The sequence below is a fragment of the Agelaius tricolor genome, unplaced genomic scaffold (assembly GCF_023055355.1).
Source record: "Agelaius tricolor isolate 1412-34295 unplaced genomic scaffold, bAgeTri1.0.p SCAF_7, whole genome shotgun sequence".
Taxonomy (NCBI): Eukaryota; Metazoa; Chordata; class Aves; order Passeriformes; family Icteridae; genus Agelaius; species Agelaius tricolor.
Window position 1 is genome coordinate 39913975 of NW_027269267.1, and position 144179 is coordinate 40058153.

General features: G+C 36.1%; 2 protein-coding genes across 22 annotated transcripts; one reads left to right on the forward strand and one right to left on the reverse strand.

Moving 5' to 3' along the window:
• Positions 1 to 2859: 2859 nt before the first annotated feature.
• Positions 2860 to 26947, reverse strand: SLITRK5 (SLIT and NTRK like family member 5). 2 transcript variants are annotated; one of them, XM_071430999.1, is made up of 3 exons: positions 26809 to 26947; positions 25260 to 25354; positions 2860 to 24278 (listed from the first exon to the last, which is right to left on the reverse strand). In XM_071430999.1, exon 3 carries the CDS (start codon positions 24268 to 24270, stop codon positions 21406 to 21408), a length of 2865 nt encoding a protein of 954 aa, XP_071287100.1. In that variant the 5' UTR covers positions 24271 to 24278; positions 25260 to 25354; positions 26809 to 26947; the 3' UTR covers positions 2860 to 21405. The 2 variants fall into 2 exon arrangements, with proteins under 2 accessions (XP_071287100.1, XP_071287098.1); XM_071430997.1 differs by lacking the exon at positions 25260 to 25354 and having other exon boundaries at positions 26809 to 26939.
• On the forward strand, positions 26261 to 94477 carry LOC139591842 (collagen, type I, alpha 1b-like). 20 transcript variants are annotated; one of them, XR_011679773.1, is made up of 6 exons: positions 26261 to 26372; positions 28402 to 28463; positions 56748 to 60750; positions 79170 to 79276; positions 81465 to 81509; positions 93349 to 94477. XR_011679773.1 is itself a non-coding variant. In XM_071431001.1 (3 exons), exons 1-2 carry the CDS (start codon positions 26910 to 26912, stop codon positions 28454 to 28456), a joined length of 1260 nt encoding a protein of 419 aa, XP_071287102.1. In that variant the 3' UTR covers positions 28457 to 28463; positions 37939 to 46130. The 20 variants fall into 20 exon arrangements, 2 of the variants coding, with proteins under 2 accessions (XP_071287102.1, XP_071287101.1); XR_011679771.1 differs by lacking the exon at positions 26261 to 26372 and adding an exon at positions 26798 to 26930; XR_011679760.1 differs by lacking the exon at positions 26261 to 26372 and having other exon boundaries at positions 26910 to 28463; positions 56748 to 56856; positions 60464 to 60750.
• The last annotated feature ends 49702 nt before the right edge of the window (positions 94478 to 144179 follow it).

Below are 144179 nucleotides of genomic sequence, written 5' to 3' on the forward strand. Positions count from 1 at the left end.
AAGAATATGAACATATTTTCCTAGTATCTGTCCTTCCTGTGTGAAAAAGCCCTTTTCTTTACAACTGTAATTTCAAAAAGACCCTTTTTTAAATATCCATACTTCTCAAGAGAAAGGTTCTTTCTTGACATAAGTATGTCTTGCATTAAAAAGCCCTTTTCCTGGTAGCTACACTTGTAAGTAAAGAGAAGGTTAAAAAATTCAATGAAACAGTAGCACCAACAGAACACCTGACAGAAGTCACATTCATCTCACACTTTTAGATGGATAATTCCATATTTTAAAATTTTCATGCATTACTGAGGCAAATATTAATTGATTCAACCAACATCTCGACTGTGCATTCATCCTCAAAGAGGTAGATTGGGAAATGATTGAGATTAATTCCCTGGAAGATTACAGAATGTAGCAACTCTACTTTCTAGCTCCCAAGGAACCAGCCTTACATTTAGACAGTTACACAAGTTGCTGGAAGTCAGTCTGTGTGACTAAACTATGTGTGAGTAATAAAAATGTTTAAAAGACTAACTAACAGCCGAAAGCAAAACAAAAATGAAAGACAAACTAAAAAAAAAAAACCCACCAAAACAAAACAAGAAAAAAAGACACCCCCCCACCTTAAATTTTGACTACTTTTCAGATGGAAATAATATGTAAGAATAATGATATAGATGAGAGGATTCTGAGATAGCTATAGAAGAAACAGAATTTGGCCTTTAATACCAGTAAATATTATATATGAATTATTGATTTGAGTCTAAAATAATGATTCCTACAGTCTTCAGCAGGCATATTTCCATTTCACTGGAAAAGATTACGTAAGAACTGATCACAAAATTGTAAGAATTAGAGGTTATTAAAATATGACTAAATTAATCTTTCCCAGTTACTGCAAAATAATTCTATATTCTCCTCTAGAAAAATCTTTCCAATGCTTCCTACTCTTTTTAGAAAATAATGACATGTTTCTGGTTCTGATAACCACACTTCCACTGTCAAGCACAAAATTACTAGAATACATATAATATTTACATCAGGTTGTTAGAACTATGTACATTTCTCTTAATGTTCACACAATAATAAAAATGTGTCCTATTACTACTGATCATACTAGAATTTCAGAGTGGTTTTAATTAGAGTATTTTTTCTTAATGAGAAGTTCTGTTTTCTCTTTTCTGCTAAAAAATCAGTGCAGCAACTTTAGAGATATTTCTATGGCCATAGTAATTTAGCGTTTCAAGACTTCCTGATGTATTGTCTTGCTACTTTGAGTCTGTTTTATTTACCTTTTTTTCTTTTTGTAAATCAAGATTATCAGGGCAGCCAGTCACTTCTTGCTATTCAATTTACCAATGCTTTTAGCATAATTAAATTACTATTTGATTTATATGTGCTGTGAACATTAGACAATTAAGTGCTCTGGAAAGTAAACTGATACCACTGATTTAAAGGTGGAATTTTGTTTAGATAAACCCATCAATAGTACTGGAAATGGCTCAGCAAGTTGCACAGGGGGACATCTTAAATGTCAGCATTCTGAAATTAGATATAAGAAACTATCTGAAATAGTCATGCCATATCGAAGTGAAATGTTTCACAGTGTTCCCTTATTACCCAGAAGTTTCTCAAAAAAGTCTATAAATATTTTAAGACATCATTTTGTAGGAGGTAGCTTAAATGTACACCAGGTGATGGTATTTGATAGCAGCACCAAGGCACATTGTTACAGAGAGTTTATCAACAGAACAACCAACTGAAAAACCAAAAGTTCAATCAAAATATTTCTGATTATTACACACACTTCAAAATAGCTCCTTATTTAGTTGAGATAAACATGCTACCATTCATGAAAAACGTACTTCAAATATAGTTTAAAATATTCAGACTTTTTTCCTCTAATAACTTCATGATTTTAGCAGTCTTTCCACATGACAGTGTCCAGAGTTGTAGAAATAAAGAATAATTTTTTAAAAAAGCTGGATTGTAGTATTTTTGGACAGCTGGTGTGCTTCTTTTGTCTTTTTTTTTGGGTTTTTTTGTGTTTTTTTTTTGTTTTGGTTTGGTTTTGTTGTTTGCTTGCTTTTTTTGTTTTGTTTTGGTTTTTGGTTTGTTGTTTTTTAATAAACATTACTAGATTGTATGAAACAGCAGAAATAGCATACCATTTTTTTGTTTTGTTTTGGGAATGTGGGTATGTTTGTGCATGCATATGTGTGCAAGTGTGGGAGAAAAGTGGGAGAAAGATGTGACAAGTTGTATCACCAGGGGGCTTTTTCTTCTCCAATCTCCATAGTGACTGACAGCTAGTTATTTCAACAGATCCAAAGGAGCACTGGTCTTCACTAAGTTTAATATATCTCACACATCAGGGGAGGCATCTTACTGTGCGTATGGCAGCTCTGACAATTCCTTGAGATACTATTCTGTTGAGAACAGACCGCTTTTAATGCATGCAACGCCAGACAAAAATAGCTCTGTTTTTAATATACTTGATTCTTAGACAACAAAAATAATCCCCAATATACTGGCTACTATGTGAAAACCAGATTGTGACTTCCACAAGTGTTTTCTTGGTTTAAAATTGAAAACTTAGAAAGAAAAATCACTTCCTATTTATTGACTGAAGATTTTTGTTACTGAAAAAAACCCACCTTGAACTTTTTGTGTGCTACTTAGAGTTATTCAGAGCTGTTACAGTCCTGAAGTCTCTAAGAATGCTGTCTTTATTTATATTCACATCTATATGCTATTCTGTGATTTGAATAAAAGCAATAGAATTTAAAAAAGAAACTAATCATTCTTCTCCTGAAAGAAATTTCAGACCCCTTCATGCCTTTAGTTGAAAGTTAAATGTTCAGGTTCAATTAAAAAAATAATTTTATTTGCAGAATGAACCTACTGAGAACAGTCTACTTAATATGATTTTATGCACTGAACTACTCTAGTTTAAAGTAAGAAGGAAGTGAACTCATGCATTAAGTTTAGACCATCACTACATGAAGTGAATTATCTCATAAAGACTCAAATAAAGTCATTCTGGATTTATGACTGAGCAGATCACACAGATCTGAACAAAGAATTTACACTGTGATTAGTATAAAGCACACTTCTCATTTACAATGAAATATAGTGAATAAAAATCTGTAATCACAAAACCCCATACAACTCATGGTACACAGATATGAAAGTTTCAGAATATAATAGGAATTTACAAACCACTTTTACTTCAGAGCAGTTTCATTTCTAACTATACATTGCCTACAGTACCACTACTTAGAACACTGGGAAAGCCTGAGTCACTATAGGTCTGCAATTTTAATAGGATCAGATTTTCTTTTTATTTTGCAGTGGCTGACTTGCAAAGGGACTGTGAATAACAATGTTTTAGGACAGCCAGGAAAAGAAGCAAACTGCTATATTCATCTAAGAGAGAAAGAACATATTTTCTGATGCTTTTTTAGAACCTCTGTTCAAAACAATTCAGCATTCATTAATCCATGCAATGCAACAGGCCCAACTGACATAGAAGAACAGAAAGCTCAAGCTATATGTGATATGTCAATCAACCATAAAGTGTAGAGTTGAGAGGAAAATTACTTTCTTAATTAAAACTAGACTAAAAAGATAGTCAAATCTATAAATAAAGCAGCTTTTGTAAGGGAAATAACCTGATAATTGTAAAGAAAAAAATTCCAATGTAATGATAATGAAAAGTTTGGAGGGGTGGTAGAATTTGAAATACTTTGAAACGTATATGCAATTGCTGTTACAGATGGAAAACTTTATAATCATCAAAAGTGTCATAGAAAGATGCAATATGCAGTGAAGCCTTGATGTTCTATTAATCTCAGAAAAGATGTGGAAGAGTATTTTTCAGCATACTGTTAACACTTTCTAATAATGATCGGAATTGTAATGCCACATTTTCCAAATGCCCTGAAAATCATCCTGCTAGTTGGGTCAATTTTCCTACATAAGCTGCTGTATGTGTAATATTAGAAGATGGATACAAATCTCTGGGTGTAATTGAATATACAATTTTTGTTTGTTTATGTAAACTTTGACATCTGAAATTCTACATAATTTGTATATACAAAAGCTGGCATATAGGTTGTATAACCAAAAATATGAGCACAAAATTGTCAACACTTTTTTTTTTCATCCAAATTATCATCCATATGCCTGATATATTTTCCTTTTATCTTCCTCCAGGCTTCAGGCTAAATTTGGTTCTGCTTGGCAGATACCAATAAATGTGTGAAAGCCATAGAAATATTGTGTAATAACGACAAGAGAACAAAGCCATTGAAATAGCTATCTAGAGCATTTTTCCAGAGAATAAAGGATCCTTAATTAGCAACTATCAGGATATTGCTCTGTTAGAGATCATATATTTTGTCTTTAAATGCAGGTCATCATGGAATAATTTTGACATTCAGCGCTAAAATATCTTAATAGATGCATTTACGTTAAAAAAAAACCAAAAAAACCCCAAATTAAATCAAACAGCTTTTCTTAAAAGACAGATCTGACCCAGGCAGAATGAAAAGCTCTGAAACCCCTTCACATTTGACTGCAACTAAAAGTACTAAAATTACTTGCATTTCCTCAGCATGATAATGCAGGTATTGTTTTCTAAAGAATCTGTAGTAGTGAAATCATTATGATGAAGCATCATCTCTGGTATTTAATTACTAATATCTGCTTAGATGAGGTAAACCTATGAGAAAATATTACTCCTCACAGTATTATTAATATCATATGGCTGTTGGGGTTTGGGGTTATTCTACATTATATGTAGCTATGCTGAAAAAAGGCCCTTCAGAATCTGAACTCCATTATGCTTTGAAATTTTACGTCTGCTGTACGTGACCTCTGTGTCAGTTGTTTGAACCATGTTTTATGCTAAATAAGTGACAACAGCCCCAGTTAGGTTTCTCAGATGGAGAACATAAACTTAATTTAAAGGTATTTTTTCACTACTCTGAGGTGCCTAACCTGAAGAAGCAGACTATAATGCACCCTAGACACATCCTTTGCACAACCTTTTACTGAGTCTGATCTAAATCAGGAGCAGACACAAACATCAACTGAGTTCACCAGTGTAAGACAAGTGGAGAAATCAAGGCCACAGCTTGCATACAAATCTTCACAGGAAATCATTATGCAAATCATTTGTAGATTACACAACCTGGACATTAAGGGGTTTTTAGCATAAAAAGTTTAGGCCACTATTTTGTTACAATCCTAGAAGACAAAACAGTGTGGAAACCTACACATGGGTGTTTTTTTTGATTGTGCGTATATATAGATATATACACACATATACATACACACATATATATATTCATATATATATGTACAGACAGAAGTTAAAACATACTCATGGCTAATCGCATTTTGATTTAAATAAAAGAAGTGACTATAGTTACAGGAGTTAAATGTACAGGACTAACACTTTGTTGAAGAAGAATAGTCAGTGTTGAAGAAGAATAGTCAGTGTTACTGCTAATTCAGTTTCCTCTTGGTTACGTCCATCCTCTAATCCATCCTTGAAAACCAGTGGTCACTGTGTCTAAACTTAATACTCATATAGTTTATAATTGTACTAAGTTGAAGATATCTCTAATATCACTAGGCATACAATTATAAATGCATTTCCCATTTCAGCCATTTCGGCAGGTCTTCAGCATGTCTGCTTGTCGTCCCTCTTTAATCCTACCTGAAATGTTTTCTTGAACATGAGAGCTTCTCCTTGCTGCTGTGATGCCCAGTCCCAGCTAATCTTTAACTGAGGGCAAAGGAGTGGGCAACAAGCAGCAGAACCCTTGTGATTCAGTGCATGCCACGATGAAAGGTACCTGATGTAGCAAACCTTATTTGAGAGGGAGGAGGATAGACAGCAGGGAGAGGAAGATAGAAGGAAATGCCATCTCAGGCTTCTGAAACCTTGAAAGAAATGAACACCCTGCTGATGTCTTTAATAGTTCATAACAACAGCTGTCTTCCACTTGTGAATGTTTCCTATGATGTGGCACCTCCTCATATGACATTCTTCAGCTCCAGCTACCTCCTGTATTGCTTCACGCCTCACTGCACCACAGGAGGCATCATATTGCAAAAAATTCTTCTCCTGTGAAGTGCCTAAGCACCACAGGAATAGTTTTTCTCTGTCAGAATGAAAAGAGTCTTCATTGCATATTGCAGGTTTGGGATTTTTTTGGTTGTTTGTTTTTGCTGTTTTTTCCTTTGTTTTGTTTGTTTGTTTTTGCCCAAAAATATACCGGTAATGATGAAAACTATCTGACATTAGTAAACATAAACTAACACCGTAACAGAAATCAGTTAAATTGCCACATATACTATGGTGGCACTTTGATGCATAATTTAGATCTAATGTGCTTTTAAGTACCTGAGACTTTTATATACATATATGAGCATACATAGATATCATGTACACCAATGATGCTGTTTAAATGAAAATGAAAAGTATAAAGATAAATGTATGTGTCTATAATTATAACATTATGTATATATGACTTTAGCTGATGTTTCTAATGCGGGGTTTAATACTGCAAATACAAATATTATCAATCTAAAGACAGTCTTTGGATTACTCTGTTAAGTATCTCACTGCATTTCATAGGTATTTTTTGATATTTGCTTTCTTTACTGTTCATTGAAGGATAACGTACAAAGTGTTAGACAGAAATACATGAACCAATTTTATGATCTCAAAAGCTCCAGTGACTACTGAGTAGATATTTTTCCCATTTGATCAAACAATCAAAAATTGAAAGCTCAGTCCTGCAAATGCTTAGACGTATGAAGAATTTTACATCCATAAGTAGCTCCCGGTGATATTATTAAATTTCTGGAAGTTAAATATTTCAGAGCATGCAAATATAAATATGAGCAATATATTAACTATTAAAAGCATTATTTTTGCTATAAATATGCTCTTTAATTATACTTTCTATTTGACAATAATCCATTTAAAAACATTCTATTAAAAACACTGCTTGGCCTTTTCTGAGTATGGTGTTTTAAAGATTTATTAAAACAAATCTTAAAGGATTATTTAAGTATTAATTATATAAATTATTTTGAACTCTCAAAAACATAATGCATTGGTAAAAAAATCCATTGCTATAGGTTGCAATTATGAGATGAGTGTGCATGAAAATGTGTATTTTATAATCCTTTATAATTTTATAGTCTGGTATATTAATTAAATTTTAGAGTATAAAGCAGGGCATTCTGTAAGATAGCACTCAGCAGTTTCCAACAGTCTAGATCAACCATTTATTTATGACAGATTATGTCAGGGTTCTTTGGTTTTTTTTTTTTCAAAATTGGTGATACATGTTCAAATTCTGAGGTTTTTGACAAAGGCTTTAGTAAAACTAGATCAGTTGGATGGCTTTCTTTTTATTTTAGTCCAACTCATGTTTTGTTTGTCAGGAAGACTTTTATTTAACAAATTCTAAAAGATATTTGAAAAATAGTACTTTCCCAGGAAAATGATGTGGGTTTATTTTTATATTGAGCTGTGCAGAAAAAAAAAAAAAAAGAAAAAGAAAAAAAAAAAGAAGAGGTATATCCACCTCACTTTCTAATACAAAGTTGGTATTTCCTATAATGGTTACAGATATGCCAATGAAAACATGTTTAATGGAAATTAATGAAAAGTATTGTAGCACCCAGTAAAGTCTTACAAAATATTTATTAGTGAAGAAATACAATACAAAAGATTTTAAAGGTCAGATCCTACAATGCTTTGCTGAGTAAGGTGGAAGTCAGAAAAGAATGCAGAATCTGACACGAGCTAATTTATTTCTGCTATGAGATGGATGTGTGATCTCTGTATTGCATCAGTCATTTAGGCCCAGATACTTAACAGCATAGAACTTAATAATATATTTTCTTTTTAGTAATTGTCATCTAGCCCTTTACTTATTTTATATATATGTATTAAATAATTTGAAGTTTTCAGAAGATATTGAAAACTCCTTTGCTTAGCAAAAGTGCACAGATTTCTTTGGGTGTTTGGCCTGCCTAAGGACTGCAAAAACAGGCCTTAGGGAAGATCTAATAGGAAACCTATTAAGTGACCATGAGATCACACACTAATCCTACCCTTAGGATAAAATCTAATCCTATATTTTGAGTGAAGTGCTAAATTCCTCCTGGCCTGTCATCAGCACTTGCATAATTACTTCTTTCTTGGTTTTGTAAATGTCTAAAAGAGACTGTGCAGTATCAAGCTTAATATATCAATAGCTCCAAGTCCAGGCACCAGATTTCACATCCTTAACTATTTCATTGGCTTTTTTCTTACACGCATCAATGACTCATTCTTTGTGAAGATGGTTTAACCCCTAATTTAACTCATTATGCCAAATTATTATACTTTAACCTATGATTATGACATAATAATGACTTAATTAGAAGTATTAAATATGTAATACTTTTATTGAAAACACATACAAAAGAAAACAAAACTAATTGGCTGTTAACTTCAGTGGTTCCTTTTCATGTCTGTCTGTAGCTTTCTGAAACTGTTCTGCCAATTTTTCTTAACTTATGTCAAATTATCATTGGAGATGATGTGAGATTTCTAGCCAGAAAGGTAAGTAAGAAAACATGGCACTTTCTCACTCCGCATAGATTTAGTAATTTGCATATTTCAAGGTTCTAACTGTTAGAGAAGTTTGTAAAATTTTGTGTTTTTCATAGAAGATGACATTTAGATCTACTGATGAATTACATTCCAACAGTGCCTTCTTCCATGTATTCAATACTTGAAAGCCACATATATGTAACAGACACATACAATATGCTCTTATTTCCTTGGAAACCCCTTTTATGAACTATCTTATAAACTTTTTGTTCAGGGATGATCAAGGGTACACTCTAAATATTTTATGCAAGTACAGCATTGGGCTTTGGCTTCGTGGGTTTTGTTTTGTTTTGGGGCCTTTTTGATGTCTGTTGTTTGGGTTTTTTGTTGGGTTTTTTTTAGCTTTTTTTTTTTTTTTTTTGGTTGCTGTTTTAATAAGGTAAATATATTATCCAAATGAGTGATAACAGAGAATTTTTATCTGGTCATAAGGGCAAAGAAATCATCTTCTGAGATTTCGCTGGCAGATTTAGTAAATATTTACTGAATAAGAATAGATTCAGTAAGAATAGATTTAAATTTATTTAGCCCTGTAGTCTCAAACCTTTTTTTTTTGAATGTACAGCATGTGCATTCATCGGATTCAGAGACTTCAGCAGCTACATATTCTACTAGATAATTTCTGATGGTTAGTTTTTCTTTGAGCTGCTTATTTTTCAGTCCCATCTGAAAGTCTATAACTAGAGACATACAAAACAGTCCAAGAGCTATTTTTTCCTCTTTGTGAAATACCAATAATTTTTAAAATAATAGAATTATTTTCTCATTCACCAATATAAATGATTGAGAAAAAAGTGCTGAATGAAAAACAATTCAGGCCTTTTCACAGTATTACAAATACCTGCATTAGTTCTCATGTTTTGGGTTTTTTTTTTTTTTGGATCTATGTATGCTCTTTAATGTTTTTGTAGCTGAAAAATTTTATATGAAAAGTCCCTATATTAAAAATAAAAATACCAGAATATATGGTATAATGCTTAATTTCAACTGGAATTTCAAGTATACAAACATCAAATCCTGTCCTCCACATATCACAGCAATCAGCTCAATATATAAATTGAACAAACACAGAAACATACAGAAAATACTGATAGTAATATCAGGCTTTTTCAGGTAGAAATTAAAAACTAATCAGGAAAAAGATAAAATAACTGTAAAGATTACTCATATGATGATGTTATATTTTTTTGACTTTTTTTAAATTATTGCACCAAATCCATGCACATCTGAGCTCCCAAATACGTGTACGCAATATATTAATAATGAAAGTGATATCAGTGATTAGATTTACTGGAACTAATGTTCAGATCTTCAGAAAAAAAATAGAAAAATCTGTTTTGCTGAAGATTCAAGCAGAAATCTTTACCAAAATCAGTATTAACACTTAATAATAATTTGGACCATGTACCCCTTTAAAATCATATTTTCTTTTTCAAATTTGCAATCTGTATATGATAAATTCACTTCCTGTCTTGAACCCACTGGGAGTATTGCTGTGTAAGTTGAACAGTTACACATTTCAGTGGCAGAAGTGATGTTTGAATGCAGCTTTTATTAGCTTCCTAAGTGCCCAGTGCTGTTCCCATTGGCAGTGCTCCCATTGACTTCAATCAGGGCAGGAACGGGCCCTAATTTTGTAAGGCACTTTAGGATCCTTTGGGAAGAAAGGTGTTAGAAGAATACAAGCCATAATTATCAAATAGTTGTCAACCAAGTACTCTCACAAATATCTCCCATGTTCACAGAACATCGTATTTTAATTTCATGTTGCAGTTTGCCGTAGCAATTTTTATTCTGCTACTGGATTATTATTTGTCCAGGCTCTGGAACACCTTGTGACACCATAATTTCCAAATGTGACATGAGAATTTTGATGTCTGTGTAACGGGGAAAAAAAAAAGAAAAGCTAACAAAAATGATTATTCTAAGATTAGATAAAATAAGATAGACCAAAATACCTGTCTCTCCTCTGACTGTGCTGTCCTAACTACAGCTAAAACATCCTTTCTACATAAGAATCTGACATCAAGGGTTGAAAGGCTGTATGTATCTAAAAGGATGCTTACAAGTTTCAGTTTTAGCAATATTCTCAATATTAAATACTCTATGTTCTGTATGTTATCATTTTTGCATCTCTTAATTTAGACAGTTAAATTGAAATCTTTGATTTAACTTCTGGTAACAAAAATACTCATTTTAAGAGTCTCTGCCCTGAGAATAATTGCTTTCTTCTCAGTATTAATAAACAATTTTGACAATGTTAATCTTTTCAATATTTAAAATGCAGAGATAAATATAAATTTATCATATTCTCAAATAATGAACTCACTAAAATGAGCTCCTTTTTGATCACTGTGGTCATTTAACTTGTTTTAACATGGAGAGGTCCAAGGCCTCTTAGTAATTATTCATTCACCTCCTAAAAACCCTGTGAGTCTCAAAAATAAATATGACCTGATTTTTTCTGAGTGAAATGAAAACAACAACAACAACAATAAAAACAACTATTCTTATTGATGTGTTTGAATGACAGCTATTTAACATCCCTATAATTCATTCAAATCCTGCAATCTCTATTAAAATTTAAAAAAACCCACCCTGTTTTAGAGGACAAGACAAAATGAAGACATTCAGAACCTATAGCTACTTAAATTCTATATATAGATTGACAGTTCAAATATCTGAATAAATAAAAAAAAATCATTAACCCTCCTAGTACCTTTCTGCCATTAGGCTTAAACATTATTATCAGTAACCTATTCAAGCCAGCAACATTCAACTGAAAGCAAAAAGCAAGCATTTCAGAAACTGAACTAGTTTTAGCTTTGAAGATCCTCAGGACTTCTCAAACATATCAAAATGCTCTCTGATACACACACCTAATTGTATATTTTCTACATGAGTAAATACAGAAAAGACCTTTTCATGGGAAGAAAATACTTTTGTAACAGTAATCATAACCCTAACTTGTTCAGAAACACTTCTTTCTCCATTACACAAACAAGAACTCAGATTAAGCATTGGCATAAGTTTGTGTGTGTGTCAGACATATATTCAAATTCCAAATTTCCAACACAAAAGTATGTAACCAAAAATTTCTGACAGAACCCAATGGGACAACTGACATAAATAAAATTTTCATACGTGGAAGTAGTCAGAGAATCAAAATTTACTTTGGAAATTTTGTCTTCGTTGCTGTTTTAAATTATTTTGTTTGGGTTGTGAAATAATACTGAGTTTTGATTAAGTGAACATTTGTGAGGCCTGACATTGACACACAGACTTGCAGATAAGGGTACCTAAGTCTAAGACAAACATAAAATAAAACAGTTTCACTAAGTAACTGTAAATTGAAGTTACATAGTATTGATCAGACTAAAGATAGGAATTTTTCTGTATTTCATCACAGATGATTATATAGAGCAGTAAGTAATTCTCAAACTTTTAAACTGCAAATGAGGCAAAAATAACACATAATTTAACATTAAAGAAAAATAAATCTGAGTTATTTGGACAATTACTCATAAAATAAAGATAGACTGATGAGATGGGACTTTCCTTCCTCCAAAATTAAAGCTCTGATCCTAACTAAATCTAACAAAAACTTCTTAGTAATCCAAGAAGTCTTAAGAAATATTTAATTACAGATAACACTTGGTATATAAAATATACTGAAAATTATAGAACACATTCATTGTATAAAATTATGCATGGATAAAAAAATATTACCCATCATAAACACATTCAATTATATCTCTAAAAACTGGTGAATTTAGAATCATTACCTTAACTACTTCTCGTATTTTAGAAAAAACTTTTTGCAAGAGAGTAGTAACTTTATTCTTTAGGAAAAAGTATTCTTAAGGAAGAGTTAATGGATGTCTTAGTACAATATGCATTAGTAGACTCTTACCATTAAAAATTTATTAAGTAATATATTGCACGATAAAACTAATAGATTGTACTGTTCAACATGATAATATGGCACATTGCCACTTACTTGTTGGAAGTTATTACTTGTCAGGCCAAAAAGTTAAAAATAAACATTTCAAACCAATCAGAAATTGTCAATAAGAAGATGAAGTTCACTTTATGACTTAAATTACTCTGCTGGAAAACTTCATTATATAAGCACTGCCTAATTACAGGACAAATCCTGTCTTTGAGATAAGGTGCATTTTAAAAAATTAACTGAAAACAAGGAAACAAAAAAATCCCTAAACAAACAAACAAACAAAAATCTGAACAGGGTGGTGTCCCAGACACACACATACATATAAAAGCATGTTTATACAGGCATGTATCTGTGTTACAACTTTACACTGATGATGCTACAGGTAGAATTTTTTTTCAAAATTCCTACCTAAAACATAATTTTCTTTGACAACCATGAGGATTTTGCTTAAGGTGTTACACCTGCAACAAAAAAGCTACAAAACCAAACACACTTCGTCACTGCCTCACATTGTAAGAATGGAGAGAGGAGAAATGCAGACCATGTGATTCTCCTTAGAAAATCAATAGCTATTTAGAAGAGTACAATATTTTTCTTTAAAAGAAATAAACACACTGAAGAACAATAGCTTAGATCCCTTTGCACACAACCGAGCTCTGTACTCAAAATAAAAAGCAGCTTTCAAAGCAAAGGCAGGCAGTTTGATTCAGTAATGTGTAGGGAAAAAAGAATGACAGGGAAACATAAAATTAAAATAAAAAATATGTAACTATTACCTCATTTTTAAACATTAATGTTATAAACTTGAAGAACCCATCAATATATAATATTTGAAATAATTTCCACCACCAGTATTGACTACATTGCATGATATGTTTGGATGGATGTAAGGCAAAAAAATCCACTTTTAAAAGACCAAGCATAATTTAATCACTTTAAAAATGAAACAACCTTAAGGAACAGCCAAAGCTGTTACTGATAGAGATGATATCACCAGCTGAGATTTGAAACACCTTTGTAGCGGGGATTTTTCTTCTGCATGGTAGGCCAATAAACAGTCTCTAACAGGAAAAGAAAAAACATACAGTGTAAAGACATTACATGCTTCCAAAAAAGTAAAATCAATGGAAGAATTTTCATTCACTTCAAAACCATCAAATATACTGATTAGGCAATTTTTCCTTTGATGCACTTTTCATTATCACTAAAAGAAGATATTTATACTTGGGAATAAATGATTCAGCATAATATTAATTCTTTGAAAGTGGTTCAAGTTGTTTGATGTTGGTGTAGGCATTTCTTACAAATTTGAAAACAGAAAAATGTACATATTCTCGAATTTTGAGCTTAATGTGAAGAATATTGTAATGTAGACATTTTGGTTTGTTATAAATTACCTGATGCCATCTAACCAGATGTACAGCGCTGTACACAACCACAAATAAACTCATGTAACCACACCATTACGTCACTTATAGAGTTGTATGTATGGCTTCAAATAAAAAGATGAGAAAACTACTTAAAAGTGGATATTTTATAAATACTAGATAAACTTAATGACATATTCAATTCAACTTAGCAAACTGCCAACCTGAAAATGCTTTTAAAATGTTTAATTTTCCATATTTTAAAAATGAATTTACAATGATAAAATTGTATCATGGCTGAAGAGTACCAATGCTGAGAACAACCCTGTTATAATTTTCAGCAGAAAGCAACTGCCACTGGGACTAACAGCTTTAGTATAGTTGTAACTAAAAGACTGATTAGCTCACCTAAGCTCAGCATTTAGAAAGTGAACAAATCTTTGTCATTACTTGTAATAATTAATTGCATAATTAAATACCATTATGAATTCAGTATTTTAAAACTAAATTCAGATATCCAAAAGAAAGACCTTTCTAAGAACTCTTGCCTTTGTCAAAAATACATTTGTTATGTGTCTATTTATCCATTTGACTGGACAAATTAATTGCTATAGTTGTAAAGTTACAGAAAGTCAATTTCAGGCCAGTTTTGCCATGTGATATTATGCCAAATGTAAAAGGTAGAGGCTTAAAATACTGGAATATTAATGCCCCTCAATCCATATTCAGCCACTTGAAAACTGGATTTGAGCCCAAACTTTTGTTCCTAGCAACTCCAACCCAAAATTTGTATTACTGTATTAGAAAAGTTGAAGCATTGTATGACTGGACTGATTTTCTGGTGATTACATGGATATAGCATTTATCTTTTACATATGCTCTATGAAGAACTTTTCTTTCATTCCAAGCCTAAAAGCTCTCACTACTTACATGGAAATATTCTTACATCACAGTAAAGACAATTTTAATTGAAGAAATAAAGGTAGATATAAGTGTAGATGTACATATATATGTATATATGCATTCTTATATATGTACACATACACTTTCATATATATATATACACACACATATATGTTGTTTTTTTAAGGTACAGATGGTAAAAAAATACAAATATTTAAAATAATAATCTAGTTGGCAATTAAACACTGTTTTCAGAAATTCATAAATTGGACTAGACTTTTACCTTTCAAGTTTGAAGAATTTAACTCAGTGCTTTTGCTCTAAGCATTTTTGAATAAAGTTGATATGAAGTCTGACAAAAGCAATCTCATACCTTTTCCCCTTCCTCAAATATGAACATAAACTTTTTGCCACAGAAATGGTACAAAATTACCAAACGTGTTAATAATCTAGTATTCACAAAATCAGATATACTGTTGAAATCATGAGAAAAAAATATTTTATTACATTAAATATTGAACTACACAATTATTATTTCAACCTTTTATCTTATCCCAGTCTGGACATTTTTGGAAGATCACCCAGAACCATGTCATGATATACAAATAGTAATCTTGTGTCCAGCCAGGAAAAAAAAAATCATTTATGTTTGACATGGTAGGAAGTTTTCTGCAAAATTTAAAAATACTGTAAATATAAGCTTGCAAAATTGCAGCAAAAGTAGTTGCATCTTCCATGGCAGAAACACCACAAAGGGAACAATTTTTTATCAATAGGTATTTAATCTAATTCCGGGTTTTGGGACCAAGTCCACAGAATTAAATAGAGGTATATTGTCTGTTCATGTGGTTCTTCATTCTGAGGAGCCACATGTTTATCTGTGGATGTAAACTGTACTTCCCATATAATCAGGACAATATGAGTCCAAGATAAACTTTACAGTGCCATATCACTGAACACATCAGTGTTTAGTTAATTTGTCAGCAGATTGGAAATAGATGAGATTCATTTTAGAGATACATAGCAGCACTACTAATGTTTGTAATTACTGTATTCAAATTTATACTGTACAAAACAAAAATACTAAGAGAATGGCTTATTTCAATGACAAAAAGCCAGACTTACAGGAGCAAGGTAAATATTTTGCAAGTTCCTCAAGTCAATGGAATCCAGTTGTGTACTCACATAACTAGAAGCAAAATGTGGCCCATTAGCTGTAAGTTAAGTAGTTAATTTGATAACCATTTAATTACAAACTTCATTACACTTTATTTCTTTGTATATTCAATTAACTAGATGCCTCTTGTTCCTAGGACCTAAATATGCGTTTTTCTCTGCCCCATCTCTGTTCTGTTCAGTGTTTTAAGAATAAACAATTATTCTAAAGTGTAACAGTGCTTAGCATTTCTGGAGTATCATCATACTGCTAGAAATTCTGAAATGTAGCTGAATAATGAACAGGAAAAAAATACATCACAAAAACTTGTAATATTAGGATACTATTTATGCATAAATGGAAAAAACCACAAATATGTAAGACAGTATTGCTGGACTGTAAGGAGATCGGTGTGCTCTCTTTTCAGCAAAACACATTGCAAAGCTTCTTAGAAGGGTTGGGAAAAACAAATAGTGTGGCGGCCCCATTCAGATTGCTGCTATCCTGCCCACTTCTCTCACAGAAACGCCTCACTCATCTACTCCTCCATCCTCTTGTCATTCCTTAGCTTGAGGTCCTGCATTTTCCAGGGTAAGTGGATGCTGCAGAATAGAGGTGCAAGTTCTCTACAATCAAATAATCAATAGAAATGTGACCACTGTTTGAAGGCTGACAGCTATGGCATTGTGTCTGCCATTCACTTCCTCTTCTCTCCCCATTTTTCTTGTTTAATGCCAGTAGTGCCAATTGCATTCTCAGCTCTGCATAAGACAGCAAAAGATTTCAGCCTCCTTCTCTGGTTTGGAGACGCTGTAATTCAGTATGCCACTCTGTAACCTAATGAAAGGCTATTCAGGTTCCCTGGAGACACTGAGCAATATAAAGAACCTGCCCTCTAAAAATGAAGGAGTTCTTGTTTACCCTGTCCTTCAGGATGTAGTGCCTTAATGGACTCGGCCCCCTGAGAGGGAACCATATGCATTAAACAGACTCTTAAGTTTCTGTAAGAAACAACATGCTGGTCAGACATTTTAGCTCCAGCTAAACAGAGATCTAAACAACCTACAAAACCAGGATTTTGCCTTCGTTTTTTCCAACAACCACAATTAGCTATTCTTGCCTTTCCAGATGTATCTTCTACATTGTGTTTACCACAGGCCATAAGCTCATTTTTATGCTCTTTAACCATTTTTAAAAATTACTTTAATAACTAAAAAATAACTAAATTATTATGTGATATGAGAAAAGGTACCACTGTATCTGAATTCCTCTAAGAAATACCTATAACTTTATAAAAAAGATAAAACATAGGAAAACATTAAAAAATTAAATATTACAGTATGCAGACTCAACTGAAGATGTTTTCACAACCTTAAGTGACCATTAAAATACTGGATGGTAAAGATATATGTATTAAAAATAAAGGTGTGAGAATGTGGGCTCTAGAACTACTAAAGTGGAAGCTGAATTTTTGTCAGACTTTAAACTGATGAGAGGACTGACATAACATCTGGTGTTTCAAACAGTGTGTAGGAATGTCTAGAAATTCCAGGCTATATCTTCTGGGATTAACCACTTGAAATTCAGCTCATTTTGTTAAAGATGAGAGTAAAATATGAAATAGGGAAGGGAAGGGAAGGGAAGGGAAGGGAAGGGAAGGGAAGGGAAGGGAAGGGAAGGGAAGGGAAGAGCAGGTCTCACTCATGTTTTGTTTCCAGTAATTATATTGAGAAACCAGGATTCTCTTCCACTTTTCCTTTTTTTTTTTTTTTTTTTGTTGTTTTTGTTGTTTTTGTTGTTGTTGTTGATCACAGGATTTCATGCATTTAGGAACTTTTGAAGTAAAATGTGAGACCACATGAATGATTCAGTAAGCTCAATATTACTTGTCAAAACAAAAAAAAAAAAAAGAAAAAAAAAGAGGGGAATATAACTTTATCAACTGACCTAAACCAGTCTTATAATGAACCTAAAATAATATTCAGAATTCTCAAAATAGGGTGGATTTTTCTTCAAACAAATTATTTTATCTCTTATCCTCTTTTTGAATCAGAGGGACATCTCCCTTTGCCAATTTCTATTCCCATCTACTTTTTCTTACAATAATTATCCACAGATGATATATCATTTTAGCCATTGAGTGGGAACTCCTACTTCCATTGAAGTCCTCATTCACAAGTAGCCCTTTCAGATAAGTCTCAGGATGATTACTGACTAAAGAATATTATTTTTCATTCTGTATTATTTTTCAAGGATTTATCTTCAGGAATGCACTTTGTGTAGGCAATTGATGTAATTTAATCTTTTTCTCCAGTAACACAAGTGATAACATGTTTTTTTTCTACTGAAGGTGAGTTGTCAAAAAGATTTAAAATAATTGCTCTGGTTGTAGAGTAGGCCATTAGAAAAATCCTTCATTAGCAGTTATCAAATGCGTGTAGAACACATGGAAGCTGCAGTACTACCGACCTCAGAAATGGCAGTGTCAGAATGCAAACATAAACAGAATGTCAGGGGATTTCTTTCAGCTATTTCTTACAAATCCAAGCAATTCCTGCTCATTTACTCATTTGCGGATGCTGCCTCTTTGTGGCAGAATGCCATGCAAAATGTACCTTTCACACTAAGGACCTCATCCTATGCTTGTACTGACACCTATGCAAGCTCATAAACATGAGTTTAGAACCACACAGGGAAGATATATATACACATGAACAGACACAAAGTTTGCAGGAGCTTCTCCTTCAATCCTCTCTGAGCTAGCCTTTCTCTGGCAAAGTCAGTGAGGCTGAAAATTTTCTTACTTATACCCATTTAACAACAGCATGCCTCTACTGAGCTTAAATGGAAGAAGAACCGGGCCACTGGTTTCAGCAATAGTTATAAAGACAGCAATTCAAAGTTAGGGCTCCAAAACTGCACCTCAGGCAGCCACACACACATCTCTCACTGGTGTCAATGGGAAGTCTGCAGGATAGAGAGCAGTGAACAGAATAGCCATTTGTTATGTCTCTTGTGACAAAAGAACACTCCTCAACTCTGCATTTCAAACTGAAATAACACTCCACTTACTAAACTGTCCAAGCTAAATACAGTCATGCTTGTTTTTTGAGTTTTTTTTTTTTGCTTTTGCTCGGTGTGGGTGGCATAGAGGGAAGAACACACGCCAAGAAAACATTTTTCTTGAATTCCAACAGACCAGTTATACAGCTTTGTTTTTGTAGAAAGTGACAGATTGTACATGGGTAGGAAATTCAGAATAGAACAGAGCCCTTTAGCAATAAAAAGATGTACTAGTGAGCAACTCTGGAAACAATATTAAATATAATAACCTAATGAAGAAAGAAAAGACGTGAAATATCACTTACCCTGTTCCATATATTAAAGAACACCTCAGTAAGGAAACAAAATACAAATATAAAACTATCCTGTTCAATATGTTGTTGAAACATATACCCCTGTGCTGCTTTCTGACCCATGTTATATATGCTGGTAATTACCACATGTCATGTTTCAAAAACAGAGAACACATTATGTTTTGCCTAGAAACGTTAGATCTTTCTGATGAGCCAGAATTGCTAGTAAAGAGAATCCAATGTACAAACAGATTATTTTGGCCAGAAATTTTAAAGTTCAGATACTCATTACTTCAGGATCTTACATTTGAAATATTTACCAAGTGTTTATTCAGAAACTATTAAAAAATCACATGTGCTGGGATACATATGAGACATCAGTTGTCCCATCTTACAGTGATGCTGTGTTTATGAATATCCTTGCCATTGCCTGCTGCCCAAAGGGGTAAAGACATTTTATAGAGATGTGTACAGTCCATCATTTGGTCTTTCAGGATGCCAGTAAACATGTGGATCTGTACAAGTGCAATTGTACTCGACTAAACAATCATAAACTGGCTACAACAGTTGCAAAATCATTATATTTTGGTTAACTAATACAAAATTAAAAAAAAAAAAAAGAAAAAAATGAAACCGACAAATCAAAAATGAACCTTTTTTTACTGATAAAATGAATGCCTTCTACATGTCCCTCACTAGTTTGCCCAACCAGACTTCTGAGCAGGAGGTTGCTAAAAGACACATTTTTTCAATAGAGAAACATGATTTTTTTCCTACTGTGATCAGATTTTATGTCTCCGATTGTCTGTTAAGATTTGGTCATAACTGGCATTATCTATAGAGATTTAAAAGGTCTTTCTGATACTATATCAGATTTGGGAAAAAAGCTCTCACTCTAGTGCAATACTTTAAAGCAATCCACAACCTTTGGACCCCATCCTAAAAAAAAAAAAAATGAAAGAAAGAAACACTCAAACATTCCAGTATTTTTACTTGTAAGAAGAATTCTGCATCCTCTTTCCTAATTTTTTGGGCTTTTGACAAACTTTGCCCAATGAGTGAGTCTCTAGAACTACACGCATTGGTAAAGTTGTTCATGTGCTTAAGTGCCTGCAGGATGGAGGCCTAAGCTGGGACTTCTTTCACAAATAGAGATCCTCAAGTGAGTTAAAAATTTGCAAGATTAGGCCCTAAAATAGTGAAGGAAAGAGAAATGCTAATGTGCATATAAAAATAGGTGCTACAATAAAATATTTTTTTATATTTCATCAATAAGTTATTTTCACTAACCAGTTATGGATCATATATCTCTGCACTCTTTAATGATTTGTCCACATCTACAGTGATCCCTTTAAAGATCATAATATATATTTTTTTTAATTCAAAAGTCCAGAAAGTATACAAACACATCCTTAAAAAAAGGAAACCTTGTATTAAAGTCGGGGTGTGCTAATCTCTCCATAAAAGCCATTTAGACTCACCCATGGCTAAAAGGGGAAAATGTGCGCTGTACTCTTCAACCAGAGAGAAAATTAAACTAAAGAATGTCTGAAAAAAAAAATTAAAAAAAAATAAAAAGCACGACCTGAATCCTGAATGTGACCCGACAAGAAACCATGAAACATCCTGCCACCTTCCCCAAACACACATGGACACCCGCACAATGCCAGTGTTGTGCCCATTTTACACAATAGGTGGTTTCCGACTTCCAAATGCAGTAACAGAAAAGAAAAACCAAAACCAAACCAAACTGAACAGCACACCCTTTCAGAATCATTCCCCGAAGCTGAAAAGTCCTGTGCCAAGGCACTTCGCCCTACAATAAAATGAATTAAAGGGGGAAAAAGAGGAGGGGGGCGAGGTGTGTGTGTGTAGGGAGGTCAGCATTTACGTTTCTTTGTTTTGCGTGTGGTTGTTAAATACAAATACTCTAGAGAAGGAGCTGCTGAGACTGGCGAGGGGACGGGGGGCGGGGGGGCTGTTTCTCAGAACTGGCTGAATGTGGTCTGTTTTTCCAGCACTTCGAGGTAGTCCGGCTCTGCGTTTAGTTTTGCTTTTAGCTCCAGATACTCGTTCCTGTTGGGCTCTACATAGACAGTACTCGGGGGGCTGTAGAGCACCGTCTCCCGGAGCCTGGCGTCCCCCGGCCCCGGGTGCAAGTACTGGTGGGCACGCCTAAGGTCATAGTTGGGGGAGTACGTGTAGGCGGCGGGGAGCTTGGGGTAGTCGGGGAGGGTGGAGCCGGGTGTACCCAGCGTGGAGGGGGAGTGTTTGTCGGGCTCCAAAATGCCCCTGTAAAAGCGGTCGGCGTCTTGCACCGGCGAGAGCAGCTCCTCCCGCGGCTCGATGGTGCTCACGCTGTACGCGGGGCTGCGCGCCGGCGCATCCTCCCCGCCGGGCGCCGGGGGCGCCGGGGGCGGCGGCGCGCCCCCCCCGGGCGGCAGGGGGTGGCTGCTGTAGGTGACCTTGAGCTCGTGGAGGTCTTTGTAATCCTCGCCCGAGTTGCCTTCCCGGGAGCGGTAGATGGGGTTCTTGCACATGTGGCCCAGGGGGTGCGGGATGTACTCGTAGACGTGGCCGGCGGGGGTCTTCACCTTGGGCAGCGCCGCGCCCCCGCCGCCGCCGCTGCCGCCGCCGCGGTGGGGCGGGTGCTGCTGGAGGTGGGGGTGGTGGTGGTGGCCGCCGCCGCTGTAGACGCTGTACTGCATGTTGAAGGAGCTCACGTCGGAGTTGTTGGCGCTGGCGTGGTCGCCCTGGCCCTTCTTGCGCCGCTTCATCACCAGGACGAAGAGCCCCGCCGCCACGAAGACGGACATGATGAAGACGAGCAGCAGGCTGAGGATCAGCACCGAGAGCGGCACCGAGGAGCTGCCGGCGCCGCCCGCGGGCGCGGAGCCGCCCGCCGCCGCCGCCGTGCCATTGAGGCGCACGGTGGAGGAGGACGGGGTGGTCCTGGCCGGCAGCTGGCCCGGGGACGGCGTGGGCGTGGAGACGACGATGTCCGAATAGTCGGGGCACAGCAGCTCCGCCCGGACGGCCCGCATGTCGCTCTGGGCAAACTTCTTAGGGGACTCGCAGATCACCTGGTCCACCAGGACACCGGTGTTGAGCTGTTCCAGCCACAGCTTCATGCCCACCACGTCGCAGGTGCAGTCCCAGGGGTTCTCGTGCAGGTCGATCTGCAGCAGGGATTTCAGCTGGTCCAGCACCCCGCTCACCGGCAGGTAGGAGAAGTGGTTGCTCCGCAGGCTCAGCCTGTAGAGAGACAGACCAGAAAAAATGTTCCCTGGCAAAGACCTCAGCAGATTGTTGTTCAAAAACAAGAGCTGAAGGTTGGGGACAGATTCAAAGGTGCCTGCCTCTATCTCCCGGATGACGTTGTACTGCAGGAAGAGGTACTGCAGGCTTTGCAGCCCATAGAACAGCTCTGGGCTCAGCCGCTCGATCCGGTTCCCATTCAGGTACAGCCTTCGCAAATTAGTTAAATCCCCAAAAGCCCGGTCCTGAATGACCGAGATCCGATTATTGCCCAGATGCAGCAAATCCAGCCCAGTGGCATCCACAAAATCTGCCCTGCGTACCAGCGCAATGTAGTTTTCCGTCAAATACATCTTCTTGGGATTATAGGGTTTGGGCTGCAGTTCAGAAATGCTCTCAATCTTCCTCTCCTGACAATTGACATTGAGGCCCAGATCAGAAATCTGCAAGTTGCAAGTGCAGGCAGTGGGGCACTCCAAAGGCACCGGGGATTTGGTCTGGTAGGCAATGCTGGGGCCATAGTTGCTGTATCCCAGGTCTTTTGAGGGCAGGCGGGAGGTGGGGCGCACCCTTGTCTTGTTGGGTTGCCGGGTCCCTTTGGGGGGCTTCAAGGGAGATTTGTAAACAGCTGAAGAAGAAGTGGCCACAGAGTTGACTGAGGCCGGGGTAGTGTGGAAATACCCTGTAGTGCTCAGTGGTGTCTGAGGTCTCATTTCATAATCAGAGATGAGCCTCCTGGGGCAAAGCTCCTGCTTAGAGACTTCATCCAAGTCTCGACCATGTAAGCGGAAAGGGGTCTCGCAAACCACATCTCCCACCAGCGCGGAGTATGAGATGCTGTCCAGCCAATCCTTTAGAGCAATCAACTCACAAGAGCAATTCCAGGGGTTTTCCTCCAGCTGCAGCTCCACCACTTTATCCATGTGCTGCAGGAGGCCCACATAGGGCAACAGCTTCAGCCGGTTACCCCTCAGGTCCAGGTGAGTTAAGGGCACAAAACGGAAAAGGTTGTTGGGCAAACTGGAGAGGAGGTTATCATTGAGAATCAGCACCTGCAACAGATGCAGTTTGCTGAAGGCATTGGGTTCAATGACGCTAATGTAATTATAATCGACCTGTAGGTATTCCAAACTCTCTAGCCCAAGGAAAGTGTCATCCCGTAAAAGTTCCAACTTGTTATTGTTCAAGTGTAGCCTCCTTAAACCTCTCAGACCATGAAAGGCCCCAGTTTCGATGTCTTGTATGTCATTGCTCCCCAGATGCAAAATCGAAGCCCCCGTGTAATTGACAAACTGGTTTGGGTACAGCCTGTTCAAAAGGTTCCCAGACAACAAGAGGTGGTAAACAGGGAACCTTGGTGGACTGATCTCAAAAAGGCTGATGATCCCTCTGTTTTCACAGCTCACTGTTAAGATGCTGTCCTTCTCCTCACAAGGACACGCATTATCACAGATTTCCCCATAATACTCGATGCTTTCTGCCCAGGAAAGGACTAGTGATGTTAAAGCAAATGCGATCGTCTGCAGCATCCAGATATGCATTTTTTTGTTGAGGTCCTGTTCCAAAGTTACTGTAGAGCAGCAAGAATACATTTTATTTCCTGTAGGGATAAGGAGAAAAAAAAAAAGTAGCATAATAGGGTAGCCCCATAACATTTGAAATGGAAACAAAGTTTATATGTGTCTTCAGTAGGGTAGAGAATGGACTGTTCACCAACCAAAAAAAACCCCCTCCTGTCACTTCTAATTCCCACACTTTTGGAAACTGGATGACATGCCTTGATTAAAGGGTTGATAGGCAACTCCTTGTGAGTCAAATGCCCGCGGTGTCTAAAAAGGTGAGGTCACAGTAGGAATTGTTCTGGTTCTGTTAGTGTGGGGTGAATTTCAATGCTTCTTTGGATTTCCTGTTCACAACCAGCCCCATAAATATACATAAAATGGCTGTCAGTTCAGTTTCACGTTTCTAATTTAAGAGAAAAGAAACACCATTTTACGAGGTTTCCCACCTCCCCTATTACCCAGCTCCCTCTTCCCTTCAGAGCCTCCCTGCTGAACCCGTGCACCAAGGTCTTCCCCTCCTTTTACCTTGATTTTAAACTGGTGATGGAAATACCATGGTAGGAATCCAAAGAAAAAATGCTCAGTGCTGAAAATGGCATCTTAATTCAACAGAGGGAACACTGACACATTCTCCACATCACACATTTTTTAAAACTCTTTTATGCTGATGGTTTTTTCCCTAGCTATACATTTACAAAGCACACACCCACCCACACAGACATGCACACACGCGCGCACACACACACACATGCACACACGCTCGCACCCCCAGATGACTTTTGTGCAGGAATTCTTCTGTAATGAGATTAAATACATTAACCTCCTACTTCGGTGCACTTAACAGCTCTCTTCAATTATGGAAATTGTGCATCTTTACAAAAGCAAGTAATATTAATTGATATGTGATCCCCTCCCAAGTTATACACAATGTAACAGAGCTCATTTCAAGCAGAAGTCTCTTGTTTTCTCTCACACACACACACATACATACTCTCAAAAGAAATGTTTTAACCACTCACCCAAAATTTGTGAAAAATGTAAAACATGCAGGTCATCTTCAGAGTCTCATCCATATCTGACATAGCGCTTATTCCCAATGTTCTGCAAAACTAGCCTGGTAGAAGTGGAGAGATCTAAATAGGTCTCATGAAAATATCTCATTGCCAACACTCCAAACATCAGAGTTACTGATTATAAGCAGCGATGGCTGTCAGTGCTCTTCATCCTTTAGGGAAGAAGACACCCAGGCTGATTAAAAGCCAAGGAGGGTAGAAGGGAAACCCTACCATTGACCTACGTCAGTAATTTAATGTCCGAATTCCACCTAGCTGGAAACAAATCCTTTCCTTTTTTGCTGTCTTTCTGACTCCTCGTGGCTTTCTTCTACTTCTACTAGTCTAAAAGCAATATGAATAGGGAAAATAAATGCATTTTGTGTGTCGGTAGGGGAAGACTAATAAATCATCAGGTTTAAATGCTGGGATCTTGGACCAGGCTTGCATTTTCTATCGTCCACCTCAGAGCTCCAATCCTCATGACACAACTCTGGTTTGGAGGAACGCATCCTAAAAAACGAGAAGTCTCAGTACTGCAAGACATCTCCTGTGGCATCAGGTTCAAGGCTGCAAAACTAGCACTTGCAGCAAAGGCAATCATGCAGCAAGAAATCGGAAGTCTCCGTGAATCTCTCTAATTCTGACCAGACGTCAACTGGATTGGAATTACTCAAAGCAAAAAGGCTTCACTGCATAAAGGCAGCAGAAATCTTACTCAAAGGCATGTATCTAGCATATTTTTTCTCAGCTCGATCAGATCCATTCATCCATTAGCCAACAGTTCTTCGGAGAAGAAAAAAAAAAACCCCACAATGACAACCTATTGAAAACCTGCCCGGTCAGTGTTAAACTCCCAGGCATTTTACAACTTTAATTCAATTATGGTTAGCAAAAGAGGCAAATACAATTTTCCCTCCCTCTCCCTTTCCCCTTTCTCTGACAAAAAAAAAAAAAAAAAGGCGGGGGATGGGAGGTAAAGAAAATAAAGTTGTAGCTGGCTATATGCAAGGTTGCAATCCCGCCCTGGAAACCCCTGTGTGATGACTGTGTGCTGCTGTTCGCCAGCTCCCTACAGAGGTTCAGATTGAGGGGGGGCCAGGGGGTGGGGGCGACGGGGGGGAGGGGAGAAGAGGAAAGGGGTTGCATCGGGATTTTTCTTGCGTGTGTGTGTGGTTTTTTTTTTTTTTTTTCCCCGAAGAGTTCAACCCTTAGATTACCGCACTGCATATCCGGCTGGAAGCAGCTTTCAGTACCGCCGACAGCAGCAGCGAGCGAGCGAGCAGCTCCAGCCGGACACTGCCACCCAACTGAGCAGCACCCCGAGTTGGGAGAAATGGCTTTCGCGAAAGGGGGGCAAGCGGCCGGGAACTGGGGGTGGAAAGCAACAGCGAGGGAAGACCCGGCGGGGAAGGGGCGGGGGGGGGGGGGGCGGGGGGGGGGGACACGACGAGGAAAGGAAGGGAGGAAGAAAGGAGGGAAAGAGAGCGAGAGAAAAGTCAAGCCCGGTACTTACTTCGCCCGAAATCTCCAGGGCCCAAGCATGGTGGCAGCCCATGAAGATGCCGACCCGCTGCGCGGGCGCTGCGCGGAGCCGCCGGGGCGGCGGAGGCGAGGATGGCAGCGCCGGGGAGCTCGGTGCGGAGCGCGCACGGGCACCCCCCGCACGCAGGCGGCGCCGAGGCACAGCGCGCGCTCAGGGGCGCGCACCCGCGGCCACACGCGCCGCACACTCACACTCACACACACGCGCGCGCGCGCGCGCCCGGGGAGCCGCGGGGGCGCGCCCGCCGCGCACGCGCGCTCGGCGGCGCGCGCCCGCACGGCGGGGGCGTGGGCGGCCGGCGGAGCGCCGCGCTGTGCCCGCGCCGCCGAGCGCAGCGGGGAGGCGGAGGGAGGGGAGCGAGGGCGGGGCGGCGGCGCCGCCGAGCGGGCGCGGGGGGGCGCGGAGGGAGCCGGGAGTGCAGGGGCCGCGGCGAGGGCCGCGCTGCTGGGCGGGTGTCCCTGGGTGACGGCGCGGCGGCGGCAGCAGCAGCCGGCCCCGTGGGTCGTCGCGCAGCGAGCCCGCACCGGCCCACAGCGCACGGGCACACGCAGGCACACACATGCCGATACGAGCGCGGCGCGCCCGCCCCGCCACTCCTCCGCCCCACGCACCCCGGGGCTGCGCTCGCACTTTCGCTAGCACGGGCCAACTTTCCCCTCGCTCCTCCACCGCTCCGGACGCCGCTCCCGCTGTCCGCACCATTCGGGCGGAGGTCCGCGGCCGTCCCGTCCTCTCCCGCAGCGCTCGCTGGCCGCGGCCGGGCGGCGCGGAGCGGAGCCGCGGGGAGGGGGGTGGCGGGAGCCGCTGGCGCGGCGGTCGGCACTGCCGCTGCTCGCTGTGCGGGAGCCGCCGCAGCATTCGCGAGGACCGCGGAGGATTGGGCAGTCGCGGGGAAACAAAGTGTCGGGTTTCGCTACGCGCATTCTCCGACATCGTGGACGCGGGCGTGTGTCCGAGCCGTTCAGCTTCACTTTTCTCCTCTGCCCACCCCAGAGGCGGGTCGCGGAGGGAGCCGGGGCACGGATGCAACAGCGGCATCTAAGAGACTCTGGCCGCCCCCCATGCCCGCCGGGCCGCTCCCCGCGGCAGCGCCGGGGCCCGCGGAGCCGGCCGCGCTCCCGGGCGCTCCAGGCGCGGTGCGGCGCCTCCCGTCGCCGCCAGGTGGCAGCGCAGGGCGGCGGATGGGCCGCGCGGGGCGCAGCGCGGCGGGGACCGGGGAGGCGACGCGGCGGGGAGCGCGTTCCCTTTGTTCCCGGGGGATGACCGCCGTCATTAGGTGTGCATGCGGGGCCACACAGGTTTTTTTCGGCGCCAAGGCTGGCTGTAGCTCTGGGGATGCTTTTTTTCCGGTTAAACTTCGGGTTTTATTTTTGGCAAAATTGCGTGTTTGGCTGATCTTAAAATGATAATAATTAGAAGGCGGTAATATTGCGTACGTGCAAAGATGTAAACGTGTTCGCATTTGCGTATTAATTGCTGCTTTGTGCTCTCTAGATTGTAGTACATAAATCTAGTAGTACATAGTACATAAATGTAGTAATTCTAATGGTGTTATGCACACAGGAACACATGGAGTACACCCCGTGTGTACAGCACAGAGGTTGGAATCCAGCTTTAACTCAAAGGTAATGCTAGATGTATTTGTCCCTCTGTTTTTCCTGTTCTAGTGTGAACATTGAACAATACTCTGTCTGTGGTATGTGATTTCTGCACATCGGTATCTTCAGCAGACCTCTGTTAACTCATATCTTAACATCCCAACATGCTAAACCCAAAAATGATTGCTAAAAAATAGCCTTTTTTGTAATGCTCAGCCTTCCCTAGTAGGTATATTCATCTTCTCTGCAAACATAAAAAGAGTGTGACTCAAATCTTGTTTCCCTAGGCCTGAAATAAGTAAGATCTGTTTTTTGGATGGAAGACAAATTTCTTACATGAACCAGGTAATTTTCCTGGCCTTGTAGAAGCTCTTGGAAATCTTCTCAGTGGGACAAAGTACTTAGTTATAGTCTTAAAGGATCACTGAGTTTCCTATTTTGGTGCAAACCCAGTTAATTCAGTGGAAGGTTTTGAATGGCTTTAGATTGTGTTCCAAGGTGCTAGTTTCAGTCAGGAAAAAATACCAAACCCCACCCCATACAGGTGTGTTGGTGGTTTTTTTTTTCCTCCTACATACGCTCTTTTTAGCTTTCTAATATGCAACATAGAATTGATGATAGTAGAACAAAAAAAAAAAATCACAGATACTGAACAGATCATGAGATGTCTTGCAGGAGTTTCTTATAGCCTCACTATTTTTGAAAAATATCTTTCTTTTGAATTAATAATTCTGCATTTTGAATATATGGGATTCTATGCATATATGCTTGCATTTTTAAGGCCTATCGTATTTATAGCATCTGCCTGTTGTTCTCTAAGCTATTTTTCTTTCTGACACACAAAATTAGGCAGACATAAAAACTTTTTTATTCATAACAGTAAAAGATATTTTACATAACCTTGTCAGCTAGGCTGAGCTTAACTCCTTCCTGAAACTGTTTTGGAGAAGTTGACATTTCATAACTATGAAATCATGTTAAAAGCTATCATGTTGAAGTCAACATTGTAGATATATTTCAGTTTAATTTTTCTGATCCTGAACTAGTGAGATATTAAAAAGCATAATCAGTAGAAAGTGTGATTTAATCAAATCTTACTTTCAAGTTGTTACACTGCTAGATGGTTTTAGTAGCATGTGGGAGATTTAAATAGTTATTAGTGTAGAACTATCATGCTGTTCTTCCATTCATTCTTATTCTTAGTCCAAAAGTATTTCTGGCAGTAAAAAGTTATATCTGAATATTTGAACTAGAACTGTCATTTTAAACCAAAGCAAAAACATCAAACAGTAAATAATACTAAATTTGTGTGGGTTTTTTTTATTGTAGTGTTGCCTCTTGCTAATTTATTTTTCATCTACCTTTAATTAAACTGGGAAATCCTAAACTCCTTTAAACTGAAATATTCAGGAAGAAAGTTGGAAATAACTAATATAATCCTCATACGGAATACAAGTAGAGGGACCTGAGTGAGGATGGAGCCAGAGTAAAGAATGTTCAACAAGTGCATATGAGGCATACATATATTATATGTGCAACTTCAAAGTGTTCAGGTGTACCCTCTTTCTATAGTACTAAAATTTATAACATTGGCAGGAACAGTTGATCTAGCATGTGGAATCAGACCTGGGAAAACAGGAATTTGGAGGTTCCAAACTTGTTGAATGAAATATATTGGAACAGAAGGATAGGCGCTCTTTATGAAAGACAAAGAAAGTTTGAAATAATTTCATGGTCATGCACTAAAACACGTTAAGGAGTGAAAACTGTTAACAATAGTGCAATAAAAATGTTAAATTTGAGGGTGAAGATGAGATAGTGTCCACTTGAAAAAAAATCATTGAGCAAAGGGTAGGAAAAATACTAGGATAGGATGCAATCTATTATGAATCTGCTGGTCCAGATTGGAGCTGGAAAACAATGCCTACAAATATGGCGAGGGGGGAAAAAAAGCTAAGGCTGAGATTGTGTGATCATGCAGATTTGAGTTATTTCTTATGGGCAAGCATCAGCAGAATGTTCAACCAGTGTTGCTGGGGATGACATGAATTTGATCATGATAGAGGATAGCTTCTTTTATGGAACAGATATTGAGCAAGCAAGAGACAAGGATAAATTAGATTAAATTGTAGTAAATTATAGGATCTGCAGGATAAACTAATGATAGAAAAAAAATATAATGGTTTTGAGCTTTTCTACTTCGTGTGAAATTTCAAGAACCGAAGAATGTGAAGGATCTGTTACTGTAGTCCAGTGTTTCAGAAAGGCAAACTCAAAAATAAAAAAATTTAGTGAGTACTGGAAGAAGAATTCAGATAAGAAAAATGCTACTTTATGTAAAAAAGCGAGCAGATATTATTGAATTTTTTACAGTGGAGAAGAAGGGGAGAAATAAAATAGTCCACCTAAACTGGAATGAAAAAGAATTCCCAGAAGGCCTTAAGCAAGCTATTAAGAGTAAGCACAAAACCTAAAGAGAATGAAAAAGAGATACTGATTAGCAAGAAGAAATCTGCATCAATAATTAGAAGGCATAAAACCAAACTGAGAATGGTCAGAAACTTTGTTAAACCAAAACTTGCATAGAAACCTGAAACAGAGTAAAAACTTGTTAAGCAATGTAAATAAAATGAGAACTTAAGAAGTGGGATGGTTGTTAAAGGATGGGGTGGACATTAAGAATAAAGTAGGCCCAGACCAAATAGGTGCCAGAAAAGTTGCCTCTGTTTCTGGTAAGAAGAGATGTAAATTTTGTTATCTAGTGTAAGTAGGAATAGGGTAAGAGAAATCCTCAGTGTATCATGGCACAAACATTTGGTCCAGCAGTTTTATGTCCTAAAATAGGATCAGCTATTTTGTAATACACATAGCACTGATTTAAGGGTATAAGGTAAGTGGGTCTGGACAGAAATTTTAGGCAAAATTAGAGGTCTTTCTGAGAAACAGATGTGTTGAGATACATATATATATGTGCAAATATATTTCTAAATTCAATTCATGTCTGTCTATATATTGCTTTTCTTTTGGTCTAGGCCGATAGAAATAGTGAGAAATTGCATAATGCATTCTACAAACTCATGAATTAAAACTTTTACTATAAACTGGGAAAATCCAAGTCTATAAAAATTTCATAAATTTAAAGCTAATAGTCAGTCAGGAAGGGGTTAGAGCTTGCTGTTATAAGTTAAGTACTTATCTAAAGGGAAAAGAAGAATGTGATTTTATGATGTATTAGGCAGGATGTCATAATAGGTAAGAAGGCATTATTAGTATTGTAAAGGATGTGCTTTTTCATGAGTTCCTGGTGTATTATGCGTGGTTCTAGTTGTATATTCAAAGATACTAAAATGAAGTCTAAAGATCAGGAAGGAACTATAGTAATTGGGGCATGGAAAATGTGTCTACAGAAGAGAGATTAAAAAAAAAAATGAATACATAGCCAAATAGATATTGAAAGGACATATGAGTCCTTACAAATTCATTTTTAGTTAAATGCTAAAAAAACCCCAAAAAACTAAACAAAACAGAATGTATTTGAACTGAAGAGGGATGTTGGCATGCCATCAAATGCGTATGTGTTGATTTTAAAACCTAGGAAAGGGAAGAAGTTCACTGCCTGTCTGAGACTGGAAAGGTCTTCCAAATAGGTAATCAGGCCAACAAAGTTTTTTTCTTAAATAGAAATTGAAAATAAAAAACTTTGTAATTGAATGGGACAGTTCGTGTTAGAAAAGGTACATTTGTGGCAAGTTGGAAAGGGCTTTTTGAAGAAGTTGGAATATGTTTTTTCTACACTTTTACTGTATCTCTTCTCTGCCTGAGGGCTTACTGCAGGCTCTCAGGTCAGGCAGGATGTTTTCTCCCTTTATTGTATAATTTAGATTCTGAGTTATGGTAATTTCTTTCCTTCTTTTGTTCTGCTTTGTATAGGGGACATGTACCTCCTAGAACATTCTGCAAAGAAGTTCTCACATATTTCCTCCTGTTGAAGGGATCTCCACAGACCATTGGCAGTGCCCTTTATTCTCTTTTTCCTCCCTTTTTTCTTTCCCCCCAAGGAAGATTTGAGGTTTGGCTTTTGTTCTTTACTGCAAATTAAAGAATTAAAGGTTTTGAGTCAGTGGGTAGTACCATCTGGACCAAAAGTTCTGTAGATCTCTTTTTTTTTTTTTTAAACTAAATATTAAGTGTATTGTAACTCTCAATTGTGAGAATGTAGAAATGTAGATAGTCCCTTTCAGCAATATGCTTCTGTTACTACTTGTGAAAATCAAATTCAACTCAGTTCCATTACCTCAGAAATACTAGCTAAATTTTCAGCATTTTCAGTAGGACATGGCATGGATTAAGCGGCATACTGCAAGAAAATCTCTCTGAAATTTCCTAAACTATTCTGTCATTATACAATTGCTCTGACTTTTCATTTCTCTTATCTCCTTGCTATGCTTAGGATTATCAAATAATTAAAATTATTTCATGTCAAATATGTCTAATATAAGGTACCTAATCTATCCATAATAACTGAAATAAAAGGATTTTGATTTCTTCTGGATATGAGCACTTCCTCTGGGATAGCTTCTTAGTTTTTCTGGTGGAAGTTGTAGAGTAGTAAAAGAAGTTTATTAATATCCTTACATACAGGGGTAACCTTAAGGTATAAATCTATTAGGCTATTATTTTCTTTATGCTTTAATTTTCTTACACTAAGCAAAACATATTTACCGGGAGAAACTCAGAGAAATACCAGGTGTTTTCTGCCTTAATGGTTAAAACACTCAAGAGAAGGAGCAGGCTTAAAATTTATACACCACATTAGTTAGCAAAAATTCAAATATGATTAGTATACTCTCCCTCAAACACAGAACCTGACCTGTCCCACCCTTGTTCACTTTGGGGAAGTTGAGCATCCCATGAGAATTTCTAATGGTCTGTTCCTCACAAGGGACAAAACCGGGGGAAGTCAGAAATTGAAAATTGGGGATTATGTGGAAATTAGGCTTCCAAGTGATTCAGTAGTATTAATGTTATTCCTGATGTCTTTGAAAAAGATTGCTGCAAGACATGCAGCAAGAAATGTTGATCCTTGAGGCACATGAACGTGCCCAGCAAGAACTTCATCAGTCTTAATGGTTTCTGAATACTGGATCTAGGCTCTGTAAATGATAGGTAAGACTACATATATATAGATATATGTACATATATACATATATATATGTGTAAAGTTCATCCTGCATAACTTTAGGGGATACAGGTGCTTAGCTTTATGTTTTGCCATTTAAATAATTTTTTTGAACCTCTTTGAACACACACTAATTACTACAATAAAAAGATAAATCCTTAATCTTTTTAAAGAAAACATTGCTACTCCTATGCATTTCTACATCATATGTTTTGACACATATTTACAAAATATAAACATAGAACATGTGTCAGTTTCACATATTTATGTACATATGTTCACAGACAGATTTTACCAGCTTTGTCCTTACTTAAAATAAATATGAAAATTTATTTAAAAAGTGATATACAAAAATCAATCTATTATTTTATGATTCTACCCAAGAGGCACTATAACTGTGTTAAGATTTATTAAAGGAAAATGAGGAATGTTTTTTGGGGGTTTTTTTGTATTTTTCAATAAGTAGATTCACTCACTGGAGCATGAGAAAAAGGTGCAAAAGCCTCAGAGTGAACTGAATTCGCGTGTTTTGGTTACTCGGCGTGACCTGGATTTCATGCCACTGGTGGCTCCTCCAGGTCTTCCTAGAGGGGAGTTTTCATCAGTTTCTGCCACTAGGTGTCCCTATATGTGTGCGGGAAAATCCTGATGGAGACATTAATTGAAGGAGGAGGAGAAATTGAGCAGGAGGAGTAGAAAAGAATGATAGTAAACTTCCTTCATGATTTTGAGTTCTGTTTGACAACTGTCTTGCATATTCCTGAAGAGCAAATATGAGTGGATTCATGATTGTGCAATTATATTTCAGAACAAACTTTTTTAAAAAGAAAAATGGAAAATAATGGATAAGGCTCTTAGATATTATATTGTCATTTTGATATTATGTAGCCTTTTTGATACTATGTATTTATATTGATTTTTTTAATATACATATATAAAACAGAAAAAGTCTTCTGAAAATAATTCAGTCTGGTTTATGTTTGGTAAATTTATTATAATTTAAAAATTATTCATACCATTTGGTATAAAAAAGGGATTTTCATGTAGCAAACACAATTAATTATGTATGTCAAAGAGTGATGAAAAAACATGTACTGTGATTAGCTTCTCTAAAACATCTTGATAAATGGGATGTTTCAAGAATTAAGAGCCTTTGATGGATTGTACAACCCTCTAACCCTTACAATTAATGTTTAAATAGATCGCTAGTAATGGAAAAGAAAGTGGTTTAGACCCCAATTCTTTTCATAATCAAGTGGCTATTAAATGTTATGCAAACATTCTTCCAGTGGGACCGTTGTTTAATCAAAGTCAAAAGCTATTATGACATGAAAGCTTTTAAAATTATTATTATTATTACCTAATAATAATAATAATAATAACAACCCCCCCCATAAAATTAAAAATTAAAAGAGATGTTTTCTTTCAGTAATAATAAATAGGATACTTGAACAGACACCTCAGAGTATTAAATAATCATTTTCTCGGACATCAAAAGGCTGCATGTACAATGAGAGCAGGATTATACTGATATTGTCCAGAAAACAGGGTTGTTGAGTAGTGTGTTCTCTTTTTCAAAATACAGACCTTTACTTAAAAGACAAGCAAGCAAACAAACAAGCTTTCATCCTTCTCAATACCATTCAAAACATTACTAGATAAATGCTACTTTTCTGAACCCATAATTCCGAGTTTATTTCTCTTGAACTTGTAGGGAAAAATAACTCTTTTTTGGAGATGTCAGCACTGTTAAACACTTTACTTCTGGACTTCTGTATCACACATAGTCTGAGAATTTGGAATTATGGAAAGAGGTTTTATTTTAAAGGTATTTACTGTCAGCATAATTTTGTTTGAATGTCTCTACTGGTTTTAAGGGAGTGATGGTCTTGGTTTAAAATTTGGGGCCATAGTCTTCTAATGCAAGAGTGAGAGTGTTGCTAGTCCACTGCACTGAAAACTTGTGCATTGGTGAATACATTAGTTAATCATAGCTTATTATGTCTCATTAACCTTGTGTACTTCAGCACCAATACAATAATCTGGTATTTGTTTTGGATTTCCACTTGTCTATTTTAAATTAAGTTAAATTTAAGTATATCTCCTGAGTTGACAAGATTGAGTTTTCACAGACCAAAAAAGCTGTGAGACAAATTTATTTTAAAAATTAAAACCTGTGTTTAAAGATACTGTGGTGGGTTCCCATAGTCTTCATACCAGAGGCTGGGATTAGGCTACTATGAGTATCTATTGCTTACAATGTTTTTACTGTAGACAATGGAAGGAGAAGAACTGGTGCTTTATCATTCAATGTGAGGAAATACAACATGAGATTTGTTAGCAAGGGATATTAAACATTATTGGGGACAAGTGGAAAACACAAATAAGAATCTATGTTTTATAATCACTAAAATAACTGAGTAATACAAGTGTTTTATTAGTTTCCCAGTGAAGCTATGGGTTTCAGTGAAAAATGGTCGTGATATATGTCATAAAACTTCTATATTGTGTATAGTCCCTTTATAAAGCATAAAGATATCTTGCAAGACACTAAAGATACATTATGCTGAATAGAAAGAAAACAAAGTTGTCATAACTATATGATAGACCTTAGTTAAGAATATCAAAATGCCCTGCAAGCATTTGCATTTTATGATGCAAGCGATACAAGTTATAATGCATATGTTATAATCATATATGCATTTTGCATTATATGATGCAAGCGATACAAGTTATAATACACCAAGAACCTTCCTGCACCCCTGGGTAAAGATCAGTGTAGAGTTAGAATCTTCAGAGGAAAAAATTCTGAAGAGCAGTTTATCTCTGCACAGAGAAGGTGTGAAAGTTATGTCTTAATGTAATTTCAGCTCTAGATTTCTTTACATATCCCTGTGGAATGTAAACGTCCTACTAAGCTTAAGTAGAAAGCCTCATGGGGTTTTACTATGTTTGTTTCTCTTACTGTGGTACCCAGCAGCTGCAAATGGGATTCTCCACTAGACATATCTGATCAGGTAGCATCAATCCATAGTGCTGTTCTATAACCTGTGACTTAGAGAGAATAATTTGGAGTGAGAATGTCAGTCTTATTGACATCCAGTGGTAACTGAATAGTGGGAAATTACTTAACTGTTCTTGGCTACCTGTAAATTTGAGGTCACGGTAGAAACAGCAGATCAAAGAGAGTTGAAAGGGAATATTATCCCTAGTCTTTATTTCAGGAATGGAAGGAAAATTAGATCTGTTAACTGAAATGTTGCATATGGAATGTTGAATACCTTATTAAATTAATTAATTTCTCAGAGCTCCCTTTCCTATATCTCACCCAGAATATGAATCAGACTCCTAATATAATAAAATGTTGGAAATATTTTGTGTCCTTTTATGTCTTCCTTCAGTCTTTTTTTTTTGTTTTGTTTTAATGCAAATTTATTGCTGAAAATTGTGGCAACAAAGAATTTTAGTAAATAAGAGTATCATGACTAAATTATGAAGTCTACCTTCCCTAGGATGAGCTTTAGCATTTGAAGTGTATATAAGTTCTTCTGAAAGCTTCAAGATTTGTTAAGAAGCTGTCTGCATTTACACAATGTTATCTACTTCTGAAATGCATCTATGCAGTGCTAAATTAAATAAATTTAATAATTCCTTCCAATTGAACAATTTCCCAACTATTGTAGGAAAAGCAAGAAATATTTTCTTAGCTTTATAAAATGAAACTTACTTTTTAGAGGCAGATGAGCACCATGTTTTGAAATAGTCTTACTAGGCAACCATGCATGGTGTCTAAATCAGAGTAAATTCATCTTAAATACAGTTCTATGGGTAGTGATGTGAGATGGGCATCTCTCAAGGATTATTCTCTTTACCTGAAGTCTTCTCTAAAATACATGTCCCTCTCTACCGATCAAGGGGATGTAATTCATTTAGCTTAGTTCCTGTTGCCTAAAGTCAAGTGGGCTTAATACATACTTGGTGAATGTTCAGTCAATGTATAAAACTGGAGATAACTGAATATAATTGTAAAGAGATAAAAACATATTTAAACTTTATGTCATCTGTAGTCTTACTGACATAGATAGGGCTTTATGGGAAATACAGTCCTGCTAATCATGAACTGGATAATGCTTCAAAATTCAGACTTGCATTAGCAAATTTCTTTTAAAAACTTAATATTACAGAAAAAAACCCTTAAGTTCTCTTTCAAAAACTATTTTGTATTGTTGCTAGCAAGTGCTCCTGAAAGTTTCTGTACAACCAAGTTTAGTTTATCTAGTTATATCTGTAATAATATATATTTCCTGTTTGTTTTTCTGTTAGATTTACATGACTGAATATATGGCTCATGGAACAGCTTTCAGGATTGATGTGGTAGCAGACCTTTGTATCAGAAATGGGTTTTTCTCTGTTTCTTTTTTTGCTGTTGTACATTGATTAAAATCCCATGTAGATGTTGTAATAAGAAATCAATTTCCTTGCTTTTTGCTTACATTTTCTTATAAAAGAAATTCCTGTTTATTCGACAAATTACATTTAATTAAATGAACTGATTAAATTTGTATTTTATTTCCTTTCATTACATATTCCTTTGTTCTTAATAATATTTTTAGCCATCTTTTTTTTTGTTTGCATACACTTTATAGAGCTCAGTGGTTGACCTTCACACCCAAGATGAAATGGAATAAGTGTCTTTGTTATGCTGAAGGCAAAGTATAAAAAACATAAAGGAAAATGTTGTCATCCCTTGCCTATTAAATTTGCAGATGTGACAGGATATTCAGAACAATAACTGCATGTGATTTATCAGTACTGACTCCTGACTGCCACAGTTTAATTTGCTACACTAACACCCAAAATGCTACTGTAAAACATAAACCTTTTGTTTTGCATTCCTCCCTTTGACAAAAACTGATTTAATTGACTCGTGTGTCCCATGTGTTATCTTCATTCCAAATTCCTAGCTGGAAAAATATAGTACAATCGTGAAAAACTTTCTGACCCTTCTAAATATGACAAGTATAGAATCTCTAGCCATTTAACATATACTTCTGCTTTCAGCATACTTTCCCAAATAAAGACTGTATTTCTGAATATCAAATGTATTACTTATGTAGAGTAAAAAGTAACAAATCTTCTCACTTTGCAGAAAAACCCCATCTATTATCTAAATTACTTTATCATTATTTAATATATAATTTTATCTTTCTTTTTTGCAAGTAGGAATAAGATTTGCATGCCAGAAATGTACCTTTATATATTATGCTATATAAGAAATAACTCTGATAATGCCATACAATTTTTCTTCATCCTTTGCACACCTGAAAAACTTATTTCTTGCCTTGAATACTTGCCTTGAATACTCTTCCACTAAGGATAGGATTCTTTCAATTGTTTTCATTAATGAAGCTGTTAATTAAAGCTGCTAGTTTACAGACTGCCAAAGCTTTAAAGAGTTTGCTTAAAGATCCATCATGTAGGTTAGATAAATTAGCACCTAAGAAAATGCATCATGTGTTGTTTATTGTTGTCATTGTCATTTATTCCCTCTTTTTTTTGCATAACTTCCAGTAGAAGTTTGTTGATAACAAGAGATTCAAAAGTTAGAGCTTCAATGAACTCGTATATTAAATAATATCCTGAGATAAACTTGTGGATAAGTTCAGGGGCTTGCACGCTTAGAGGGGGCTGAAGTGGACTTAGGATATCTGGGAATGTGAATGAAGACAATTCCGCTCAGAAGAGCCTTCTGTGACACCTAATCCTGAAGAGGCAAGAAACTGTTCCAGTGGGAGATGAGCTGTTCTTACTGGAAAAATTCAAGCACAGCATATAGGTACTGGAGCATAATTTAAAGGAGGCTTTTCTGCTCGAGGCTGTCCCTGTGCTTAATGGTAAACAGGTGTTAAAAGCCTCCTTAAGGTCTGAATCATCCTCTCAAGAAAGCTATTTCTTTCAGTTGACTATGTCCCTTTATCCCTCAGGGAAAGTAAGTCTCTAAAATAATGTACAGGCTCATTTAGGGGCTGAAAGCTAGATGGGAAAGAGTCAGGTTCAGGAATCTATTTTTGGCTATGCCAGAACTCACTAAAAATGAGTAAGCTTCCATGCTGCTAACCTCAGTTCTGGAAATTAAAAGAAGCAGCTTAAATGAAAGTTCTGCACTATTATGTTATGTTCTTTAAAGGTTAGTAATAAAAAAATATAGTTTGAGACTGTGTCTGTGGGAAGTCTTTAATCCTAAACCAGATGAATTAACAACTCCGAGGGACAAAAGATTCTGACACAGACAAAAATTATGTTTGACTGAGTCAAGCTAAAAGAAATTTTTTTCTTAACCCATATAAATATTTTCCATGATATATTATAATTCAGAACAAGCCTGTTTAAGAGTAAATTAGCCTTACATTGCTCCTTCACATCTCCCAAAAAAAGTACAATGCATGTGAGAAATTCACATTTTGTTGCTGAGACGTTGTATGTCTTAAAAGCAACTCTTGACTTCCAATCTCTTCATTGTTTTGCTGAGATTTTTCCCAGTGCTGTTTTTGACCTACTAACTTCTCTGCAGTCAATTTCTTTTTGGAGCATGGAGAATCAGAAACAGTCGCATGTCAAATATTTAACTCTAGCATGGGTGACGTGCCATACGTTCACGTATTATCTACAGCCTAATATATACCACAGAAAAATCTTGTAAGAGATCTTTTCTTGTCATGTTCTTCAACATATATGGTCCAACCAGAAAGTAATTGACATTATGATGCTTATACCAATTCAGAGAGTGAGGAATACCTCCTCTTGACAGCCTTAACGTTATGATTCATTACACCTAACTTGTCCTGATCTCATTCCTTTACATCTTAACCAGATAATGGCACAACACTAACCTTGAGGAGGGTGGAAACACCTAATGTAAGGTTAGCCCTGTGCTTTTATCAGTTATAAAGCTGATTATTGAAAAGCGATTGAAAAAAAACTACTATAAAAAGGCACTGACTTTAATAATGGCCCAAAGCAAATTCAGTCAAAATGCTTTAAATTAATATCAAGGAACTTTGGCCTAGAGCATTGTAGCTTTTTTCTTTTTTTCTTTTTTTCCTTTTTTTTTTATACTTAAAGTGTTCTGAAAACTGCTGACAGGAATTTTACTTTGTTTCTTCTTGTTATTCTGTTGTTGATCCTTTGTAGATTGTGGCATTATTCTGTTTTCTTCATAAAGCATCTAGTAAGATTTGATTCTGTCATAAATCATATATTTATTTTATTGAATAAAAATAATTTCTATGCTTAAGTTAATATCTTGGGGTGGGGTTTTTTTGGTTTTTTGTTTGTTTGTTTGTTTTGTTTTTGTTTTTGTTTTTCTCCAACTCTGATTCTGAGTTCCTCTGTAATTTGATACTAAATTACTGGGTTTACAACAGAGTATTTGGCTCATCTGTCACATATATCTCATTCAAGGCATATTCTAGGAAAGGTATGCCTCTCACACTATTCTAGTTGTAAAATGTGGTGAGACTACTCCTTTCATACAGAAGTTCAGTGTTAAGAAATTATGACCTAGGAACTTGATAACATGGCCTTAACTGTCCCTTCAAATTGACAGGTTGCAAAATCACACTTATTCTTACTTACGGAAAGCACTGTGTGTAGCAGGCTAGGCTTTTATATTCTATAAAGCCAATTATGGATCTAAACATTTAAAAGTTTTCCTCTCTTTTGTTTGGCTTTTTTTCCATTTATAGTAGTCAGTTAACAATCTTTCAAATGATCTGAGCAGTCTTAACCCAGAATTCCACTCCAGGAAAGCCTTTTTACTCGGAATGTTTCCAGCATTCAAACCTTTTCAAACCTTAAACAAGAGCAGGGTTACTTTTTCAGTTATATGAATTAACGATATAAAAAGAGCTGTATGCAGTTGCCATAGTGTTACAAAAGTGAAGCTTGCCATAGTGTTACAAATGTTGGACAGATTCTTCACAGACTGGCAACACTGATCAACAAGGTTATAGTTTCCTTTGGTGACCTTGTTACCAAAGATGTGAAATTACCCAGTAACTTAAGGTAAAGCTTGCAGTTATATCTTCATGTTAAAAAATACATTTTTAAAGAACATGGAGTTTTCAAAGATCTTGAAAAGATAGTTTTGCAATCAAGAGGAAAATCCTCTTTGGTTCTATCAGAATAGAGAGGGTAGATATTATTTCCTTTCTTTCCACTCCACATGCCTATCTTACATTTTCAGTTGAGAATAAGTGATCATAATTATCAGACTCTTGAATATTCTCATGTAAATAAGAACCAGTTCCAGAGACTCTGAAGATTAATGTGAGATGAACTTTGAGATCCAGATGAATTCTAGTGTGTGGCATTATATATTTCCAGCTGATCACTTGTTATGCAAGCTGCTCACCATTAAAATGTCAGGATTTGTAAATGTACCAGACTATAATTGCCAAAACTTTTAACTGAATAAGACTTTAAGATTCTGTTTCACAGCATGGAATTTGCTACTTCTCTGGACTTAACTTTGTGATGAGGATAATTTAGATTTTTAAAATCACCCAGTAAATATGTACTGAAAAAAATCTGAATACATTCTAAAATACCTACTGCCCAGTGAAAAATACTAAAAAATGGTATTTCCTTAATAAATTTTACTAAAACAGGACAATTTTAATTCTTAAATACATTTTTTCCCTGGGGTATACCCTTCTATTATATTTCAATTTTGTCTGTGTTGCAGATATGACGTTGTACCAATACAAGGGCAAATACATACACTTGCCTTTGCTTTATATAGCCTATGGTCACATCATATTTCAAAGACAGTATTGTGTCTGCTCCTCTCAAAGATTTTTGGGGTCAGCCTGACCCTTGAATAAGGTTCTTCTCTACAGAAAATGGATAGCCTTGTGATAAGAGAAGAAGATACTTGCACCATCAGCTCAAGACACACATCAAGAGGGTGCCTCTGCAGATGGCAGAGTGTGAAGGAAAGTCCCAGAGGTGTAACTCTTCTATATGGATATATTTATATGTGTGCATGGGTATGTATAGGAGAGCATATAAATATATATCTTCTAAGTATGTCTCTCCTACGTTGTATCTGCAAGCATAACTTCTGGGGGTGGGACAAGCCCTGCTGCACAGTACTAATGCATCATTCCTCATTCATCTGCCTTCTTTAAGATACTGCACAACTAGAGAGGAAAAATGATCATACAGCTGCCAAGACACAGTGGCTGCATTTTTTCTTTGCCTAGAAGCAGGGTGTGTGAATACAAGGGTAATTTCTCCACACTCCCTTGTGGATGCCATGGGACAGAGAAAGAGAAACAGCAAGCATTTCTCACAGTGGCTCGTGAGAATTTTTAGGGAGTTGTGAGAATATGATAACTTGTTAAGTATAAACAATTTGCAGGTAATGGTTTTCTAATTCGTCTTTCTGTTCTTCTCAAAGAGTGTATGAGGAAGGTGTTTTTGTTAGCTAACCAATCAAATAGAATGTATCATATCACTATAAAAGCTGCACGGTTCTCTTGAATAAAGCCTTCTTTACTCTTTCTGCAATACTGCCTCTTGCCTGTTCCCGTGTCATTCTCAATGCAAGAGTGACACTCCTCGTTACTAATTTGACCCCAGAACAGTAAAGAAGAACCTGTTCTTCTAGATGAGATTTTTGCACATGCTTGAAGTATGTCATTCCCATGGCAGGAAAAAATGAATCAAGAATATGATCAGTAGTCTTCCTAAACTGAAAGGCTGTGGGGTTAAAAAAGGAAAATTCACGATAAAAGACAATTTTAAAAATTACATTCGTTATCAAGAATACTGTTGAAATTTCACAAATTTTAATGGAAATTGAGTTAACCCTCATTGAAAAGATACTGTTGAAACAAATCCTGTTTCATCTGTATTGATCATGCTGTTAAAAAATTAATTTTTGTTTCTACCATCTTTCAACATTTCGAGTTCTTTTTCTGACGGAGTGCTCGAGTCCTTGAAACCTAGGTTACCGTTTACATTAACTCAATAGCAGTCTGTTGTCACGTGTTTTGACTCTGCATTTCTATGGCACTCCTTCTGCCTACTGATGTTCCCTAGATTTAAGTATACAGGAAGTGCAAAATGGACAACTTGCAATCCTGATATGGGGAAAGAAAAATAAAGCATCAGCAGATTTTACACACGTTTAGATGTGTCTAGTCTGCCATGCCGTCTCCTAGCATGCAATTGGAGCATTTTTCAGCCACACAAGAGTAGCTGTCTTGGAAATTTTCCAGAAGCTCAGCTTTGAGTCAAAGAGAGAAGTCTACATTTACAAAGAACCATTCACAGCTGTCAGAAGTTAGCTGTCTGTGGGACTCAAAGTACAGCTGCAGTTTTTCCAGAATACTGACAACTTCTGTGGCAACCAGAGTCTTTCACTAGTACTGGGATTTCTGAAGCTTTATCAGTGAAATTGTCAATGCCCTATGCTTGCATATTCCATATCTGTGAGGGTTTTTTGCTTTTATTGTTCTGTATTCCATGACTTACTGAATTATTTTTCTAAAGTTAGGAAATTATAAGATATGAACTTTTGAAATTATATGCTTATTATCTCCAGGGGTTTAGAGTTTTAAGCTTCCAGAATGAACAGAAAGCATTAAAGTCTTTATTTTTGTTTTTATGAAACATGTACAATTGTATTTGTAGCCTTTATGAAGAGACAGCAGCAATATTTAAACAAAATAGGAGTCATGGGAATGTATCCTCCCAATTTTGCTACAGTCAGAAGTATATCCTCCTTTTTTTACTTCTGTAAGGATGCTATCTACAGCTCCATTTCTCCTGCAGATACCCTTAAGTGTTCTTCGTTTTCAGTTCATATTGAATATTCAGAGAAACAAACATATTGTGATATAATGCAGTATAAAGTGCAAGTGCATTTCTCAGAAATGCAATAACCAGAAACAAAATGTTTGAGTCATACAACATTTTCTGAAACCTTTTTCTACTCCCCTTCTCTTTTTGCCTCCTTAAAAAGTTTGCAAAATTATAGCAAGGAAATGAAAAGCAATTGTGAACAGAAACCATACATTCTTATTTCTTCCATGACGTACATAGTACACATTAGAGTAAGATAAAACAGTATTGGGTAAACACTAACACTTTTTTGAATTATATAACAGAATTTAATCTTAAAGAATATTTTAAATAGAAAACACAGAGGAAATAGCCTACAACAAAGCCAGAGATTCAATCATAGATTTGACATGGGTCAAGAATTAAAATCAGGATAGAAATTATGGCATGTATTTTACATCTAAAACAGCTTCAACATTCTATTTTTGCTAAGGTTGTTTTTTATTATTCTTTTCTTTTCCCTTATGAGTAAATCTGATTGTTCTCAAGCTTTCATTTTATATCTGAAAATTTTAGATGTCAATGCAGAGGGGGCTTATAAACCTAGCCAAGGAACCTTGCCCCAACTCTTTTTTTTTTTTACTTTGTGTTACTTGGAAATAGCTGAAAGTGTTTGCCAATTCATCCAGGGAATCACCGTTAAAAGGAAGAAGGGGAGTAAAAAAGGGGGGATGACATTTTAAGAATCATGAATTCTTTTTTTTTTTTGTGTTATTCCTGATCCTGATCCACCTCACTTGGGTGTTCTGTATCACTTCTAACTTTATTACCTTATTGAGGCTGACCATGTAGTGTAGGAATGTAAAAGACTCCTGAGGAGCTGCAGTATAAATCCCTCTGAAATCAGGGCTGGGTGTATCAGTCTGTCAAGCTGCTGTCCTGTATGCAGCACAGAAACTGACTGTTTTTCAGTGGGAGCATTTTTATATATCCAGTTTCTCTGAATACATTGATTTTATCTTTAAAATCTCCTGAATTTTTCTTTTAATTTACAGGAAAAAAAAAAAAAAAAAAACCAAATATATCCATGGAAAATGAAATTACCTGTAAATGCATGCTGTCATTAATTTTGATCTTAAAGAAACTTTTTTTTTTAGATCCTTTTTCTTCTGGGGTAATAAGCAGATGTCACAGGCCAGTGATTTCAAATGTCTCTGTGAGTCTGATGCACAAGATTTCTCCGGGAAGAGTATGTTTTGGATTTGAATATGTGGCCATATTTTGAGTGGTGCTGCCTTGCTGTATTTAACTATGTATGCATCAGGATGCCACTCAGTGAAAGTTACTTTCCCTCTGTGTTGTCATTCCTTGTTCATATATAAAATAGGTTTGGTGGTTTGGTTAGTTTTATACTTTTATTATGGTTTTTCCTCTTGAATATTTTTTGAAGCCAGATCCAAGTCATATTTTAATTGTTCACCATTATCAAATCTCTCTAAACATTGTAACATATATATAAATGGGTGAAACAACTCCATGATGTTTAAAGAAATATTCAAAAAGCACCGTTAAAAAAGGCTATGAAAATAAGCATGCAAAGAGAATCAAAAAACATTTTTTTATTTTATTTCAAAAGGTATCTTAGTAAATATATTTTCTTCACATTCCTGAAAGATGGAGAGAAAATCTGTTGACAGATATGTTCGTAGCTCTATCCTGTGGAGCCCAAGACAATCTTTAAACTAAATAACACATTATTATTGTATTGCCATCATGTTGCCACAGGTTTCTAAGCAGCCTTGAAGCATTCAATTCCTAAGCCATTGGGAGCTCTTTATCTCATGAAATTTGACATGCCCATTTTGGATAGAAAATACTCAAATGGAGTCACCTTTCATCATCTCAGGACATGCAAGTTGTCAAAAGACTTGGCTTCCAAGGGGGTTATGAAAAAGCAGATATTTTTAGTTGTTTGGATTCTGTATTTCACTTTGGCCACTGTTTATGTAATAAAAGTGAAATGCTCAGGAAAAAACCATAAATCTTTACATTTTATTGCTGTTTCTCTGTGAAACCCACCCTTGTAGTCTGTTTTCTAGCACAATAATAAACTGTCATTCAGTTATGGTTAGTAGCAGAAAACTTGATAGTGGAAGCATTTTTTATTAATGTCTGATTAGTATAGGGAACTTGTTATAATTTTTTACTCCTTGAGCAATATTTTTATAAAGTTTCAAGTGCTAAATTTTATATGCATAAAGCAAAAATTTGGAGTTGAACTGTTAATACAGCCAAGCCTTCTAGAACGGATATGATAACTGGGATGAGGGAGAGAATTGGAAGGACAAAAAGTGACAAAAAATCATCAGCCAAAACAAAAACAATTTAATAAGTGAAGAGAAACAAAACAAATAGCACAGAGGCAATTAATCACCACCTCCTCCTACCAGTCTGATGTCCAGCCAATTTTCAATGCAATGCCTGCCTTCAAAAAACTATCCCTGCTTTAGCCTTTCCTCCTTTCTACTTTTCATTGCCTAGCATGGTGCGAGTTCCCTTTCATCCATTTGAATAAACTTCATGGCTGTGTTGCCCACTCCTAGCCAACTACCTGGAGAGATACAGAGAGTAAGAAACAGAGAAGATCTTAGTGCTGTGCAGGCTCTGTTCAGCAGTTAAAACACAGGTGTGCCATCTCACCATTGAGATCACTAATCTGAAATGGCACCATGTGGGCTGCTGTGAAAAAGATCAACTCCATCCCAGTCAGACGCATTACAATACATCCGTTTGTTTTTTAGCATCAAAGTTTAACTTCTTGAACTATTTTTGTCAAAGAGCTTATTGTAACTACTGTCAAGGACACGACACTATATTAGGTGAATTCTCCTGAGTTGATACTGTATGACAATTGTTCATTTCCTAACTCACAATTCCACAGAACTTATTGTGGGAAAGAAGTCTGGATGTTAAGTTGTAAACTTTTAAGAAAATAAAATGCCAGGGAAAGAGTAAAAATCAGCTACGTTGTTAAAAATCAGTTGTAAATAAAGTTTTAAATTATCTTCTTTTGAGAGCAGGGAGTCATAAAGAGTTTCACCAAAATTTGCATAAGATTTCCCAAAGTGCAGGCATAATAAATGCATTCCGAGAATCATAATCAAGGACTGAAATTAGAAAATAATAATCAAAATATATACTCAGAAAGTTTTGTCTTTATTTCCATATATTCCTTTGGAAACTGGAAGATGGTGACTTCCAGTAATTTATACAGTATGTTTTAGCAAGTATGTCCCTAAAAGATGAACAAAAATGTATGAATATATTAATATCTATATATAGTCACACATATTTGAGCACCAATATACCACAAAATCACAGCATGGCTGAAGCCTCAAGAGGTCACCTTGTCTAGCTCCTCTGCTCAAGCAGGGCTGCCTAGAATAGATAGTCCAAGAACACATTCAGATGGCTTTTGAAAATGTCCACGAGTGGAGACTCCACAACCTCCCTGGGCAACATACCTGTGCCTATAGTATGCATCTATAATTCTGTTACAAATTTGAAACAAATAAAAAACTGAGAACTCTGGAAAACAGCCAAACAAAAGATTATGAATTGTTTTTAAGTGTAAAATACCTAATTATCTCTACTGGATATAGTGTAATATACATATATTATGTCTTCAATTTTTTATGTCAGTAGGAGGTTGTTTCATCAAATGCTATTTAAATAATTTTGAGAGAGTAAAAATAATATAAAATCGGGAATATTTTTACTCACCTAGTGTTTGAGTATCTTTATGTATTGACAATGTCTTGTCTTTTCAGGGCTACCTATAATATTGTGTAATATTTCCATTAATCTGTTTTTTTTAACCAGTCATAAAGCAACTTTGATACCCCTTTTCTCTTTCTGAAGATAAATATTAACACCTTTTCTTTTGTAATAATACAAGGGTACTGTTTAATTAAAAATGCTGTTTATTAATTTTTGTAAGTTTATTGGTTATGATCTTGAAAAGCATTTATGAGGACATTTACTTATCTCCTACTGATCTAATTTTCAGGTCATCTGTTAGGATGGGACTAAAGACTAAAATGAATAAATGGTATTGTTCCATTGTGAAATTTAGGCTGATTTTAGAGGTTAGGAGTTTATTTAATGAAAGTACTTTTCAGAAATATTTTATCAGAGTCTACTATTCTCATTCCAATTTTAGTTTTCACATGGCATTTGGAAAGACTTTATTGAGTTACTGATGATGTTAAAATCATAGAAACATAGACTCATAAAGCAGGTTAAGTTAAAAGGGACCTTTGGAAGTAATTTCTTTCAACTCACCACTCAAAACAGGGCCAGCTTCCATCAGATCTTATCAGTATTTTTGCAAATGTTGATCTTGACACAATTATCAATGGAATAATTGAGAGTTTATTTATATCTATGAAGGAATTTCTGTTGACTTGACTTTCAATTAGCCTGGAGTCATTGATAAGAAATGTGTTTTGAGTTCCTTTAAAAAGAGGCTTGTGGTAGTTTTGAATAATTGAGAATTTTATATAGGTGGGGTGGGCTGAATTTGGCTGGACACCAGGTGCAAACCAGAACTGCTCTATCAATCATCATCCTCATCAGGACAGGGGAAGAAAAAATATAACAAAAGGGTCATGGGACGAGTTAGGGACAGGGAGACTTCTCTTATCACTACTAACATAGGCAAAAGAGACTTGCTTAGGGAAAATAATTGAATTGCTTATCAATCAAATCAGAGTAGGGGAATGAGAAAGAAAACCAAACCTTAAAATGTATTCCTTCCACCTTCCCCTTCTTATTGGGTTCAATTTCACCTTTAAATTCTCTACCTCCTCTCCAGCTGCAGCTCAGGGGGATGGGGAAAAGGCTGCAGTTTGTTCATCCTGTGTTGTCTCTGCTGCTCCTTCCTCATCAATGTCTTCTGCTGCTGCCTTGTGCAGTCCCACTCACAGGAGACATTCACAAATGTCTCCAACATGTATCCTTCCCCTAAGCTACAGCTCTTCAGGAATGACTCTAGCATGGCTCCTTTCCATAAGGAGCAGTTCTTCAGGACCAGACTGCTCCAGCATGGGTTCCCCACAGGGTCACATGTCCCACCAGGAGCCTGGTCCTCTATGGGCCTCCCATAGGATCACAGCCTCCTTCAGGCATACACCTGCTTCAGCATGGGGTCCTTCAGACACTGCAGGTTCCATGGAAACTCCATGGGTTACAGAGGGACCAGTGCCTTAACAGGGTCTTCACCACAGGCTGCTGGGGAATCCCTGCTCCAGCAGCTCCCCCACCTCCTTCTTTGCTGAGTTTGGTGTCTGCAGAGTTGCTTGTCTCATATATTCTCACTCCTGTCTCTGGCATCTGTTGAACAGCAGGTTTGGTTATTTTTTTTCCCTTCATAACCATATTATCACAGAGGTGCTACCATCATTGCTGACTGGCTTGGCTTTGGACAGTGACAAGTCTAACTTGGAGCTGGCTGGCACTTGCTTTATCTGACATGGGGTAAGCTTCTGGCATCTTCCCCCACCTTGTTCTCAAAACCTTGACATACAATCTCATACAATACATAATGTATTCTAAGTACAATATGCAGAGGGGCTTTGGGACAAATATATTTCTTAGCCCGTAATGCACCACTTCTGTAACACCCAATTCTACCTTCTCTGGAAATACCTGTACCAGAACTGTAATTAAGTCGAATGAAAGAGGCTTTTATTTCCAGCACTCCCCTTTCTGCTCTGTGACAAAAATGCCATTTGTTTTAGGATTTGTTTAGACAACAGAAAATTGCTTTTCCTGTCTCATGAAGTTCCTGCAATAATTCTCCGATTCTCCAATCTCCAATTGTGTGAATTCACTTACTGATAGAGAAAGTGATAGAGAAGAACAGACAGTTCTTAAATGTTGTTCACTTTATTGTAAAATACATTGGATAAGGTGTTAACACCCTATTTTCCAATGAAAAGAAAACATTCCTCTTTGTATTAACAAGAAATGTAACCAAGGTGGACCATATCACAAAGCCTATATATATACTGAAGACATATACATTTCACTGAAACGATTCTTATCCAAAGAATGAAGTCCCCATTTTCTTGTCTATTTATTTTTCTGAAGAATGTCAGGTTTGTGGTCAAGGACACTGCTGCATTGTAACACCTCCAGGTTCTTTGAATTCTCCATGTTGTAGCAGTGATATTGACCCTTCTCTTTCAGTCTCTTTGTCTTCTTGTTGACAATAGGTTTAGTACATCATGCTTTAGCCACATATTTTCACTTCTTATAAAATACATTTAAAGGGCAATATCAAGCTATGTTCTTCAATGAGTTCTGAAAAAAAGGGGTAAAATTTGCATGTGCTATTTCTTCTTTTTTTTTTATTATGTAAAACCTTTTTCTCTGTTGTAACAATATAAGTAAATGTTTCCCTTTGCTTGTGAACATGAAAACCTTTAGGAAATTGCTTATATTGCCTATATTTTGGATTCTACTCCTCATTTAACTACTTTATGTGTTTATTCTTTTGTAAAGGGTACTTGTCAGGTCTCATATTATAATATAATATAATATAATATAATATAATATAATATAATATAATATAATATAATATCTAATAGATACTAATTTAATAATTAATTTTCTTCATTAAAAGAAGAAACAAAAGGAAAAAAAGTTTTTATGTCCCTAGTTTTTTACAATACTTTATTTCCAAGTGACTAATACTCGAAAAAGAACAAAATTGTCTTTTGACCTACTGACTTATAAATTAGCTTGATTTGTGAGAAAGAAAAAACACTATCTCCATCGTAATGGAGAATGAATCCCATTCTTTCAGGAGTTACAGGCTGTAAAAGGAACCACTTCAATGAGTAACCTATTTGGACTAAGACAATATAAACTAGCAGTATGGTTAACAATTTTTTAAAAAAATAACATAATATAAATTAATGGTAACTATTTTATAAATAATTAAATAGTAAAATTGAAACACTGAACAATTTTTATTCCATTCTTCAGCCTTAGTGGTTCTTTACTTGGTTCTATTGCTTTGAAATTATTTCATGTAGGAAGGTAAAATGCCTACCATATTTATCAGCATTTGGCCTTATATTTAAAGCGTGTCCTTGAGATTTATTTTAACATGTATATATAGAATGTGTTTTGTATGGTTTGCCAATGTTATTTCCCTTGGTGTGTCTTATCTTGACACGATATTGCATGGTTTGTTTATTTCAGGAACACTGTAAAATATCTAGGCTGTCGTTTCTTTTAATTCTGAAATCCTTATATAACATCATTCTGATCTACCTTCTTTAACATTTGGTGTGTTGGTAGCACTTTTATTATTCTTAAGCTGTGTTAGTAAGGAGCACCCTACAACAATTTTAGTATTTTTAACATCTACTGAATGGAATTCATTCTAGTGCCAATACTGAAGCTTTTCCCCATTTGAAGGACTATTTAAATAAAATACAAACAAAACCCTGACAGTCTTAAAAGGCATATCTGTGTGTAGAGTACTGTAGGAATATTTGCTCTCATTTGTAGTCATATGTAATTTCAATCAGAGAATTGGCATAAGTTATAGCAGCACGAGTACTTTGAACAAAAATTGCTGGGTTCATAATCAAATAGGTCATCCAAAAAAATTAGCTCAACCATATAGTTATTCCATTAAAAGCACATGAATTATTGGAGGTCAAATCTTTATAGACATAAGAAAATCTGTAGAGGCAGTTGCCAAAAGTTCTTAAGCACTGGAAAGTCGTAGTGAGTTAACACCAATAGCTAATGCTGCTTACCCACTGCTCCATAGTAGGACTGGGCAAGAACTGGAAGGGTTAAAATGATAGTTATGGATAATGTAACATGGACTATTTTTTGTTGGTATTTGGCAGTAGGGACAGATCTTGAAGTGCAGAGTGTAAGCAAAGTTCCTTCACTGTTGATGTCTTTAAAATGGAGAATAAAGTAGTTAACAATGTATTGAGTTTTAAATAATGATGATAATAATTGTAAGAAGAAGAACAACAGCTATGGGTGGTAACATGTAATATGTAGCCTTGGTGAAATCCAGCTGGATGTTGAGAACAAACAAACAAGTAAAGAAAAAAGCCCTGACACCAAAACCAAGCAAAACAAAACAGCAAAGTTGATACAGCAATTGTGGTTCAAAAGTAAATATCTCCATGAATAAAATTATTTTTTGGGATATTTTGTGACATTTTATGTAATATATAAGAAGAAAGCAATAAATTTGTGTTTTTATAGATATCACTAGACAATGATGACATGTTTTCATACAACCATTTTTGAAGAATAAAATAAAACATTTAAGAACAGTGCACATGAGAATACTATTAAAAAGATTGTTGCTGTAATTAGAGAAGATTATGAGAATAAAGAAAATCAAATACCTGAAATAGAATTGCAAATATTTTAGAGTTCTAATTGATCTTGTATATCTGTAGAATCAAAATTCTTGATTAATGGCAAACTGCAAAAATGTCAGGATCACAGAAAACAATATTCTTTGCCAAGTGAGATAACAGTCCTTCTTTGTTGCCATGGCAAACACTGGCACTCACCATTATACCCATCTGTATTATCTCCCTCTAACTAGAGTGCTTCTTTCAGGACCTGCATCTGAGACTTTTTTTGATGGAGTCTGCTGCCTTGTACATGGGATAGTGCCATTGCAAGAGATACAGCTGATAAAGGCTGAAACCAGGATGGAATGATTTCCTTTCCCTAGCCATCAAGCTGAACAAGTGCTTAGCCAGGAATTGGTTTAGCTGAGAAAAAGCAAGTCAGATTTATCTGTAGTTTAGTGCTATATTAGGACAAGAGAGTCTCAGATTCTTGTCTTTGGACATGTTTTCTTGGTCTTTCATTTAGCCTCACAGGGAAACTGCACAAAATAACATTTTATGAAGTGACCAGAACTCTGTGGCTTTTACAGGGCCACAGGCTTTGCCTTTTACAGGGCCAAGACAAAATGTTAACTAGTCTGATTTCAACCTGAATGTTCAAAGAATCTTTTTTACCATGTATGAAAAACAACGTAAACAAACATGTATACCTATATGAAAAATAAATCACTGCAGTCTAGGAAAAAATTCTGCTAAAATTGTTCAGTTTGTACATAAAGGGCTCTAAAATATGCTATTGGAAATAGACTTTTTTTTTTTCTGATCCTACTGTGTCAACAGTGCTGCTCGGTAAACAGAAGTTTTAATTAAGAATTAAATGTAGGTTGAGCCTGAGGGAAAATATAATTTAAAAATGATTATATCTTTTCTAGATTAGTTAAAGAATAATTGGGAAATTCCTTTATGATTCTGTACTTTAGGTAATTATTTATTTCACAAAAAATCAGTGCCAACTGCTCCAGTACATATGCTTGGTGCTATTTGGCAACTATCCATTCTGCTTTCATAGTGATAGAGTTCTGAAATTTTGATCCAGCATCACCAGTGCTTTTTGTAGATTGAAGTATACCCTAGTAAATTGAAATCTCACAGATGTGAGACTATTTTTAAGCCACTGAAAGCTGTGTTTTAACCTCTATACCTCTAACCTCTATACCCACTATAAATTTTATGTGTGTAGTAATGTCTATTACATTCTTTATAAATTAGAGATTTTCAAGGTATGTATTAACCAGTGATTCTTATCTCCCTCTGTGCTTTCTGAAGCAATTTAATTTTTCCTGAATTAAGCTCAGGAACTTCACAGTAATATCTAATTACTCTGAATTTGTTTCTTTCTATTATGTTTTTTTTTCTTTTTTTCCTGAATTATAAGATTAAAATGATGCATCCAGTACCTCAAAACAATTTTCATTTAATTCCAGTAGTTTAAATGTAAAGCACATATGACAAGGCTATACATTAGTGCATCTTTTTTTTCACAATTATCTTATTTAGAAACTATGTTTGAAAAATAATTCTAAATGAAACTAAATGAAACTAAATGATCATGATTGATCATGAGTAAGATCCAAATCAGAAAAAAAATAAGACAATGTAGGCAGCTTTTCTTAATACCAACAATAATTTTGTACTCTATACCTCACTGAAAGAGGAATGGTTTATGTGTTGAGGAGCTTGCATTGTTCACATTCATTTTATTGACATGTGGCACTCTGATGGGAAGATGTAGCTGGTTTATGTTATATAAGCATGCAGGAAGGATCAGCAGCAGGTGAAGAATTGACTGCAGCTCCCACTCCATTTTTCCCTGTGCCATTGGGGGTAGGAAATAGACAATTGATAATAAAATTAAGCCTAAGAACAGGGAGGAGGGTGTTTGCAGATTTGAGTTTATTTCATTAGCCTACTCTGATTTTGTTGGCAATAAATTAAACTCATTTTCCCAAGCTGAGTCTGTTTTGCCCATTACGGTATTTGATGAGTGATCTTTTCCTGTTCTTATCTTGACCCAAAAACTTTTCAGTATCTTCTCTCTTCCCTGTCCAGCTCAGAATAGAAGTGATAGGACAGTTTTGGTGGGCACCTAGCATCAAGCCAAGGTCAAACCACCAGACTTCCCAATTTGTCTTCTTGGATAGTACATCCTGTAGTGAAATTGTGAAGATGTAGGCTAAAATAAATTATTATATATGACAAGAACTTGTGAGGTTCCCCCCTCTTTTTTTCCTATTTTAGGAAAGTTACTCACTGGATTTATGAGACCTATTGAAATAATCAATAAAATGATGCAGCAAAAGATGAAAATATCTCCTAGATGTGGCACTCCATGACCACCCATATATCCTCTTAATTTTCAATGTGATTTATAGTATGCAAAGAATCCAAGACAGAGTCAAAAGGCAATTGATCAATACCACCAATAGTTACATGACCTAATTAAAGTATGTCAAAGAACACAGAAATCTGAACTGAGAGAATAATTCCTAATGCTTTGTTAATCAAGTCTTTCACAAAATTTAAAGAATTTACCCTGTAGACATTTTAATCTGGAGAAACTGATCAAACTAATGGGATAGCCTGAAATTTCTTCTGAACAACTAATTTATATTTAAAAATCACAATCTGCCAAGTATATTAGGTAGTACAGACTGTGTTCCTTCATTTTTCAACTCAGCTAACAAGTTGGCAACAGATCTATTGTGATCTCAAAATCCTATTCACTGGGTTTGTATGCAGTTCTACAAACTCTTCCTATCAGTCTTTATTTACCCAGCATCAACATTTTCTATCCATTTTTGTGGTCTGTATTGCTAGTGAAGTTGCTTTGTTAAAATATTCAAAGCAAGTGAAACAAATACATTGAAAATATGGTTAGAATTAATAAATTACTTTTTACATGCACAGTTTCACTCTTTCTCATTGTACTTCTTTTTACTGAATGTATTTTATTTCATATGGTCATGTATAATAAATATGAAGGCATTCAGCTGTCTTCAGGAAACATAATGGACCTTCTCTGAAATTAAATCTCCATCTAATTATAAATAATTATTCTCAAAAATCCTTTTGTTTTAATAGAGCCTATCAGAGATTTTCACATACCAGATAGGATGCCAGATAATTTCTCTATTTTTTAATTACATCCTACATTTTGGCCTAGTGCCTAATCTGAGCTCTTTATGGTCTCTTTTCAGAATTAGCATGTGCCAAACACTGATTGCTTCATAGTCACTTGTGTCTGTCTTTCATTTCCTCTCAGATTTTAGAAAAGGATCCACATTTCAATGTCATCTCTGAAACTAAGACATATCCATGTCATTCAGCTTACTGGGTTTGTAGCATTTCATAGTATTTTAAGATGTTTACCATTAAAATTAAATATAAATGTTCTTAGAATTGTGTATAATGTAGAAATAGTAGAATGAAGAGCTGTGATTGATGGAGGAAATTTTAGCCTTCACATTATCCCCTCACATTCAGCTTTCCTGCTGCAGCACTGATGCTACTCATGCTCTCTGAGCAACAACTCAGCTGCTAACTCATGCCTTGATTTTGTGAGTGCAGTTCAATTAATTAAATATTTGAAAGGCTCTATGTTATCTGAGACAACTACATGGCACTTGCATATGCGAGATCTGCTAAACAGGAAGAACTATTCCTCAAGCGCAGATACCTGTGTAAGGCAAATTCATGTGTCTGAAAGTCAGGGAGAAGAAAGAAATAGAGAGGAAATTTGTTTCCCTATTTAAAAGCAAAAAACACCAACCAACCATCCAAGAATCCTGGGTTGTTGTCCTCCTGTTTTTTCAGTTTTCACAGAAAAGAGGAGGCAGACTGATGGGTGAAGTGTTATGAAGAAAAGGAGTTTCAGCTGTCCTGCCACTCCCTATTTACATCACAGACACCTTTTCCTTGACTTGTAAGTTGAAGCATAAACGACCTTTTTTAGTAATGAAATGGAGAATTAAATATATGGCTACAAACAAATTACCATTCAGTTTAGTTGCACCAGCTACTGAAAATGCATGAGCTTTTTTTTTTTTTTTTTTTCCATGATGCCATTTTGAAGTTTTGGTGGAAGTAGTCACACAAAATTAGATTTGCAATATTCAGTGGCAAGAGTATCTACCAGAGTTGTGAGACATTGCTCATTGATCTATAAATTATACCTTCCTTTCCACTGAAGAATGCTGTAGTTGTGGTTTGTGGAGAGAAAATTTCCATGCAAGGTCCCTTTACAAATCCCTCATTAGTCAGACTATTGAGCTGCTCTCATGGAAGAACTCAGAGGTTCTCTCTTTCCACTATGCAAATCTCAGAGGAGTTTTACAGAAACTACTCTGCATGAAGACTTCATTTCCAAGTTGTCTTTTGAACCATTTTTCTCTCAATCTCTTGGCTACTTTGCAGATGTTCTGTTAGCAGCTGCCTAACCAGAACTTACCTGAGAGTTTCAAATTATATTTTCTGTAGAATTCCAATAGTGCAAGTCTATTAAAAAACCCTAAAGCAGTGTTATATCACACAGTACTTTAGAGATTAAAGGTAAGCACAAAGACTTGGAGCCCAAGAAAGAGAAGAACAGAATATGGCATAGGGAACAAATAAATAAATCTTTCATAAGGCATCCATTTTTAAATATTTCAACTTGTTATAAAATTTAAAATTGACAATATAAAATTTCTGCCTCAAACAATTCCTAGAAGAAAAGTTTAAATAAAAGGGGAATAAGAAAATTTTAGTGCAAATCCTGGAATAATATCACATATTACAAATCAGGCTATGGATATTCATTTTGATACATACTGTTATTACAATTTAGTGATGTGGTGAGTTTGCAAACATAATTTCATGATTGTAAATATAATTTCATAATGTAATTTAGTATATGGTAAATATAATTTACTAATTTAGATATGTACCATAATTTATCCAGCATTAAATGTGCAATGATACAGGATTATAATGACAGAATTTAAAAGAAACAAGGAAAAAAGGACCTGCTATTGATTAATGAATCCCAGATAGTCAGTGGTGAAGAAGCAGAGACTAGGACAACAGCACATCTGTTTGACCTCTTGGATCTTCAGAAATTGATAAGAAATAATAATAAGAAAAAGAGAGAGAAAAGGTGTTTGAACACAGCTATTTATGAATTTTATGAATTTGCAGTTGTATTTAAAATGCTTCTCTCATGGTCATTTGTTATGATGCAATCTAGATCCACAGAGTCTATCCAGCCATATTAAAATTTAGCAGAGTTATAAGAAAACAATAGATTTTAAATTAATTGGAGTTCTGAGCAATGAAATCAAACAAATAAACAAGGAATAACCATGGTTTTAGAAAGAGCAAAGATCTAAAGTTTGGAAGGGATTCATGTTTCCCCAAAGGGATATAATGTCCTATCAGTCTTCTGTTAAGAAAGATTAATTCAATTATATTACTCTGTGCCAGGGACAGGGTAAATAAAATTTCATAAAATATTATTTTTCTTCCTTCCCTTCACCTACTGCACTTAACAAAGGCAATAATATCTAATTTACAAAGTTCAGTCAAACTCACCTTTGCTATTGGATGGTATTTATTGTGTCTCTCCATGACTCCTGTGCCTGTACAAATGTCACTGATTCCCTAGGGTTGTGGAGTGGTTCAGATCATGTACCACATTTTATTGAAATCCTTACTGGGTAGGAAACAACTGCTTGAATTCACAATCTCATTTTAATAGCAGCTAAACATTCAGTAATGTTAGTTAATGGTGGGATTGCCTTGAAAGAGAAGTCACTCAAAAATTGTCTGACACACCATAGCTCTGTTAGTAAAAAATCCATCAAGGGCCCATCGTGCTCTTTTCAAGCAAGAGAGTCATGGGAGTTCCATGAGCCTAAGCTGACATAGCTCAGCTTTGCACCTGCACTACTCACTGTAAACCCTGTCAATCCATTGATTATATTCAAGAGACATTTATTAATATCTAAAGACTACATTCACCAGTCAGCCTGCTATACTTTTCTAACTTGAAGTCATCATAAATTGAAATTTCTAATGTTTCGTTTAAAAAAATTGGACACATAACTTTTAACATAATTTGTTTGCAAAAAGCCACTTTGAATGGACTAAACTGTGAACCAGCTTTTTAGATGGAACTATCTGACCTATTCTCTGTTAATGTCACTGAGAGATTGGATCTGCCTATTTTATATATCTCCTCTCTTCTGTGCATTTATTGAGAAAAGAGTGCATAAAATACAATTATATTGGAATGTTACCTCTGAAAATGAGAGCAGGTTTGAACTCCAATAAGGTATTTAATTCTTAGAATTATTGGGCTCTGTTTTATCAAATTAGCTATCTCCTTTCTTTCATACATCCTAAACCACACCCCCCCTCAAAAAAATTAGAAAGCCCAGATATCCTAAAAAGTATTTAATATAAAACAACTGTATTTTGCAGTCATTTCATCACAGAATTGTAAAGATTTTTTTTAATTTTTCAAATACGACATTTAAAGATAACATATTCAGATGTTTAAGTGCTAAAGCTGTGCAAGATATGGCAAAGATAACAAGATGTTTCAAGTACACTAGACAGCAATATAAGCAATTGCTATAATATAGTTCTGTAGCCAAAGATAGCCTCTCTGTGTATCTAATGAGACTTTAATTAGCTTCATAATCAAGCTTTGCTTTTGATGAAGCTTGTAATATGAATTGAACAGCATGATATTTTTGAAAGAATATGCATAATTTAATTTAATAATTTTCTTTATTAGAGGAATAGTAGCCAAAAGTGTATCAGTAACTGGAAAATTCTGTTCTGTGATATTTGAATTTCTTTAATTCAATTGGCATAAATTGATATATGCCATGTTACTAGCAGCTTAGATAAAGGATCTGGCTGTTACAGCTGTCACCTAACTGCACAGACCACCTTATGAGACAGAAGGTAAGCCTTACCTTTACTACTCTACAGGTACTAAGCTATTCTACATTTTTGGTCAGTCCTACTACCTGGTAAGGATTAGGTTGCTTATATCTTACCTTGGCTTTTAAAAGGAACTCAAAAGTTCATGCTGCATTTTCATTCTGTAGGAAAAAAAGCTTTTCCACTAAGAGGTTTCTAAAATTTCTCAGGAAGTGAAGTGACAGGAATTTTCCTTTCCATTGATTATAAAGGAAAGACATATGTGTTATTGCTGTATTTTCAGAAGGTAGAAGAATTAAAGTAATGTACCATCTGTGGTTAATTCTATTTGGGATAACATTTTAGTTTCAAGGGAAAAAAATCATAGCTTCTAATTCAAACATTATGAGCATCCTGGGTAACCAAAATGACTGTGGGGCCCAGTTGTACAAATGTTTTTTAAGGCTGGGACACTCAAGGCAGAGTCTCTGTTTCCTCTTGGATCTTGCCATTTCCCTTTCATTCTGCAGGGAGAGAATGCTGAGCCAGTGTTGATAGAGGCTTCCCTTTGTCTTTGGTTTTTTGTTGGGCATGGTTTTTGGTTTTTTTTCCTGTTTTAGTTTGTTTCTTTGGGCAGGTTTTTCCGAGAGGTTGCGTTTTGCAGTCCTGGACTGCTACACAGCAAATTCCGCCAGTCCATGTGTACAGCTGCTCCGTACGGTATTCCCATCCTGCCAGCAGCACTCAGTGGCCCAGGAAAGGCAGAGTCCGAGTCATCCCAGCTGGCTGCCTGCTGCTTCTGTGAGCAACAAGATGAAGTCCCCCCATGCATTTCAGCTGTTTAGTGAATTTCAGCCATTGGAATGTGCCAGCTGCCTTCACCATCCAAGCTACCACTGCTGGAGGGGTAAGAGGGGGAAGGCTTCCACCATCTTTATCTCCCCACACACAGCTGTCTCAGTGGGTGCCATCTTAGGTGAGGAGTTTCTCCGCCATTTTGAGTTTCTCTTTGTTCTTTTTAGCTTGTGATTATTACTGTTACTTTCCTTTCCTGTTGCTATTGCAGAGATTTTTAGTAAACTGTTAATCTTTTCACTTATATCTACTCACTTTTTTTTCTAATATTTGGTGGAAAGGGATTTATTAAAACTAAAGGGGAAGTAACTCATTTTGAAGTGTCCACCCCTTAACTTGTCTTAAATCAAGAAAATAAAGAAAAGATTTTGTAACATATTTACACTACTATCTTTTAGAAAATCAAAAAAGCTTTAATTCTAGGCTGTTGGTCATCTGTAGTGGTTCTTTTTGCTCTCCTTGCCTCTGTTCAAGACTTTGAAAGTACAAGTTTGTTTTAATATGGTGTCCTAGGGTGACGTTATGATGCTTGTATCCCCATTCATGTGTTCTGTTAATGTTGGATATTATGTTCTGTACCTTTAAGACCGGCTCTGAAGAGGGAAAGTTTTGTTTGGGTTTTCTTATCAGCCTGGCGGGACACAGAGATTGCAGCTTTTGCTTTTTCTGCTTTTGCTTTTCGCTTTGCTTTCTCTCGCTCTTGCTTGCTTTGCTTCTGCTTGCTTTTGCTTATTAGCTAGTTTAGCTAAACTGTCCAATTTCTTCCTGGACTGTTTCTCCTTTCCTTTGTCTGATCATTTCGAACCTGCTCCGGACTGGGACAAGGGAAACACCGAGAGTCTGCACCTTGCGGCCTGCAGCAGCTGCCCCAGCGCCGGAGGGACTGAGAACAGAGTGACCACCCCCCAAGAGAGACTTTCTGAATTTGTCATCTTTTTCAGAGCGGTGTCATCCGGTATCGTTCATTTTGTGTGCTGGGGGGTGCTGTGCTTGTTAAATAAACAGGTTCTTTCCACTCCTCTCCGAGAAATCCTTCCCGAACCGGTTGAGGGGAGGGGCTGTGTGGGTTTGCTTACTGGAGGAGCCCTAATTTGAAAATTCTCCTCCAAATTTGCCCTAAACCACGACATATGGTTTCAAGAATAGTTTGGTTCAACTATTCTTTGCTGCAGCAAAAGGGTAGTTATTAATGTCATTACACGAACTTTAGTTTCCTGTACCCTCTGCAGTCCCCTCCACTCCTTGGGTAGACTATACACCCTTAAACATTCCTACATACTTTCATGCTGTGTTCCACAATATGCAATGTGGATACTCCTTGTCCTCTAAGAATCATTCTTCTGAGCTGTTATATCACTGTGGGTTATTCCAGGCACAGAACTACAGAAAAAGATAAAGAAAGAAAGTAGAAAAAAAGGAAGAAAGGAAGAGTATTAAAATTGAGATCTCAGAGTAACCAGAAGGTCCCCAGAGGAGATTAAGAAATTTCCTTGTCTACTATTCAAGAGAAAATTAAAATAATAGTTTTCAAATATTTTTCTCTATCAAATGATGGAACTTGTAAACAGCTGTTTTCTTTTACATCTCAGAAAAATTAATTCTTTTGATAAGAGAAAGGGGATCAGAATACATAGTTTTAAACTCTTCAGCAGATAATGAAATAATAACAGTAAGTAATAGTGGATTCCAAAATATTAGAGATAGAGGGACCTTCCCCTTCAACCTTCAGACCATTTAAACCTATTTTATTCTTAAACAACAAGCCACAGCTTTTATGTTTTTTCTCCTGTGTTTATAAAATACAAAAATATGTTACATATTTATATAATATTGTATGTGTGCGAACACTATATGTAATTCTTTATGTAGAATATAACTGGCAATAGTAACATAGAAACCTTAACATATTTGACAGCACTTCTTTCCTATATATTCACATTCACACTTAAAAACAGTGCTTGGAAAAACTGACAGTACATTGTAAATACCTCAACCTGCAATTTTAACACAGAGCTGGCTGCTAATAGCTACAGTTCTGTCTCCATCCATGTTCTTCTTGACCTCCCGCTCATTCCTTCTGTGAAGCAGGAAATGAGAAAAAAAAGGGATGCAGTCTGTGCTCAAAGTCTATGGCAGTCCATGACAGCTCCAGCAACAATTGTTACTGTGCAGAAGATTTGTTAGAAACTTTTTGGAACAGAGTATGTACACATGGCTGCCTTAGAGAGAATTTATGAGACAGTCATGTGTCAATTTCTGTAGAATCTTGCTGAGTACCCGATCATCTATGGAACAGAAAGGAAGAAGGTTATTGAGGTAATAGATATACAAGGACCTTATTTAAATTCTCTGTTGTCAGACTTCCAATATAAAGTTTTATGGTCCAGCTGTCAAACAAAAGCACCTCTCTAGACCATTATTTCAAATACAAATCATCCTACATAACTGTTTCTGTGAAAACTTCCACTTACAGTACAGGCCTGCTGGCTCAGTGGGACCTTGAATACACTTGAGAAGTCTTCTTGTACAGGCAACATGAGGTCTGCATGGGGATGATGCCTGAAGCAACTAGCCTTTAGGAGAATTCCAGAAGCAGTATTGAGAAAGACAACACTGCTCTTTGTCTTGTTGAAAGAGCCGGGAATGAAAGTGCAGAAGCAGTACTATCCTCAAAATGGATTGAATAAAGCACTGAGCATCATTGAAAGGCAAAATTTGTGCTCTGAAAATTTAAGGACAGCTATAGCTTTGACAAATAATAATTGGGTTGGAAGAATGAGTTTCTGCCAGGTCTGAAAATGAATGGAAGAGTTTTCAAAAGGACCCAAGGCCAATAGGAATGTTACACATGAACATTAACAATTAACAGCATTTCAGAGGGAAGAATGGACTATCATGAGTTCCAGAATCACAGAATCATAGAGTGATTGACGTTGGAAAGGACCTCTGGAAATAATAATTTCCAACCCCCTGAAGCAGAGCCACTTACAACCAGTTGCCCAGGACCATGTCTATAATGCTTTTGGATATCTCCAAGAATGGAGACTCCACAATCTCTCTGACAACCTGCACTCGTTAGTGTTCAGTCACCCTCAAAGTAAAAGAGTGTTTCCTGATGTTCAGAGGGAACCTCTTCTGTTTCAGTTTATTCCCGTTACCGGTGATCCTGTCATTAGCCATCAGACACTGGCTCCATCTTTGGGATCAGTACAGTTTAATACTTTTATCAACAGTATGGATGGGATAGACACTGAGATCTATGGATCCTCAGCAAGTTTGCAGATGACATCAAGTTGATTTGTGTCATTGACACGCCTGAGGGGAAGAATGCCATCCAGGGGGATCTGGATAAGCTTGTGAAGTTGGCTTATGTGAACCCCATGACGCCCAACAACACCAAGTGCAAGGTCCTGCACCTGGGTCTGGGCAATCCCTGATATCAATAGAGTGCAGGGGAGGAAGGGATTCAGAGCAGTCCTGTGGAGAATGACTTGAGGCTACTTGTGGGTGAAAAGCTGGACATGAGCCAGTAATGTGTGCTTTCACCTCAAAAAGCCAACCATATTGTGGACTGCAGCAAAGCCTGGCCAAGATGTCAGGGGAGGTCATTTTGCCCCTCTATGTCTCTCCCTGAGACCCCACCTGGAGTACTGCATCCAGCTCTGGAGCCCTCAGTACAAGAAAGACATGAACCTATTGGAGCAGGGCCAGGGGAGAGGCACAAAAATTATCAGAGAGATGATAAATGTCTCCTGTGAAGAAAGACGGAGTTGGGGTTGTTAACTGTATCCTGGATCCAGGAGAAGAGAAGGCTCTGCGATGACCTTGCTGTGGCCTTTCAATGCTTGAAGGGGGCTTCAAGTGGAAAGAGTGGGACAGATTTTTAATGGCACCTGTAGCAGTAAGACAAAGGATAATGGTTTTAAACTAAATAGGAATAGACACGGGGATGAATGTCTTTACAATGAGCATGGTGAGTCAATGAAACAGTCTGACAAGAGAGCCAGTAGATGTCCTGTCCCTGGAAACATTAAACATCAGGTTGGGTGGGGCTCTGAACTACCTGATCTAGTTGAAGATGTCCCTGCTCGTTACAGTGTATTTGAACTAGATGACCTTCAAAATTCCTTCCAACCAAAACTAATCTAGGATTCCCTGATCTTCTTTGCAACCTCCCTTTAGGAATTTATATACATTCATTGATAAAATCTCCCTGAACCTTTCCTTTTCTAGGCTGAAGAGTCTCAGCTCTTTCAGCCTTTCTTCACTTTCTTCATAATCTTTGTAACCCTTTGTTGGACTCTTTCGGGTATGTCTGTGTCTGCTTTGATCTGAGGAGCTCAGACTTGGATACAGTACTCTAGGCATGGTCTCAGCTCTCTGCTTCATAAATACAAGATATTTCAGGAAAAAGTTTTGTTTATAACAGAGTTATAAAGTTTTTTTTATAACAGAGTTTTAGGTCTAGATAAGAATAAAAAAAAAAAGGTAAAATGAAAAGAAGACTTGGGTTGTTGCAACTCTCTTAGTGATACATAAGATCTCTAGAAAAATCATTTGTAGTCCATGCAGTACCTCTGGTGTTAAACATCAGAAAGAGTTGTATCTGCTGAGAAAAATATTATCTTTTAATGGGTGAAGAAGAAACAAAAACCCCCAGGAATTAATTTGGCATAGGAAATTAAAAGTGTGAAAAATCATGGAGAAACCTTCCTAAGCAGCTGCATGCTCCTCAGCTGTTAAAAGTTGAGTACCACTTCCCTAAATGAAACTCAAGAATGATCTCCTTTGAATGGCTTCACTTATCATCAATTTCAGTCAGTACAAAAAGTCTGTAACCTCATCAAAATATGATACTCTTATTAATGGACAAATACGGTACTCCAGATGATTGATTTTTCAAATATCCTCTACTCTTCTCAAAGGCAAACCAGTAATATGATATTCACAGATGCAGACCAGCTGATTAGTTTATGGGCCTATTAGTTAGAATTGAGATTAAATTATTATTTTCAAAGAATTGCACTTGCTACTAAGTGGTATGTCTAGTAAAATACCTTAAGTTCTTGAATACTGCACTGATTTGTGGATTCTACCGGAAAAGCTAAGAGGAATGCTCTGCATTTAAGTTATTTTACAAAAAACTGTAATGGGGAAACAAGGAAATTATTAATGCTAAATTCAGAGTTTCTCACTTAGGCAAACTTGCATTACAACAATCAGGAGTTTTGCCTACCCCCACCCCAAACTAGCGGGGCATGTAACCTTTTTTGTCTTTTCTTTCCACACAGTACCTGTGTTAGAATATTCCCACTAGATTCAGAAAACATTTTATTTCTACTTAAAAGAAAAAAAATCTGAACAAAAAAATCAGGATGTGCTTGAAGTCTGGAGCAGCTGAGCTACATGGTGCAAAGCTGTCATTTCCTACACTTCTACCATTCACATTTCAAGTGATCTGTATGCTGAGGCAACTGTTCTAAGCAAATGATATTGATTCAGCTTCAAGGATGACATGAAAACATCCAGATGGCATGCATGCTTTACATTATAAACATTGGATAAATCCTAACTTAAATATTCAGAAAGGTGGTCACAGTATCTTCTATGTCAGTAAATAGGAAAAAAATAGATTGGCAATGGGTTTTCAAAATAGTCATATTCCTTCCTTGTTTGAGAGACATGGGTGTGCATGGTCTATAATTAAGATTTGAAATCTGTTCAGGTTGAGCTGAACTAATTATTGCCCCTTTCTGAATCTAATGTTATTGAAATTAAATAAGAAGGAATTGGGAGGGGATTTTTTAATCAGTGTCATACACATCTCCTGAACAAAGATCCTATGTAATGAATGAACTGAAAGTAATTTAGAAAGAAATTCTCTGAGGAGGAATTCTTTTATCATCTACAATTCATGGTAGTAAAAGTGATGTATTATCTTATGCTACCTACCCATCCAGTAATTACATTCAAAGGACACTGAAGACTTGTCGTTCTGTGCAAAAGTCAAAACTTTTAAGTTCATTCAATTACAAAACCTGACATTTTGGAGAAGGCAGGGGAAATAGCCTGAAAATAAGTAGTTTGTAAAGAAACTGATGCTTAAGAATAAACTCCTGTAGCAAGAAAACAATACTGGATGCTAGCAACTAAGGAAAAATAAGTAATCCACCACAATTCTTGAGGTGTGAGAACTGCAAAGAAATAAAAAAAAAGCTAAATGTGTCTCAATGTATATTTAATGTCTATTGAATAGTGATAGTGATATTTTAATGACAAAATTTGATTATTGGATACTCTAGTTAGTGACAGTATAACCCATGCCTTTTTGTAAGCTGAATATCTTCTTCAGGAAAGATTATTTAGACTTGAATGGAACACTTAAAAATATTCTTCTGCGAACTCTATTTTATTAATTGTCATTAAAATGATTAATAGTCTTTTGTTTCCAGAGATTATTCAGTAATTTAAGATTAGTTTCAATGCAAAAATAATATATTGCAGTAGACAGACTTTTATAGTTCAATTTTCCATCAATCTTGTGAAATGGAACAATTTCCTATTTTTGACAACCATTTGACTAAGGAGATTACTGTAACTACTTTTAAGTGCATAGCTGATGTTCAAATAAATTATTTATTTCCTCAAACACTCAATGCATTTTGAAGCAATATTTATTATGCACAATATTAGGATGACAGTTTAAGAAATTTTACTCATTTTGGATAAGCAGATTAATAGAATGAAATTTGATGGGATCTTTTGTGTCTACATGAAGCATAATCCAAAAGGATGTTCTGCCATAAGAGTTCTTACCCTTCCTGGTTCAATGTTTGAAAAATACTAGTATAGCAAACACTTGAGAGCAGAAAGATAAAATCATAGAATTGTTAAAGTTGGGAAAAAACCTTAGTACACAAAGCATCTCACTGCCATGTTTACCACTAAATCATGTACCCATGTGACAACAGAACTAAACAGTAGCATTCAAAATTTGAAACCCTCCCTCCTCTCTTCCCAAGCCCCCCAAAATATATATTTATGCTAAATCTGGATAACAAACTCTGGAGCTAATTGTTCATTAATGAGTCACTGATAGGTATGATGAGTCACTGATAGGTGAAAAAACCTGAATGCTCAAACAAGATGTGGGAAGATGTTGCAGTGATGATCTTGTTTCCCTCTTCAACAGAGAGAGAATCCTTCATTGATAGTGTGGGTAGCAGTACAAATCTACCTTCTCCTTGGCTGCAGTCTAATTTTATGCAGCTAAACTAGACATTGAATAACTGGTCTTTGAAGTTTGTCCTCTTCTTCTCAGTGTCCCTCACAATATTTTGCTAAATCTGGCCAAAGAATATAGATTACAAGAGTGTTTATAGAATCAAGGACAAATAGGGCATTTCTTGGTTTGCCTTCTCCTTGGAGTAACATTAGCTGATAAAAATGAATTGTTAAAAAAATTCATAATTTTTGCATTTTCTTAGTAACGTCACTGGAATTTTCCTGCTCTGGGAATTGAAAGCTGCATTACATTAAGTGTTCAGATCAAATTATTTTACCAGGAGAAACAGATTTTCTTACCTGTGGCTATAATCCATGGATTTACCTATTATAAAAGTGCAATTAAGGATTATAAATGCATCAGCATTCTTCAGCTGAAGAGTGAAGGAATCTCGTGGGTGGAAGGAAGCTTACTTTTTTTTAACTCAGGAGAAGTAAATAATGGTAGTATTCCATAAAAACAGTATGTCCTATTTGGAAGAATTAATGAATACTGGTTTTACTGTAGTAGAAGAAATGGGATATCATTGTAAAAAATAAGAAAAGAAAATAAATCCAAATGAAATAAATATTTGGAAACATTGAGTAGTAATAATTTTTTCACTGTAAAGATAACATTAATGAACTTTACTGGATACTTTTATATTGCAATATTTCCATGTATTTTCTGTAGTGGAATTATACAGTACATGCAATTAATATTTTAGATAAATCTTGATAAACTGACAATAAAAAGAAAAATAATGATGCTAGCTGCAATACCTCATTTTCAGATTAATTATGCAGTAACTACTCTCAGTAGTAATTCTGGAGTTCCAAAGTCTTTCAGTGTTTCAATATTTTGTCCTTTTTTTGTGATTTAACACCTCAGTCATCCCATGTGATAGGAAAATCTTCTTTTAAAAAAGATGCGAAAAACAACTTTCTGTATCTAAATGACAAAATAAATGCTATTTCTAAGAAAGATTTTTTATTATCATGATGACTTACATAGATTGTCCCTGCTCTTTACTCTCAAGACAGTTTTGATGGAAAACTTGCAACTGCCCTAGGTTTTGTCTTTTCCACCCAGCAAGCCTCATTTCCTTACTCCTACAATAAGTAGGAATTTCTCATTAGATTAACAAGTTTCTCAACCTAATTATAAAAAAGTTCAGCAGAAGCTCCCAAATCTGCTAATTTCAGATTGAATTGATTTTTTATTATATTTTAAAATTATATTTTGATAGTTGTTTTTGAAAGTCATAAATCAAGGTTACCTCAACAGCTCATTCTGTGGTATGAAGCTAAGATTTATATTTGACATTCAGTATTAGACTACAGAGAACAGGCAATAGTTCTAATTATGTTATAATTACATGACATATAAATGTTAATATATATGTATATATTAATACTTTCTAATTGGATTACAAGATTTGAATTATTTATTGACTATACTAAAAGAGCCTATTCCAAAGTACATTAGTACCCAAAGCAACAGTCTCAGCATGACAGCCTCTACTGAAGTAAGGAGAAGGTGGGCAAATGAAAAAAAAAATACTTTTGAAAAGAAATAGGGTGGGAATTCTGGAGCTTTTTCTTTTTCTTTCCTTGTCCTTATTTCTGCAAAGAGGACCAAATCTTTCATTTAGCTCAAAAAAAAAATTCCCTTTATTACTGTATTTGTGTTAATTATACAGATTTTATTTAGACCAATTTTAACTTGCATAACTCAGAATTAAGGAAAGATTCTATACTTATGAAGCTTGACCATCATTTGACCATGACAATAGCCATAGATTTAAATAGCCATGTTTTCTTTATTTCTGTCTGAATCACAGAAGGAGAATAATGATAACTTTCCTACTTGTATTACAGAAATGTTGACCATGTTCAGCAAGTTCTTTTTACAGCATCTTTAAATATAGGGCTTTGATACAAGGCAGGAAGAGATTCTGTGCAATTCAATCGGGTTATATGAAACACATTGCATTTTACAGAAACAGTTCCAGATCACGTATTAAATAAAACATAGAGTAAATTCCTTCCAGAACCATTATTTTTTCCTGAGAGAAGGAGAAATTTATTTAATGTTCTTACTGTTCATACCTTAAAAATCTGACTTCAGAGGAAAGAAAGCTAAACATACTGTTTTGATGATAACTTTGAAAACAAAATTTTTGGGGGTCAGATCTACTCTGAGCTTTTTAATTTTCCCCAACACAAAACCTACATATAGATGGAAATAACAGCATTGCATTCCACTTCAGTCAGCAGTCTAAACAGCAGGATTTGCACTTTTATGCCAGCAGTGGAGCCTTTGAGTTTCATTAACTTCCCATGAGCTTCTATGCAGAATTAATGGATTAGAAATTCATCTTCAAAAGCCTAAACTGTTCTGTCTAGGCTGTTTTCTTTCCTTGTACCATATTGCCTGAGTTATGATAACCACAAATTCCTGATCCACAGTTTCCTCCATGTAATCAGCTGTCAGGCTACTTGATTTAGAAATACTGGACTCAGGATTTCTTTTCTGCTGTTGTTTTTACCACCTCCTTGGCCTGCTATAGCTCATATCTGTAAATCTCATGGTCTCATTATAAGCCCCATCTTTCCTGTTCATCTTTAGAGAGGCTGGATGAAATGCATTAATGTGATTGCTCTGTTCTGATGGGCATACATTTAGAGAGGCAGGTTAATCCAGTATGTGGCAAAGGTATGGATAATCTCATTTATGTCAGGGGTATGAGGGATTAGAATCCTTTGGATTGTATTATTTTAATTAAAAAGAAATAATCAGCTATACATCATGTTAGATGAAGCCTAACAATTCTGTTAGCAAGTGCCAACTAGCCAAGATATTATTTTGTAAAGGATAAAATGTAGTGGCTTCAATAATGTTTTCTACATGTGTAGTGGGATAATCTAAATATTGGCTAATTTTTAGGTGTATTTATTTCTCAAATAATAAGAAGAATAATTTAAAATTCAAATAAATAACTTTTTTATGATAATTAGAGTTATCATAAAAAGTTTTGAAGTTCACAGTTTTCATTCTTCAAGAGCAATGTGTAATGAAAGATATGCCTTTGTATTATTTGAATATTGAAAGCCAAAATTTGAACTTCATTAAAATTACAGTTTCCCATTGCAGCTCTAATGGGCTGCTAACAGTTTTCATTGCATTTATTTGAATTAAAATAATTTTAAACAATAATAAACTTTATGATGAATCTAATGTATTATCAGCAATATGGAGTAGGTGATTCTACACTTACCTGAAAAAACATTGAAATCAAATGGATTTCAATAGAATAGAATAGAATAGAAGTATTTCAGTTGAAAGGAACCTACAATTGTCATCTTGTCCAGCTACTGAACACTTCAGAGGTAACCAGAATTTAGAGCATATTATTAAGGGCATTGTCCAAATACCTCTCAAACAATGACAGGTTTGGGGCATCTACCACCCCTTTAGGCAGCCTGTTGCAGAGTTTGACCATCCTCTTGGTAAAAGAATGCTTTTAATATCCAGTCTGAACATCCCCTGATGCAGCTTTGAGCCGTTCCTAGATTTCTTATCACTGGATTCCACAGAGAAGAGATTAACACCTGCAATTCCACTTCCTCCACTCAGTGTCCTTATCTCCAAACTAGACAAAGCCAGAGTTCACAGATGCTCCGCACTGGACCTGTCTTCCTGCCCTTTCACCAGCTTTCTTGTCCTGCTCTGGACATATTCAAGTACATTAAATGCATCCAGAGGAGTGCTATTTGTGTGGTATACTGTTTAAGTTATAGTTTAAGTGGTTTCATGGATATGTTTAAAATCACTGCTTAAATAATTTTCTTGCCAGTAGTGCCTAAGCATATTTAGCAGATCAGATAAACCAGGGGAAAAAAAAGGATATGGCATGCTGCTTCATTTTTGGAACAAAAACCTTGTTCCAAACTACATTGTTGTTGGTCCTTAGCTGAAAAAGGTCTATCAGAGCAGGATATTATCTATATGATTCCTAAAACAGGATTTAGTGCAACACTTTCTTCCTCATTTACTAAAGAAGCTAAAACTTTTTTTCTCCCTAAATTCAATTCTAATGCAAAGTAGTATGTAGGCTTTTAACTTGTAAAATCCATGTACATTGCTTTTCATGAAACTTGATTTCCTCTGTATAGACAATATAATTTCAAAAAACTGAGATGAGAAAGCTATGGATTTCTCTCGGCCTTTCATTTCCTATTTGAATTTTCTATTGTATGTTATCTTTTAAAAAAATGAACAAGATCTAGCCATTGATCTATTCTTTTGAAAACAAGGCTACTATTAATTTATGTACTTGAATTGGAGCAAAAAATTATTATCATTCTACCTTTTTACTCAGACATTGAGATAAGAATTGAAATAACTGTAGACAGTTGTCTTTTAATTTCTCTGTCCTCGTGAGATTTTTTATTTTAAAGTCCCAATTATTAGGGACCCTTTATTTTGAGCCTCATAAGAAGAACATTATATACTGCCTCAGCTAGCTCAAATGCTGCAATTAGCAATACAAATGGTTTCCCAAATTCTGTTGATGTCAGTGCTGTGCTTGTCCTCATTTATAATTGGTTTCATGGTTCAGATCAGAAATACTTTTCTTTTGATGTTTTCACAAGTGGGAAAAATTATGTACCTTTTTTGTGCTTATCTCAACAGAAGGTAAACAATTTTAATAGCCTGTTGGATTGCTAATTAGAGCTAATTGTGCCTTGATTGACCTATCTTGACAGAAGCACCTTACAATACTTGCTTTCTTCACAAAGTGAGGATTTGTTTGCATGAGAAACTTGTGTATGCTCAAGCTTAGAGGTAGACTTGTTTGGCTGTGATCATCTGAATTTGTTAATTTATATTTCATGACTTCTTATCAGCTTGTGGCAAAACTCCACCTCATCATTTGTGCATTGCAACATGTGATTTCTTACTCTGTCATTGTCTACAAAAGTGGAAACTAGCACAGACAAAATCTTTATTGAATAAAAGTCTGAACCCCATGGATAAACTTTTCTCTGCACAAACACAAAAAAAAAAAGACAAGAGAGAAGAGAACTATGAATTCCCAAAATCTTAATGGTAATATAGATGTTCCATGCAAATAACTAAGATGTAATCATTGACTTTGGATTTCTATAACTGCCTTTTTGAAAAAAAGAGTGCTGCCCACTGCTAATATATGAAGGAATTATATATTTACAGAGCTTTTGACTCCTTCTGGTTGATAAAAGGTATTCAGAATTTAGAAAATTATGTGTCTTCTACTTGCAAGAAATAATCAATTAGAGTTAGCCTCTGTGTGAGGTCAGTATTTTCCTGAGCCTCCCAGAAAATGCTTAAAGGCCTAGGAAGTGTTCATCTTTATGTAGAAAATGAATTTCAAAAACAAATGCTTTGTAGTAGCTGTTTTGATACAAATTATAAAAATATTATTTTTTCTCAATATGGCCTCCTACAGAAATGTCTAAAACCAGAGTGAATTCTGTAAGGAATTGTTATGAGCGAGTGTTTGAGATTGCTTAAAAAGCCCATTACTCATTCGTAGCAGGCTTCTGACGGTGAGCTGTGGTATTCTTGTCTATTCGGTACAATTTTACAAGAATTCATTCTTGTGTGATGAATGAGTCAAATGTAGAACATGTTTCCAGTTTTTAGGCAATTATCAGTTTGAAAAACAGCCAAAAGAGAGCTTATTCAAAGTGTTTATGCCTCACTGTGCTGCACAGTTCTGTTCTTTGGCCTGATGACTGGAAAAGAGAACTTGTATATTTCGTTATTAGTAAATTTTGTAAGTTGGCCCTTCTGAAATTTCATGCATAGGAAGTATTTTTTCCTGTTCTAGGAGGACAGAAAAGCCTATGCAAATTTTTGCCATAGTGCTTCTGCTATAGCACTTTCACCAGAAAAATTATCTAAAAATGATATGAGCCATTATCTGTTCTAGCAAATGACTACTCTGTAACATAGAAACTACAAATAATCTTGTTTTGATGGTTTGATGAGAGAGCAAAAATAAAAATACAGAACACAGCTGGACTATTCCAAAGCCTTAAGAAATTTCAATAATTGCTACATTATGCTATTAGTCTTAGAGACATCACTAGCTATGCTATATCCCCATGCCAAAATTTAAAAAGTGAGCTTGTATTTCCAAATTCTTTAAAAGTGATCACAATGTCAATAGTAAACTGAAAAAACTTCTTATCACTGCATTACCCTGAAATGAGTGACTAATTAAAAAGACTGAATTGTCTTAAGAATGACCACTTGTGGGCTGCTATTATGCAATACCATATCCTGAATCTTGAAACAGTATAATTTGGAAATCTATTTCTGTATTCAATCTTCATGTCAGCTGTTCTTCTGGCACTTCAGTGGACATCAGCAATTTATGATTAAGAGAGAAGGAAATATGTAGAAGTAAATAAGAACATCATATTCAAAGAACAAAGCAGTAATAGAATATTCCCACTTATCTTGGATGTATATCTAGATAGATTAGATAGATAGATAGATAGATAGATAGATAGATAGATAGATAGATAGTTAGTTAGTTTCAGGTTCTATACACTTCAAAACATTTCAAAAGGGTGTTTAGAATGAACCATTGTGAGAATAAAGCATGTAGTAAGTTTCTATTTTTGAACTGTTTACAGAGTAGAGTACAGAAAAAAAGTGATAATGGAAGCATTTACATGTTCACTGTTGATTTGCATGTGTGTATGTGTGACCAGAATATAGATATACAAGAATTTGTATAGTGAAATGAATGCATAGTGCAGAATATAATATGATAATAAAATTAATATAATATAATATAATATAATATAATATAATATAATATAATTATATTATAATATAATTATATTAAATAATAATTAGTTTCCTGCTATAAAAAGAATAACATTAAAACTTTTATAGAAAGGATTCTTAAGGCTTTTTAAGTAAATCTGAAAGTTAACTTCACCAAGCTTTTTTTAAAAGAATGTTCTGTCCTGTGGGTTCTGTGTGAAGATGCAGAAGCAATCTCAATTGATTTTTCTATTTCTTTTATTCCTGTTGCCTTGACATCCTTTATTAGCTGTTTTTGGTATTATACATGCCCCCATGTTAGATGAAGGGCCTTCTGCAATGATTATTTTCTCTAAGTTAACAAAAAAAGAGGAAAAAAGGAAAAAAGACCATTTGCTTTTATTTCACATAGAAAGGAAAAGTGGCAAAGGAGTCACAGCTCTGTTCTTACGTCACTAGAACTTTTAAGGACAGCTCTTTGAAGAAGGGAGGGAGGAAGGAAGGAAGGGAAGGAGGGAAGGGGGAAGAAGGGAGAGAACATGAGGAGGGAGGAAGGGAAGGAGCATGATGAGGATAATGAGGAATGCTATAACTAATCACAAAAGAATTTTCTGTTACAAATTAATAAATAGGATTAAATCAAATTGAAAAATGAAAATAATTTTGGTTTATTTAAAGAACATAAAAAGTAATTACCTAGACTGCCAATTGTATTTTGTACATAATTCCTTCCCAAACTATGCTACAAAAATTGACTACTTTTTAAAAGGACAATAAATATTCCAATACATTATGAGAATAAACACTCATAAGTTGAAACCTGAAAGACGATCAAGTAGGCTCCAAGAGTATCAATCAGAATAACTAGTTAAATGCTAAAGGATTTTTTTGGTGTGACATAGCCTGAAACTTATTAAAATAGGTAAGGACTATTTAGTTATATCTATGCCATAACTTTCTAGTTTCATGAGGACATCTGGTTTTAAATTGACTGTAGGAAATCAGTTCAGATGCCTTAATATTGGCATATAAAGAAATTTAGGATAACCTGGGGTATCTTGGTTGCCACCTGCCCATTCAAAAATATTCAGTTAGGTCTTGTGCATTACATGTATGTCCTAGGGCATAGGAAATAAAATTGAGCCCTGTGTTTAGATAATTAAACCCTAGATTTTGAAAAGCCCACACTTCCTTAGGCACTTGAAGTGGGATTCAATCTCTCAGCTCATTAATCTTAGCTAGATTTCTTCTTCCACATTCTAGTCAGCAGGCAGAAGCACTTCCAAACAATCACTGCAATAGGTGAATCCCTAAGAGAGGTGCAACGCCAGATGCCAGAATGTCTCCATTGATTATACAGGTATCCCAAGTAGCTGGCTCAGAATACCAGTAGGACACAACTTGCTCCTAATTTTAGATATCTACATGCACATTCAGCATTTTGATTCTCATTTAGTCACTGGATTTCCAGTCATTAGGGCTTCACTCAGTTGGTCAAGTTTATATATTGACTGTGTGAAGAGGTCTCTTGGACATGTTCTGGCAATTATTTCAGTCCTTTTCAAAAGCTTTGATTAGTTAGGATATTTCACATGGGGCAAGACTCCTACCTGTGAACAATGAATTGAGTCTACTTGAGTTTTTGGATTCTATGAAGCTACTCAGTTACTGTAAGTCTGTAATTTACTTGCCTAAACTTACTCCCCCTTAGAAGTTCTACAATATCTGAGACAGCCACATAGGACACATAAGACACAAAACAGATAGAAGAATTCCATCCTCCTGACATGACAGTGGAAGACCACACAGGATATGGTAGGACATCTCAATTTGCAGTAGATATTTATCTTTAGGCAAAGGAATCCCATCCTATATGACTGAATTTTAGCTGACTAAAGTTAGCTGAGACACTAAAGCTTTCTCCAATCAGAAATATTATCCTGAGCATGAAATGCATGATGTTATGAAGTAACACGGCATTTGCTACAGTTTGAGAGGATTAGTTAATAGAGATGTTTATGCTGAATTAGTGGATTAAGGACATTTTCTTTCTTCACACTAAATGCAAACTTAATTCAGTCTAATGATGGTCAGAGGCAGCTTCCTGATAGCCTCCTTTCTTTCAGTGAAAGATGATCATGGTGTTCATTACTTAAATGTCCTCACATACAGCTGCCTGTACTGCATTGCAATAAAAATCACTAGAAGCTACAATGTTTTAAATAACAACCTATAGCAGGAAAAGAAATTCTGTGAGATTACTGAAAAAAATATTTCACTTGTATGAATCACCAGCTCAGTGTAGAAGTATATTTGTAAGATCATTCATCACTGCAATGTACCTGGCAAACTCACTACTTCATAAGAAATATATGAGAAAAAGGACTGTCAAAATTTAAATCTTAAAAATATATTACCAAAAGAGTAAATCAATAAGATCTCTGTTAGTTAGGATAATACAGTGTGTTTCTTGCACTGTTAGATTTTATGCAAATTAATTTCCTGTATCCTAATATTAGCCTTACTATTTTGGGCATGACTTTTGGGTAAATGTGCTAAAGTATTATGGGAAAGATTGATAGCTGTCGTGTTCTATATGGTGTATATGATAAATAATTATACCAAAAAAAGCAGACTGCAAAATTTATTGAAAAGAATGCATTCCAGATTTAAAAGGTAACCTTGTTTTTTGAAATTTACAAAGAAATTTAACAAATTATTTGTGGTTAAATTTGACTTCATGAAAAGAACAACCATATTGATATCTAAAAGATCTAGAAACAAAACAACACACTTTCAAGACAATATTAGTATAGAAAGCAATATAAAAGCTGGTCTTCAATTGGAGACCTCCAAAGGCAGATATGGAAAAATGCCCACCCCACATAGGGCAAATACAGTTTTATAAGTTTAGCAAATTAGCATAATTTACAAGAATTTCCAATTAGAAGCAGAAGTAATAAGCCATTACTCCCTTGCTTCATCCTCTTCTGGAACTCCCCTTTTTGCTACTTGCTATAATGGCTGTACTTTCTTTATGAGAAAGTGTCTTGAGAAGCTGTTTAACCTTAGTTCCCAGAAGCAGCAAGATAGGATAGGAGCCTTTTGGTATGTGTTTTGTCTTTCTGTCTATCAGGGTAGGAAAAATCCTGGGGTTAGCTAGGAACTATATAACTGCACAACAATAGTCTACAGATCTACAAATATATGCAGCAAAAATCATTTTGGCATCAATATTTGTAGTAGAGTAGAGAAAAGCAGCCAGTTTGTACATATTATTTGATTCAATAAAGAGTAAAACCAACCCCCGAAATAATTTTCTGGAAGATGGTTTGATAACCTTATATGTCAAACCATTTCTTTAATATAATCAAAATTCCTATTTAAGATAAGCCAAAAAGTTTTGATCATTGATTCCTCCAATAAGGAAATTGGGTTTCCTGTGTAGATTGACATTCTTTGTGAAAATAACTAACTGGCCACACTACAAAAATGACAAGTGTCATTAGGGATTTGTGAGTAGTTTGATTTAATGCTGAACTATGATGTTAGACAGCTATTCTGCCTGTACTTCAGAAATGTTGGTTTTAAGGCATACCAATTAAAATGATTCTGTCAAGTCTATTCCATAACTCCTCAGTCCCCCTTTCTTGGCTTAAAATCTTCAGATTTTTGCTGGCTTCCAAGCAGGTGACAGATTCATGATCTTGTTTTTACCCCCATATGCTAGTGTACTTTTTATCTCACCTACCTTGTTAGAAGCACGGGCAGGTGAGGGGATGTATTCTTTTCTAGTGTCTCATGGTGCTTATTGCACTCTAACTGAGAGCTATCTTGCACATCTAGACCTGGACATCCTTTCCTGCTCTTGGTGGAAAATGCATAGTTGCATATCTACAAAAGATGTGGGAGAGATGGCAAAAGTTATTAAATCTGAGTGATTGCAGAATTAGGATACTGCAAAAGGTAACCCAGTTCTTAGTGTTTCCTTAGATTACTTTTTGGGGGGATTTTATCCTAGCATTTCCTGCAGTCCAATTATCTTTAACTGCTAAGAAGTTTTTGTGTTTCAAATTCTTCAAGATATACATCTCAGGACACTCCTGCAGCTAATTTTATTTTTTAATCTCTGAGCCTCTGTGGCCTTCCAAATGTTCTTAAGCAATTCTAAACAAATTACCTTTTTATCAGAGTGCTAAGCAATGTCATCCCTTTAAGGCAGATTGTCTTATCACTATTAAAATTAATAAAATAATAAAAGACATGAATCTACAGTTACATATTTGATAGAGTCCTATCAATTCCTCTAATATAATATATTTAACAAGACTGCATTTATTAAAATGGAAAAAAATATACACACTTTTTTTGTCTTCCAGATTATTTTGCAATGTTACAGGAAATATTCTTCGTTCATTCAGCTGGCATCAGCAGGAAATCCAAGCATATTAATGAATAATTAATGGAAATGAAGCAGTTGGAACAGGTATACCATTAAAATCAATAATTGAAATTATTTATGGACCTCTAGATAGGAATGTATGGGTAATTTTAATAACACTGTCCCATTTGATATGCTAAATATGTAGAATATGTGGCACTGCTTGTCTGAAAAAGGTGTTAAATGATGGAAAGAGCAACAAAGTGTTGACTATATGTCTCAGACACTTTCAAAACTTCAGAGTTCTAATCAGAACACATGAATTTACATTGAGACTTATGGATACATCTACACAGTCAAACAAGCTTGAACATTCATCCCCTTATCATCGGCACTGATTGAACATTAATTTTCTTCCTGATTTCTTAGCTAACTACCCCTTCCCAAAATAACTCTTTTAAGAATAAAGCATAATACATTAATGGGGAGTCCATGGTTGCCCTTGAAAGGGGAGGAAAATGGACCCCCCCTTCATTCTTTTCTGTCCTCCAGTACTTAGGCTTTGCTCCAGTAGGTCTTCAAAGTGTTCTTCCTCAAGGTAAGGCCACACCCCATGGCACAGAGCAGTATTCATGCTGAATTTTGAACTAAAGAAGTGATGTCTCTGTTGGACCTCCACACAAAGGTCTCAAATTCTTTTGAATACTTTGAGCTGAAAGTCACACTCAAACACAATGGCAATGTGTTCTTTGAGTATGTTACCACTGAGCACCAGGATTAGGCTCAGAATCAAGCATTAAGGGTTTGGGAAAAAGCCAACAAGCTGGTCTTAGAGTAAAGAGGGAGATCTCCCCATGCCAGATGGTGTCACCTTGCCCTGGAGCCATTTAGCTTCATAGATACAGCACTGCTATTGCTAATTACAAGCCAAAGTCTTTGCACCAAATGGGCCAAGGCTCATCAGGCTGCATCGGAGCTCCCCTTGGCCTGCCTGGAGCATTGTTTTTAGCTTGTTTAAGTGTAATGAGAATTTTCTGATGACCAAGTACTTATTAACTCATTAATGTCACTTTGCTCAACTTTGTAAAATTTTGTGGCATAACCCCAATGTTTTAGTAATAGTAATGTACTGATGATTTATGTGGATGGAAATATTCACTGTTGACTTAAAAATGTAGTTTGGATGCATAAAGGTCTGGTATGACAGAAATGGCTTTGAGAATGGAGCCCTGGGATGCAGGTTAAGTAATGTTATGGGACAATACCAAAAAGGGCACAGGATTATACTGGAGACCCAAAGACTATAAACCATATATGAACCAAACAAACATGCACCATATGAAGAACTACATAGCAAATTCAGGACCAGTAACAACAGAATAGCTGACCTTCCCATCTTGCCTCAAATATCCTGACTATAGAGATAGATATATAATATTCTTATACAGTGGGAATTTTCCAGCATAACCTTTCTCATTTACTGTAAATAATTTTATTTGCTTTATGCTCTGTAACAGGTGTCGTAATGAGTAGTTCCCTCCTGTCGCAGACATCCTTTTGTGAAAATCCTTTTCTTGGGATTTTTTCTTCCTGAGAAGCTGAGAGGCCTCAGGAACAAAATGTAAACAATGGTTATCTGCTGCTGTGGAATGCAACAGGTCCATCTGTGATTGGTCTCATCTGCTTGTTTGCAATTAATGGCCAGTCACAGCAGAGCTGACTCAGACAGAGAGTCTGAGGCAGCTGCATTTGTTATCATTCTTTTCTATTCCATTCTTAGCTTAGCTAGCCTTCTGAGATGAAACTTTGCCTTCTATTCTTTTTAGTAAATTTTTAATGTAATGTATATCATAAAATAATAAATCAAGCCTTCTGAACATGGAGTCAACATTCTCGTCTCTTCCCTCACCTGAAAACCCCTGTGAACACTGTCACACCCTCCACAACTTCCCTGCCTATAAAATCAAGCAGTAAATGTCAAAGATAACTATAGCCCTTTTTTGTAGCAGACAAAATACATTTGTGTGAACTGTTTTCAAATACTAAAGTATTCAGACCTATTCGGTCCATGCAATTCAAATAACTCAGCACAAGGGATGAAGGAGGCATTTGTTATCTATGCTAGCCCTTTTTTTAGGATACAGCTTGCTGAAATAAAATCACAATCAGAAAAATCACAGCACAGAAGAACACTGGTTTCAGAAACTCATTATGGCATCTTTCTATATTGGTATCATGAAGAATGGATGGATTTATGTTTGAGAGAACTAACCAAAGAATTTTTTATTTACAGATGAATGTTTGGCAATAAACTATTAAAGAAACCTGGGATCAACAGGTGGGTAACTATTGTAGAGTGAGAAACCTTTTGGAAGCCAATTTATTATCCCCTATAAAATCTGTAAACAGATCATGAGCAGATCATGAGATGCCAGTAGATGTACTACTACAGAAAATCTTAGTATCATTTCTGGATAATAGCAGAGTCCATCAGAAAAAAAATTAAAAAAGAAGAAAATAATAACTGTCTATTTTTCAAATACCAGATCTGATGAAGGTTGTGTAACTAAAGTGCTAGCAGCTGAGCCTTTCCTTTTCATCTGCTAAGTGCTTTCCAGGACCATTTCAAATCAGCAAAGGCTCCAGCATGACCTGATATGGCCAGATGTAAGCTTGAAGTCTAGTGCTTCACACTAATAAAAATTATAATTATTTGCCAAATAAAGATTAGGTGGCAGAAATATTATTGGAAATTACCAAGAAACAGAGAAATTAAAATACACACAAAATGAATCCCATAGGTTTTACTCCACAGGCATATTGGACACAGCAAATTTCTAAGCTGGCAGGTGTGGCTTAGATTGTATGGCTCATGTTGTGTAATATACTAACTCTGACAAGAAGTGCTGAGGTTTGAATCTAAATTAGACATTTTGTTACTGACTTCTAATTGCTAAATATATTTATGGCTTTTTTTTTTTTTTTAGGGCAGACCATATTTTCAAATTCAATAAAACAGATATTAACATCACACCATTGTTCAAATGTGCTGAAATTTTCAGATTGTTTCTGAAATATTTCAGCTTTTTTCCTAGTCTTGCCTAAAAAAAAAATCTTTATTTGATTTACTTAGTTTCATATTACAATGAGAGAAAATATGCATATTTCCCTTTTCATTATCAAACTAGTCTTAAGGTGGGATAATTTCTGCAAATTTTTGCTGTCTCAGTTTGACCTCTGTTGTCAGAGAGAGAAAACACTGTAAAAGTGTGACTTGTCCCACTTTTCATAGCTATCAAGAGCTGAATTTGACATAGCTCTCTATTTCAGTTTCCTGATTGTGAAATATAAATAAGAACACTTACTAACTTTAAAGAATGTGTTAAATATAAATCAGTGGTTTATTGCCCGATCAGAGATTGTACCTGATAGCCCTGGGAACAGTCCTTATGATTCCTTTCTTACTGATTAACCAGTTTAAAAATCTGTGACAAGACTTAGCCTTTTATCTTATAGCTATTCCTTGGTTGTAATGAACTTTTATGTCCCCCATTGCCAGAAAAAGAGACATAAATTACATCAATTAGTGTGATATAAATCTATTGTTTATTAATTTTTTAGTAACCTCGTATGGGTTAAAAAGGCATCAATTTCACATGTATGAATTTGTACCTATGCACTGAGTCAGATTGTATTCACCTCACTTTAATTACCCTCTAAATGAATTTGGTTCTAGCATTGAGATGAGACATCTGAATCTGTAACTTTCCAGATGTTCTTTTTTTCAGGAATTAAAGTAAAAAGCAGAATACCAACCCAAGAACCTGCACAATGGGTAAATTCACACTGTTTTTCTGTAACAATGGTAACAACATGAACAAACATAGGAAAAAAACAGCCCCAGATATGTTGTTTGTTTCAGTCATAAAATCATACGATGCATAGAATCATAGCATGTTCTACACTGGAAGGGACCTTTAAAGATAATCTAGTTCCAACCTCCACTGCCATGGGCAAGAGTTCTTACCATGAGACCAGGTTGCTCCAAGTCCCTTCAAACTGGCCTTAAATACTTCCAGGGACAGGGCACCCACTTCCTCTCTGGGCAACTCATTCCAGTATCCAATTACCCTCACAGCAAAGAATTTTCTCCTAACATCTAATCTAAATCTACCCTCTTTCAGCCTAAAGCCATTACATCTTGTCCTGTTGCTAGATGTCCTTGTAAAAAGTCCCTCCCCAGCTTTCTCATAGGCCAGTTTTAAGTACTGATTTGTACTTAGTGAAGCCATGTTAGCTGTTGCAAATCATCTCATTTTCCATGCGTTTTAGCACAGTTTCCTGGAGAATCTGCTCCATGATCTTGCTGGTCACAGAGTTGAGACTGACTAGAGTGTTTCTCAGGCCTTCCTTTTTCCTCTTCTAAGAACAAGGGTTATTGTTGTAGTGCGTTTTTATACTTTGTAATACTTTGAAGTAGTTTTGTTTTGTATTCCCATATTTTTCCCAAATGGTTTATCCCAGACTGTACTCCCCTCCCTTTACCTGTGTTATCCCTCTCCTGGGATGAGATCATCCCCAAACCCCAACCCTGGCTCTCTGTCAATCACTCAGCATCCCATCCCCTCCATCCAGAAGTTTCGGTCCAGGTCGTCGAGTGATCAGCCAGAGGCCAGGGGTCAGCCCCCCAAGCCTTGCCCCATACGCTGTCCTAAATGTCTATCCCTCAGCATCCATCCCTTAGGGTCACTCATTGGTTGGTAAAATGTTATCTACTTTTGGTTTCCACCTCCCTTTAAATGTGACCTTGGCACGTCTCCCGGGGCTCTCGGCAGGAGGCCCCTGAGGTGCAGGAGCTCCCTTGGGATCCTAATAAAACCTTGGATTAACCCCTGCTAAGAGTCGGCCCTTTCTCTTCTACCGATGTCTCTGGTGTCTCTTGTGCTGCACAGGCGCCCAGCCCAGGTGCCCTCAGCACTCTCGTGGCACACACAGACAGTGTCTCCCTGCCAGCCCAGGTGCCCTCAGCACCCTCGGGGCACACACAGAGAGTGTCTCCCTGCCAGCCCAGGTGCCCTCAGTACCCTCGGGGCACACACAGACAGTGTCTCCCTGCCAGCCCAGGTGCCCTCAGCACTCTCGTGGCACACACACAGAGTGTCTCCCTGCCAGCCCAGGTGCCCTCAGCACCCTCGGGGCACACACAGACAGTGTCTCCCTGCCAGCCCAGGTGCCCTCAGCACCCTCGGGGCACACACAGACAGTGTCTCCCTGCCAGCTCAGGTGCCCTCAGTACCCTCGGGGCACACACAGACAGTGTCTCCCTGCTGTCAGCCCCGGTGCCCTCAGCACCCTCGGGGCACACACAGACAGTGTCTCCCTGCAGCCCAGGTGCCCTCAGCACCCTCGGGGCACACACAGAGAGTGTCTCCCTGCCAGCTCAGGTGCCCTCAGCACCCTCGGGGCACACACAGACAGTGTCTCCCTGCCAGCCCAGGTGCCCTCAGCACCCTCGGGGCACACACACACAGTGTCTCCCCGCTGTCGGCCGTGTCGGGGCTGCCCCCCGGTGTCTGCCGACTCGGGACTGGCCCAGGGTTCCTGAGAGGCTCCCAGAGGGACCGAGACAGGTTATGTTTCCTCTTTTCTGCCACAACTTCTCACACATGGTGGCTAGTATTAGCCTCTTTGCAGGTTCCTGGTTTGTCTGCTGTTTCTCAGTAGTCCATCAATTAGAATGACTGACCAGGTTTGTCCTTGATTATTGTTTGTTAATGCTAATTTGCCAGGGTTTATGTCTCTCCATGTTTTGTCTCCCTCCCTTTCCTTATCCTTCCAACTGAAAAAAATAAACACCTTCACAACTACATAACCTTCCCAGTTTGTGTGATTGATCAGGTTTGCTGTCTTCACCATCTACATTACTGCATATTGGTTCAGGTTTCTCTCTGTATGTTCTTGTTTTGTGGCTCCTTTGACCAGGTACCTTTAGAGAAGCAGGCCCTCTCCTTACACTTACTCCTTTAATAAGCACTTTCATGCAGGGTGCAGATACATTCATATTGACCTGGTATAATTGGTAAGTACCCACTAAAAGAGTGTTTCACATTCTCCATTTCCCCCATCACCAAGTTTTTGATTCTGTCATCTTTTGGCAACCGTCTACTCTCAGTTCAGGAGTGAAGAACTATTTCATTGTTCAGGTACACTTCTATTCCACTACAGCAGTGGGATAAGGAAGAGATTTCTAGTGAGATTTCTATCCCAGACCTAACCAAAGCTGTCATCTGAGTTTTACATGACAGAAAAAATAAATCATCATTTTGCTTGTACATTGTGTGTAAGACTATAGTGTTTTAACAGTAAGAGAAGTCTTTGCTTGCTCTTCTGAATTACATTTATAGGAAAAATGTTTTAGAGAAAAAAAAGAAAGCAAAATAAATTCCATTACTTCTTTTGAGATGCTGGACTTATAAACTTTAAAATATATTTGTTATTCCATTTCTGTCTTTGAATCCTAGTATTTTGGTTTCAGAAAAAAAATAAGCTACACTTACAAACTAGTCAGTGATATTAGGAAGTACAACTTTGCTTGTCTAAGAAATTATATGTTAATTTAACCTTTATTCAATGGTTTTCAGATGTACTGACTAAATGAAATTAGCTGTCAAATTATTTTCTGATATTTAATATGTCCTCAGTTACTTATGATTTTTTTCTGGTCCAGAGCTCCTGCCTATGAGTTATACCTATATAAACACAGAATTATTATAGAGTAAAAATATTACACAAATTTCCTGAAAATGGCTCCAGCTAAGGTGTGGGCCAACCAACTCTGTCATATTTAAAAGGTCACACATTCAATAGAGAAAACTCAAATAATAACAGGGTTTGTTCACCACTCAAGTTCATAAAAGACATAGCCCTTTAGCAAGTAATTTCAATGCTAAGACAAAATGTTCTTAGGGCAGGTCTCTTACTGTAGGTCTCTTGCATAAAAGCTCTTGATTTTTGCTTCTCTAAAAAATTATTTAGAATACTTAAACCCATATATGTTGAGAAATCCTGTGGCAAGTTTTAAGGTGACTTTAAGGTATGAATTCAATTACAAAAATATATTCTGTCTATTCTGCTTGTTTGTGTTTCAACTACAGAAGCCTAATAGTGTCACCATCCAGAGGTGAACACAGTAAATAATTCCTTACAGTTCTGTGTCATCAATTTTTAGCTTAGCTTCAGTCCAGAATTTTAGATTTCTGGGCTAGGAGAGCACTGCAACCTTAGTTGTCTATTGAAAAGAATGGTTTTACCTCCTAAAATTATTTATGAAGGAAAAAATTACTTCAGAGATTCAGCCTATGTTTAATATTTGGGATTTGGAATCCATCAAGCATGTTTCCTGGAGAAATGCCATTCAGGATTTAATTTGCTTTAAAGACTAAAGGCATAGGGCCAAACTATTTACTGAGGGCCAATTCATGCACATCCAGGGCTCCTAAATATCCATTCAATTGCATTACTCTCCCACTTCCTGGAATAGTTTAATCTTTTTTTGTAAGTGCAATGATGAAAGAGGTGCTGTGGCAAAAAGAAGCACAAACGAGGGCCAGGATGAACAAGGTTTTGATACAGGGATAGGAAGAAAACCACATTTAAACAACATAATCCAGGCAGTTGCCAAGAAGAACTGGAACAGATTCAGTCGACGTCATAAAAACCAGAATTCGGAATGCATTTATAATTTAAATTTATATACTAATTCCATTTAGTATGCAATTTAGACCACTAGTATGTCCTAAAGAGCACTGAGCATCTTCAGTGTCCCTTTAAGAATAAACAGAAGTGTCCCAGATATATGAGTATTTGAGGACAGCAAACTGCCCTAATACAATATAAATAAAAAGAATGGAAACAACCCAACTGACATTCCCTTCAGAGTGTTATTTTCTCATATCATATTTGCAGGCTAGGGAGGGAATCCTAAATCTTGACAAACAATAGCCGTTGAGATAGATGGAAGATTCCCTTCCCTACAGGCAGGGAAGCAAACAATGCATATGTAAAACATAAAGAAAATAATTATCCTGTCTCTCCACGGTTTGAAGTTCCTGCCCCAGAAATAGAACCTGCTGTTAAACAATGGGAATTTCTAACTACACAAGCTCTAACAGCTTGTTTTCTTTCATAAGGCTCAGCTTGTTTTCTTTACATCCTAGGTAGCAGAGAAACACTAAATCTGGGATACTTTCCTATTATCTGTTTACATGAGAACTTAGCTATATGTAAAATATATGGACACTCATTGACTACAATGTCCATGATCACAAATTTATGAATATTTAGTGCTCATTAGTAAATTCTCCATCCCTCTGGAGATCGGTTCCAAATGCTGCTTTCAAACTGTCCCTTCCAGATAAATTAATCCCTTCCCAAGATGTTTCTAGCTTCCAGGTTTTTATAATTTTATTATGTCTCCTTTTGTTTGGAAAAGGGAATTAGTTAATTTTTCAAGCTTCCCTAATTAAGAACATAAAATATGAAATATTATTGTCTTAGAAAATGGCCCTTGTGGTCATTTCTACAATGATTGTTGGGTGTCTAACTTGTATTTAGGAGACTTAGCTCCTTCTGAAATCAGTAGCTGTTTAAGAAAAACTGTCTTCCACATTTCAAACTAATAGAGTCAAGAAAGCATTTAACTGCTTAACTCATAAACTGTAATTGACTTTTCAGGTTTGCTCTCAGGAAACAGTTTATTTTCTCCAAAAAAGGACATGGTTGCTGTGTGATCAACTGCTGGGGAAACCAATTTCACTATATAAGTTGAATTTCATAGGGTTTAGAGAGGAAATTGTGATTTTTTTAACTAACCATCATGTGCCTATAACAGATGAATAATGGAGGTAAATTCTTTTTATTATTTCCTTATGGTCGTGAATCTCTTCAGTTAAGAATGACCTTCATTTGATACTTTTGAAGAGATGACAGATGTAATCAGTAGAATAAGTCATATTCAGATATACATTTAAGTGGATAGACAGAAAATTGGATGCAATAAAAGATAGGAGAAAGCAAAATGATGGGGATAAATTGTAAGATATTACAAGGTTCTGAAAGCTAGGAATCAGGAAAAGCTGGGATTAAAAGAAATGTGACATACATAAGAAGATAGGGAAGAGGAAAATATAAAAGACCAGGTTCAAAGTTTTTATTCATACTAATTTTCAGGTCTTGTGTTAGCAAATTTGGAGGTTTTCATCTGTTAAAACCCACAAAAGTATCCTCTCATTTGACGTTGTTCTTCTAAGTATCTGCATACTTTATTCTTGCTTACTAAAAATATTAATAAATAATATTCAGTAATATCGGATTACCAAACTTAATTTATTCATAAATGACATGTAAAGAGACTTTTATTTTAATTCTTGGATCAGACCAGGTTTTCTTCTTTGTGTAACTATCAAAATTCTTTCTTATTGAAACAAGTGTCCAAAGGTAATGTACTAAATCATAGATTTTTTCTTTGCTAGATTTGTAATTGTATTCACCTTTTAGAAAATTGAAAAAAATTCATCTCTGTGGTGCTCCACCAGATATATTAGCATAATCAGTGGTATGCTTCTTTAATGCTGCGTTCATATTGAAAAAAACACGAACATGAACCTTGTGCTAATTAGACACATGAAAAATCCAGTGAGATGCTAAGTGTTAGACTTAATGGTACCTCAGATTACACATTTTAATCAAAACTGTGAAGTTAATACATAATGCTAATGATACCACAGAAATTAATTCAAACAGATATATTGTAACATACTACTAGGCTTAAGTGCATTTCTCTTTAGAGGTTTCTAATCTACTGCCTAATTATCTAATTAGTAACAAGTATTTCTAATTTTTTAAACTTTTAATGAGAAATCTTGGCAAGCTGAATACTGTTTTCTTTTTTAGCAGAAAACATATAAAACATAATTGCTACTTATGAGCAATAATGTATCTTTATCAATTTATACCATGATATGTCAGGGCAATATTTTAAAGCCTATACTTGGCAGTATAGGCAGAATCCATAACTTTTCTGCGACATCTAAAACTTCAGAGGGTGCTAAAGAAAAGGTGCAGGCAGCCTCAGTATCTTTCTGAACATATTTTGATGCCATGGCAGCACTGAATAAAAATATTCATGCCCCTGTCTATTCCCATGAGCAGCAAGGCTTGAGAAGATAAAATAAAACAATTTTAGCTTATGGATTTTGTGCTTCCTACTCCAGTGCATCATGCACTCTGAATCATATGTGGTAATGAAAAGAGAATCATTACATATGAATCTGGACCCATTTTTAAAATCGTTATCTGTGCACATAGTGTCCCATCCTTTGAATAAATGGAACTGTTAATGTTCTGTTCAGTAAGAAAGAGCCTTGTGACATAGGAAAGAAAACAGGTAAGCAAGCCTTTGAAGAAAATAAATTACTGTTATATATGTGATTCTCTTGTATATCTTACTACAGAAGAAGTACAGTAGACAATTTGCATCAGTAAACAGAACAGTTTTGGAAAAATGTCTCTTTTGATTTCTTGGTAACTTCAGGGTAAAATTCTGCTACTCTAAGGAAGCCACTACTGCAAGACACACAAATTTATTATCACCACACACCTAGCCTAAGAATTGTTAACATTTTAGAATAGCTTTTTAGTTTACCAAACTTTGCTACAGACAACTTCTCTTTTAAGACTGAATTACTAAAAAAAACACAGGCCAGTCTTATCCTTTCTCCTAAACTGCTATTTCAGCCCACTCTTTCAAACTTGGTAACTCTACCCTGTGTACAAAAGGTTCTCTAATTTCCTCCCTTCACTTCAGCTCTTCTAGGAGTGATTTCAGTGTAACTGCCCATGCATCTGCAGAATCATGCTTCTCTTCAGTAACAAAGTATAGGTCTGTCTCTCAATGTCCAGCGAAAATGATCTTCTGGAAAAGTTTCTTCTTTGAAGAGTTTTCTCATCTTACTTAGTTGTCCAAGAAAATGAATAGAATTCTCTATTTCCACAACTAATCTGAAGGAAACACTGGGAAGAAGGCTTAGTTCATAGGAAGGATAGTGAAAGTCTAATTTTTGTAAGCAATTTTGGCCAAAACAATTCTTACAAACTTTACAAAGACTTTGCACATACACTTTTTATGTATGTTGCCATTCTTGCATCAAAATCTTCCTATAAACAAAAAGAAACAAACTAGATATAAAAAGCAAATAATTCACTGTTAGTGGAATGAATAGTTTTCAGTCTTATGGTCCCAATCACCTAGTTAAAACAGAAAAGTCTTAATAATAATGCATTTCAAGCCTGTAAACAGTAAATACCTTCCCAGTAATTGACCCCTTTCTCTAGTAAAAAAAATGACAAATTTGTCTATTTTGGTAAACCAAAACCTTTTAGATTATGTTCATATTGTCTACCTGCAATTAAAAAGAAAGAACTGAAAAAAAGTTTAAAAGTCCTCAAACTAAGTGTTTGGCTCAGATATATTTTATATCTAGAAGCTAAATTCCCCCACTTACAATTGATATGCTATGTATAAAACTACAGATGGCCTTACTATAGAAACTAAAAGAAGTATTTAATATTTTTTCCTGATATTATTTGTTCGTGCTTGAATAGTGTTTACATCATTCATATGCTGCAAAGTCTTTGGTTTAGCTCCCTGTTTGATTGTGGAATCATTCTGCCTTTCATCCTAATTAATTTCTAAGAAAATCATGTTGTCATTTCTGGGTATGATAAAGAGGTCAGAGCACACTGGGATCTCACTTCTCCTGGATTTCAGAGATTTTTATTGTGGTGTCTTGCACAAATAAATTTGGAAGTAAATCACAAAGGCAATAATCCTAATCAGACAGCACTCTTCCAGAAAGTGCATTGCTCATGCTTCTTGATCAACACAGGGGTGCTGAACTCTGGTGTTTTGCTTTGGTTTTATTTAGATCCCTTTCTAGTGAGTGAATTACAGAGAACAGATAATGACACAAATAAGGTAGATTAGAGGGAAGGCATATTTTTAATGCACTTAATAAATGACTCATAAAAATGCTAAACCACAAATGTCAAATTACTCTGGCTGTACCATCTCAGATACTTTCTGGCAAAATTTTCCACTCAGCCAGTGCTCTATATTTCACAGTATTGTGAGTAGTGCTGGTGAAAACAAATTAAATACACCCCAAGTTTCCTTCTTTTTCCCCACAAAAGACCATTAGAAGATCTGAAGCTAAATCCAAACCACTTTTTTTTTTTAAATTGGGAAAATATAGCTCAGATGATTTGCTTGTGGAACTAAGGGTTGTCACTGCTTTAAACATTATTTGCAAAATTTTCATATTTATGGTTTAAAATGGGTGCCTTTGACACTGCTTTTTCAAATATGTATACTTAAATAGAATATTTTGAATATATAAATTAGATATGAAAGTATTGTAAATAAAAATATTATATTTTGAACGCTCAGATTTTTTGGCTTACGTAAACCCAGTCTATGGGATTATGGCAGTTAAAAGCATGAGAGAAATTGTTCAGGGAGACTTGACTTATCTTTTGTCCTTTGGTTCAGGGTCTGAGACACTTAACCACGGTGGCATACAAGCAAACACATCGATAAGAGTGCATATTATTCTCCCTAAGGATTATGGAACTTCATTAATAATGCCAGCCAACATTGTTTTCAGGGTCAAGTCATGTTTCAGTTTTCTAATCTTCAAGACAAAACTGCTGTAAACATATATGAAAACCCTATCTTGCTGGTTCATGAAAACTCAGAAGCTTATCATTTGTCAAAAAGTGATCTTTTTTGCTCAGGGTCTCTGTCTCTCTCTTTTATTAAATACAACTCTTCATCCTCATCCTCAAGTGCTGCAGATCTATCTGCCTTTTTGACAAAACAGTCTTCTGAAACTTCTAAAATTTTCAGAGTTTAGCTTCCGTGGACATTTTCTTATGCTTCAGCTATTGGTGGCTTGGTGCTGTATTTTATAATGTAGATCCCAAACCCCCAAGCTCCTTGTAATTTTCTTAAATTTAAGAAAAAAATTAAATTTATTTAATTATACCCTCATTAAGAAAGAAAAGAAAAAATACCAGATAATTCTTCAGTTCAAAAAGTAGTTTTTAATTTATTTTTCTAAACAATGTTGCCAAAAAAACAAATCAGTAAATAAGAGTTCAGTACTATATCAAAAAATAAAAGCATAGAATCATTAGGGCTGGGAAAGGCCTCTAAGATAATTGAGTTCAGTTGTTAACTCAGCATAACAATGTTCCCCATGTATCCATGTGCTGCTTCCCCAAGCCTTTTGAACATTTCCAGGGATGATGATTGCTGAACCACCTACAGTGGGCCTTGGCCATTAATGCAGCCTGCCCAGATCCCTCTGTAGAACCTTCCCACCCTCCAGAAGGTCCTGTTGAGCTTTATGTAATCTTCAAATTCTCTGAAGGTGCACTCAGTCCCCTTATCCAGATCAATAAAGATATTAAACAGAATTGGCCCACAAACTGTGTCCTGGGAAGCACAACTTATGACCATTCACCAGCTGGATGTAACTCCATTCACATCTATTCACAGAAAGAGTAAATTAAATGATAATATTGTTACAATTAAGGAAACCTAACAATGTTTTTGTAAAATGCTTATTAAAATCTAAAGATATTGAAACTAAAAATAATTGATAAAATAAAAAAAACCCATCTTTATTTTTTCCCTCATTTGGTATGATGAATTTTGATTTGCATTTTCCATTACTAAAAAATGCAGGATAGTAAATATTTCTAGTTCAGTAAGCAATCTTACACTTCATTGAATTCTCTGAAATAAGCCTACCTTTAATTTCCATGTATGTTTTTGGATAGAAAGGGTGACTTAGCATTTCTGGATTGGTTTAACAGCTTGCCTGTGTTTGTTTGTATGTCTAATTTTATTTCATTTTGCTGACCTATACATTTGCTTTAATGACTTCATTTGCTGTGTGAAGCTAAGAAATAAAAAATCTTGGTAAGTCTTAGATTTGGCAGACTTAACTTTGTGATCCCAAGCAAGTCATCAAAATTCTCTCATTTAAAAATTTGTTAAATGGAGCGATAAAATCAAAGTTTACCTAATTAAGGACTGTATTGGGTTTGCACAGCCAGGTTTTGCTAGCAGTGGGACTACAGTGGTGCCTGTGAGAAGATGCCCTAAGCTTCCTTTGCATCTGGTGGAACCAACGCCAGCTCCAGGACAGAGCTGCTGCTGTCCAAGGCCAAGCCCATCAGAGATAATACCTGAAGTAATTGTGTCCAGGGAAGAGAGAAGTGATAATATGTGAAGTGCCAACTCTGCAGACACCAAGGTCAGTGCAGAAGGAGGGGCAGGAGGTGCTCCAGGTGCCAGAGCTGAGATTCCCTGCAGCCCGTGCTGCAGCCCATACTGAAGCAGCTGTGCTCCTGTAGCCCATGGAAGTTCACAGAGATGCAGAGATCCACCCTCAGCCTGTTGAAGACACCTGTGCCAGAGCAGGTTGCTGCCCAAAAGAGGGCTGTGAACCTGTGAGAAGCCCATGCTGTAGCAGGCTCCTGGAAGGGACCTGAAGACCTGTAGAGAGAGGAGCCCATGGTAGAGAAGTTTTCCTGGTGAGACTTGTGACCCTTTTGGGGACCCTTTTGAGCAGGCTTTCTTTGAAGGACTTTACCCCTTGGAAAGGGACCCACATTGGAGCAGTTTGTGAAAGCTGTAGCTTGCGGGAAGGATCCCATGCTGGAGCAGGGCAAGAACTCCTCTCCCTGAGCAGTAGTCAAAATAACATGTGATGAACCGACCACCATTTCCCCATCTCCCCGTACTACTAGGGGGGGAGATAGATGTTGGGAAGGAGGGACAGGTTCAGGGAAGGTTTTTTAAATATTTGTTTCAATTCTTATTATCCTACTCTGTTTTTGACTGATAATAGATTCAATTGATATCTCCAAGTGAAGTCTGTTTAGCCTGTAATAGTAATTGATGAGTTATCTCTCCCTGTCTCAACTCATAAGCCTTTACATCTATTTTTTCTTCCCTGTCCATTTAGGGAAGGGAATGATAGACAGCCTTGGGTGCATACCTGGCATCCAGCCAGGGTCAACCTACCACAGACAGTTTCATAAATTATCTGTATAAGGGTTTGTGAAGTCATTCAACAGTAGGATGATGAATGATGCATAAATAAGACACAAGTCCTTTTATAAATTAAACACCAGTTGAAAAGTAAAAAATAAATAAAAGTTATGTTTAGTAATTCAGGGTGATTTCCAGCAATGTTATGTATGCTATTTCAATAAAAAAAATTGAAATATCCCCTCAGAGCATGAGGGGATATACAACAAGGTATTCATTCTAAAGCTGCTCTGACTAATCTCATAGCTCTATTTTTTTCTTCCTAATACGCTCAGACTCTGAATGGCCAATCTTCCCCCTAGTCATCAAAATCTCTTAATTTCCCAAGTACTTGATTCATAACCTTTCAAGCATGTCCACTCTTTCCTGTTCCAAGTGGTGTCTTAGTTTTGCTACCACACTAAGCTCCCTTTCAACTCCCCAGCCTTCTGGATGCCATCCTCAACTACACAGTACCACTGTGCCCCCCATTTTTATGCCCTGCCTGAAGTTTCTGTGCTCGTGAAACTCATCTTTCTTTGTCCTCCAAATCCTGTATATTGCATAGTCTACTTCCTCACTTTCTACATAATTCAAAAATGTGTCATGGTCCCACAACTTCTGCTGTTGCTTTCTCACTGATCATTGAAACTTGTTTTTCATTCCCATCTTCCTTACTCCCTGCTTCATCAGGAACATAGACTTGGCTGCTGTAGGAGGGATTTACCCTGACAAGGCATTTGCCAAAATCTAGTTGGATGCAAGCAACAGCACAGAAACTGAGATCCAAGAACAAAAAGGGCAAAAGGACAGACTTCGCGCAAGAAACTGTTAGTTGTTCTTTTTCTTTTTTACTGACATGACTTGGAGAAGGGAGAAAATTGTAATTTTTCCAGTTGGACAAATCTGAAGGTGATGGTACAGACTTGCAGAAGGATTTGAAAATGTTATCTGAGTAGTATCTGCTGATGGAATTCAGTGTTGATAAGTGCAAGGTAATATGCCTGAGGGAAAATATGACAGAAAGTTAGCTGCTGCTTCTCGTGTAAGTGATCCTGAAGCTACTGTTGACAGTTCTCTGAAAATTTCAACTCAGTGTTCAGCATCAGAGAGATGAACAACATATTAAATAACTATATATATTATAAATAATTAAGAATGATAATTATATTATAAATATTATTATATATTAACATATGGTTTGTAAGCAGTTTCAGTGCTGTGTACAATTCTTATGAACTTTATTTTCATCAGTTAAAAGGGCTTTAAAAGAAAGAAGAGATTTTCTATCAAAATTATTTCCTACTTTGGGGCATGGGGAGGTTAGCATTTCAACTTATGAAAATGAGCTACGTCCAGGACACTTTAGTAGAGAGAGTTAAAATCATGAATTAATGGAGCAAGTGGATAGTGATTATTTCTCATTATCCAAAAAATAACTAATACCTAATGAAATTATCCAGTACCTGATAAACTCTTTTAAGCACAAGCATAAAAGCACTTTTGTGTATAATTAGCTATGATAATTTATAATAGAAATATGTCTTGGGTACACATTTAGCTTGGCAATATTTAGTCATAAGCTGGCTTTGGAATGATAACCCATGGAAGATTTATATAGTATATGACCTATTTCCTATACCATTAAATTAAACATCTATCACTGAGTGGTGTCAGAAGAATTTGAAAAATTAAAAAATTCTCCAGAGTTTTGCAAGTTCTGCTGCTGCTCTCCCACTGATCACACAAAAGATACATTAGCTTAAAAAAAAATAAAATCCAAAACCCAAAAAAAACCCACACCCTTTCCCTCCGCCCTCCACCCCCCAGAATTATTTCTTTATTTCTTTCCATTTAATGTTAAGAGCCTGGCATAGTCCCACTCGAAAGATCAAATATAAGAAATAGCATAAATTAGGCCTGTAGACCTATGGAAATTAAGTTAATAGCCTGATGTGTGATTTTTCACAGTGATGTGTGATTTTGCACTGTGATTTTTCAGTGATTCGCAGATGGATTGATATGAAACATTTTATTTTTTCCTGCATTTTGTTATTCATTGCTCAGTTGGTTTTGCTACTAGCCCCAACTGGACCCAGGTTCCTAGCACAGTTATATTTTCCAGGATCAGAATGTGCCATGAAATCTATTTCAAAGAAAGCAGCAAAATCATGCAAATCTTTGATGCTTGCCACAGCTCCCCCTGCCAAAAGAAGAGAGAAATTCTATGAGAGAATTTCAGCAAAGAGAAACTCTGTCAAAAAAAGGAAAAAAAACCCCAAACCCTTACTGGTCCGTAACTAGACCATTAACTGAAAGTCTCCTGGAAAGTACCAAGACATTATCAATTTTTTTTTTAATCAAAGTAATGAGAAGATGGATTCCTGAAAAAAGTATATGTTTTTGACGCTACACGCATTTTTTCTAAAATTACAATGTAATTTACTTTTGAAACCATAAAATTATATTATGAATGGTAAAGTTCATATGTAAGTATGAAGCTGGTATGAAACATCCAAGCAATAACACTATGTTATGATGCACAAAAAGGCCAGAAAAAAGTAGTAAATGTCAATTGATAAACCAGAGACAGAAACCATGGCTTTGCATCAGGTTTTGCAAATGTTTGGTTTCATAAGCAAAGTACAGTTTCTATTAAAGTGAGTGGCTTTCCAATTACATCAACAGACACTGAATTAAGCCTCAGGTCTGGAGGCTTTAAGTATATCATAAGTCAGAGGTGGAATACATTTGTGATTTCTGTGACATAGTTTCACATCTAATCTCTAAGTGTTCCTCTATAGGAATCTATGATGATATAAATAAAATTAAGATGTCTAAATACATATAAATATATTACAGATACAAATAAGTGAGAGGAATAATCCAGGTAAGAATCAGTAAGAATGCTGTAGTATTATGTCAAATGAATATATATTTTTCACAGCTATTTATCACAACTTTTTTGTATAACTGCTAGAATCTCTGAAGAAATTGTAGAATTCTACAGAAATTCTAGAATTTATGAAGAAATTGACATTATATGAAGGAAAGATCACTGCAAACATTAGCATATCCTCTAACTTTATATGTTGAAATAAAAATGTCTTCCTAGTCAATCTTTCTTTTTCTAGATGAAAATTAACCTTTTTCATGTAGTTTTTTCTCCTCTCTTAGATCTAAAGGATCAAATTAATATGAAACTTGCATTTTCCTAATTAATTTAGGAAATTTCTACATTTAGGGAAATTTGACTGTTAACAAAAAAAAGAAGAGTGGAAGAAAAATAGGAGAGCACACGAGAGAGAGAAAGCAGGTCTTTGAAATAAAATGGGTAAGTTTCAGAGATAACTAGTTTATGCTATGTGGCTGCTAAGAATGCAGTGGGGATTTAGAGATCCAGGGGAAGAAGAGAAGGATGTGCAGTCAGGTTTAGCGAGCTATATAATCTACTTAAAAGTTTGATTAGGAATTCTATTGTATCTGGACAGCAGGCAGACTGCCTCGTAGACAAGAAGAAAAGCAATGGGTTCTTAAACTTTCATGTGGCAGCACTCCCATTGTTGTCTCTTTTTATTAATGACATGGAGGCAACCTTGATAAGTCTAAATGGGCAGAGCACTGATTGGCTTAAGGGAACTTCCTATCTATAAAGCCCCTATAGTCTCCCTGTCTGCTGGATTTCTATAGCAGCAACTGAAGGGCAGCAGCACATTGATGAAAAAAGTAGCAAAACCCTCTCCTGCAGGTATAATTTGTTCTTATCTTAACTCCAGTTCTCTTTCCAAGATCACTCTTTTTCTATTGGAGGATGTCAAACTGCATTTGCTTCAGAGAGGTGAGTAAAACAGTCGTGCCTCCAGTCCTGACATAACTACACTCCAGAAGACATATACTGATAAATGAATATCTATATTCAATGCATGCATTTTATAAATACATCTCATACCTTGTTACTTTATTTTAATGTCCTCAGATACTGGGCATTACCTTTACCATTAACCTATGACCTATAACTGAGGTAAATTCAAAGGATTATTTTCTCAAATAATCATCTGGCTTTTCTATAAGAAGTACTTGAGATTATTTGTTATGAAAATATTTTAGAATAATGTGATTCTAATGTAATATCTAGAGTTACAACAAGAAGGTTATAAAATAGAGAAAGTTGTTTAAAGGAATACACAAAATGTGTAAAATGTGAAACAATTTCAGTAATTCATATATTAGTGAGTTTCTCTGTATCAACATAATAATCTCTACACTGTCTCACATTGGTTTTGATTATGCATATGACTACTGAAATTTTTTTCTATTTCCATTGCAGACAACTGCATTCTGCACGTTGCATTAAATACTTATTTGCCATTAATACTGAAGATTTTAAGTATGCTGTGCTTTAAACTTACTTCACATTATTACCCTGCAAACAATATATTACAATGTCATCATCTTATCTCAGGGTCCCATACTGTTGTATCCTTATGGCAAGAGTTTCATACCTCCTTGGTGTCTTCCCATGGGCAGCTCCTCAGAGCACTGACACTTTTTCACAAAGCAGCCAACTGACTCCAATTCCCTTCTCAACCAGCCACCCCACTCTTTTATAGCACTCTGCTTCTCACTGGTTACAGCTGTGGCCGGTTAAAGCCAGGCCTGTTCCTAATCTTTGATAATTGGCCCAGCTGCAACTCCTTAGGGGTAAGATTACTTTCTACACTATCTTTATTTTCTTATATTCTATCCCCCTACATTACAAAATATTTACAAATATTTCTTTATTTCATAACATAAAATACATTTATGTTATTTGCTCTGTAAATAAAATAAAGAGAAGTTCAAGGTCATAGGCTAAACATAATTTCATTCTAGCCTTGCATATGCAGTAACAATACCTATGTTCATTCATGTCATCAACATCATAACAACCGTTGCTGAAACGTTTTAGTACAAGAAAGAAGGTGCTATAATTATTTGACTTCCCAACAATTTCTATTTTTCCTGCAGCTTATTACAATACTTTCATTTTTTCCCTCTAAAGTACATTTTATTCCGAGTGCACACAAGATGATTGCATCATTTATACCATAATGTGTTCTTGTTATCATCTGATTCAAACAGGTTTTTATTTTCTGTATTTATGTCAGAGAGAGATTGTGAATTGACTGTGAAATCCTTGAAATGATGACCTGAATCTGACATAACTTTAAGTAGTTCTTGTAGTTTTAACATAAATTTATATAAGTTTCCACTAAATCAAATTGCTTGAGAAATACAGGAACAGCACGTTTTACTCCTGCATATCATCCTATGTTCATCAAGCTTCTGTAAATCAGAAGAAATTTTTCTTGATTATGTTTAGGGACAGAACTTAAAAAATCAAGAGAGATGCAGATGGAGGAGAGCTTTTGAGTTATTTTATTACACTTTATTGTATATGGGTTTTATCCATTATATTCACTGGATATTTATTTCACTACTGCAAATTTTTATTTTCCCTCCCCTCCAAATACCTGAAGAAATTACTAGAAAATTTATTGCTGACTGCTGGCACCACCAATTTTAGACTCGTGGTCCCAAGTAAATTAGGTAGACAGTACAATAATCCAAAAGTAAAGTAAATTTCAAGAGGAAAAACTGAATTGCTTCTTTAATTAATTATCATAAGTTTTAATGAGCATAAGGTCTAGTTACTCTGAACTCTGCTCTATATTTCAGAGATGGTAAAGAAGGGTCCTAATTACAGCACATTTTTACTTCTTCAGCATATCTATATTCTGCTGCATGAATTCATTGAAAGAAGATGCAATCGACTTCAGACTGTATATAATATTTTCTTTCATTTCAGCAGACATTCATAGCTATGGAAATTACAGACCAGAGAAGACAGAAAAGACATGATCAAAACATATCCTAAGCCCTGAGGTCTTCAGTGCTTGGGAAGTAACATAAATTCCTGTCTAGTCATGCTAAAAAATATCAGCCTAGAATTCCAGATCAGCTCTGTGTCTCAGAAAAGATATGATCTAATAGCTTTTATGGAACACTCTTCAATATTCATGTTCAGAGCAGCAAAGCTATTTGCGGCATCATGGACACTTAAACACATAAAGAAAAATGGCACAAGGAGATAAAACTGAAATAATACTATTCCAAGTCATCAAAGAATCATTATAGGAAGAAAGGACAAACAGTTCAAATAGATAACTATGAGGCATAGCAGTGCACTTTTCCTTGCTGAATATTTGACGAGAGGTGATTAGAAAAAGTGTGTCAGGGACAGGAGAGAGAATCTGGAGAAATCTCTGCAGTAGAAAATGTTTCCATTTGTGGTGGGTTTACCTTGGCTGGATACCAAATGCCCATCAAGCCACTTTATCACTTCCCCCCTCAACTGATAGGGGAGTGAAAATATGATGAAAGGCTTGAGATAAACACAGGGAGAGATAATTCAGCAAGTACCATGACAGGCAAAACAGACTCCACTTGGAGAAATTAACCTAACCTATTGCCAATCAGAAGTCAAGTAGGATAATGAGAAATAAATCCAAATCTTAAACCACCTTCTTTGTACCCATCCCTTATACTTGGGCTCTGCCTGCCTTCCTGTTCCCATCTCTCTGGGTCACATTTACTGTTAAATAAAAGCCATACTATTGGCTTAGGCATATGGTCTTTTTTGCACCTTAATTGCAGCAGAGGCATCACTTATAATCAAATCATAACTGTTTGTCACATCCATGAAGTCAGAGGATAGAATCAAGTGGTGCTTTTCAGTCTGCAGCTATTGAATCAGTATTGCTTATATGAAAAACATAATTAAAGTGCTAATTACAATTCTAAAGGAACAAAAAATATGTTAATCATGACACAGCAGAAATTGACATGCTGAAAGTCCCTAAATAGAAACATTATGTTTATAGCTTTCCTCAATGTGATATAGAAAAGAAAGATGACTTACATAAAATACAGAATTAACAATTCCTGAAGAAAATGGGAGTCAAAAACCATTGTGGAAGTGATGAAATACAGTAAACTGAAACAACATGAGATTGAAACAGAAAAGGTTTGCTATATTTTCTTTCCAGAAAGTAGAATTTGTGCAAATTAATTCCTTGTGTTCTCTTGGTTTTAGAAGGCTACATAGAACAAGATTAAGGCATAGTTAACTCATAGAAAAGCAGAAAACCTGTAAGGAAAATATCCTTTGTACATTGTGAGGTAATCATAGCAACACAAATCCCCAAACCAGCATGATATCTGATGGCATGTATTGGATGTGTCCTCCCTCTTCACGGTGAGAAATTGTGAAGAGCAGCTGCAGTGATGCTGAGAATTATTTTAAAATTGCAGTCATTCAAAGGAAAATTACTAAGAGAATTCTCAAATTGTAAAGAAAATAGTTAATGATCATCACAGGATAAATGTCTTACATAGGAAACTGGGAAGGCATTTATTTGGAGAATTCAGAATGACAGTGAGGAAGAAGCATCCATTAATTTGTGAAGTAATGGAATTTTTCATCTTATAGGGAGTTTAGATTATGTTACTTAAATGATCTAACCTGCTTTAGCATGGGACATTTGCTCTGGAGTTTATTCCAAATATCTTTGGAAGTCAACAAAACAATGTAAAGCATTATTAAAAAAAGAAATTTGATATTCTAGCTGCTCATGTTTCAAGGGTAAAGCATAGTTTTGTCTGTCTGCTTATGACAAATGGCAACAGGCTCATGGGAGCTTCTATTGGGTCTAGAAGGCATATTAAAGCATAATTAGTTTCACTTTAGGGGAGTTGTTGCAGTCTTTTCTGAAGAACTATTCAAACTGGTTCACATTGTTTTAGAGTCTGCATATAATGGGATGGATGACATTTCTCTCACGTGATGAAACAAGCTGACCTGGAGTGTGCTCCAGGATGAAGAGGAGTGAAAGCAGGTGCAATGGGAGGACATAGGTGGCAGACCCAAAGGAATTTGAAGCCTGTTGGAAATATCTTGGGGACCAATGCTAATACTTTAATAATAAAAAAAAGAAAGAATTAAAGTGGATTTGTAATGGCAAGATACTGGAAACAGTATTTACAGTCATTCAAATTAATTCCTGCATTTTGTTCTTTCAAATCACAAGAGACTTCAGGTTAGGCTAGTGATGAAATCTGAATTCAGAGAAATCTTAGTCCCTTCCGCTTTCTCAGGGGACATCAAACAAAGGTTTCTGTGTACATTTTAGATAGAATAAGGAAAACTGAGCACTTTTTGGCCTCTAGCAAACCTCTGCTGGGTGTTAAATGTCCTACAGTTGAGCTTGGAGGACAAGCAGCAGGGCTCTGAGCATTCAGAGTAAAGCAAAAGGAGAAAGGTTCAGTTATGCTCTCTTAAAGACCTTGGCCTGTGTTGGCCACATGATGGGTGAGAAGTCTTCTTATTCCTAACTTCTGCATAATGCTTTGAATTGAAGAGTGCAAGGAAGTGAGTGTAGAACATTTTACCCCTGATAAAGAAATCAATGAGCAATTTAATAAATGTTTTTCATGAGATGTGTCTGCCCCCTGGGGTTGTCACTGAATAGCTTTTTGAGAAAGAAAAGAGATAGATCTTACTGAACTTGAAAACCATACTGAAAATCTCTTTCTTCAAGTAATTCAGATAAAAAAGCCAAAGCACCATTGGTTGCTACAATTTATCACTGATGAGTTTGTGTCTGGAATAGGAAAAAGAAGTCCATGTAATATTGTTGAAATAAGTTAGTCCTTCAAAATCATAACACTGTTTTAAACATTAGAAAATGAATGTTGCTCTCGAGGTTCAGGTATAGCAGTTTGGAATCATTAATATATTAACTTATTGATGAAGCATTGTTCTGGAACTGTGTTGGCCCATCCTGCCTCCTTCCTTTTCTAACATGATCTTTTCTCCAAATCACTGAAATATATTTTCCTCTTGCTATGAAACAAATGGAAAGTGAGGGTATGAGAAGAAGATAGAGGAGATTGCAGACATCAGGCACAGGGCTTGCTCAGTGTGCAAGTGTACTGACCAGCCACACTTTACAACCAGACACTTTTATACCCCGTTCTGTTTCCTCCTCCTTTGCTTCCTTCTGTTCTCCCTTCTCAAGCATATTGCCTCATTAGTTGAAAGAGTCCAAAGAGCAATCTGAACCCTCAGGTTCTCATGCTTACCATTTTCAAAGTTGTTGTTTGCTTGCAGTTTTGGGATCAAAAGATCAATTCACACACTTAAATTTGTGTGCCTGACAAATGTTTCCTGTCTTTTTCTCTATTATGCTTTTTGTCAGATCTCCAAATGTTTTGTTTATCATGTCCCTTTTCCTTGGTGTCCCTTTTGAGAAGGTTGTGATCAGAAAATCTTACTGAAATAAACATTTCCATATTGAACGTACCATTATCAATTAATTTGACTGGCTAGGTTTGGTTGTCCCTCCCTCATCATTTGACAATCAGGACTGTCTCTGTACGTTCTTGTGCATAGTTTTCCTACTTTCTCATTATCCATTTTAGCACTGAAAATATCCTTGGCCAGACAATCTTAAAAGAGCAGAGGCTTTCTCCTTCCTCTTGCCCATCCATAGTTCCATATCATTTGTGGCCCTGCCTTTAGCCACATCTCTTCATCTCCCTTCTGGCAGTCCCCTTGTGATCCAAAGCTGGGTCTTCCAAGTACTCCTTGGTATTGTGTATATTTGCTAGTCTTGGTCAGCAATTTCTATTATGAAAAAAACAGGTTATTTTCGTTCAACTCCAGCTGGAAACCAAGCACCAAGCAGCTGCTCACTCATTACCCCCAAGCAGGATGGAGAGAGAATAAAAGTGAGAAAACTCATGAGTTGAGATAGAGACAGTTTAATAAGTAAATAAAAGAGCTGCACAGACAAGCAAACCAAAACAAGGTATGAATTTGCTCATTCCCATCATCAGACTGCTGTTCAGCCATCTCCAGGAAATCAGGGCTCTGTCAGACATAGCAGTTATTTGGGAAGATAAACACCATAACTCCAAACATTCCTCCTTTTCTCCTTCTTTTCCCCAACTTGTATTCCTGGGCATGACACCATGTTTAATTTTCATGATTGTGAAATACCATCACTCTTTTATTCTTTTTAATAGCTGAATTTTATAGTTTTAAAAATATTTTTATTTTTTTACTTTTCTCTTTAACAAAGAAATTAAAAATAGGGAATATTACAGATTGCATTATTTACATATACATGTAAATATAGAAATATACAATATATTTTGTCACATATAATGATCACATGATCAATTTTTCCAATATTTCTTATTTCTTTCTTGTAACTTATATTAGAGGATAACAAATTATAAGCAAACAACAAATTAAAATTGTCTTCTTTTCAAAAAACATACAAGTCTCACACTGTAAGAGACCCATTGAGTCAAGCTCTGCTCCTTGCAGCATTATCTAAAACTTAGCCATATAATTAACAGCCTTCTCCAGATGCTCCTTGAACTTTGACCATCTCGATGTTACAACCTCTTCCCTGGGGAGGCTGTTCCAGTCACTGATCACCTCTCAGTGAAGAAACTTTTCATAACATCCAATCTGAACTTCCCCATTGCAGCTTCCTTCCATTTCCTTCCCCAATGCACCTTCCTTTCATTTCCTCCTGTGCTGGTCACCAGAGAAAGATTAGCACCTCCCTCTCCACTTTCCCTCTTGAAGAAGATGTAGATTGCTATGAGGTACCCAAAATTGCCCACAGCACTTTACTCTGAAACTCAATTAGGTCAAATTCCGGGTCCTGCATTCAGGGAGGAATAACCCCATGCACCAGCTCAGGCTGGGGAAAATACCTGTGAAAAGTCTGATGGAAAGGAACTCTGCAGAGAAGGACCTGGGGGTCTTGGAGGAAAACAAGTTGCCCTTGAGTCAGCAGTGTGCCAAGAAGGCCAAGAGAATCCTAGAGTGAATTAAGAAATGCATTCCCAGCTGTTCGAAGGAGGTGGTCCTGTTCCTCTATTTAGCCCTAGTGAGGCCACATCTGGAGTGCTGTGTCCAGTTCTGGGATCCTCAGAGAGAGATGGAGCTCCTAGAATACGTCCCGTGGATAGCAACAAAGATGATCAACAGACTGAGCATCTCTCTTATGATAAAAGAGTGAGGGAGCTGGTCCTGTTCATCCTCAAGAAAGATGTCTGAGAGGAGACTCATCAATGTCTATCAGTATCTGAAGGGAGGGTGCCAAGAAGATGGAGCCAGGTTCTTCTTGGTGGTGCTGAGCAATAGGACAGGAGGCGATGGGCAGAAATTGACATACAGGAACTTCAATCTGAATATGATGAAGAACTTCATTACTGTGTGAGTGACCTTGCACTGGAACAGATTTCCCAGACAGGCTGTGGAGTCTTCCTTTCCTGGAAATATTAAAGAGTGTCTGAATTCAATCTTGTGCCATGTGCTCTAGGATGACCCTGCCTCAGAAGGGAGGTTGGGCCAGGTGGACCACAGTGGTCCCTTTCAACCAGACCCATTCTGTGGTTCTGTGAGGCGAGGCCACACCAGCGTAGTGTAGGGCAGGACCATCACCTTGCTTGACTGGCTGGAGATTCTGTGTCTGATGCACCCCAGGACACAGCTGGCTCTTTTGGCTGCTGAGGAGCACTGTTGGCACATCGTCAGCAAACCCCCAGGTATCTTTCCATGGGGCTGTCCTCCAGCTGCTTGTTCCACAATGTGTATATATTTGTATGTATTTCCAGAGAATCAAGTATTTGTTGCAGCTGTATGTAGCTTATCTGTGAAACAGAATTCTGGAGGAGCTCAGATGATGAATCTAAAATCAAATCTACAATTAGAATATAATTGCTTCCAGTGCATTTAATCAGGGAGCTCATATCTCTCATATAGAAAATAAAGAACATGTGTAATAAAATTCCTAATATCAAATTTGAAAGATTAAAACCAAGCAGATTTCTCTTTCATTTTTTTCTCCCCAAAGTTTCATATAATTTCAACTCAACAAATAAACTCTAGATGTATCAGTTTAATTACTATACTCATTATTCAGTGCAACTATATTATTCAATTAAATTGAAATTAAAACTAAATTGAAATTACAATCTGAATAAACTACTGCAGGAAGCCATAAGTAATATTGTATTTGTGCTACACTTCTGCTGCATTTCATTTAAAATTCACATGAAAATATAATTAAATCAGTATTAGTAACTTACTTTAGTTTCAGGTTAATCATATTTTAAAGGAAACCCAAGAAGAAACAGGAAAATCACAATTAAGTCAGCATTTTATTTGCAGGTCTAAAGGCAAGTCCTTAGAATTGGGGTTTCTTCAAAGACTATGCTTTCCATGTGTCTTGCCTGTTATAATGAAAATGAAGAAAGTAAGTAATGTATACAAGGACAAGCTTTAGATGTTTGTTGATGGTTTGGAATACCCTCATGTCTCATTACCAGATGATTGCAAAGCAAACTGCTCCTCAGTGTAATATCTAAATCTCACATAAAAAGATATCCAAATGGTTGTTGGATGTCTTCAGCTTTATGGAATACTTCTGTTATTAATCACTGTTAGGAGGAGTTATTTCTTGATTGTTAGCATTATAGGAAAGTATTATTATACATATATGTGTGCATATATATATATATATATATATATATATAGTAACATCTCCAGGTTTATATTTGACACAAGGCAGTGCACATCAGGTCATATATTTACACTGTGCTTCTTATTTATAATCAGCCCAACATGCACATTATTTTACAGTTATGAATCAAACATTAAATACATGTTTTGCTGGAAATTCTGTTGAAAATTTTTATTTAAGCTAAATTAAAAAAACGATTTATGATTATGTTTAAAACCAATTTTATTAGGGAAAACTAACTTAAAATGTATTGTTAATATTTCAGGGTGAAAATTATAGAGTTTTTATGGGGTTATAAGGTATTCCCATTAAGGCACAATCATCTCCAAAATGAATTTGTGTGGAGCAGCACATGCAACAATTGGAGTGGTACAGCTGTGAGTGACCAATTTACTTGTTCTACCTCATAGTGATTTAATATAAAAAGAAAGATTCTGCAACTGCTCAAGAATACCTCCAGTGGTCTTCTTCATGTATAGAGGCGATGAACAACCAATCTTCAAAACTAGTTTTGATATAACTTCTTTCAATGAAAACCTCATGTTTAACAAAATGCATTCAATTTAATATATTGTAGGTTTTTTTTAAAATTTCTGAGAAGAAAAAGAAATCAGGTGTATTTTAAGCTGGCAAATTACTCTAACAGTTAATATAATGAGATAAAGACTAATATACAACTTTTTATGCTAGCAGAAAAAAAAGAAACTGCTGAACTGATGGACTTCTCTGGAGAACTCTCGTTTACTACATGCAAGAGTTCAATTTTCTTTTCATTTATGAGGCATTTTCTTAACCTTCTGAGACTTAAGAAGAAGCAGACAGCTCTTCAGAAAGCTGGGACTATGGATTTATTGTCATGAACCCCAGAGTCTCTTTTAAGAAAATCCCACCATTTCTTTTTTATTTGATCATTTAAGTGATCTTTGATGACAATGCAGAGTATGCAAGAACAAAAAAATGTAGCGCAAACATAAAAAATCAGAGAATATGCCAGGCAGCATTTACTATCAAAGCAAAAGAAAACATGAATGCAAGAGAACAACTACTGAAAGTACATAATCTGTGTTTTTAAAAACACCTTACAATACTAAACCAGAACAGCACTGTTAACACCTTACATTATTATTGAGCATGCAGCTCATAAAAATTTCCTATTGTTGCTTTTAAATACAGATTTAAAAAAATGTCTAGCAGACACTTTTGAATTTAGATATATTATTGGTATTTGCAACAATATATGAAGGAGAACGTTACTCTAGGGAGTTATATATGGGATGGATTTACTTATCCACGAGGAAAGGATGATCCTCTTAGCTACAAATATAACTTTAAGAAACAAATTAAACACAGCAAAATCATTTAAAGAAAAATACATCTGAAACCCTCTGTCTCAAGCTTAAGTGCCTGATTTAATACTAAATCTATTCAGTCAAAATTTCCCCTGTCCCTACTGTTGGTAACTAATACTTTTTCTTTGTACCTGTATAGCAGCTGTTTTTCTGATGACTGAGAGGAAAAAAGACCTTTTCTCTCAAAGCAGTTGTCAACAACATTTCATTGAGCCATTGGTAATATAATTCTTACAACTGTTCTTGCAATCGTTGGCAATTCTTAATGAATGACAGAACAATTATTTAAATAAAACTGCTGAGCACTTTAGTTGAGTGTTAGGAAAATCTCACAGTTTCAGAAAACATTTGCTTGTAAAAAATGCCATCACTTTCCTCGAATCAATAATTATAATTAAATTACTATAAAGTGACCCAGAGCCAGTCTTTCTCTTCCATCAGCTTGCTTAAATTAATGGAAAAAAAATTACTTCTAAGTTATAACAGATTAAGGAAATAACCTTTATACTTCAAATAATTTACGTCTGTTAATATTCCAACAGTACAGTAAGTAAATTATACTGTATTGTAAGACAATTACTTTTGCTGACATATACTAGAGTGCCCTTTAGTACAAATATCAGTTTCTATGAGTTGTTAAGATTAAAATTGGAATAAAATTGAGAAAGCAAGTAGGATAGAGGACTACTTATGAAAGACTGTTATGGCAGCCCTGATTCCTTCAAATGTTGGAGTTGTTTTTTTTTTTATTGGCTCTGAACACCTTCTAGCAAAAATTATTACAGCAACCAGTTCTACTAGGCTTAATAAATTATATTTTTTTCTGGAGTACTGTCACAACTAATAAAATCAGTGGGACTACTAACATGTTAACTTATCAGCCTGCGGAGGTCAGGCAGAATCTTATCCATGAGATTCCATTAATTTTTTATTTTGAACATCTGAACATTATTGGGTGCCATCCCAATTATTCAAGGTGTGACTGCAGTTGCATGCTTTCTATTTTAAAAAAATATGAGGTAAAAAGCAAGTGAAAAATGAAAGTCTACAGATTCTATTTATTGATATAGTAATTTCTGTGTTATACTGGACTTATATTTTGGCATCTGACTACTCTTGGTGAAGATACTAACATGATGCTGTAACACAAATTTGTAAGTTTCTCTTATGTCTTTTGCAGATCCTGCAGCAGAGAAGTCTGCTGAGTTTATTCCTTCTGCTAAAAAAAAAAAAAAAAAGAAAAAGGAAATGTAAAATACAAATAAATGCATTTTAACTATTACGGTCTGAATCAGGATTTTTTGACATTAAAAATGGAGGTAAGGTATAAGTCATTTTCAAATAGGCATGGAATAGTGATCATACAGCCACAGCCACAGAATCTCTCTTTACATACTCTATCTATACTATTCATAACTATAAATTACTGTGATTATGTTGATTTTGCAACACATAAAAAATTATCCTACTGAAAATCCAGATTTCCTTTACTATGAGAGTGTTTGTGAATGTTGCTAACATATCTTGCAAAAACAATTGCCTGAAGACAAGTTGAATAATCACTCTCCTAATGGAAAACTGACATTTATAATGCACTTGAAGAGTTAGGACAGGGAAAAACTGATAAACTACCTCAGATGTTCTTCTTAGTGGATTTCTATTGGTAACTTTTTTTAGGCATGAAAATATTCTTTTAATCCCTCATTTGCAAAAATAATTTTTGTTATTAAGAGGATAAAGATATTATTAGAGACTAGTATGAAAAGGTGAACATTATTTTAAAAATTATTTTCAGAAGTCAGATGAATATTGTTTAATGGAGTGATTGAATAAATGGTTCGTGAAAGAAATAAATGGTTGCAGTTAAAAAAAAAAAAAACAAAAAAACTAAAGGAAAAGTGACAAACATAGAAGTCCCTATAGGCACAGAATAAATGCTGTACTGATGCTGCACATTTCCTTCTCTTTTGCTGCCATGCCCTAAGGGTAATATCATAGGGGGTCCAACTAACTAACTCCTGGGAAACGTGGAATTTTGCATCCTAAAATTCAGGCTCCTGACTTTACTATTCACCTGACCCATATTCTTCATGATCAGTGTATGATAACTACAGCTCAGGCTGCCTCAAATGAGCAATACCTTCAAATAGAGCGGATTGATTATATGTTCATAGTAGAAATGAGACCTATGGTTGGCACCCAAAAGAGGGTAATTACTGAGCCCCAGTTTCACAAGAAGTACATTTGGTCTGCCTAAGATTGGGTGCTGAGCCTACACAACTGTGTTTGGTGTCGTTACCACTGTTCTCTGACAGCTCTCTGTTCGACAGACCCATTACTATTCATGATGAAATCTTCTTATAAACCTTCACAAGAAGATAATAAGAATATTCACTACTTGTTATATTCTGAGACATTTCAGATTATTAAGATGGTAGTCTGCCTATCAACAGACAGACATATGCAAGTCAAATCTTTCTACTTTATCCTACCCTATAGTTTGACCTTGGATGATAAGTATTTTCTTCAATATAAAATATGGGCATAATAGAGACACCTTCAATAATATTTATGAAGGCAGTTTTATTTTTTCTTATGCATTAATATAAAAATTATTCAAACATCTCAGATATCTCTGAGTTCTGAAGAGTCATAAGTTTTATCTATAAGTTTTTCAGATGAAATCAGTCATGATGCAATTATTTTATTTCAGTATTTCAAAATAAGAAACACTAATTTTTAAATATTTTAATATTAAAGCATTAATGTTGCTAGAATTGCTTTTGAAAAAAGAAGAACTGGACGAATAAAGTGGGAGAAAATGGTCTTTTATGTGATATTCCTGCAAGATACTTCCTTTGATGTACTTTCTGATAGCTAAGTTTAATATTATAGATATAAAGAAAAGATATTAATATGGATATGTGCATATGGATCTGTGTTTACTTGCTGCATAATTTAAATAGGCTCACATATATGTGTCTTTTATGGGAAGATATACTAGTATCACTATATATCCCACCTTACCTTATGGAAGTAAGGAAGAATACCTATGGGAACTTTAAGGAAAAGTAGCTTTCTATATGGTCACTGCAGAGAAAATCTTCACAAAAAAAGTCAGATATTTAATGCATTTTCTCTCTACTGACTTTATTGGGAGCTTAGGGCAACCCTGCTGCTTAAGTGTCTTATTTTTATTCTTAAATAGGTTGCACTGTACATATGGCAGACAGGTCAAGGCTATAAAAAAAGTAAAAGTAGTTTTGGCTACATCAGCTTTTCTGTGACAGCTCATTTTTGTGTAGGAAAACAACCTTTTACTTCTCCATGCCTTTTTCTCATCCTTTCCTTTTCTATATCTTTTGATTTAAGCCTTAATCAGTGAAGGCTCAACAATTCAGGAATTTCAGTTTTATTCTGCTGCAAAGTCCTGAGGATTTAGAAAAGGCTTTTGATGGGAATCACTCATGCATATTTGTGCCATTCTCCTAATTCCCAGATAAAGCTGTCAGCATTGTTGGGTGTTTTTGAAAAGATGGTGAACATGGGATCATTAATCATGGTAAACAGTAGAACATGTGACAGTCATGGGAAATAGGTTATGATTGTTATGATAATCACACTAACACAAAAATCTCTTTAAAAAAAAGAAGATATGAAAACAAACACGTGCTCTCTTATCTATATTAGCTCAGGATAATGCATATAAATATAAGTTACATTTTCCTTACTGTGGCCATCTGTGTTCAGGAAAGATTTATCTCCGGAAAAGGTGGTAGAAATTTCTCCAGGACCAAGTACCTTGGGGTGTTTCTTACTTATAACATTTAACATTACACATGAGTTCCCAAGAGTTCTGACATTATTAAGCTGCTTAGGGACTGTGTTGAATCAGTGGACTCTGACAGTCTTCGTTGAAATCACTTCCTCTTCACTTTTAAGTCTGTTTTGACTTCTGGAAGTTTTCATAATAAAAGGAAGAAATAAAAGTTGATCAAAGGTAAGCATTCAAGGAAAGCTTTTCAAAAGCAGATAGTCTGTGTGAGCTTGTTCCTGTGTAAGGAACATTAGGCTGAGCTTGAAAACCTTTGAAAATGTCTACTTGTCTCAGAAACTATGATGTCAGTGTGATTATATGCCCAAAGGATAACAAAGGCCACTGGCACAACATTATTAATATTCAAACTTAGGTGTTGGAATCTAGACGATGCTCTAATAAAAATAATAAATAATGGAAAGGGGGAAGTAACTACAGATAGTGTGGTTATCTCTTTCTCCAACTTATCAATATGTTCCTCATCAAATATGGAAAGAAAAATGTAATTCATTATTTAATCTAAATATCTGCTTTAAATGGCTGTCATTTCCAACCAAGGCAGCACCACAGAAGATTTCTTGTTCTGAGCAACATGAAATCAGCAGGAAAAGGAGGGAAATCAATGACAGAGAGCAAGTACATTCAAATTAATTGAGAGGGATAACTAAAAAAATAGTTGGCAATGTATATAAATAGAAAAGTAACACCAGAAGAGTACTACCAAAATTATAGTCCAATAACAGAACATCTCTGGGCTTTGAAAAGGTTGAGATATATTCTGATATAATCACAGCTCTGAGAGAGGCTTATGGCTTAATGACCTCTCATGAGGAACAAGAAGAAACAAAATGGAGACCACAAAAAGGTATTTAACTCAGGATCCTTAAACTGTTGTTAAATTAAAATATAATAAAATACCATCAATTTTTATTAAATATCAATGTCAATAATATAAATATTAATATGAAGGCCTACTGGGAAATGTTACACTTCTGACCCTGTTCTTCAATGAAGGGAGGTTTTGTGTTGGGTTTTTTTCCTGCAAGACTGTCAGGTAAGCAGGATTCTCTGAATTTATACACAGTGACATCATTATTCTCAAGAGAAAAGGTCTGACCTAAGCAAAGTAATGGATGTTATATGATCACACGAACTTTAAGGTAATTAAACCCCATTAGGGATTAGGTAAATGCTAAACTTTTCAAATGCTTGGCTGTAACTTTTCACTTGACTAGAGACTCAAGATATAGATTCACTGGAAGTTTTATGGCATCATTACCCAATAGACTGCTGAAAGTACATTTCAGCAGCCACAGTTTCTAGTATAGTTTTTACCCATAGCTATCAAAAAGATGCCAGTGTGTCTACAGATCTAGCCTCTATGAACTTGTATTAAATTGTCATTGGATACAACATAAAACCAATAAAGAGGCATAGATGAAAATATCATTCTGTCCAAGAATTGCCCTAGCCCCAGATTATAAAGGTCATAGTCTTCTTCATTACTCTTTTCTAAAGCAATTAATCTTTAGGTCTGTTATATAGTGAGGAACAGATGCATAGGAATACATCAGTCAAAGAAGAATAACCTGTCAAAACCCTGAGAGAACACAGGTTTAACTTGCCTTACAGAAAAGAGGAGCATACAGTATCATAAATACATATTAAGTAAAATAAATAATTTTTTGCTTTTGTTACAGGTTGATTTCTTGTGTTTCATTTGATTTTTTTTTTCTTTTTGAGGGGGTGGTGTGTTTTTTAACAGAATGAGGTAAAATAGCAGAACAATTATGTGATATTAATTCTGGCCAAAGATATCAAGTAATTTTAAAGATTAAGATGAATAAATTCTGGATAATAGGTTATTAGTATATGTATTTCTGGTTTTGGAGAGTCTTGCTGATCAGATTAGGGACATTTCTATTCATGGTACTGATTATTGAGAACCCCTTTCCTGCATGTTTAACCATGCCATGGAATCATAGAATGTTTAGGATTGGAAAGGACCTTAAAGATCATCTATTTCCAACCATTCCTTCCATGGGCAGGGAAAATTTCCACTAGAGCAGGTTGCTCAAAACTCCATCTAACCTGGCCTTGAACATTTCCAGGGATGTGGGGGTTCACAGCTTCTCTGGGCAAGTTGTTCCAGTGCCTCACCACTCTCACAGTAAAGAATTTCTGTCTCAAGTCCAATTTAAATCCACCCTTTTTCAGTTAAAAACCATTGCCCCTTGCCCTGCCATTATACACCCTGTCAAATTTTTTTACTCTTTCTTAAATTCTTCCTCTATTGGAAGCCCTCATGAAAGTGTCCCTGGAGCCTTCTTCAGGTTAGACAATCTCATCTGCCTGAACATTTCTTCATATGAGAGGTGCTCCCATCATCTGACCATATTCATGTCCCTCTACACTACAACAGGTTGTTATCCTTCTTATAAGCCCCCCAAGCTGGATGTGGTACTCCAGGTGGGGTCTCATGGGAGTGAAACCTGCTGGCTGCCCTTCTTTTTACGCAGTGCATGATACAAGTGTGTTCCTGGGTTGCAAGGGCATATTGTCACACACTACACACAGAATGTGACTTCAAGGCTTTTGGATTCTGCAGTGGTAGTCAGGTACTTAAAAATAGTCATGTTGGTACTGGATGCTGAAATATTTACAAGTATGTCTATACATCTAAGTTGTGCTTCTACCCAAGAGATGTAATGGATGTAGTGGATATGCTCAAAAGTGGGTTGAATGAGGATGAGCATAGTGAATTATTCACCTTAAGCAAAACAAAGTACTGAGATTATGAGCATCCTGCAGATAACATTAAGGTTATATCTACAGTAGCAACATATTTTTCATAAAAAAATCCCTGTTCTTCAGCAGGAATTGACCAGTAAATCAAAACCAACTTTATGAGGCCTCTGTATCTAAAGTGTTGGTTTCTTGCTTGCTTTTCCTTTGGAATAGATTTTTTTGATGGCTTAGACAGAACATCAGGCATGCTGTTTGAAGAGATATGGTAGATCAAGCACTTCTGCATTAGCTGTTGGAGAGCATTTGATGAGCACTGGAACTATTTCCAATTCAGTTTTCTCTGTAGGAAGGGTTGGGCTTTTTTGGGGCAAAAAAACCTGTAGAAAAATTTTACAGTCATCAATTCTCTTTAAAACTGTGTCCAAAACACGGCACGATCAGGAAAATTTGTTCAAAAATATATTTATGTTCTAAACTAAAATTTAAAGTAGATATGGCCTAAGGCAATGTATCTTTGGCTAAAGTTTTACGCAATGAAGACAAGTGTTTTGGAGATGTTATTTTCTGAAATTCAGTTCAAAACTGTTATGAACTAATATGCTATGGAACGTGAATTCATGATTTTTTTTCTAAGTCTATCCCTAAGAACTGGCATTTTAATTGCTTAAATAGAATAATAAAATACTCTTTTTTCTTAAAAAGAGTATTTTATTTTTCTATTTAAACAATTAAAAATTCAAGTAGTGAAGGTGCCAAATCCTAGGTATGATTTCTGTATCCACTGATAAGCCTGTTTTGCCTTTCATGTGACAAGATCAAGCTCAAAAACATACTACATCTGATAATGAAAAAAAGGGTATATGAACTAACCATAGCTATGTTAAAGTTTCCATGCCCAGAAATGATGAATTAAATCAATTACTGTGTTAGAAATTTTTCTGCATTATAGTAATGTATGATTCCAAGATATTTTTACTTGTAAACAAAATATTCCAATAGTTGACAGAAAGAAGATATTGAATCAAAAGACAGAGAAATTATGTTTGTATGTTCAATGATTTACAAGGTGTAGGTCTTCATGTATTGATATAATTGTTTGACACTTGTGTAATGGAAGGCTTGACGTTTTATCAGGTTTTCTCCCTAATCTTAATTAATACATTTAAAAGTTTGAAAATCCTGGCAATTATTGATCTCTGCAAAAGAATTTTGTCAAGAATGCTATAGAATATTTATCTTATCTGTCTAAAATATTGCTTAGTAACTACGGCTGTGTCTATCCAATATTTAAATGTTCTTTCTTTTTTTTGTAAATGGAGAAAAGTGTTAATATTTTTTCTTACCCCAGAGGAAATTTTATCTCAATAAATAATGATTTGATGCCATACATATGCCAAGTACTGGTTAATCTGAATTCACTTTCAGTTTCTAATTAGACATCTGTTAAAGTCTGTAACAGGAAATCTAATAGAGTTGTGTTGTAATTTGTCAAAGAGATTAATGATTCACAGTGTTAAAGTGTCTGTAAATGGAGTTCTTATGTGAGTCATTATATAAGTTGAAATTAAACTCTTTTGCTTTTATGGAAAATGTTTCCAACTCATGTTATTACCAGCAATTATAACATCAAAACATCCCAAAAAAGAAAAAAAATAATTATAAAGCTATTTTTTTGCCACCATTCCTTAATTGGAACACTTATGCTTAAAGTAACTGCCAAAACTAATGAAAACCATATTCTTTCTCTTTTTTCTCTTTACCATTTTGACATTCTAACATTTTAATGAAAATATGCATAGAACTCGTAGCTGTACATTTTCCAAATTGATGGGAAAATTTATGAAATATCATTAATTATTTGGGTATTACAGAATGCATTGCACATAAAAATCTCATCTATTGAGCTTATTTATTCTAAGAATTCCAAGTACAGGATGCATATTATATCGCCTAGTCTTTTGCAGTCCTTCAGAATTCAGCAAAAATTCAGTGTGTCAGTTAAGTATCACAGCTGAGTTAAACAAGTTTTTTACTGCCTTCAAATATATTTTTCAGTGTTTGGTAAATTTGTGCCTTGTTCTTCTTTGGGTTTTATATTTTAAGAGACATTCTGGAAGATAAGGACAGAACATTTCCTTTGCCAAAATAAATAAGCAAGTAAATAAGTAAATAAATAAATAAATCTTATATGTCAGAGAAATTTCCATGGGTTTTGAGAGCCCAGTGACTTAACAATAAGTTATTGGCTGAAAAAAATGTTGACAATCTGTTTCCTCATTTTGCAGAGGAAGCCATTAATGTTCTATCATGTGAAATTCCCTTCACATGTCTTAGAAGGCAGATGGAGAGGGTATTCAAGATTTTCTCCTGATGTCCTCAAAAGTAATGTCTTTTTCCTACACTGTGTAGCTTGTATGTGGCAATACCTTGTACTACTTGCCAGGCAGATGGATTGTACAAAGTAAGACAACTCTGCTTATAGTCCTCATGTACCTTTTAAAAATGTAGTGAACTTCAGAATTTGCAGAATTGTGTCTTTTTAAATTACAACAGCTCCTTATTAGCAAAACCACAGAACAATTCACAATTGTTTCCAATTGTGAAAGGACATGGTGAATCAGAGAGAACACAATGTACGAGGTCAAAATTCCATCTGCTTTTTTGGAACAAACTCGGCAGTATTCAGCATGAGAACAAGTTCCATTTCATATGGATTGTGCTTCAGAAGGTGCCATATTTAGAGTAGTTTATAAAAAAGTATGGCCTTGTAAAGGTTCATATATGCGTTCCAACATACTTGACTTAAAATAAACTAGAAAACATGATATTTAGAGGTAATAGATAATTTTCTTTAATGAAGACAAAAAAGTTAGCAATCAAATAAAATGTCAAATAAAAAACCCACCAACTTGTACTTTTATAATGCCAGGGAACAACTTAAATCCCATATCTGCCTGAAAAATCAACAAGAAATCTGAAAGCAGAATATGAAAATTGCAATACTGCCACGGATAAATATAATTATGTTCAATACATAGAAAAAAATTTGATATATAGTGAATTAAAAGTCAACCCACAGAATTTTAATATATTTGAACACTTAAATACATGGAATTTCATTTTGGAAACAAACATAGAAAAATATTCTCTTCGGTAGAATATTTCAAACATTAATTTATTGCCAAAAAAAGAATCCTAACTAAAGATCTTATTTTTAAATCTTTAAACTCAGAATCCAATACTACTGTGAACACCTCTCATCTCTCAGTAAGTTATATGATTAGCATGAAATGGATGTTGAGAGGTTTTCTATACCATTAAAAATTACTGGAGCTGAAGGAACTGAGATGTGAATTCCTCTCTTCATGTCTAATGTCTGAGTTAAATCAGTTTTTTTCCTACTCATTCAACTAAATCATGCAATTTAAAATATTTTAAGCATTAAAAAAAAAGATAGAAACAAAAATATTCAAAATGCATTGCTTAAAAATCAAAGCTGAGCTGAAGCATGTGGTTGAAATTGTTGTGAGAAAATGAAGGACATTCCTGATTTTTGTACATTGTTAATAGATTTCTGGCGTACTTGGTTATCCACAACTTTTTCTGTTATAACTGGACTCTCCTAGATTATTATTATACTGCTTTTCTTTTTGTGCAATATTTGCTTCTCAAATACTGTATTACAAGTAGTTAGGTACTCACAGACTAAAGCTTGTGTAACAGCTCAGAAATACTTAAGTCAAACCAATCTTAAAATAAAAGATATAACTGCATGAATGGACTTTATGTTAGCCCAGGACAAGTCATCCAACTGAAAAGTTACACTTTAAAAGGAACTGTAAAACCTAATTGGATGTACGAGACTACCCAAAACTGTTACTCCCTGGACAATTTCAGAATGCATTGCTAAGAGTCTCTGAAATGCAACTACAAAATGTAGAGGGCAAAGGGCAAAACTTGACTATCTGTCTGATGTGTGGTATCAGGGGAAAGTAGTCCCCTTTGATAACACTATCTGGAAAATGTTGACAAAACTACAGGAAAGTGAAAAATGCCTAAGACTTATATCCATCATGTTCTCACAGACATATTTGCCACTTCTATTTAGAAACTTGCAATCAGCATTTTTGTTGCTACAGGTAGGCCATGGTGAAGTACTAATAATTCGCCATATCCTGTTCTTTTACAAAGACCTGTTACATCTGTGTCTACACTGTCAAATTTTAATCTGAAGGGCTGATAGTTAATGAAATAACACTTCCATTAAGACAGCTGTAGAACAAGCAGGAAAGACACTGGGAAGACTGCAGCCCAGTCTTTCCTTGACCATGCCCACCAGTCCCTTCTTGTTGGTGAGAATAAGGTCCAGCATCTCTCCTCACTGGCACTTCTATCAGTTGGAGTAGGAAGTTATCATCAACACATTCCAGGAACCCTCTGGATTACTTATGACCCACTGTGTTGTCCCTCCAACAGATACCAGTGATTGAATTGCCCCACAAGTACCATGAGTTCATGAATGTGAGGCTGCACCGATCTGTCTATAGTGTGACTCGTACATTTGGTCTTCCTGGAGAGGCCATTTGTAGCATTCCCACTATAATGTCACCTGTGCCTGCTCTCTCTTTAGTTCTGACCCATAAATTCTCTGTCTACCTTCAGATGAACCTCCATGTTCTCCAGCTGCTCACTGACATGGTGGGCAACACCACCTGCTCTACTCCCCTGTCTTTAGGTCCTTCCTAAAGAACCTGTACCCTTCCATTTGAACATTTTGGTCATAGGAGACATCCCACTGCATCTCCATGATGACAGTAAGATTCTAGCCCCACAGGCATGTCCATGGCTAGGTTCCCTTTGTTTATTCCCCATGCTCCTTTGATGAAGCTAACTTCCATGAACCCTCAGCAGAGCAAGTTTATCAAAGCAAGTCTCATCATCTAAGTAGCTGAACCCCGGACCATGGCACCAATCTTGTAGCCATTTGGTGATTCTCCAAATCAGACTGGCTCTTTCAAACCACTTCTCTTTGGCTGGGAGGCTTGTTAAAAAAACAATGTGTCTTCTGGAGTCCTTTACCACCTCTCTCAAGGCTCTGTAATCCTTTTCTAACCTAATTTTTTGCTCCTTAGGCTTTTATACATTTCCATGGCAGTGATTTTTATCTTGATAGTCATACAAGCTATGACTATCAGAACAGCTATAATTCTGCCTTTGTTTTTAATTTTTCTGAAAGGCTTTAGCTCACTTATGCTCCCACATATTAATAATTCATTTTCATATTAAAATTAGCCATGGTCACACAGCTGTGCTGCATAAGATGAGTCTATGAATCACAGGTGGATAAAACTCCTTGGACAAGAGTGAAATGATGGAGCTCAATGTAAGTGCCAAAATATAGGTCTCTAGTGTCATTTGAAGATGAGCAATTTTAGATTCATGCCTGGCCTCTGTCTACACTAGAGGTGTCTCATAAATCGAGTTTCACATTTGACAGTGGCATGGGAATGTCTAGGATGCTTTAGAGTGTTTCAGGAGGCCCTAGGCACATGCGTTTAGGCAATCCATTTGTGACCATGGTATCAGATGATTGCTGTAATGTTTGGCCAGACCACTGTTAAAAGGCCATAACGAGTTCGTACTGGAAGATACTTGTGAAATATAAATTTTGATTTATAGAAGGTTTTTAAATATGTACTTAGTGTTGCAGCCCTGGATTAGTTACTTCAGGGCCCTGGATTGCATGCATCCCGCAGAAAAGAGATTCCAGGACAGGAAAACCTAAGTCCTAAAACTCTTTTGTTCCATGCGTCCCTCTAGAAGTTTTAGCATATGATGGGCCATATCTGAAATTCTCTATTTTAAGCTCAGTGAGCTTATCATGTGAGAGTATCTGTGGCAGTCCTGTGGCAATTTTGGACTCCTACTACTAGGCAGTAAGAAATCATTTGATGTTGGGAAGCCCCCAGAGGTATAATGGATCTGGAAGATTTAATGCCTTCTTCCAAAGTAATTCCTTAGTACTGGGAGGACATTTATTTGATTTAGTCTGATGTAACATCTGACATGTAACATCTTCCATGTGTTAATAATTCCATTGCTTGAAAGAGACAGTCATTTATTCTATTATATTTTGCAAAATTGTTGAGACAGAAGTAACTGTGAAGAAGCGACTAAATTTTCTTTACATTGAGAGTAGCAGAGCTGGAACAGGCTGTCAAGGGGGGGGCGGGTCACGAAGTCTCCCTCTCTGGAAATATTCAAAACCCACCCGAATGCATTCCAGAGTAACCTGCTCTAGGGTTGACCTAGATCATCTCCAGAGGTGCCTTCCAACTATTCTGTGATTCTTTAGATGATGTATTATTAGCTAAATTTCAGTTTGATCTCTGCCATGGGAGTAGGGTGGCACTGTGAGTAAGGTGGGAGATAATTTTTTGGTGAGAATCTTCAAGGTATCACCATCTAGAACTTCCAAAATGTGTGTATGTATCCAGAACTATCCTGTGTCTCTTAACATACACACTTAAGTGGGTGAGTATCAAATTTTTTTTTCAAATAGACCCTAAACTTTTTGCAAGGTTAAAGTTGAATATTTATTTCAGTCAGCTTGTTGAACAGGCTGAACTCCAAATCGAGGTGGTGGCATCGGTTGCTATGTTGTATCATCTTTGCTGTTGATAGGAACAGTGTGTTGGAGGCTAACTTGCTATGCTAGCCAAATTTATTTCCAGCAAGACAGGATTATTCAGCTCCTATACATCAAGTCTACCCTGCCCATATCATGATTAACACTTCCAGTCAGGGACCTAACATTGTTAGCAGTCATTTAGTTCAAGGCAGGCAACAACAGAGCATGACACAAAATACTGAGTCCTCATGGTCAGAGAATAACAAGAACCATATCTAGATGTTCATAAATCCCCTTTTTACACTTTTTCCTCAGATAATTGAAGCAGAATAGCTAACTAAGCCCTTTCCAGATTCTGCTAACAGAAATGAATCCCTTCTATACACACACACAGAGTAAAACAAGTTCACTCAATCTCTTCTCCACATACATATAAATTAGATAGTTGGCTTAGTTTCTGCAGTTCCATTAACCTTTGTGAGTGTATTTTCCGCCACCAATTAATTCAAGAATGTAGTGGCTTGATCCTGACTGGCAGCTAAGCAGTACACAGCCATTCACTATCTTCTTTTGCTACCAACATCATGGGGAGAAATAATAGGAAGAGCAAAAGACTCCAAAAGTTGTGGACAAGATAAAAATAGCTTAACAAATGGAGGAAAGATGAAGAAGAAAGAAAGGAGAAATGCAAATGAAAGAAGTGGTGCAAACACAATTATTTGTCTCTTCCCACAGAAAACCAATGCCCAGTCAGTCCCTGAGCAATGGCTGCCTATCCAAAACACTCCTCCCTTTGGATTTTAGTGGATGAAGATGGCTCCATATGCAGTAGCCCTTTGTTCATTTGGGTCAGCTGTCCTGGTTATGTCCCCCAGCCTCTTCTTTTACTCTCCCATCTGTCTTGCTGGGAGGGTAGCATGGGATGCAGAGCAGGGCCTGCTGTGGTGTGAGTGCTGCTCAGCAACAGCTAAACCACAGTTGGTTGTCAAAATTATTCCGGTCACACAGCAAAGCATTGCACCTTAACAGATTGCTATGAGGAAAATTAGCTCCAACTCAGCCAGACCCAGCACAAAGAAGAAAAGGTACATGTGCAACTCTCTACAACTGATAGAAGCATCATGTTCCAAGGTCCTGGTTCTCATGGGTGACTTAAAGAAATACTGGGGCTGGGGCTAAATCAATGTGTATAAATTCCTGATGGATTGCAGTAAAGTCGAATTCAAAGTCTTCTCAGAGGTACTCAGTGACAGGACAGTAGTAATTATTACTACTAATTATTATTAGTAACAGGAAAATAGTGATAAATTTATCTATATAAATATTCAGATTGAATGTAAAAGAAAAAGGTCATACTGGGATTAGTCTGAGATTGGGTGGAATTTCTATCCTCTGAGCCAGTCAAAACCTTCCTGCACATGGTAGATGTCCAGCAACATGAACAACCTGACCTAGCTAAACCTTTTCTGACCAGAACAGTTTGACTAAATGATCTCCAAGGGTCCCTTTCAACCTCAATAATTTTATGGCTTTAATTAGTTCAATAGAGAGTCAATATGTACAGTGTTTTAACCCTAAGAACAAATTTTCCTTGAAATAAGTTACAATTTTCTTGTATCTGTTGTCTTCCCACCCCTTCTTGAGATTTCCACCTCTTCAGACAGGAGCCCTTGGGTCCTCATACATCTATCCTTAGAAGATCCATACTTGTCCCCAGAAAAAGAAAAAGTGTGCAAAGGGTTCCATAAATATCTCTAGAGAAAAGGAACAATACCACTTAAAATATAACTATAAATATGTATTAATACAAAGCACACACACACAAAAAAATACAGGTTGGTACTTCTTCCCTCTCCAAAAGACTTTGAATGATAAAAACATTAAGATATAGTGAGTGGGATTTCTCCATAAATTCTTGCAACTTAATTTAAGCAAGTTTAGGATATCTGCCAATGGGAGGGTCCACAGGTTGAGTCAGGTGCCCAAACTCCTAGAAGCTAGCACAGCTGAGATAAGTATGTGAATGTATGCTGATATGGATCAGAAAACCACATTTAATTGTGAGCCTTCATATGTGCCTGTTAGGGATTTTTCAAAGTTAAATAAACATTCTTTTTGCCACTGGGTTCTGACTGTGATCCAAGCACACTTCTTTTTTCAGAGTCCTAGCCATGTCTCTGGGCCTTTCAATCATTATTACATTTTTATAGATGTTAACAGCAGGTCAACAAACTAACCAGCTAGCTGAATAACAAGTAGGATTCTCTACAGCCTGCAGGAATAACATTTTCACAGAATGCATACGGACATATTCACAGATACAATGTGTGAGGCATGTTCATGGGGTGTTGTATGAAAGAAGGGAAGTGTCCCGTGATGCCTTATATGTTGGAATATGGGGAGGGTAGTTAAATAAGCTGCCCACTTGTTCGGAGGGAGCAAACAATTTTCATAACTGCTTTCTGTTTTTCTCCTGAAGGAGGCTTTATGGTTTACCAAAAATAAATGTACAGGAAACAACTAGCATAAGCCTCGTGCAAAGGGGCTAGGGACCAGAGATCCGGGGTGAAACACAGAGCCAACAACAGACCAGATCAACAATGTAAACATGCCAAAAGCCACGGCACACCAGCAGGGCATGTCAGGGGGCTGGGGGGGGGAAGGGGAGGGGCAGGTGGCATGTCAGAGCAGGGCACAGCAGTGGAGCCATGGCACAGAAATTTGCAGGGCAGTTTGCCCAGTCAGGGTGAGCAGGAAGGGCTCCTTTCCAAAAGGACCCAATAAAGGCAGATAAACAGACTCAGTATCTGGTGCAGAAGAGCACAAAAAGATCCTTTCAGTCCCAGTTTCATTAGTGCACTAGTATAAGCCTCCTCAGTCATGGTGCTGACACATACTGTGGAGCTCATTCCCCTGCAGCTGCTGCAGTCACTTCCCAGCCATGTCAGAGGCCACCAGCCACACTGATCTGCTGATGGCAGACAGAGCTCTCCAGGCCACAGGTTGCCAGAAGTGCCTGGTGCCTCTCTGTGAGGCTGGGGCAGGAAAAACAGTTCTTTTGCTGAAGTTGTACTGTGGTTGAGGAGCTGGGTCACCTGGCAAGAGAGTTCCTTTTCTGGTAAAGTAATTTTACATTGTTTGTCTACCTGCTCCCATAATTCTGCGGGCCCCCATCAAATGACCCCTGACTGTAAGAGGAAATATTAATGTGAAGGAGAAGGGAAGCTATGGAGACACTCAGACACCCCACCATTGCTGAATGGACCACTCAGCAGCAGGTAAGTATGTGAGTGCAACCAAGGGATGCACACAGGATTCACAAAACTGCCTGAGGAGGGTTGAGAAGAATATAACCATCATCAGGATTAAACATCTACCAGGAAATTACAGACACTTCAGAATCTAAAAGAAGCATGAAGGAAGAGGGGCATTTGTGACATGGGGAGAGACAGTGAAGAGGGAGCAGTAGCTACCATGGGGAGCCTGTCCCTGCCAAAACTGTCCCTGGGGCACCCTGACCCCTGTCCAGACCATATAGGGCAGCCTGCCATGGGGCACTGGGAGCAGCAGGCATCCAGAGGTAGGCTGGCAGAGTGGGAACAGCATCTGGGACCCCCATCTCAGGGTATGGGACACCTCTCAAGTCACCTCACCAAAAGGTGCACCAGAAGTGGCAGTGATATGCAAAAATGGGGAAGGAATGATGACAACTCCTACATCCAGGGGATGTATGTGTCTACGTGTAGGTGTAAATACTTGGATTACCCCTACAAAGTAGATGTTTATTAGCATTTTCTATTTGAGCTATAACTAAGTTTTCTGTTAGGACATTAAGGATATTAATTCTGAATATATAGCTAATGGATAGATAGTTATATTTCATTAATAAATCAATAAACCGCTTCGATTGTCAGAATTTATCAAAACACCTAGACTCAGGTGTTTTGATAATTTATCAAAACACCTAGACTCAGACTGCGACAAGATCCCCTTCCACCCATACTACACCATCAAAGACATCCTAGGATTTGTACTAATACTCTCCCTACTCGTTTCATTATCCCTATTCTCCCCTAACCTCCTAGGTGACCCAGAAAACTTCACCCCAGCCAACCCACTAGTCACCCCTCCTCACATCAGACCTGAGTGATACTTCCTATTTGCATACACCATCCTCCAATCCATCCCAAACAAACTAGGAGGCGTACTAGCCCTAGCCGCCTCAATTCTTGTCCTGTTCCTCACTCCACTACTACACACATCAAAACTACAATCAATAACCTTCTGCCCCCTATCACAAACCCTATTCTGAACCCTAGTCACCAACGTCCTCATCCTGACCTGAGGGGGCAGCCAGCCCGTAGAACATCCATTCATCATCATTGGCCAACTAGCCTCATTCAATTTTTATCAGGCATCCTTGCAGCTTTTGGAACTTGGTGAGGTCCTAAAAATTATGAATTCTCAAAAATAATCCCCACCCAGTTCAACACAGCTTTGAAAAGGTCTGCTTTTGTTTCAAGCTTTGTAGCTTTCCACCTTTCATGTCAGGATATGGAAACTGTGTAGAAGGTACACACCTACCTTCTGCCTTGTTTTCCCTGACCTCTCCAGAGAAGATCACTGTAGATGGCTGTGATATGCTCCTCTTAGACATACTTTGTATGGAGCAGTACTTGCATTAGTAAATTATATGCATGTCAAATACAGCAGCAGGCTCAAAGGGGGTTTTTGACCTTGAGCCTGTGACTTCTGTGATACTTAGGAAAGCTTAAAAAAAGATGAATCTATAAGATTTTTTGTTTTAAAGGACTGGAATGTCTGGAGAGAAGTATGTAACCTATCTGACTAATAGTAGAAAAATCATTGTTTGCTGACAAAGAACATAGTCAAAAAACCAATAATGGTGAAGATGACATTCAGAAGAACAAGATTTGGGGCAACAGTATGTGGGTCCTGAAATTCTAGGGCTGTTAAAAAATACACTTTTCCCAGTATACAACCTTTTATTGTGGTTACCTATATTCTAGTACATGGAGTTCTTTTTAAGGATGATTGGATGAACAACATACAATAAATGATTTACAGCATGATATGATTTTTCTGTAAGCAAGTTGGCACTTAAATTACATTGGTATCCAATGCAATGACTTTTAGGCACATCACACACACTATCCTTATGCAGTTTTCCCACTGTCTTCACCTGGCACATAACACTTTCAACTACAAGGGGCAAAAATAGCAAGGTCTCACTTCAAGAGACAAAAATATCCCCATGTTAAGGCCTCAGATGTGTCTCAGAATTAATTCTTATTTCTTTTTCTCATCCAGGAATGAACATACCATACCACCATTGGTTTTAGATGGAATTAATATCAAATATCTTTAAAAACAATGGGGGAAAACCTCAAGTACTATCTGCCCAAGACTGTTGGATATCTGCCAAACCTTTTAACTTTAACGAGTAGGTTGCCTCATTAATTTTTTCAATTGTCCTTTGGGGGTGCCAGTTACTTTATTTTGATTGAAATGGAAGTCTGACTAATAAGCTGCTGCCATTGAAATGGAAGTCTGACTAATAAGCTGCTGCCATGCTTTCCTGTTTCATGTATCTAAAATGAGATGGAATCTAGGACAAGGATTTTAATTATACAAATTTATCTACAGTAAACTAGAAACTTAAAAAATTGATAAATCAATTAATTTTTACTTTCATTCTTTAATTGTACCTTAAAGTGTTTTTATTAGTGCTTTAATTAAAATATTTACATATTTAAATAATAGACCTTTTAAAAGTTGTCATTGGGATTTGTTTTCAAATGTACAGTGTTGTTCCTCTTTCTAGCAGTTAAAATGACCTAAATTCTTCTTAGCCACTTAGCATGATTGTATATAGCTTTAAATCCTGAGACCTGGCAATTTGTGTTGCTGAAGCAGTAAGGCAATAATGAAATAAGTCACATTGTACTTTTATGTCATTACTTTCAAAGGATGAAGTCAGACATTTAGGGGGAAGAAATCTAAGCTAGCTGGGCTCTTAGCTTGCTACTTTTCTAAGAGTTGTATTCAGGAAACTAGTAATGACAATGAAGCATATCTACTATTTTCCCTTACAGTGGCTATGTGGAAAATGATCACCAGAAGATTAGGGATGACCTTTTATACCACTAAAAATGTATCTCTTTGTTTATTTCCACCATATTTAGTTTGTGTTACATGTAAAATGATATCATCAAATGAAAACTCATTTAGAGAGTGCTGTGTGGGCATATTAGAATGAATCTAGTGAAGGGCCATTGGTCAGAGGACTGAAGCACATGGGATATGAGGAAAGTATGAGAGAACTGAATGTGTTCAGCCTATGGAAAACAAGATTCTAGGAAGACCTTATTTTTTGCTGTCTACAACAATGTAGTGTTTGAGAGAGGAATAGAGTAAAAACCAGCCAAACTCTTTCAAATAAGCACAGTTGAAGCACAAGAGGCAAAATGACCCAAGTTGAATCACAGGACAATTTGACTGTATGAGGAAACAATTTTGCAGGTGTGTAGTCAAGTGCTCCAGAGGGTTTCCTAGAGAGGCTGTGGAGTATCCATCCTTGTAGATATTCAAAACTCAAATGTTTAGGGCCCTTAGCCATCTCAATGTCTGTGTCACTTTAGAGCAGGAGGTTGGCCCAGGGACCTAAAGAGGTCCCTTCCAACTGAGACTATCCCATGATTCTGTGACCAGCTCTGCTTACCTGAATGCACTACTCACATGCAGCTTCCACAATGCTTTTACAAAGTGATGCATAGCTTAGCTATACATTATGTGTTATGTACTATAATTACCTCATACCTATAAATAGAAATAGGGGTAGCAGAGCAATCATAGTTTGGTTGCATATTCAGACTGAAATTTAAGATCTTCTTTTCATTCTCATGTTAATGACCACACACTTGACTAATTAGTATCTTCTCCACACAGAGAAAATGTAGGTGAATTGGTTAGTTCTTTCAGATATTCAACAAGATTTTTCTTCTCTGTTTTTTGTTTTCTTTTTTTTTTTTTAATATAGTGTTTCAAAATCAGTCTCCCAACTCTCTTCCAGGGGGACTTAACCTCCATTTCAAAAATTAGTTAATAGTTTGACTGATATTGAAGTAAGCATTTTAAAGTTCAGTGTGAAGAAATATACTAAAGAAGGAGAAAAATCAGGGTGGTCTTGAATTTGCAATATATTTAGTAAACCTCTTTTTTTCAAGCACAAATTATAAACCATTTGGGATTGATACTAGTAAAATTTAAGCATTTTTACCTTATTGAATAAAATAATTCTATATCTTTTAAGTCTGTTTTAATTTCTCAATTCCTATGAATTTTATTTAGACATAGTCACTTCACTAGACATAAAAGGCAAAATGAGTTTTAGACAGGACAGTTGACATTTTGGTTTTGTATTGTTTGGTTGTTTTGGTTGGTTTGGTTGCTTTTTATTTTTTATTTTTCTTTTGTTCAGTTGCATGACATTATTGTGTTAAAGAAAAAATTTCAAAGCCTTAGAAGGTCTGCTTCCATTTTATCCTGGAGATTATACATGAAAGGGACAGGACCAGCACTGCAGGACTGTGTCAGCTTCACTTGTCTGCTGAAACCTGCATAAGCACTGGTGATGTTCCACCAAACCTACTGCCTGAACTATCTGGACTGTAACTCTTCACTTTGTCATCCCACAGAAACCAAGTCTACACCTAACTTTGACAGGGAAAGAGGCAGGTCCTGTGGTGTCCTAGTTATTTTCAGAATATTATTCACTAATTCTTATTCATCTTCTCAAATAACAGTATTTGTTGAACTTCAGTTTTATTTGCCTTTTCTAAATTTCACTTACAGCTTACTTAATCATACCTCACAAGGTGGCCTTCATACTTCCTTTCATAAAAATAGCTAATAATTTTTCTGTTTTAAACATCTACTGAACACTGAGCTGATGTTTGCTTAAATTGTCTGCCATAACTAACACAAACTTTTTCAGAATGGAAATGATCTGTTTAAATCCCATAAGTTCATGTGCAAAAGATGAATTTGCCCATGTGTACATAATTGTGTGTGCCTTTCATGAATTTTTCTTTGTTGTTACTCAGTCTAACAAGATCCCTCTTTCAATCCCAACAGTGGTTTTTTTTTTTTTTATTGTTCTGAAACCCTTCCAGGTCTTCATGTCTATGCCAAACTACTTTTCCTTGGTCTTCAGTGCTCTTAACTATAGGCAAATCACTCTTCTTTCCCCTTCCTGCTTCTTGCATGTGAGTCATGAGACCACTGAGAAGAGATAATCTCACCCTTTTTCTCTCAGGTCCTGAACTTATCCAGAAAGTTGTCTCTCTTATCTCAAGTCTATAAGTATTACTTATATGATATATATATATACATATATTACACAAAATTGTTGAAATAATGTTTTATGGTAAAAAGGAGATGCATTCTTAAAACTGCATGAACTGCTAGTACTGTCAAACGAAGCTTTCTAGAAAAGAATCATTATGAGATATATGATAGAATGTAAATATTCAAAGACCTGGAAAATCAAAAGGGTTCTCTTTTTTGAAGAAGTTTAGAAGAAATCTGGGGAAACTCAGTTATACTTAGCTGCACTACAGCTGTCTTATATTACGTATAATACAGATATAAAGATATTGAATCTTTCATGCAAAAGAAAGCTGTGGCTCTACTTTTTCTTCTTTAAAGATATTATTGCTGTTAGTCAAAAATATTGCTTTATCAAGGGTGCTATAGCTGCCTGGGGCCAAGCACCAAGTAAAACATTACCAGACTACGAAAATATTCAGAAATTGAATAATTTGCCTAATATTACCACATTATCTTCCTGTTGTATTTTCTGCCAGTACACAGCTTGTTTTCACAGAAGATGAAACAGGATATTATCACATGTTAAAAAAATCATAATTACAAATATAATTTGTCCAATGGAACTAACTAATTTTCTATTTGGTAGGAATAAGTCAGGCATTGTTAAGTCAGGAATTGCTTTTTTTTTCAGATAAAAAGAACTCTGTGGAGTTCTGGTTTTAATGTTATTCTTAATTAGTTTAATTTTGTTTTGAAAACAATAAAAAAAATCATAAAAAGTGAAGCACTTATTCTTTAATATGTAAGAGCAGCTGTCTTCGTGTTTTCTGTAGCATGCTTCACTCCCCAAAGGGAAAAGAATATTCTCTGCTTCCTTGCTGGTGAGCTTTTTTTTTGCAAAGGCTGTGAGAAAACATGATTTTTTCACATCTCAAGTAAATGCAGCCAGCCTCCCTCCCCTCCTTTCCACCTTTCCTCTTGGCTGTAGCTTTTCATGATCAGTCTTGGAATTCTTCCATCTGGAAGCACAAAATCACTAATTCATTATTTTTGCAGCAGTGAAAATGTTGTATTCCAAGAAATATGAATGACATATTTTTGTGAAACATATTTTGGTCTTGGCTCTAGGAAGTTAGGGAAGTTAGATCTATTTTTCTTTTTTTTTAGAAATGCCATGCTCTAAGTCTGGTTGTTTACTTCTGAGTGTCTGTTTTTACCTGAGAGAAACCTTTCTCATCTTTGAGGTCATGACTGAAAAAGCTGAGAACAAAACTCATAGCTTGATCAAGTTGTTAATCTTAATTAAAGGAGACTTGTTGGTAAATGATAGCAAAATATTTAACACAAATATAGAAAAGAAAAAGAGAGTGTTATTTGTTTGATTTAGGGTTTTTAAAATGCGCTTTTAAAGAGTGGTTTAAACCCTAAAACCAGCTTAAACTCTTGCAAGTGGAAATAAATATCTGTGGACAGAACAGGACAGAGTCAAACCATTGTGTCAAGTGGCACTCTAAGCGTAAACAGAATCCATTTACCCCTTTTGAGAAAAAAAAAATCTAAAGGTTATATTCCCTATAGATTTTCAGTTTCAAAATGTCGGGTCCGGCTGTCTGTCTCTGCCCCGACACGGGTAGAGTGGTTCTTTGGTGGGCGCGATGCAAAGGACGAGTCTGGACTCTTCAGCTTTCGGTCTTCAGGTTGTTTATTATTTCTTATCTACAAAATTTTTTGTCTGCCCAACAGAGGTCTGATCTGCAGGCAGTCACAGGCACTCTCTGACCACCCACGGGGCGGTCATGTCTTTTTATACTAAAACCTACGTATACAATATTTACCTTTATTTCCCAATGCTTTTCACCCATGTTGGCAAGTGCACCTTCACTAGAAACCAATCCCCAAGTGCCAACATCATCACAGGAGATGGAGGACAAGAAGAAGAAAGAAGAAGGACAAGACACGCCCCGATCTCTCCATCTTGTCTCCATAACCCCCCTGTACCAAAAACCTTAAAGTCTATATCTCACCTTCTAAATGTGTCTCTTTTACACCTTGTATTCTAAAGTGATTCTCTTGTCCTCAGACTCTTGTTACTTCTGTGGATGGATCAAAATCAAGCCACCAAGCACTCTTGGCAACATTCCAGGGTTTTCGAGACCCCCAAGGGTTCTCTTGGCATCTCTGGACATCGGGAACGATGTGCTGAGATCCCACATCAAAACAAACTACTATTTCTCATATATTGGAATGCAATACTAATCTTGCAGTGACACTAGGTCATTTACACTGCATAAGGTGAATCCTACTTTCTTAATTGATAACCCATTTTGCAGAACAAGGAAGTCAAGTTATAAATTGTTTTTTTCTTTTTATGTTTTGGAGGCTCAAAATTTTGAAGAAAAATGAAAAGAAATACTATCTCAGGGCCAAAGGGAAAAATGCTGGTGTTAGTAATAAGGTGCTTCTTGAAGGCTATCAGTATCATTAGTGGCTTTTTGGGCCATTAAAGCAAATCTCTGGAGCTGCTTGGATCTTTGTCAAATTAATGCTATGATAATACCTATATCAACATTTCTTGTGAATTGATCATGTACAATATTAAATAATTGATAAGATTTTGGAAGCCATATAAGGTTTATGTAGTAGTAGTAGTAGTTATTTCTTATATATTATTCCTTGGCATAAGAAGAATTAAAAGGAAAAAAACCCAAACAAACATGAGAACCAACACATGCACAAAAGACTGAATATTTCTCTCTAAGAGATTAGTGGCAGAGGAGACAGTAGATTTCAACCCTCTCTTGAAACAGTCAGCTTCCACAGCCTCAAGAACAAATAGTTCTGCTCCTGCTCCTTTTATCCATCTTCTGAGATCTACAACTATTTTACTGACAATAACTGATTTAAAACAGTTGGGTGTTTTCTAGAAAGCTGAATACACACTTTTAACTTATTGAATATCTGGTATAAGATAATGATGCTATAGTAAAAAAAATGTGACTAAAGGCTGTATCCTAACAGCATTGGTACAAAACAGCTGAAGTAATATTGGCAGGATTGAATCTGGGCTCTTCTATGTTTTGATTTTGCAATCATAACATTATTTTAATAAAAATTTATGCTGTAATTATTCAATACTTAATTTGAATTATGCAAGCATTTACTGATAGGATATATTACTACCCTCTCTTGTATGTTTTAATAATCTACTAGAGGAAAATAACCACAAGTTTTCATTATTGTTGTTAAAGTATTACTAATGCAAGAAAAAAAATGCTTTCCTGTAAGATGCATTGCAAAGTCTAAAGTTTAATCTACACATCAGTATAGTCAAAGGTTTCCAGAAGTACCCATTTGAAATTGGTCATTTGATCATTTGAATTTCTGCTAGCTTTGCTGTCTTCCACTTTCTGAATCAAAATACTATATGCTGTTACTTCAGTGCAATTTTATAAAGTGGTTGATATGTGGGGAGGAGAAGTGGTGATGTAAATTATCTCTCATATTTTAATAATTTCTAAAAATTTTTGTGGGGTATTTTTGTGTTTCTTGTGGTGTTTTTGTTTAGTTTTGTTGTTTCTTTTTGTTTGTTGATTAATTTCTAGTGCTTACATTATGAAAAGAACATAAGTTTCTTAATCTTGTTGGTGGTCCACTGAAGTGAGGATGTGGCCAAGCCAAGGCTACTCCAAGATAGGGGCTCAGGTTCAGACTCAGTGAGTGGAAACAGGGTCAGACAGAGGAGTGGGGCCATGGGGATGGGATGGGGCCATGCTGGGATGTCAGCAAGTGGATGTGACCCCAATCCAGTCAGATCCTTCTGTGGCTGGGCAAGGCAGAGTTGGGGTGGAGCTGCACATCAGTGCTGCTGCAGAACTGCTGGAACAGACAGGCCTGGATGGCCTGACAATGGGTCCTGGGCCCATGGGCATTTTCAGTTGTAAAAAGCCACTAAAAAGCAAGACATTAAAATTCAGTTATTGATTTATATTTAACAGATCCTTTATTTGCTGCATTGGTGTCTTAGCATGGGATGTGAGTCTCTTAGCCAAGCCATCTCCTCTGTAATTGATATTGATCGCCCCACTGGGCTAGTCCCTGAACTTTTAACTCTCCTCTTTTCTTTTTTTTTCTAACAGAGCAAATCTTTTTTTTTTCTAACAGAGCACACCCATGTCAGCTTCTCCTGGGCAAAGCTTTTCTGTCACGTTGTTTCTTTCTCCCTAGGCTTGCAATCAGTTTGTTTCTTAACTTGTTTGATTTGATGTATTTCTCTTTATTGATTCTTCACAAGTGCATGCTTTTATGCTCTTCAGGATTACTCCAGAAGGACATTCATGCTGAGGCAGGAGAATGAGGTGCTTCCTCTTTGTTACCAATTTTCTATTTATATTACCACTTTATTTCCATGACATTCCCTGACAGGCTGTTACAGTTAATTGGTTTATTGTAACATTCAAAGACTTCAGTAATCATATATCATGATTTGTACACAGAAATCACTAGAATAATAGCTTTCATTTCAGACTGTACAGCATCCAAACTCTGAGTTATTAGCATAGATGATTGCTTTGAAATTATCTTTCCAGTAATCTGTTCTAAGGGTTATGTCAATGCTTTACTGTGGCAAAAAGCACAAAAAATATTTTTATAAATACATGAGCAACAAAAGGAGCACTAAAGAGAATCTCCATCCTTCATTTCATGTGGGATGAAACATAGTGACAATGGATAAGGTAATAAATGCCTTATTTGACTCTGCTTTTAACAATAAGACCAATTGTTCCTGGGGTATCCAGCCCCCTGAGCTAGAAGACAGGGATGGAGAGCAGAATGAAACCCTCAAATAATCAAAAGTTTCTGAAAGAGACTATGCAGCAGTAAAAGGAAATTGATCCTCTCAAAAATAGTCCATTTCAACTGGCATAAAATAGTAAAATATACATCATCTTCTGCATCAGAAAAATGAAAGAATATAGGTTTTTATGAACATGTGTAAGATGTCCTTAAATACAAATCTCAGCACATCTAAGCCATAAAACTATACACATGAGTACTTAGTTCCAGAGTAAGCCATTAACAGAAAACTTTTATTATTTGTCATAAATTACATGTTTTAAGAAATTTGCTAAAATAAAGCTTCAAAATATTATGTACAAGGTTTCCACTAATCCACAGCAAAATAGATGTTTATCCCCAGAGTTAAATATTTAGCATATAGATAAATATTTGGGGAGATGAAAAGGTAAGCTCTATTTTTGCTTGATTTCTTTTAAAGATATAATCTAACTCCAGGACCATGATACTATTTAAAGGGAAGCAGATGCTATAAAAGGTAAAGTTGAGGTGGCTTTCTCTTTAGCTTGCAAAAAGTATAATGTTAAAGACATAATAGGAAAGGAAAACCATAACTTTATCCTTACACTTAAATACAAGTAATAATAATAATATTTTTTTCCAAGAAATCATATATGCGTACTTAATATGTATGAAATTAATATAAGAACTTTGGTGTGAAAATTGCATAGTTTTACATTAGGAGTAGGGCATTAATGTCTTTTATATGAAAAAATGCTTACGGGTTGTAGTGAAAAGAGAATATTAAAATAAGATAGATAATGGCAACAAATAATTCTAATATTTAAGAAACAACCTTGCAAAAAACATATTTCTCTAAATATTGGGTTTAATGAAATCAATATCACATCAATTTTGCTTTTCCTAAAGAGAACGTGAATACATTGTCAGAGTCCAGTATTCTCTGACCATGTTCTTTTAGATATTTCATAAAGGGAATAACACCAAATTTACTTATTTGAAAATACTTGATACTTCACTTGATTTAGCAGAGTGATACAGCAATGTAGTGAAATCACAGCATAAACACCTCATGGCAATTGCTCTATGCAGTTAGATCACAATCTAAACATGATTCCCATGACCAATCTCTACATGCTCTCTATCACATCAGTGGGCAGCCCCAGTCACCGGGAAGGAACACAGAGATTTCAGCCTGTTGCTCTTTTCAAAATATGTCTTGTTGGTCACTCATTTTTTTTATACTTTAGATTCGGCTGAGACATGTATGCACCTCTCCCATATTGGTCTTTCTCAATTAGGAAGATATTCACAGCTTCTCTTGAATCACTTAGCAAAGGGTGTTTACACAAAAAGCTGCTCCATCCAGCTGATAAAGAGACAGCTAATGAATTTATTTAAAGTCTTCTGGCCACTCTCTGGTCCCTTTGTTCTTTCTTTACAACATCTGGGTCACTCCCCATATTCCCCTTCTACACTTCACAAGTGATTGTGCTCATCTCCTCTGTGTCTTCTTCCATGCTAGGGATTTTTTGATCAGTTGCACACTCGCTTGCACACATATATACATAAAATGTGAAGAAAATATAATTTTAAAAAGATTTTGGTGGTATCAGATATTTATAGAATTAATTTGTGCTGTTGAAGAGTATGAATCATGGAAGTATAAGACCAACACAATGAAGTGGGCATTACAGTTATTGAGATGAGGAAAAATGTTGCTTTTAACTAGATATAGGCAGACTGATGAATTTAAAATAGGAACTACATTATTTTAGTCATGTCAGATATTAAAGTTTATGAACTGTATAAATTAATGTGGTTGGAAATTATTCTGCTTTCCCTTCTGTCTCTCTAGGTTATATGAAGTGATTAAAAAAATGCCTGAAATTTAATTGCTTAGATTAATTCCTGGTTTGAGTACCCCGTGTTATGCACCATAAATAGCTTGCTAAGTTTTATGTCATTTGAAACATTATGTCATTTGCTTCCAGTACAACACTTTTTTTTGTGATTACTGTAGTCAAAATTTTCTGCAATTTTCTGCATCTGCCTCCAGAAAAGCAAGTTTTTCAATTCAGTTCTGGTTAAAGGGAAATTAATTCCCTACCAAAGAACCAAGGAAGTTACACACTTTACTGTAGTGTTGTAGATATATCTGGGTTATCTGGTTTAATTTATTTAAATAAGATGTGAAGAGATTAGTCATCTAGACAGTTATGATAAGCTTTGCAGGAGAGTAGCAAGTAAAGAAAATTGAAGAGAAGGATATTGACTTTGACTGGATGCCATGTGCCCACCAAGGCAATATATCACTTCCACTTATCAATATGAGAGGGGGAGAAAAATTAAAAAGCCCATGGGTCAAGATAAGGGATCACTCACTAATTGCCATCACAAGCAAAATAGATTCCACTTGAATAAATTAATATAAGTTACTGCAATTAGTAACAAAGAAGAATATTGAGAAATAAAAGCCAAGGAAGTGCAAACAAAGAAACCCCAACACATTAGCACATTAGAAATATTTGTTAAAGATTTATTTTTTAGGTAATAATTTTTACTATAACTCTGTTACTGTGGAGTGCACAAACACACCAGCCTGTGTGCCCTCCTGCATACCTTCCTGCTGGCTTCCTTCCTTCCTTCCTTCCTTCCTTCCTTCCTTCCTTCCTTCCTTCCTTCCTTCCTTCCTTCCTTCCTTCCTTCCTTCCTTCCCTTCTAATATAAATCTATGTTATTTTATTCAGAATGCATATATGGTGTATTAAATACTCAAAGGTGTTTTCTCTACCTTGAGTTAATTCAAAATTTTGGAAAGTTGTCTAACTGTAGGGAGAGGTAATTTATATTTCATGCTTTAATTTACATTATAATTTGGAACAGAATCAGATCAATAACTATTGCTAACTTGTACGAAATGTAGTTTTAATTTACTGAACGTTTTTATTAAATCCCAGCTGGTGTTTATCTTGTCTATAGTGAATGAAATACTTTAGCCAGTGAGGTCCCAAAGTTGAGTTAACCTAAATTCTCTATGTAGTTATAGAGGGAGAGAACAAAAAAGGGAGAGAACAAACATTCATGATTCCCAAGGTAAAGATCTTTTCATGTTGAAATGTAACCTAGACTAAGATCCTAAACATAATCAAACTAAACCACCTAATGACAGGTGACATTACACTAAAAAGAAAGCAATTTAATTGATAGATTGTCTCTGACATCCCAGTTTGTTCCAAATGTAGAATTCGGATTTTTTTAATCCTACTCACATTCCAAGAAATATCTGGGAAAAAGAATGCTTCATGTAACAGTGTACTATCCATGATGGAAATGGAGATTATAATGCAAAATTATATCTTGACATTTGTAAAATATATTTAAACTGAATATGAAGAATAATTACATGTCCAAGACAATTGCTTGATGAAGGAGCAACTGCCTAAGGGGAAAGCCTCAATATGTAGTTAAACCCAAATTATATTAAAAATGATATATTAAATGAAAGAATTTATACTAAATGGTTAGCAAAGCCATAAATACCTGAAACATCTATCATTCGCAACTTTTTGTCACATAATTCTGCTTCAGGGTTTGATAAAAATGAATAAGTAGGAGCAAAACATGGATTTGCTTCCTGAAAAAAATAGTTGTTCTTAACAACTCTTTTAATTCTTCTCAAGATTTTTGTAAGGAATGTAACTGTTGTCAACTGTAATGTAGGCAGATTGAAATACTGAAACACTGAATTACTGTGTACAGATATGATACATTAAAATAGTGTTACTGTGTCACTTAGCATATTAAGTGTATCAGTAATTTGCATTTGAATATAATTCAAATCAAATCTCTGTCACATAACTGCCCTTCAGGTAGTTAAAGAGCATTATTATATCATGCTTTAGGTTCCTCTATGCAAGATTGAAGAATACCAACTCTCTCAATCTGTTTTTATTTAGGTCCTCTAGGCTGCAGACCATCCTCGTAGCCTTCTCCAGTTTCTCCACAGTCTTTTTCATCAGGGTGACAGTCTTTTTCATCAGGTGACCATCAGGTTCCAGGTGCAACCTCACCAGCACTGAGTAAAGAGGAATAACAATGCTCTTCATTTGCCTGATCATACTTCCCCTACTGTATCACAGAGGGGCAAGATTTTTTTTAAAATTTAATATAAATGCAAAATTATGGGCTCATATTCAGCCTAGTGTTCTCCTTTTTCTTTCCATCAAAACTGCTTTTCAGCCAGATGCTTCCCAGATTCCCCTGGTGTTATGTGCCTTTGCATTTCTGATCCTTGAACTCTATGAAGTTTTTATTGGCCCAATGATAAAATCTCTCTGCTCCAAACTCAATGTCTTAATTTAAATTTCTGATGTTAGGGTGGTTTCAAGGACAAGTTGTTGTATAAAGAATTCACAAATTCCTGATCTGAAATAAATTTCTTGATAATTTTACCAAAATAATATCCCTAATACAACTAATGCTGCTCTTTGAACAGTCATGAGGAAGGGTATTTTTGTAGGCATCAAAGCAAAATGAAGAAGACTTACAGGAATTGCTGAGTAGAATTGAAGGGAAATGTGTCCTACAAACTCATGCTGGTCAGAAGTCTGTGAAGCAATTAGAATTTAAGGCTCTGAATCATGCATGTCTGCAGACAAGGCCACTGATGTTAAGTTTCAGTCTGATTTTATGTTTGTTATTATCACTGTCTTTTGTCACTGCCTCTTTCATTGACCCTTTTGATTTTTGTCCAATTGCAAGTTATGGAAAGAGTCATTACTCTTTCTTGTATCCATAAAGAGCAAAAAAAAAAAAAAAGAAATAAATGCTGTTTATTTTCCTCAGGCATGCCTGTAAAATGAAAATCCTCACCTTGTAGTTCCCAGCTCATCTATCTCTTTAAAGCCATGAATTGACACATTTTGATAGTACTTGTATAGCAGATAGGTGTGAATATTTCACAAACATGTCACACAGTAGTTTGTCCTGGGCATTTTCTCCTTAAGCTTCCAGTAGTTATACTGAGTTAATCAACTTTCTTCATAGCCCCAGTATGCTGTTGTGCTTTGCATTTGTCACAAAAATAAAGCTGACGATATACCAGTGTTTTATCTGTTGCTGAAGCGTCCTTACACAGCATCAAGGACCTTCTGCTTCTCATTCTGCCCTGCAGTGAGTAGGGCAGGCTTGCACAGGATGCTAGGAGGAACCAGCCTGGACAGCTGACCCCTACTGACCAGAGAGATGTGTGTGCCACACCATATGGATCATGCTCAGCTGTAAAAGCTCAGGAGGAAGCGATTGTGTTCATGGCTATGGGATTCGTGCCTGTAACACAAGCTGAAGGCCTGCCTTCCAAGTGGTGGCTGGACATCTGCTGGCTGATAAGAAGTAGTGAATTAATTCTCTCTTTGATTTGCTTGTGTGTGGAACTTTGCTTCACTTGTTAAACTGTCTTTATCTCTATTTGTGAGTTTTCAGCTCATGCTTCCCTAGGGGAACCTTTACTCTAGCTAGGAGTAAGCAAGCGAGCAACTGGCTGGGGGCTTAGCCTCTGGCCAAATATTTCAGGATAGCTTCTTTAATTTTTTAAATGCATTTAATTAAGCATATTATAATAATGCATAAACTCCCCATAAACCTACTTCTAACAGATTTTGTTTGATGTAGAATTCAGTGGAAGTATCGCTGAAGAAGCTTTCTAGTAATTCTTGAAAATAGTTTAGTATATCCAATATAAAATGCAAGTGCTTTAGGGTACGTATTGCAGGGTTGAAATTAAGGCATTTATAAAATGATTTGATGTCATTTTAAGAGGTATTTAGATTCAGTTTCTGACTTACCTTTTTTTTACTGAACGTTGGCTATTTTCATCCAGTTTACTCATTACAGTCCCTTAATTGGTGTGCATGCTTTCTGTTTATAATTTCTTTTTCATGATTTAGTATATTTTATTTTTATGTCTCTCTTCTATCAATTCTATTTCCTACACATATTTTTAAATATGCATGTTTCTCACCATTAAACTTTCTTTATCTGTGTCATTACCTCTGCATTTAAATCCTAACTACTACTTGTTAACAAAAATAATAGAGTCCAAAATAAACGTTGAATCATCAATGAGGAGTAGGATCAAAAGTAAAATATGGAACCACTTAAGGTAATGAGAAAAGAACAAATTAGTTGTAATGATGTTATTAAATTTTGTTTCCATATTAATATGATAACAATAGTAAGGAATTATATAATACAGAGCAATTGTAGTGTCTACATATTGGATTATAGGATGGATTATGAGACATCATAGGGAAGGCCAAATGTCTTTTTTTTAAGCAGGACTCATAATTTCTTTTAGAGGGCAATTATGTGTCCCACTGTTCCTCAGATGCACAGTGTATTCAGGGTTGAAAGGTTAACATCCTAATGTCCCTAATGCTGAAATCAGAGCTATTGTCTCAGAGAAGCAATAAATATTTGGCAAAGTTTTTAAAACAGGGAACAGTGTCCTCCTGTTATTCCAACTGATAGAGTTTTATTTACATATTTATTAGTTTCATTTGGAAATTACACATTTGAGTTTGTGTGGATATTTCTCTTTTATTTAGCACAAACAGGTTAAAAATTGCCATCTTTTCTCACTGAAATTCAGAGCTATTAGTTCCTAGCTCAAATAAAGCTGAAATTCTCATAATCTGAGATCATTATTTGGTCTACCCACTGGTTTCACACTCTGCTCGCCCTGATTTAATTTAAGGAAATTAAATCATAACATAATGAGATTCATTAATATTGTACTCATTCACTGTGCCCAAAAGTAATTCTAAATGACTGAATTTTGTCTGTCACCCCGGTTCTTTTACACATCGCCTCCCCTTATGCTGCTCTGCTGATGCATTTCCACACCATCACAATTTGGAGGAAAGAAAGACACATAGAGCATCAGCTGGTTGTGTCGATTTACAGGACCTGTCATGATTTGACAAGTCTATCCCTAGTCCCAGTTTTTATCTGGTTCTCATCCATGAGAAGTCAGCTTCTGTACACCTGTAAATGTGAGTGTAGGTGAGTGTGGGCATGCAGAAGCGTACACACCTGCATGCATAGAATGGATCAGGTTAGAAGGCAACACAGGGGATCATCTGGTCCAACCTCCCTGCTCCATCAGGGTTATCCTGGAGCACATTGCACAGGATTCTGTCCAGATGGTTCATGGATTTCTCCAGTGAAGGGAGACTCTCCATCTCTGGACAAACTGTTCCAGTAGTCAGCAATTTGGAAGTTACTGGCTTTAGATTTCTTAAAAGTAATGTAATAGCAAAATTCCCATACTCAGTATTTCAATGTATTTTTTTGTTTATTAGAAGTTATAATGAGAAAAAATAATGAGTAAAATGAACACAGCCACTCAGCTGTACAAAGAGAACTCCTGTAGACCTCATTACACTGCCTGCACTGAACAAATCAAACACACACACACACGAATCCTAGCCGCCTTTTATTATACTCGTAAAGCAAAGTTTGGGCTCATAAAAACTGTAGCAGGCAACTTTATAAAAACATAACAGCTTGGGTTTAGTGGTTCCTTCACAACTATCAAACAAAGCAGGTTTTTCCCAAAAAAAGACCCCTAGTACATACTTATGAAACAACTGTCTTTTTTGGCATGGTGAAATGAGTATTTTCACTGTATAGTGGTTCACAAAAGAGGGAGACTGTCCTCTCCTATCTACTGTTCAAAATCAAATGCAAAAAAATCCCTATTAACTTGTTGGATGTAATCTAAGCATTAAGGATTATAGCTATGTAAATAATAGAGAAGTCATCTTTAGATGGATTTATTCAATTTCTGCTTAGACATTTTTGTACATTTTATTGTTCATTTTCTGGATAGTGTATCCAAATACACTATCCAGATCTATCTAATACCCTGTTCTCACAAATATTTAAGGAATTAATATTTTCATCAAAAGTATTCATTTTTCATGTGGACATGGATAAGATGTCTTATTTTCTCATTTGATACTCATCATCCATTGGCTTATTTTCCCATTTAAGAGCTTGTTAGGCAATCACAAAAAAAGATTATGTTTCACCTAGATGAGCTCTCCTGCACTGAAATGAAAAATGGCAGTAAGCGGTAGTGGAGCTCTGGAAAATATTAAAAATAGACACTGAAAATGTTAGGCTTTGTATTTTGCCAGATCATTGCACCTGTGTAAGCAGTATGATAAATGATATAATTGTTAGATGTGATGACTGTTTAGTAATTAAATATAATTATTGTATAATCATAAGAAGAATCATGAGAAACTATGTTAGAAATTTAAGGGGGGCCACGAGGAGCCATGCTTGGCTGAAATCTATGTATACAATAGAACAATATAAGTTTAATAATTAACATGAAAGTTATATAATGATAGAATATAAAAACATGTTCATCCTGAACCCATGGGAAGTCAGATTTGGTTGAGTACCCCTGACACCCAGAGCTCTTCAATAAAAGCACCTACATATAATCATTCTTGTGATTATGTGTTTTTGAACGCTAACATAAGGAATAAACCCGTAAGTTTAAGAACACTCACAGACTGCATTTTATTTCAGGTTTTCATGGGAACAATTCACAGCTAAATAATACATATGTATAAATCTTTACTGGTTCGTAAATAATCTGCTATCAGAAAAGTAGCTTGTTTGTCGAATAGTTTATAGGAAAAATATCTTGACAGTTTCCTGCTTTATTGTGCCTTCAGTCATGATAAGCTGCAAAAGTTCACTGCCAGAATTCACTCTTCTTTTACCATAAAAAAATCTTATGTATTTCAGATGGATTACATTAAAAATCAAAACAAAACCCTGCAAAAGTTCCTAAGCAAACTCAAGGTAGGTTTAATTATAATCTGGTCTGCAGTAAATTCTGACAAATTTATTTACGGTCAGATCTGTTAAAGCTGGGTCATCAGCTTCTGTCATCATTTACAAAAGTATTCTTTCTCTAAAATAGAATTCTGCATCACCATTAGGAAATGGAATAAGAAACTAGATTATGCAAATGTTAGAGATAAATTTTATCCTTCCATTTCCCATCTAAATGTAATGCCATGAGTTAGGCATTAGTACAGCACGAACAAAAGAAACAGAGCAATAACAGCATCAAAAGTTCTCTTTTGAGAGCTTTCTGCACCTTACTGTACTGAGCAATTTTAGAAAGAACTTCTGGCTATATCAAAGAATTTGGATTTCCAAAGGAATGAACTCAGTTAAAGGAATTCTTACCCCAGATGGTGGTATGAATTAGGTATGGCTGTTAAATAGATGAATCATCTTGCCTGGTTGTAATTTTCCAGAGGTTGGAAAGGTCTGAGGAACTTTTAGCACACACAACCAAAACACACAAGGTGTTTACAAGTGTTATCCTTCTTCTACAATTTTCCATTCAAGGACTACCTTCAAAACTCTCAACTGTCAAACTGTCATCAACTTTAA

Excerpts from the sequence above, each read along its gene's own strand:
- LOC139591842 (XM_071431001.1), top strand. The coding sequence starts at position 26,910 with ATGGCAGCGCCGGGGAGCTCGGTGCGGAGCGCGCACGGGCACCCCCCG. Across the intron at positions 28,115-28,401 it reads GGGATGACCGCCGTCATTAG|GAACACATGGAGTACACCCC; the intron begins GTGTGCATGCGG and ends TTATGCACACAG.
- SLITRK5 (XM_071430999.1), bottom strand. The coding sequence starts at position 24,270 with ATGTATTCTTGCTGCTCTACAGTAACTTTGGAACAGGACCTCAACAAA.